At 38.1% G+C, this 135,593-nt stretch overlaps 1 protein-coding gene across 1 annotated transcript; it reads right to left on the reverse strand.

Moving 5' to 3' along the window:
• Positions 1–46,959: 46,959 nt before the first annotated feature.
• Positions 46,960–99,215, reverse strand: brinp3a.2 (bone morphogenetic protein/retinoic acid inducible neural-specific 3a, tandem duplicate 2; the record flags this gene model as incomplete). Its single annotated transcript, XM_079244945.1, has 8 exons — positions 46,960–47,730; positions 50,179–50,521; positions 60,943–61,165; positions 65,570–65,806; positions 66,040–66,145; positions 76,060–76,250; positions 81,377–81,567; positions 98,995–99,215. The coding sequence occupies 8 exons, from the start codon at positions 99,213–99,215 to the stop codon at positions 46,960–46,962; spliced, it is 2,283 nt and encodes a 760-aa protein (XP_079101071.1).
• Positions 99,216–135,593: the final 36,378 nt, after the last annotated feature.

Here is a 135,593-nt window from a genome sequence, read left to right on the forward strand (position 1 = left end):
TGTCCACTGGGTTTACAGTTATTTCTTTTTCTTTTTACATAAACTTTTTATTTTTTATTTTTTTTAAGTGTTTCAATTAGTATCTTTTTTATTACCTTCAGTTAGTTATCACCACTGGGCTAGTTATGTTCATATTTTCTCATTTTTATTTTAATAAATTATTTTATTCTTTTGTATTTTTATTTTTATTATTAACTTCAGTTAATTACCATTAGTTATGTCTAGATTTTGAAGTTTTTATTTAATTTATTTATTATTTTGTATTTTTATTTTTATATTTAACTTCAGTTAATTACCACCACTGTGCAGTTGTTATAAAGGGCTAACACCACTCATCACTGCATATCTGCCAGAAAAAACAACAATCTTGTGTAGGATTAGGTCTGTATTAATATGTTTTCTGGCAGAGAACAGTTCACATTCACTAGCAATACAACCAATAAAAATGCACCCAGAAGCTCATTTTCATCATCAGACCTAAAAAGAAACATGTGTAGACATAACACAGAGACAAGGATGGCCAGTCCTGCAGTGTTGAGAGTTTCCCTGCTACAACACACCTGACACACATCAAACTTACCTTGCAGACATCAAACTTTGCACAATTCTTCAGTCATTCAAAGAAGGGGGAGGCTTACTCTGCAGACCAGCTGCTACAGTGCATTGCTGAAATCAAGGCATGGCTGTTATTAAATATTTTGCATCTAAATGAAAAAAAGACAGAGCTCATGTTTTCCGACCTCGCGATGTCTCCAAAGCCCACATTGATTTGGGTCCTTTAAGTCCATGTCTGACACAGACAGCAACAAACCTGGGTGTGAGAATCACATCAGTGGTGAGGTCCAGCTTTTTTTCACCTGAGATAATTAGCACAAGTTAAACTTCTTCTTTCTTTGCACCACTTTGAGATTTTCATCCATGTTTTTATGGCAACTTGTTTAGATTACTGCAACGCACTTCATGTCAGTCTCAGTCAGTCTTTTCTTACTCAACCTAAACTTGTTTAAAACGCTGCTGCTCAACTCTTAACCGGTACTAAAAAAAACGAGAGCACAGCACTCACTTTTATCTTCACTTCATGTGCTCCTGGTTCATTTTAGAATTGATTTTAAAATCCTTCTTTATATTTTTCAGTACCTTCATGACCTTGCAACCCCCTGTCTGTGTGTCCTGCTCCATCCGTATGGTCCATCCTGTTCTCTCAGGTTTGCAGATCAACTGTTGTTAACAGTCATAAAAAACAGAGAAGAAGTCGAGAGGTGATGGCACCTTTTCAGTTGTTGCTCCTAAGCTGTGGAATGAAGCTACATTAACACATCAGACAAACCATCTTATTTCCAACTTTTAAATAATCATTCTCAACACATTTTTTCTCTTTGGCCTTCAAATCAGTTTGGGAGGCTGGTTATTTTTCATCCTTTTCTGTTTTTATTGTTTTAAATTTTCTTTAAATCATTTTTTTTCTGTATATTTAAATGTTCCTGACTGTTTAAAGGCTTTTAGTTGTTTTTATTTTTTTGTTTACTACTTCCTGCTTTACTTTGGCATATTTCTCTCAAGATTTTCTTGCTGTCCATTAGCCACACCTGACTTGTGTTTACTAATTGTTTCATCTGCATTCAGCTAGTCATTGTTTGGTATATTTACAGATTTTTGCAGGTTTAGCAGAATTCTTGTCTTCCTTTTTTATGATTTTGTTCTGGTAAATGTTTGACCAGCTTTCTATCCTGAACAGTGAACAACAGTTTTAAATATCAGAAAAAATGATGATCACAATTTAAAGTTTTGTCCTGATTAATTCCTTCATGATATTGATATGTTCCACAAACATCCCAAAGTCACCATGATACATTTAGGGTTATTACAATTGTTAATGGAGGAAATACTTCCCAGATTTTGTGATTTATATTTAGCTGTTCATCCTTGAAATCGGATCAAGGATTAAGACAAACACTGAATCCATTACTTTTCATGACACATTAACTTCCCATTATTGCAAGTGGTGTTTGCATCATGAGTGCAGTAATATTAAACAAAATCACTGGGAAAGCAAAATAAAACAATGTTTTCCTCTCAGTCTGATCCCGCCCTTTCTTTCAGACTATGGATTGATTGATGATGATCAGAAATAGGAACACTTATAGAAAAAAGAAATAAGAATTTTGGCTTTCAGAATTTTGCTATTATAGATCCGTTACAAAAGTCATTTTATTCACTGTGAGAAGCAATTACCTTGAAAGACATCAGATCCATGTTGTCATATGAGGACCAACGGTCGTGATGACCTTTCCCTCGGAGCAGCAGGTAGGGTTAGGCCTCATGTTAAGCATTTGACATCTTTTCAACAGTCAGCAGCCTCATCAGCGACATGTCTCCTCCCGAAATGCTTCTTTAGGTCCAGTTGCTGTCAAACTGGAACCATCACAGTTGACATGAGCCATGTGAAGACCAGGGGATTTTCCATCCCTCTCTTGCAGAATGCAGAAGTTGTTCCAGTTGTTCTTCCAGGCACCAGCCTTCATCCGATGTTTTCACATAATGCAGAGATCACTGGATGTGTTTTGTTAGTCTAGCTGCAGAAAAAAAAGGCCTGTATTTTATTTGATCTTAAAACAATGAAAAATACTGTGCTGCGCAGCACCTTATGTGCTGTTTAAACTTTTCACAGTTTTGTGCTGTGGGAGGCTTCTTTTTCTTTACCATTTCACCTGGAAGGCTGTTTGTTGTTTCCAGCAGAGATATTGTTGGACACAATCCTCTCAGAATGCAGTAAAAGTAAGAATGACGTTCATATCTGATGCAGAGAGTATAACTAGTCCTGGTGCTGACAAAGGGAAATAATTGCCCAACACAACAATAATGGGAGTTCTTTTATGCTTCTCAACAAAAAATGGAGTTAAAACGTTGTTTGCAAGTTCACGATCTATCTCTGCTCTGTAGAAGTTGGTGCTCAGTGATGGTGTCTACTCTGCAGACATTTTTAGAAAAAGGTAAAGACATTTTTTTCACATCTTGCTGATGGTTTACAAATCCCAGAATGGTTCAGGACCAGAAAACATCTGTGATATGTTCAGAGAATATCAACTAAACAGAACTCTTCAATCCAAAGACTTGGATCAACTAGTCCGGACCAGAGTCCGGACTAGAGTCTGAACCAGAGACCGGACCAGAGACCAGAGTCCGGACCAGAGTCCAGAATAAACATGGAGAAGCAGCATTTAGCTGTTAAGCTGCAACCAGATGGAACAAACTGCCACCGCAGATTAAACTCTCACTAAATGTAGAAACTTTTAAATCCAGATAAAAAAATATTTCTTTTCTTGTGCGCCTATGCATGACATCTGCACAGCAACTTTTAATTAATTCTGCTTTTAATTATTTTAATATCATTTATGATTAAATTGTGATTTTGCTATTTGTGTTTTCTTTTATGCTTTTTTGTTTGTTTTTATACCATCTGCAATGCTTTTAATGTTTCATGTAAAGCACTTTGAATTGACTTGTATAGGAAAGGTGCTGTGCAAATAAACTTGCTTTGCCTCACCTTGATAGAAAAAGGGTATAATAACTGGCAATTAATTATGATTATATTTCAAACCAATGTTTTGAGTTAATGATTGTAAAGTAAAGATAAAGATACATTTAAGATACTTAAACTGTTCAAATTGGATTACCTATTTATAAAAGAAAAAAAAAAAACCTTGTTAGCATTGATTCATTTATTTATTCATTTTGTCAACCACTTTGTCAAATTAAAGGTCTCTGGAAAGATGGAGACTATCCCAGCAATCATTGGGCAGGAGGCAGACTACACCCTGGACAGGTTGTAAGTCCTTCACAGAACCATCTTTGTAAGCAGTTGTAATGCATTTGTAGATGTAAGACCCATTCCATTCAATATCCAATAGCTGCGCCGATGATTTTAATTTCCTAATGGTTCTACAGTGAACTGTCTCATTTTAATGTTAATTACAGCTGAACCTACTCTTGTTGACTCCACCATCCATCCATCCATCCATCCATCCATCCATCCATCCATATCCCACTTGTTGGGTTTTGGGGGCAGCTACTTAACTCTCTATTGTCCTGGTCTACCATTTAATAGAGGTAAATTTGCAGTGACTTTTATTAATTTCTTTAAACAATTGTGGAAATGAACCATCTCTACCAGCTGGTTTGGGTTTGTCTAACCCATAATCATCTTTTTATTTTAACATCTCAACCTTTTGCTAAATGAAACATTGGTTCTTTCTTATCCAAAACAAATGGAAAAACAGAGAAACATTTTTATCTGGCCTTTTTGTTAGTGTGAAAGTTCATACCTGAAGCAGGGAAGAATAGACTTCCCATTTCCAGGGGGATCCCAAGGTTTTCCAAAGTCAGTGAGGAGACAATATCCTTGCAGTGTGTTCTGGGTCTTCCCCAGTGCCCCCCTGGAGGGATGTGCCTGGAACACCTCGACAGGAAGGCATCCTTACCAGAACCCTGAGTCAGATTTACCCTTTTTTTGTGTCTTGTCCAGCATTTAAGCAAGCAGAATGATGGTCTGGATGCTGTGTTCTGCTGAGCAAATTTACTTTGGCAAGGGAAGCATTACTGGTATGATGATCCCCTTGTTTTCCTAGATTTTTATTTTATTTATTTATTTATTTTGGGTAAATTTTTGAATTTCTACTGCTGGACCAGACCAGAGAGGATAGGAGCAACAGAAAGATAAAGGAAAGGAGAAAGAAAACATCTTGTAGAGATAGAGAAAAAGACAGAGATAGAAAGAGAAAGAAGGAAAAAACAGACATCTGCATAAACGTACTCTTATACACCCATACGCATTTGCCTATATCGACGCATGTACCTACATATTCACACACATAGACACAAACAGGCCAGTCTTAGATTCTTATTCCCCCTGCAGAGGACTAGACTATAATATCAAGAGCACCATTTACCCTTAAGATCAAGCTGAAGACCTTGCGTTTTATGAAATCTTATATTTAGGAGACAATCATCTCCTGAGTTGGAGTCTGCATGTGTGGGCCCCAACTCTCCAGCATATGCTCTAATAGTTAGGACTAGTCTAGCCAACCATTAGTTATGCAGCTATGGGAACATCACCTGATGCACTGAGCAGTTTATTGCTCCTTTTCCTCCGTGTCAATTCATGACAGTATTGTCATTATTAGCATATTTCTCCTTTTCCCACAGGTCTTCCTTAATAAAAGCTGCAGTGCGTGTGGACCTGTCTTGCGTGTCCTTTCCACCCCAACCAGCCAAGGCAGATAGCTGCGTTCGGAGCCAGGTTCTGCTGGTGGTTTTGTCTTCCTGTTCAGAGGGTGTTTTCCTTCTCACTGTCGCCTCATGCATGTTCAGGATGGGAGATTGTATTAAAATCAAGATTTGATGCAACTATTTGCTGGGCTATTTATGAACTGGCTTGAACTGATGTGCCTGCAAAGTGTTCTGAGACAACATTGTTGTAAAGAAGCGCTATACAAATAAAGCTGAATTTAATTTAATTGAATGTGGCTTGTCTGAAAGTGGAACAGCAGCGTTTCTACTCTAAGGTCCTCTCGGGTGACCGAGGTTCTCATATTATGGTCTGTAGGGAGAGCCCGGCCTCCTTGCAGAGACAGATCATTTTGGCCACTTGTATTCTTGATCTTATTCTTGCTGTCACTACCACCATGCAGCTCATGACCACACCAGTGAAAATCGGAACGTAGATCAGCAGGTAAATCTTTTTGCCTCAGCTCCTTTTTAACCACGGCAGACCGATGTGCACTTGTCATGTTCCATCTAGAGTCTCCCACTCCGTTCTTCCCTCACAGACAACTCCTCCAATTTCCAAAAACTCTGTAAAAATTTAATATTTACAAATATATTCTTTACAAAACCAAGATGTCAGCTCAGTGACTTTTTTCACAGTACATGCAAATGTATTCTTCTTCATTCCATACATATTTTGTCTTTTAAAGTCTTTTTTTTTTTTTTTTTTTAATTCCAACCCCAAATTTCAGCATCCTACAACCCGGCTAACAAATTCAGATAAGGTCTTAACCTTATTTTCATATCTTGTTTTTAAAATAAAATTATTTTAATTAGTATAATTTGATGATATTTGCCAAATTTTTCTGCATTTTTTTTCATTCAAAATATTTGAACTCACAAATTTTCTGACTGGTTTTAGAAATAAATTGTGGGAAAAAAAGGAGAAATAATTAAATTCTGAAGCCAAAGGCTAAGTTGAATTTAAATTTTATTAAAACCTTTGTGCAGTGTAGTGTGGAAAATGTTTAATTAATTTCATGGCAAAATCAATTATTCATTGCTGTTTTGTGAAAAGCAACAAATAATTTAATATCTGCTTTGTTTGACCATGTTTTGTGAAAAGTCAAGTTGATGTTTAAAAAGCTAAATTTGGTCATTTTATGGACAATAAATCAAGTAACAGTTAGAGCAAAAGCCCGAAAAAGCTTTTATGTCAACCTCGTTCACATATAAAAGCCTTAGAAAATTCTGTTCATGCCTGCTTCCTGCCTGACCTTCACTGGCACCAAAGGCCACATTTTTCTCCATATCAAACACATTAAAAACACATTTTTTTTACATATTTGCCATAGGAACATCCCATTTCAAAGGTGGAGTTTGAATGTAGACAATAATCCATTAATTTCCCTTGATGCAGCAGCTGTGCACACTTGTCTGCACAATGAGAAACGAAAAAGGTGATGTGGTCTCCCCTGAATATCTGGCAAACATCAGTCATAAAAAACTCATTTTGCCCAAGGCTCTTTTCACCTGCTTGAAAACTACAACAATAAATTTACAAAAACTTCACCAATTCCCCAAGTAACCTAACCACCACAAGGGTATATTATCTTTGCCCGAGGACTGTAAAAATGTATCACTGACACTTTATTTGATTTGATGTTTTTAATTTATATTTTGTTCTGACTGTAAAAATGAGAAGAAGAAAAATCACAAGCTCAGCTGCTGGCCCTGTGGCTCTTTTTTAAGGCAAAACATTTCCAAATGTGTTGGCTGCTTACTTATTAATTTTCTCTTTTCTTTGTGTAACATTACTCATGAATATTAATGTTGCCTCATGGTGGGAACAGTTTGCAGTACCCAGTGGGCTGAAAGAGGCCATGAAACAAAACTGAGAGAAATCATACTCACTAATGTGAAATGGGAATTGGAAGCTTTCATTGCAGTGGATCAGTCCCTAAAATAACAACACGCTCATGTGCAAAGTTTCATTACTTATGTTTACGAATAAATACATTTCCAGCAACAAAATATGATAATTCCTGTCAAACAATTAAATGTGTTTTTCCGAAGAAGTGTCCAAGAAAAGCCTCCCGCCATTTCTACCAAGTAAGTCATCTGGCAGTTGTGAACTGACCGTTTGTGGGTTTTCACCCCAAGACTAGAGCTGCTTTTAGAGGCAGCCAAACTTTGGGTCAGCGGGGATTAATTAGCTTTTTTGAAACCCACCCAGCAGATGTCAGGGTAATCTTGGGGATGCCGACTGCAGAGGTCAATGCAATATCTCAGAGTAGAAGGAGTGTGAACCAATGTCACTTGCAACCAGTGCTCTGCCATTAGAGCCAAATGTGCTGGGACCACTTCAGCCTTTGTTCAGTCATTATTTGAAATAAATGGAGTCACACTTTTCAAGCTTTTAAGAGTAAAGAAAAACCTTTTTAATTAAAAACATGCTTAGCTGCTCAAGCAGAATCATATTTGATTTTAAGAGTTTCTAGTCTTTTTAAATTTATCATTTCTTTCCATGTTTAGTTGAGATCAGAATTTACTCTTCCCTTTTTATCTGTGTGAACAGAGTCTCTTTATTCCTCCCAATCTACACTATGCTGGGGTGTTGTGCCAGCATGGGGGGAAGCACCAGCCAAATTCATTATTATTTTGTGAAAGGTGAGAAAACACTCGTGGTGGTGAAATCTGCTGAAATAGGAGTTGACCAGGGCTGGTCCCAACTGTGATAAACTTCCTGCGTTGGAGCGAAATATATGCTAGGGGCAAACAGCGATGTCCAATGTTTTGGTGACACCTCCAGGGTGCATCTGTTCCTTTATGCGCTTGACAATCAGAGATGGAGGACTGCAACCACCAACATCCAAAAATAGAAGAAATTCATTTTACTGTATCAACTAAAACGGCACACAGAATGAGTCAGTCACACTGACTACAGACTAATAAGGTTAGACCAGATATCAGTCATTTTTAGCACTGAGAATGTAATCTTAAGGCACTTATATGTAATTTTAGAACAACGTAACGCCCCAAAAAACATGGGTGAGTATTCAGTCAGGTTTACTAATTCATTTGAAGAGCCAACTGTAATTCTGCTGGGCTGTTTTTTTTTTTTTTTTTTTTTTTCAGAAATGCCAACATCAGCTTGATGTTTGCATTTAACAGGTATACGTTTCTAATTTTTCTGTCAAATGTCAGCGTGCTAAGGGATGAATGACCTAAATGGAGGGTGAAGAGGCAGAGGGTGAGCTGACATAAGTAATTATATGTAATGAAAAATAGGATGCTGCCACTGCATGATGAACATAGATATGCCAAAAAATGATGTGCCTGCATACTGGTCTCCTGTGCTGCATGCCATGTGATGTGCCTTAAGCATCCATTCCATTAACTACAGCCTCCTAGCACCATTGCCTAACCCATATTTTAGCCAACTTGTGACCTACCTAATGTTATATTCCCAACACTGCTGACTGACTATGAGTCATGATTTCTGAAAACTTAGGCAGTTAAGCAATGTGACAAAGCTGCACATTTCCTTTGTTGCATTTGGGGTCATACCTTGTTGCTATTACTGCTTCTGTTCTTGCAATGATCACTCCATATTGCCCACTTTTGTTTTGATCCCGCCTGAAAATATAAATCACGGAGTTGTGACAACTTTTGTAATAAACCTGACGTATGCATGGTGAATAGTTTTGATTATTTTAAGAAATTGAACAGAAGCAATTGCTTGTAGAAGAGCTTCACAGCCCAACATGATCAGGAAAGTCAGCAACAAGCTGCTTGTTTGCATCACAGGAATAACATGACATATTTTGACAATTAAAATCTAACTTTTGCCACATACTCTCCACACAGATCTTTGTATGTGGCTTAAAACTGAAGGAGTCATCAATCAACACTCTGAAGCTTTTACTACATCTACCACTTCTGTTTAATTTCCTTTTAAAGTGGTGACCAATGATAATTGTGGATTCCAGGGTTTGGGAAACATCACAAGCTTTGTTTTGTCTGCATTCAGATCAAGTTTCAAGAAGAGAAATGAATGCAGGCGAGAAAAAAAGCGTTCTGCAGGGATTTAATAGTCTTTAACAGAGTTGATCCACAACTATAAATAACTGTGTCACCAGAATAAAATGTAAATTAGCATCCAGCACATTTAGATCTTCATCATTAAAATAAGCAGTAAATAAGAGGGCTCATACAGAACCTCGTGGGATCCCTTCATGGATTGTAAAAAGTCAGAACACAGACCATCATATTTATCATGCAAAAAAATTTATAAACAAAATCAGAGCATCCTTCTAAATGCTCAATTCAATTCAATGCAATTCAAATTTATGTATACAGCGTCAAATCACAGCAATGCCATCTCAAGATGCTTTACAGACAGGAAAAAAAAAAAACATAATGAAAGCAAATTATAATAGCATATATTAGGAAACCAACAGAATCTCCCATCCTGAGCAATCACGCTGGCGACAGTGGGAAGGAAAAAACTCCCTTTTAACAGGAAGGAAACCTCCGGAAGAACCCGGCTCAAGGACAGATAGCCATCTGCCTCTGCTGTGTGGGGGGAAGAGGACAGAATGACAACTCAAATGAAGAAGTTGAATTTTCTCATTTTTGACAATTATATTTTAATATTTTAATGACAAATCAATGAAAAGACATGCACAGTCATGCTTTTTGTCAAGTGCTGCAAAGATGTAACTTTCTGCCCTCATCGTAGCTGTAATGGTACTATGTTTTTTCTTATGAAAGCTGATTCATATTTTAATAAGATTAATTTAGAATATAAAAACATTTTAAGTTGCTCACTCACAGGAATGCGAATGTTGGCCAGCTCCATACAGAGGTACTTACTTTTTTTTATCTGTGAGGTTCAAAAGAATTTGCAAGAGGTTTTTCTATGCAATCAGCTGTCAATTTAAAAAGTAAGCATCTATTATATTAGGTCCATATTTTTATGATCTGAGGCTCTGAAGGCTTTATGAGCGCTCTGAAAGAAAAACGGCAAAAATAAATCAAAAAGCTCACCACTATACATCTGAGCAGAGTTCTCCAAATACAGCTCCCATAGAGTCAAACAGAGGGCAAAAAGGTGTATTAAAACAAGAAACTACTTCCAGGAGGACTAACTAAGTGAGGAGCAGGTGTAGCAATTGGCAAATTAAAGCCAAATGCATAGCTTGCAGGAAGGAGAGAAAAACATACACAGTGGAACATTCATTCATTCATTTTCCGAACCGCTTAGTCCATTCCGGGTCGCGGGGAAGCTGGAGCCTATCCCAGCTGGCTTTGGGCGACAGGCAGGGTACACCCTGGACAGCTCGCCAGTCCATCGCAGCACAGTGGAACAGAAAACAAATAAACAGGACTTAAAACAAGAAAAAAAGAACAAAAAAAGAAAAAAAAAAAACATGAACCAGACCATATCAGAAACAACAATAAACATGACTTCAAACTTATATTGTGTAAATAAACATGGCTGTTATTTTTTTTCCTTTATAATATCCATCGTTATCAGTATTCACTTGGACAAAAATAGTTGGACCAAAAAAAAAAAAAAGAAAGAAACTGCAATTATTTTCTACATGCATGTAAATGGCAGAGTTTTGATGACGGTTTCTCTTTGCACATGTCCTTTGTGTCACTGCCATCTAGTCCTTATTTTGTTGAGACTTGTTTGCATCATAAGAACTGCATTCTGGTTGACATTAAACTTGTTTCTCATATAAAATCTAAACTCTGTGCATCTGATCAGTAAATATATTGTTTTAATCCAAAAGAAAAACGTTTCTTTAGAATGAATGACGAAATGAAGATATCACAATACCCGATGCAACACTTCGCACTGCGAGACACACCATGTTACAATGTCAGTCAGCCAGAATTGTGCAAATATAATAAAAGCTACATTGTCAATAATGAAAAAAAATTCCTGTTTCTCTGCCAGATACTTTTTACCAAAAGTAACAGGGAATTTTTTTTTTTCTTTAATCCTTATCCATAATTTAGATATAAATAGCAGATATTTTTATAGGATATATTCACGTAATTCCATTTGACAAAAGAATGAACAAGTAATCACAAAAGGTAATTGTTTTGAGTGTCAGAAAAATGACAGCCATAATGATGATCAGGATAAGCTATCATGAACATATCTCACTGTGTCAAACTATATTAGTCAGGGCAAAGAAATGCAGTTTTTCAGCTCAACCTGCTTATTAAAAGGCAATGACTGAATATGTATCACTTCAAATCTCGGAAAAAAGAAGAAGCAAAGCCCACCATCAAGCCCCACCACCCTCAGTCAGTGGATGTGTTTACAAGCTCTGCTTTGTCTTATTTACCAACAAATGTGTTTCCTCTGAGAGTGAAATGTGTTTAAAGCTTGAGGTTTTAAAGGTATGATTAGATAATTAAGGCCGAAGGGAAGCATCACATTAACACGGTGTAACCTTATTTGCTCTGATGTTGTAAGTCAGATGGTTCTTGGTAAACTGTGAGAGGAATAAATGAAATTATATTCATGCAACTTATGTTACCATGACAGTGAGGAAGTTCTCAATAGATGATAACCATTATGTGTACATTGACTGCATGCAGGTGCCTTTATTGTTTTTTAGGATTCTTATGTAATTACACTTCACATATATCATGGCCATTGTCTGAGATGACTTCACATTTGTTTTAATTTTATTGTACGGATCAGGGGAAAAAAAAGTATGAACAACATGGATACAGACTAAGAATGAATGCTAAACAAGGTCAGTGCATGGGCAGAGGAATGTTTTTGTCACATTTTAGTTTGCAGGAAAATTCATCCAACAGATGTGAAAACATTTTTCACATAAGCACAAATGTTTGCACCCTGGGATAATTGGGAGGTAAAAGCAAAACAAACAAATAAATAAACAAAAAAGGAGGCAATTTACTTTTTTTTGGCATTAACCATGTCTGTGCAAAAAGTGTTTCAGTATCCAACATCTTTTGCTTGGACAAAAAAAATTATGGATTGGGCAATAGTGCCATCTCTGTAGATGCAGCGTGTGTTGCGAGAATCCTCACAACAATGCAAGAACCCAACCATTTCCCGGTCCGAGTCTTCATTATTGGCATGTGAAATTTTGGCTTGAACATATGCTATTGTTGCTAAGAACTGGAGAAGGGTCTGAAAAATCTGGCTCAGTGTGCAGTCAGTGAAAACAATGTTGGCAGGCACTCATTAACAGAACAAAATCGGCTTTATTATTCAACAATTTGCTCATGCATAATTAAACACTTGTCATAAGCAGTGAGGAAACATGTACAAGGCTTTTTATTTTCACAAAAGATCAGAACAAATTGCAAACATATCTCAAAGATAATCTCAAGAATCAAGCAAATGATTTGTTAGTACAGAAGATAAACATTTTTTTTTTTTTTTCCCCCCCCCCATTCAATCGAATGTTGTTAATTAAAAATAACTCCTTGTTTATGGAACTAAGGATTTACATGTGGCAATGCAGGTGACAGAACAAATTACAGAAGCTTGGCAGACTGGAAAGAAATCATGCAGCTTTTTTCTGGGTGAGGAGATAATGACAAAAAAGTAGCAAACAAAACTTAGAATTTGTTCAGACTTGTGGGTGAGAGCAGCTCAGTTCCTCATGTTCCCGGTTGACCTCACTGTTGAGAATTGGTGACCTACTCTGCAGCGGAAAAGCGTTAATGACTCGGAAAATGTAGCAAGACAGGATGCTTCCATGGGAACATCAGCACAGCCACCACGACATCTTATGTGTGCAGTTTTAATAAGCAGGTGCAGTGCTTGGATGTAGGTCTCATCAAACCCAGCAATTAATATGTTTAGAGGAACTTTGATGGTGAACATTTCTTTCTGTAACAGCCAACTAGAAAAGCACCGAGTTCAAAAGTGGTACATATAAAGTGAGATAATGAGAACAGCGTTAATGTCTTTTGCAGATGCTCCTCTTTATGATTCATACCTAGTAGCAGAAAGCTATCTGGGGTATCTGGAAATCACCACCTATATTTCTTCAATGCTGGTGCTGAGCACAGCAAAGTTTTCGAAAGAACCATCCACTGCTGAACTCCTGTAAGTAGAAGCAGGTGAACTCCTGCAATAATTGATGATTTAAACATTTCACTGAAGTTGCAGAATTGTCTCATTATCTTAAAAGATAAGAAACGTCATGCCGTTTTGGCTTATGATGAAAAAATATGTAGCTTGTGAAAAAGATGAGGACCTTGTTGATGAACACAAGGCAAAAGCAGAATTTCAGCTCCATTTACAGCCGTTCTCTGTTGGTTTACTGTAATATTTTTCAGATTCAACTGGCAGATCAAACAAACCTTTCACTTCATTCTAGCTGTCTTCTGAAAGCTTGTTTTTGTACACTTTTAGTGAGTTTCTGTCATGCTTTCTGCTGTGGGAATATCTGGCTAAATAGTTCTACATATTACTGCTACTGATAGCTGAGACTAGTGCAAAATTCATTCCAAGGTCTTTGCTTTTTTGCCAGATTGGGCAAAAATTAGCTTGACTCATTCTTTGTTCCTGAGAAAGTTGTTAAACTATGCCAGAAATAGTTTGTGTTCTCAAAATATATGGATGCCACATTGCATGCAATGTATGAAAGCCACGATGTGTTCATGCAAAAGTGGTCACTACATTGACAATTGGGAATTGTTTTTTAGTAGTTGGCTTAAACCCTTAATTATACTCTATTTGTTAATTAATAAGTAAAACTGGATCAAACATTTATCGGTTAAGTCTATTGTTTGTGCATAAAAACACACTCAGGGGCTCTTTTATATAAAGAATCCTGACAGTTTGGCATGCCATCAACACAATGGCGTCCAATGATCCAAAATTTAACATGACAACTTTACATTTTTGCTAGAAATTCACAAGGACAACCTGTCACTTTAGCTACAAAAATCTCTTCCTTTATAGAGAAAATAAGCTGCGAGCATAAATTGCCTATTAAAGAATGTCTAACTCATTTACACGTGGATAGATTAATTTGTCATGCAGAAACTGTCAGAGTTTTTGCATATTAATTGTTCATCTGAAAAATAAGGTTTTACTTAAGATTGAAAATGCTACCACTAACACTGCATACACATAATTAAATTTGAATATTATGCTGCCTATCTGGTAATCAGACATTTAGTTTATTCATTAAATCCTTGCAGTTAAATCCAAATTATGACAGATATAGACAGATGTAGCTTGTCCTAACGTATGAACTTCCTGCTGGTTAGTGAAGCAGTTTGCAGTGAAGCAGTGAAATGTTTCAGAAGCACCTGAGCAGAGCAGACAAATTCAGAGCAAGCTCTAAGACTAAAAAGTAAAACTACTCTCATGCTCTTTCTGTAATTCCCAGAATGTGCTGACACGTGGTCTCGAGCAGTCCACCAGTTTACAATATAAAGGTTCCCTGAAGGGATCATCTTTGAAAGTGAAGTGTTTCCACATGCTGTTGCCATAGCAATCTGGGTTAAAGGTCTAAAAGTAATCCAAAACCCAATAGAAAGTCTTAAATTGTGCATTTAAATATCATATCATGACATTTTTTGACTATCAGTTTTTGTTTTTCAGCCTGACCTTAACCAAGAAGTAGACTAAAGTAGGTCAAAAAGTACAAGTGAAACTAAACTATGAAATGTGGGAAAAGGGAGCAAAAAAGAAAGTACTTTTGGCATATATGTCATGTCACTGAAGGCTGCAGAGGATATGTCCCCACGTGAAGCTGCAGAGAAGGTCCCAGTATGTCAGACACTAATAGTAAAATGGAATCTTGTGCATTGAAAACCAGTGAATGTGCTGCCGTGTGCTTGTATGGTTTTAGACTTTCTGTATTGTGAAATTATTATAATGAATTTGACTTACAATAATAGGCCTGCAGCTGATATAACAGACTCATCTCCAAGAGAAACATTAAACGATCTTTTACAGGCAACTGACAATCACACTGTTATATTGGTCACAGGTAGTTTTTAAAAATAAAAGAAAAAAGTCAGGTATGTCCAAGCTTGATCTTGGATTGTACCTTCTTATAGGTCGCAAGCCAATCATTGCTTGAAATATCAATTTTTATTTCTGCCCTCCATATATCTACTTTAGCTGTTGGCAACTTAACAGACCAGTTAAAAGGTCATTGTTTAAATATATTATGTTTATTTTTGCAATTTAGATGAATTCTCACGTGAGATCATTTGTTAAAGAAAAAAATTTGTCGACTAACATTAGCATGCAGTCTTATACGTCAAACTGAAGCACAGAATTGAGAATCAGTTGACAACAATCTAACTAAATGATTTCATAGTAAATTTTTAAAGTACTCTACTCAGTCATCTCTTCAAAATCTTGACATTTGGTTGGACTTTGTCAAGGTAGTTTGTGCCTGTGCAAGTACAACTACTATGTTGTGTAGAACTGTTAACTTATTGTTAGCATGAAGCTATGTAGCAGTGGAAATCTAGTTATATGGCGACACAAGATTAGTTTTAAGACTGTTGGGAAACCAAGCCATATGTAGTTTCTATATGTAGTTTGCACATCGAGTCTTACGAAGAGTCTTATGAAGATGCACATAATTATACTGTGCTGATTAAGGTATAGCTACATCTGGCTTATATAGGAGGCTAGCCAGACTGCTAAGATATGGCAGGCAAATGCAGACAAGTATAACCTGCAATAGGTGTTATTTTGTGTTTTAAAAATTGGGAATGAAGAAAAACGTAAATATTTTCAACTTTTTTGTAAACAGGAAAGATAAAGATCAGGTAAAGATAAAGTGGCGTGTACTGCGGTCTGAAAAACATTGGAGATAGACACATAATAGTGCTTGTCTTACTCTGCACTGACTCCTAATACTCCATAGAGCTGTGACTTTTATACATGATAGTACTCTGCTACATTTTACTTTACTAAATGGCCAACAAAGCCTGCTTAGATACACCCACTGTTGTTTTCATCATACAATCATTTAGGTGTTATTGTTGAACAACTTTGCACCCGAGATAGACCAGTAAGTGTCTACGCTGGTTGCAGCCTGTTCTCACCAGTTCCTTAGAAAATACCATAGTTAAGCGCTTATTTCAACAACTCACAATGTTCTGATTAGGAAAGGCAATTAAGTTTGCATTACATTACCAATAACTCTAAGAACTGAGAAGAAATAAGAGCTAGGAATAGATATTTTTTTGCAATCGCAGGGAAGTTTTAGTTTTAGTTTAGTTCAGTTTCATAGTAAAGTCTGATGTTTTTCATGAAGCATTCTGGTTTGAAGCTTTTTTGTTGTTGTTGTTTTGCTTGTTTGACTAGTAGTGTGACACTTTTAACCCTTTTTACACCTGGTTACACAAATTTGCAACAAACCGCTGCTGTGCTTTGTTAATTTTTAATGATTTTTATCCAGATAATTTATTATATATATATTTTTTTTTATTTACTCATTCTTTTGTATTTATTTACATGAAAAAATGTTACACCTCTACCATGTTTTAATTGTTATTGATGTATTTAATATCGAACTGTATTTTATTTCATTCTAGTATTTTTTATTTTTATTATCATTGTGTTACCCTGTATTTGTTTAGTTTTATTTTTATATTATTTCATATAAATTCAGACATTATGAGGATAACAGTGAAACTCTTGCTGGTGGACATGATTTGCTTAGAATTTGAGAATGTGGTGTCGTTTACTGCTTTCTTTTCTATGTGTCATTTTAGTATTTGATGTAGCATTCATCCAACCAAGAGCAGGGAGGCTAGATGTAACGAAATCAGTTTAATTCTCAGGGAGGATAACTTGCAATGTGGAGGCCGATGCAATTTACATTTGTTAGACGCCGCTTTCAGCCTGCACAACATTAATCAAAACATCAGACTGCTTTGAAAAGTAAATTAAAGTCTGAGTATGGAGAACATCTTTTGACTTTGAAAATACGGCATTTGTGAATTTAAAAGACTTTGTCAAGATTAAATAATTTTTAAAAAATCTTAATATTTCTGCATTTGTGTAATTCTTATGCAGCTACTGGAGACTCTGAAAAACCATTCCTTGACCTATCCTGTCATGCTTTCCTTTTGACGTCAATCGTTTTGCAGTTTTAATTTATACTGTAAGAATAATTATTTTACAATGCTGCTAACAAACACACCAAAGAAGACTTTTTATATTTTCCTCATAATTACTTTTCATGTCTTTGCATGTGAAAATGCTGCCATGTGTGTTCATTACCTTACTGGCTGTTGTTGAGTCATTGAAGAGCATCAGGGAATTTTTAATTCAAAGTCGTATTACTTTAATCCACCTGGAGGGGTTCAGATTGCATGTCACTACCTGGTCATTACTGTCAGAAAATGAAGGAAGAATTCAACTCAAACATCAATAGGCCTTTTCTCAATATTGCAATTTGGTTTCATGTTTTATTTCTTTTTCTCTGCATCATCTGTTAAATCCAGCAAATGAATAATTGTGCCTGTTTTTTCTTTCTTTTTTCCCTTGAGGAAGTTTTCACTTCTGTCGGCTTTTCATTGTTTTTCCTAATTCTTTGTAAGCTAGATATGTTTTTGTCCTGTGTCAATGTTACATCACGAAAAGGCTCTTTTGCTTTCCCATTGTCTTCCATGTTTTCCCCAAGAATTCATTTGTTTCAGTGTGAGATGCAACACTGTGGTGAGGGTGTTCACATGCATTCAGAATGAAGGAGTTCTTGAATATTTGATCATTTTCACATTACCGTTGTGCAATCAAACAATCAGCTTCAGACTTGCTTTTATTCACAGAAATTGTGCAAAATGCATCTCAGTTACAAACACACACATGCACACACACACACACACACACACACACACACACACACACACACACACACACACACACACACACACAGAGAAGGATACTATTAAGTTGAACGAATCTTCTGGAATATGCTCTGAATGTTTAAAGTCACCCAGAAGGAAGTGCATGCTGTTGGTTAAGAGACACAGATAAACAAAAAAGACCTATGTCAGCATGCACCATATTGTTAAGTGATTGCTGTAAACATTACATTATATCTGTCATGATAAAAAAAAAAAAAAAGAAACAGTGTATTGCGTATTTGCTCAAGGAGTGTAATGTGAACTTTCAGCAGTTTATCTTCAGTCCCTACTGAGCTCAAGAGTGTAGTGTACATTACCCATCGTCTCCAATCCCTCTTGGCAGAACCCACAGAGATATTCATTTGCACTTACCTACGTGGGTGGAGATGTGAATGGAGAGTACATAGCCATGCAATCTGTCATGCTTGGTCATAACACGCTGGGGAGCAATTAACTGTAATCAGGCTTCAACCGGGTCAGTAATTCCAAAAGCAATTACAATTCTCTACATTTTCATATTAAATGCAAACTTGGCACTTGTCTACAGCTTTGTTCTTCTTCCATTGAGTCATGTTTGGTTTCCATGATAAACATATAAACTGCTCAAAAAATAAAGGGAACACCTTAACAACACAATGTAACTCCAAGTTAACCACACTTCTGTGAAATTGAACTGTCCACTTTGGAAGCAACACTGATTGACAATCAGTTTCACATGCTGTTGTGCAAATGGAATAGACAACAGGTGGAAATTATATGCAGTTGGCAAGATACACCCAACAAAGGAATGGTGACCCAGACCACTCCTGAGTTCCGATGCTTTCTGGCTGATGTTTTGGTCACTTTTGAATGCTGGCGGTGCTTTCACTCTAGTGGTAGCATGAGGCGGAGTCTACAACCCACACAAGTGGCTCAGGTAGTGCAGCTCATCCAGGATGCCACATCAATGCCAGCTGTGGCAAGAAGGTTTGCTGTGTCTGTCAACGTAGTGTCCAGAGCATGGAGGCGCTACCAGGAGACAGGCCAGTACATCAGGAGACGTGAAGGAGGCCGTGGGAGGGCAACAACCCAGCAGCAGGACCGCTACCTCCTTCTTTGTGCAAGGAGGAACAGTAGGAGCACTGCCAGAGCCCTGCAAAATGAGCTCCAGCAGGCCACAAATGTGCATGTGTCTGCTCAAACAGTTAGAAAAAGACTCCATGAGGGTGGTATGAGGGCCCGACGTCCACAGGTGGGGGTTGTTCTAACAGCCCAACATTGTGCAGGACGTTTGGCATTTGCCAGAGAACACCAAGATTGGCAAATTCACCACTGGCGCCCTGTGCTCTTCACAGATGGAAGCAGGTTCACACTGAGTACATGTGACATACCTGACAGAGTCTGGAGACGCCGTGGAGAACGTCCTGCTGCCTGCAACATCCTCCAGCATGACTGGTTTGGCAGTGGGTCAGTAGTGGTGTGGGATGACAGTTCTTTGGAGGGCCGCACAGCCCTCCATGTGTTCGCCAGAGGTAGCCTGACTGCCTTTAGGTACCGAGATGAGATCCTCAGACCCCTTGTGAGACCATATGCTGGTGCAGTTGGCTCTAGGTTCCTCCTAATGCAAGACAATGCTAGACCTCATGTGGCTGTGTGTCAGCAGGTCCTGCAACACGAGGGCATTGATGTTATGGACTGGCCCGCCCGTTCCCCAGACCTGAATCCAGCTGAGCACATCTGGGACATCATGTCTCGCTCCATCCACCAACGCCAAGTTGCACCACAGACTGTCCAGGAGTTGGCGGATGCTTTAGTCCAGGTCTGGGAGGAGATCCCTCAGGAGAACATCCGCCGCCTCATCAGGAGCATGCCCAGGCGTTGTAGGGAGGTCATACAGGCACGCGGAGGACACACACACTACTGAGCCTCATTTTGACTTGTTTAAAGGACATTACATCAAAGTTGGATCAGCCTGTAGTGTGTTTTTCCACTTTCATTTTGAGTGCTCCTCTGTGGATGTGTAGATCAGTAGATCTGCCCCTGGGGTGCATCCTTGTCATTTTACCTTGTTCGGTGTTCAGCTGGTGACCTTTGCGGGGTGTAAACTGCCAGATGTCCGTTGGGATTATAGAATTCCCCCGTCTTGAGAGTGAATGAAGAACAAAAAAATCTTTTAAAAAAATAAATAAATAAATAAATAAAACTAGTATTATATATTAAAATAATAATAAAACAAAAGAAGACAAGAAATGTTGCCATCAAATCATAAAACAACAATCTACACTCATGCACAACATACAGTACGCCACTGAACTTGCATCTTAGACGCTGAAAAATAAAAATCTTTAAGATGGGATCCATAAAAAAGAAAAAGAAAATGTTATTATACTTTTAAAAGTTGATCAAATTCTCTGTCATTTGCATGGAAAATCCAACTCACATCAAGTTAATCTGATTTAAAAAAAAGGAGTTATTCAGACAATAACCTAAAACCTGACAATAAATTAATCTGTTATAAAGATGTGTGTTTTTACAGCACATACTTATCCAGGCAGACTCTGTGAAGACGGCACTTTGCTGTCTATTTCTCTTGGAAAAAAAATATTTCTGAAGACTTTGGAATGATTATTCAATCAAGCTTTGGGAAAACATTGTAATGGTGGACATACCTCCAACAGCAAAAGAAAGCACAAGTGGTGTCAGCTGGCAGCAGTGTTTGGTTATAACATTTATACATTCATCTTGATTAATAGGATTAGTAATCACTTGCTGTAGAGCCAAAGCATAATGCAAATGACCGGAACCAATAACCCATTATGAAAATAACCTGAGTCCTCTGCCAGAACCAACGGTAAAGTTTATTTTCATCACCTCAGTTCAGCTTTGTGTGAAGCCATGAACCTCTGCAGAGGACTTTTCTTTCCTGTTTTTCTCCTCTTTGCTTATGTCATTTCTTTGTTTACATCTCTTCCATCGTGCTGGGTTCATTGCCACTGAGCATTTATTCAATAAGGGCTTAGAAGGATTTCAATAGAGTCTTGTTTTTCTGTCATTTTCTGTTCTCTCTTTGATTTTGGTATGAAGGCTGCAGATAAAGATTAGAAAGAGCGATGCAGCCTGCAAAGGATTTGCTTGGAATGTGTCAAATATGTGTGTGTGTGTGTGTGTGCCTGTAAAGTCACCTTTTGCCTGAGTTGTCCACAAGTCTGTCTGATACTTGACAAATTCATTGTAAAATATTCATAATCACTCCAAATGAAGACATTTAGCAATGAAATCTCCCTGACATAAGGCTAGCAGTGTATTCAGCAGATTATTAACCATGGCTGTTTGAAATAAAAAAAAAAAAAATGAAACTCTACATTTGCTCACTGTTTCTGTCATAACATTCTTTTTGCTTAAACCCAGACTGCATTGCATGGAGACTGAAATAGTCTGAAAAGACTGTTATAAATAGGATCAAATAGAAGGATTGCTGTTTCAGTTGTTCATATCTCATAACTTAACCTGCATCTTATTATAATTCGTAATTTGAATACGTATAATATACCAAAACTTAGACAAAGAAAAGAAAAAAACCTGTCAGTGTTACTTCACAAGGCCTGATTTCGGGAGATTTAATGTTTTGAAAGCAGCTAATGTTTCTGTAATTTGTGGGTTTGTCATGTCTGTATCTGCAGAATCCCCAATGGGAAAATATTTGTTTCAGATTGATAGGTAAGACAGAAATTACACGATACCCTGCTGCTAAGGCTTATCTGATGAATCTGTGGACTGGCACATTAGCCAGACATCCTTATCAATATTCACTGTGCGTCTTGAAACAGGACTAGCAGATGGCTCTGTTGTTCTTTTAACACAAACCCACAAGAAATAGTTACAACTTTTGCATATAAAAGCCATCATAGGCGCAAATAATGAGGTGTCACGCTGCATAATGTCCACATTTCTGATGGATTTGGGCTCATAATGAATTCTTAATTAATGCATGTAAGTTCTGAGAGGTGCCAGTGCCCGCTTAAAATGATCAGGCTCACTAACTGCCACATTGGCTTTTCCAAAACAGTATGTAAACTTAATGACGATAGTGACAATGATAACAGCTCGATGGAGTTTTTCTTCTGTGCATATACAGCTCCGCTATACATCCGTCTGCAGTCTTGAAATATTCTCAAATGTAGGCTGGAAACATCATTCGTCATGGATGTCAGAAGCACTTGACATTACAGCCCTCCAGCTTACATCTAAAAAAAAAAAAAAAAAAAAAAGGAGGCTGAATCTTGAAACCATCTGAGACAGACCTTATCCATCAGGAATCTTTTCCCAGTGCACTTTAAAAGTTAAGCACCTTTGCAACTTTGACTGAGGCCGGAGATCAAACCTTTGCCATCCAGCCTGCAGGCGGCACGATGCTGCAAAGGAAGAGGAGTAGATCATTCACTGAGCAGAGCAAGATGATGAGGTTCGACCCATTTACCAATTTAACCAAAGCCAGTGAAGCATTAAGGTAGAAGATGGCAGAAAGCACACAGGTACCTGAATGCATCTGTATGAAACTGTTTAGCTTTGGGTTATTATGGAGCTTTTTATTCCAATCATAACTGTTATAAAAATGTTCTATGTTTACTGATATATACGACAAAAAATATGTACAAAGCTTATTGTAATTTGCTGCCAAAGAAAGTTTGTTTGTTACATCTGAATCGTCATTGCACATTAAAAAAAAAAACAAAAAAAAAACAGTAAAGTTTAAATTTTTTTCTACAAGACAATTTGCACAAAGAGTGATCATTTATGGAACAATATTGTGAATGTAAAACTGTATTCGCTTTTAAAAAGCTTCTCAGGAGTAATATGACTGAAGGATTTAGAGGAAAGTTTGTTTTCATGTATTTATGTCCTGTCATAGTGAATGGATGCTTATTTATTGTATTTCTACTGAGTTACTAGTGTTGGTATTGATATTGTATTAAATAACTTCATCACTGAGGTGGGATGATAGATAATCATATGCTTCCACCCACCCCTTTTGAATGTTTTGTCCAATGTTTTATTTCTATTGTTCTATTTTTATTTTAGTTTGTCATTTTGTTCAAATAAACTTTCTTAACCTATGTATGTTTGTGCATTGGATTTTGGGATAGGTGTTCTTTTTTTTTTCTTTTAGTTGAAATTAAATGTTAAAGTTATAGTTGGTAATCTTGGACTTTTTTTTTTTTTTAAACTCTGGGTGAAGTGGTTCCTCATCCTGATAGTAGTCTATCCATTTTGTAATCATGAACAGTAAGAAATATAGTTAGACCCCTCAGTTTACTGTAAATCTGTGAAAACTGATCAATCCAAACGTTTGAACCAAAATGGAGCTTTTCATTTCTTATATTTTGTAAGCTTCTTCTCCTCCCCTCCTCCCCCATCCCGCAGCGCATACCTGATAGCCACACCCTGCATAGCAATAACATGTTAGCATGAAAATAAAAAAGCAGTAAAGAAGAAACTCATGGTTGACAAAATGCAGTAAGAATTTCCCAGACCTAGCTCGGTTTATGTCCCTCCTCCTGCTGAACAGTCGAGAAAGAGAAAATCATTGGTGGAAAAAGCTGTGAATAAAAAAGCCTTTGATCACACAAGAAGCAAAACCAGAAGGGGAGGAGCCAAGACAGGGCGCCACTTTCATGTCTTGCTAGCTCCCCAACATGACCTACCCCAGCTTTAAGTTGCTCTGTGCATGATCCAACTCTCTGAGTTGGTTTTATATGAACAGGAAATGGTGTGAATTGCCACAAGTTTGGCATTTTTACAATTGTGGGAAAGAAACTGCTGCTTCATCTAAATCATGTCTGAGCAATGATTTATTTCCGTCAAATAGTCACACCATCTTGCTCTGTCAAATACATTCACTCTGATCATGAAGCAATTTTGGCTCATACACTAGAAGGGCTTTTTTGATTTAGTTTTTTGACATTTATGCCAATATGTCTGACATGCAATATATGCAAATTGAACTTCTCTAATAAGCATCTTCTTTGGTTCAATTGGTTTGGAACTTTTTTTTCTCTCATTTGACAGTCCGTGCGCCTAATTTTGGTCTTGAAACTAGCCTTATTATTTTCCTGATAAGGGCATGCCTATTGAGATGTCACTATTCCGTTCACGTGGCGCAATCATCCGATCCATGCAATTTGGATTCAAAATATCACTTGCACACCTCAGGGGAGATGGTAACCTCTGTGTAGCATGGATGCACAGATGCACACGTACACATACTCAAGCAGCTCCTCATTGTCATCTCCAATAGGACTCACATGACAGATGTTTTTACAATGATTTCAAGGCCAAGTGGGAACACAGAGTTTTCACACCCACCTCTGCATTTTTTCCTTCTTTGCCTGGAAAAGGAGCAAAATGCAGTATGGATATTTGTTGTTGACATCAGAAAGTAAAATTGGACTCAGATGGTCAGCACATAGAATAACAGAGATTGTGTCTTTTCTGCACTGCTCCGGTATTCCCTCTGTACTTTTTTTTTTTTTTTTTTTTTACCAAAAGGAGCTGAAAAATTAACAACACTACAGCTGATGTTAGGAGCTATTACAGAGCAGCTGCACTGTGAAATTGATTTTAATTGAAATTGATTATTCAGTCTGGACCACATGGGTCATTAATTTCTAATCTCTCCCCTCAATCAATAATATATCCCTCCTGCTGAAGCATTTTTTACAGCTTTTAACTCTTGTTTATGAACAGAAATTATGACAGTGATAGCATACGTTAATTAAAGCCAAAGCGTCCGTGCCGCATCTTTATCTTAGTGAATTTCATGCATTTATTGGAGGCAAAAATAAAAGTAATTAAAAGAAAAGAAGTGATAGGCACATTCTTTGTCAAAACTCTGCTTCAAAATGTTTGGACTGACATTTTGCTTTGTAATTCTGATTAAAATTGCAGGAAATGTAGAAGATTGTTTTCTTTCTGCTGACAAGCTTCTTTTTTTCCTTTTATTGGTTGTAAAAACATATGGCTGATGGTATGAAAACCATGTAAAACAAACTAAAATCCCTCAATCTAAATATCATAATAGAAAGAAGATGCACATATTAATAATTGAAAAGACTTGCACTCACAGACATGTCTAAAGTATTGATGCAATCCAAAAACGTAAAAAGAGGAAAATGTGAGCACATAGATGAAATCAAAGCTGTGGTTCTGTTTGCCTTTACTTATTTCACTGTTAAAATGAGCTATTTAAATAAGAAAAACACTTCTGGTTGTACGGTTGTGATGTGTGATACACGTGATTTTCTTTTGAGTCTAATACTAAGTAAAATTAAAGCTGGTTTTGATGATACAGATCCATTACAGATACCTTGTACAAAAATGTCATGAGTTAAAAAAAAAATGCTTCTACAAGCTCTAGTATATACACAGTTTTGTATGGAGTATGTGTGACTTGCACCAAAATTACCTCATTAGATAGATTACATGATTAGGTCAATAAATAAATGTCATTGTAATTCCCACAATAATTGCATCCATTTATTAAAACCAACATTTTAAGATAATTTGTTTACTATCAGTTAAAACAAATAAGAATAGTTCCCAGCAGGTGTTTCCATTTGGTGCACGTAAGGGTTACATTTGGGCTGCAGACAAGGGTCTCACAATGGTTTGTCAGCTGTTTCCACCATAATCCCAGCTATGTTTGCACATATAAGTTTTAAGTTAAGTTCTGACTGTCTTTCATTTAGCCATCCTACACGGGCTTTTAGAATTACCCTGTTTATGCCCATGTGGGCTTCATATGGAGCCCATCTCTCTGAAACCACATGTGACCTGCAGAATTTGCCCAGTTTAAGGCTCATGTCCACCCAGTACCCACTTGGCCTGTAAACCTCACTGACCCCACATGTACACACTGGCTGAAATGTGGAGCCAATGCGTTGCCCAGTTGAAACCCACTCAGTTCCAACATGAAATGCTGATGATTATATCTGTCTGAAGAGTACAGAAGCTTTTGTAACAGCAGGGGATAACTCCTGTCAACAGAGCAACAAGAATTAAGAGCTTTCATTCCCAAATAAAAAGCTGAAGACATGTTTACATTTGTTCAGGGTATGCTTCATATTACAGCCATGAAAGAAGATTTCACTCACTTGCACACTGATATTTTTGTCCAGTGTAGCTGTCTTTACACTCTCAATGACTGCACAGTTAATGTTAAAAGCTAGTAAAAGCTGTGGGAGGTTTGATATGCTGGTCCACTCACTTAGACCCTTCCAGGTAAATGGTAAGTCACAACTTTGTCTGCTCGCTCCTTGGAAAAAGATGCAGTCTGTACAGAGGTGAGTGGATGTATGGCTGTTGGTTAGCTGTGAATTAGCCTGAACACACTGTCTTATGCAGGTGGATGGTGCTTGGCACTCTCTCAGCAGGGCAGAGTTCTGGGGGCTGACCTCTGGCACTTATGTATTTAGCCTGAGCAGACCCCAACTAAACCACATCTGGTGTCTTTTTTGTTGTTTTCGCCAACTTCGTGTTTCTTCTGTTCCTACAGTACAGAGCATTTAGCCATATAGGCCCACTGTGTAGTAATCAGAAGTTGTTTCTGTGCAAAATCTAATACACCTTATACAATGCTGGCACAGTGAATTACATAGATGGCCTAACTAGGACATGATGCCTTGACAATTTGGGAAATGATGATATCTAACATATTAACTTTAATTGTGTAGTTCTGTTTCAAAACCATACAGATTTTGTCAAGAGGAACAAGAGATGGCAACATAAATACAATAGAACCAGGAAAATATACAGCTATTAGGGCTTTATTTAGGGCCCAGTGGTCCTTACTGGACATAGAGGAGCCACAGGAGTAACTCAAAGAGAGTCATCCAAAAATCAAATCAAACCCAACAACAATAAAGCATAAACCAAAGCTTACACCAACTAAGCAATGATTACAAAAAAGGTTCACTAATCACTAATCACTAACACCCAAATAGTCAAGACTCAGCCACTGGCAGTGAACAAGTGGCAAGCTATGACACAGAGACCCTACCAAACACCAAACATCTACCAAACCTTTATTCTGGTGCTCTGCAGAGGTCCAGCCAATCACAAGTAGGTGGGAGTATGGGTGACCAATCAACAACCAGCACATCACTCTGAGGGAAGCGGTAATGATGAGAGGAGTGTTGACGAGATGACATGCCATGGGCTGTAGCAAGTGTCATATTCACAGAAAGAAAAAGAAACAAACAAAACAAAATCTTGGAACGTTTGAGACAGCTGAATAAATTGACTTAATTCTGCATAATATACTTCCTTTTGTTTTTGTTTTAGCTTTGGGAAATGCTTAAAATAAAGATACATTGTTTTAAAACTGCTGATAAACCACAGAAAAAGAGGAAATAAAAATAAAAAATAAACTATACCATAAGCTCTTCTAACAATACTATTCAGGTCATAAACACATTATGTTAAGTATCATGCATGGGATATACAAACAAGCAGCACAAAGTCTGAATTAAAGTAGCTTGGAGAGACCTGGGAGACACAAATGACAGAAGAGAGTGACTGCTAAGACAGCTTAGATAAGACCCATGTTACTCTGGTGTGTGTAGTTTCCTTATGTCCATTACATATCTTGTATTGCCCCCATGAGCCAGCATGCTAAACCATGCTAACAGCAGCCCAAGAAGGTAAGACAGTTACAAATGGGGCATCAATATGAGATATATTAGACCTAACAAAGATGTTTTTTTGGTTGTTTTTTAAAGTTCGAACTTAAATCACATGGAAATCCTGCAAGAATGCAGCCAAATGAAGTCAGGTAAATAGCTGTCACTAACCTACAAATATGCTTATTCAAACTGGGAAAACTAATGATTCCTTCATCAAACACTATGTGTACTGAAATGAAACCAAGCTTCTTCTGACACTGCGGTGCAGGCACAATATATCCTGATTGGGCATTGATTATGTTTTCAGGTTTAACAGTAATCATCCTGGATGTTTGGTCCACATCTTCTGATTGATGCTTATATCACCATGAGTTTCCATGGAACAGTATCCTCTACAACATCTCAAGTGCTACTGAGACTTCTAATTGTCATTAGGTATCAAACACTCCAACCTGGTCAGGATTTGATGTGGTGTTGTGTGTGTGTGTGTGTGTGTGTGTGTGTGTGTGTGTGCGTGTGCGCACACTGGTGTGTGCTTGTCACTGTATGTAAGAGTAAATACACATATTTGTGTGCAATAAAATTTTAGTTGACAAATGTAACAGTTGTAGTTTTTCCTAATCCTCTATATTTCCAACTGTCTTATCAGAGGTGATCACAGAGGATTATTATTATTATATTTATTGATCCATTTTTTAAATTAATAAATTATCCATTCTCAATGCTTTTGTTGCTCTTTATGAATTCATCTTTGTCTCTCTATGCATGCGTCTCCTTGCAATTTTTATGGGCAAAATGGTTTACTTGAACTTAAATTATTTACAAAAGGTATTATCATATTTGTATAAAGTGCAGCTTCAGAAAAATGCTGCACTTCAGTGAAACTGTGACGGGGTTCAGTGCTGTACAAAAACGTGGCATAGTGGTGGCTGCGTTTGGGTGGTTTAATGCACAATCCAACCCTCCAATGTGCAGTGCAGCAATATATACAGTAAACAAATATTTACAAGATGTACATATTTACACTGTATTCAATCAACAGACTTTCCAATGCCAGCGTCGCAATCCTACTCTCAACTCCTAACTCTTCACACTCTAGAGCTCTGAATGAGCTCATTAAATACTAAACGGCCACTCCTTCTAGACCGGAAGTGGTTCAGTTAAACAAATAAACATGGTTTTCTGGGTTTCTCTTGTCTTTACACAAAAGATACATAAACAGTAAAATCACATAATTAATAAACATTTGAAAACCAAACCACCATAGTAATCAGCTCAATATACAGAAAATAATAAAGATAATAGACAGTGTGTCACTGTCGCTATACTACAGGCGCTGTCCTAAGCGCTGTTCGGGTGCCTCTGTTTGAAAAATTTATCACAGTAGATGACACAAGGTAAGTAACAGATACATTCACAGTAACAGCCTATATATTAGGTGTGCACCCCAAATGACACGCTGTATGCAGGTGGTAAAGTCCGGATCTACCTGGTGTTTAAGCGTCGCTTCTGTCAGGTATGTGACGTCGTTCGCCGGGATATATGACAAGGCCTGCTTGTCACAGAAACCATCATTAATGAAAATGTTCTCGGGTACATTTGTAGGAGACGTGCAAAAAATGTGGCATTATATGACTAGACATTATATCATAGAGGCGGAAATAAACCATATTTGTTTTGTTTTTGTATATATTTATATTTACTTATGTATACTTCCATACTATTTAATCCAGGGGAGCTGGGTTGGCATCTCAGTAATTGCTAATTGATATCCCAGCAAGTCGTAGGCAAGATGCAGAGTCCACCCTGGACAAGTCGCCGGTCCATCTGAAAGCTGACATGGAGATACAAACAACTATCCATGCTCACATTCACCCTGGGGAGAATTCAGAGTGCTGAACATGTACTGCCACAAAGATTCAATGCAAAGATTAATGTTTATTATTGGTACTTTGCCAGTTTTTTTTTATTTTTTTCTCAATGAGCACTTCCAGTTTTTCATTTGTCTTGTGTTAGTAACTGAGTTTGTGTTTGGATGCTGCCTGCCGGTGACAGTAAGCAGGAAATATATCGGAGACAAACACAAGTCATATATGTGCTGCAGGCAGCAGTCATAGACTACATAATGCTTTGCATACTCAAAACTGAATACTTTGCAGTATAGAGTGTAGTATAAATGTTTAAAACTCAGTGTTATGGCAAAATCTGCCGTTATCTCATTCATAAACTCAGAAGTGGCCTTGAGTCCCAGTGTCTGTGGATTTCACTGGATAAACAGTTTGTATTTCACAGTAGCCAAAGCATGAAACTGAAGTCTAGTATCTTTCTCTAAACTAGATCCAGTTTCTCTGCTTACAGTTAACCCAACAGGGAAATACTGAAATTCAAGGAAATACAAGTCAGAGGTCTGGTAAGTGTTACCTTCGCTGCTTCCCAGTAGCCTCATGTGAGCTTTTTAGTTAGTTTATAGGCAAACACTGTGGTGTCTGCTGACAGCATGTAATTGGCCTTTAACAGAGTCTACAGAGAATTCACTCCTAACTGCACATCTCAGAGATGTCATGGGCTCTGACAGAATGGAAATAATGGAAGTATCTATGAATGAAAACAGAGTTGTCCCATTTGTGTTGCATCATTGTGTACTCTGAGGGATGCCGTAAAACTTTGTGAAAATCAAACTCAGATTTGCTAATCATGCTTTTGTTTGCCATATCATACTGATTAATTATTATATAATATAATACCATTTTCAAATATGCATTAAATGCTGCTGATATTTTCTCAAAACAGAAAAATATTCTTAGTTTTGAACTATTTTTATTGGTAAATGAGTGAAGAAAATGGAAATCTGGTTAAATCCATGACATTATTTGCAACTCTTAGTCAAAATTAAACTGAAAGCTTCAGAAAGTCCATTTTTTCACCTCATTATTGGATTCTTTTAGGAAATGAATAATAAAAATGCTAAAAATCTTACACTACTAGAGAAGACCCTGGGGAAGACCCAGGAGGGATTATATCCCTCTGCTGTCCTGGGAACACCTCGAAACCCCCCATGAAAAGCTGGCAAATGGGGCTGTGAAAAGGGAAGTCTAAGCTTTGATGCTTAGACTTCTGTCTCCACGATCCAACACTGGATAAGCGACTGAAAATGGATGGATGGATAAATATTATGAATATTTATCACAGTGCTGCACTGTTTTATCAGGTAACAGTTAAATAAATTTTTCAAAGTCAAAAACCTTTTCAGGATAAATACTGATAACTGTGTTCAAATGCATACTGACACTGGAAAAAATAGTTTCCATGAAACTTTAATTTTCTTTCTTTGCACAGATTATTTTCTTTGTAACCAAGGGGTTATATATGTTAGTATTCCATCCATTTACATTAATCTTGCAAAATGATACCTATTTAGTCTGAATTAAATAACCTTGTTTGGTATAAACTGCCATGGAAGGCAAGTCTCATGTATGATGAGTGTTAGATGCATAATGCTTTATTAAAGCATTGTCGCACCAGACGCCTTAGGTCTTAGTTACAGACAGAATGTACAGGGCTACTTTCCCACTCCACTCCAACCCCCCCCCCCCCCCCCACCCCCCCCCCCCCCCCCCCACCCCCACCCCCATCTGTACAGACAGACCCACACATTGACTGTGGTGCAGTTTATATCTGAAAACCTAACTCAAATCCCAATAATTCAAAAATGACCTTGTCTTGCATTGGTGCCTGAATCCTCTGATGAATACATGTCACTGCAAAGGAGAGTCTAATAAGTGATGCAATGGGAGGCCTGGCCGAAGTATCCCTAAAGCAATTCTTTGGTAATTGATGTTGCAGCACAAAATGGCTCTCAGTGGGACGGTCTGATTAGGTTGGTTTTTTGTTGTTGTTATCCAAGCGCTCGTTTCTCACAAACAGTCACTCACCAGGTGGAATGATGGTTTCACATCCAATTATCCCATTAAGCCTGATCCGATTGTTGTGCGTCCTGTCTGTGTGTCTTTCATGTCATCTGTAAATGTGTGTCTGCAGACCAGAAGGATTCTGCAGGCTAATTTTAAAGCCTGATAATTGACCATTGCTTGCATTGATGAACAAACACAAACAAGCTGCTGTTTATTCTCAGAATGTTGAAGCCAAACTAATTTCTTGGGGATGTGATGGTGAAAAAACATTACTTATTTTTCTCTCTCTCTCTCCCTCCAACACTCCGTCTGTGCCATTTTTTTGCAGTTTGTTTTCTTTATTCCATTCAGTGCCATGTGGACTCAAGGGACTCCATGCAAATGTTTCAGTGCTCCACTTACTCCTCGAGCCAATAAGGTTCATCAAATCTAATCAGACGTTGGCTTTGTTCTTTAGCCTTCTCAATAAAAGAGTCAGTGAAAATATAACAAAACAGAAGAACATAATTTCTCCAGACACTTCTTGCATTCTGCATGGACTTGATAAACATTACATAGATTGGCTTCCAGTACGCTATTGCACATTTTGATATAGCTCGTAATCCATAATGAATTTGGTATGGTGTTAGATTACTCCACATACAAAGCTCTGTGACCATTGCATCTAAGTGTGATAACACTCTAAAATGAGCTCACACTGGGCTTTTGGTGCTTTGTGAGGAGCATTTTCATTCAAGCGTGGAACATTTGTGTTTTGTTGGGGCGTCTGAGCAGTGTTATTGTGATGTGTGTGACGTTTGAAAGAATATTTCCATAATGAAAGTAGAGGCAGTGTCCAATTCCTTCTCTCATCCACTGTGCTGATGATTTCATGCTGTTTCCTCCACTCTGTGTGACACGACTTGCAAGGGCACCTTATTCTGCCGCTTTCTAAACCACACATATGACTTCCTGTAGTGAAATGAAATTGATAAGTATGATGGAAGGGGGAAAAAAAAGAAGACTTATAGATGTGCAGTGAATTTTAAACTTTGAAAATTAGTGTGTGATGGATCCAACCACCAATTTAAGAGGAGTAGAAGGTCTTTTTCAAGCAATTTAGAGTTTATCGTTCTGCTGTGAAATGATTATTTACAGGTGGTAAAGATTGAATGAATTTCTAATCATCCCAGGGAGGGATGTCCTAGTAGGTTATCCCAAAAGTGGGGGCAGTCGACTCGACAGACGCTGGAGGAGAAGGAGTTTTGTTCTGGTTTTATTCTGTACTTTTTGTTTCCATGTTCATGGTAAATATTTTTAGAGGGTATGTTTTTGCCCAAACGTACATGTCTGCCTGTCCTCCTGTCTGTTTGTTGGCAACTTTATCCAATAAATACTTTTGGGCTGATTTTTATTTTAATCTGAAAATGGGTGTTGTTCTAACTCATATTCCATGGAACTTGAGAGTGGTCTGGCTGCTGAGCTCCACTGTGGGGTTAGTTCCAGTGCAGGCTCCACTTTTAGGCCTTCTCCACAACAGGGCAAGATTGAACTACCTTTCCTGTACCCATCCTCTCCCACCCAATGCCACCTTGGAGTAAATTAGAGGAAGAAGAAGGTTTGACAACTGACAATAAAACACAAAAAGAAGAAGAAAATGACTAAGATAAACATATGATATGGAATACAATGAAAACTAAACTGTAGTAAGCAAAACCTCACTCTGTTACTTCGTGTAGTGCTTTCACCCATATAATAAAGTGGACCTTATCATGTTAGGATGATAATTTGTATCCCAGTTATGAAACTAGCCTCTCATCTGAGCCACGGCTGCCCAAAGATGGTCTTTTTCTTCAGATGCATCCTTCTCAGTTTCAGGTACATGTTTAAAGATGAGTTACAGAACCTCCAGAGGTGACATTTGCAGCTCCATTTTTAAACTTTTGGGAAAGAGTGTATGATGTGTAGCTGCAGAGTGTGATCTTACTGAGAATCTTTCCATGTTTAGTCTCTTCCCTTGTGAGTATCCACTCAATGTGGATGAAGTTTGCCCACAAGATCAGAAAAAAGATTCTGTTAAAAGTCCAACTAACACATGCATTAAACATTTTACAGATGTGGTCAAAAGAAAATAAATTGTGAATGTTTTTGTTCGTATAACTGGGGTGAAATATGTTTCCAAATATCAAAAAGAAAAAATCAGTTTTTGATATTCCTTACCCCATCTCATCCTCCACTTACTCTGCTGGGTCAAATTGACCCCAACATCATTAAGTAATATCAACATGCCGGTGCGGTGTAACTTTAAAAAAGGTCAATTTAACCTTCAGCATACAGTTTAACAGCAGGGTTAAATTAGCTTAAGCAACCACTGCAGGTGAGTTCAAATCAAGCAGAATCCAGAACAAGAGGTCTGACTCAAAGCATTTAAATATGGCCATTCAAACATTGGCTAGTTTTCACTCAGCTCTTCTTAAATGGGTTTCTACCTCACCCATTCATACAAACACTTATACAAGGCTTTTTTTTTTTTTTTTTTTTTTTTTTTTTTTTTATGCTAACACCTTATGGGGCGTCTTGTCTCTACAATCACACATTATTACCATAACAGAGGCAGTCAACGGTGATACATCATGACCTGTGGAATCAAACCACTGATCTTCCTAAGTGAAAGACAACTTTCAGTCAGAGCAAGTGCAGTAAGCAGCACCTTTAAATGTGTCACATATATAGTATTGTTAAGCATATGTTAAGCCCCAAACATCCATATTGTTTAACAACTAATCTTAAATTAAACACTGACAAATATAATAAATACTAATTGTTCTGTCCATCCCAAATATCTGAAGTGTTGCTTCCCTACACATCTTTCTTTCTCTTTTATTCCTAGCACATCCACAGTCAGTGTACGCCTCCCTCCTAATGAATGTCATTCATCTAGCACGGTAAGTAATGTCATTTTACAATGCATCATAGCGGCTAATAAACTCAGGATTGATTTGTGCTTATACAAAAACACATCAGGCGGAAAGCATCACATCAGTAATAAATTGATGCTGATCTGGTCGTGGACGGAGTAGCCAAATGCCAGGAGAGTTTTATTTATTTATAATTTTTTTTCTTGTCAGAGGCTCCTCAGCAGAGCAATCGATCTCGGTGTAGAGCCTTTTGTTCTCTGAAGTAATAAAGCAGCGTATTGATTTATCGGCGGGCGACAGTTACCTTTTGCCTTCTCCTCCTGTTCTTTGTTTCATTCCCCTGTTGAGGTCTCCAGGGAGGAAAAGTTTGGTCTGTACAAAAGCTGATACCCCACACTATACTAAAGTAAAATCACATCCATTTTGACATTGAGGTTTTAACTCCTTGCAGAAATTCAATGCATGAGGTATTGATCTTAACATATACGTACTTCTGGTGCAGGTGTTTGTCATCACAGGGGTGTTTCATTGTGTACAAATTTGCAGGTTGATATTTCAAGTCTCTCGAGGGATAAAATAGGTCTTATGCTAATCCCCACTCAGTGATAAATGATGTACTTGAGTTGTGATTAATCTATGCTTGTGAAAGTGTGAGCAGGAATTAATACAAGAACTCAGAGTGGCAGATGTGAAAGAAGAAGCAAAGTGACTGAGCTCACTTGCACCACAGCCTACTCTAACTCTTCAGCACTCAGTTTTATATGTAAACTGCTTCTATGCGTTTTCTCTCTTTATAACATCAACTTTAAAGGTGCAGTGTGTTCAAAATCAAAGATTAATGACACACACACAAACACACACACACATATATATATATATATATATATATATATATATATATATATATATATATATATATATATATATATATATATATATATATATGTGTGTGTGTGTGTGTGCGTGTGTGTCATTAATCTTTGATTAATGATATATATATATATATATATATATATATATATATATATATATATATATATATAATCACTAAAAACTGTGTTTATGGGTAACTCATTACTTCAGTAAAATAATTATACATTTTTCTTTTTTAATCATAAATTAATATCTACTTGCTTTAAGTCCCCATGGGGGCCATTTATAAATCACCATTTTTACTATGGTGGCTTCTGAATGGACAAACAGCTCTATCTGTGAAGTGAAGTGATATTGAAAAATTACAGTATTGCGTCATTTGATTGGTGCTCCAGCACCATTTGGGATAAGTAAAGCATATCTCAATTTTTACCCCTAGGTGTCACTAGTTTTTGTGCACTGTCCCTTTAAAATGTCCATACAATTATATATACACTTTGTTTGCATTCATTTAATTGTCATTCATTTGATTTAAATGAAACTATGTACATGCATTAACAATGTGAATGTATGTTATAAAGTTTAGGAATTTAAAACCTTATATAGAAAATGAAAATAAATCACGTCTCACAGACGTTGTGTACGTATAGTCCAAATAAGATAACACCCGCCTTGTAAGCTCTTATGAAAATGAGTCTTCAAAAACAAATAGTTGCAGGCCTGGAGTGAAGCTTGAGAATGTTGCCGTCTTAAACTGGTTGACCCTTTCACTTGCAAGCAAGCAAAAAAGAAAAGAAAAGAAAATGGCACGTACAAAACAGTTTTGGTTACTCGCAACCTTGTTTCAGTCGGTTAAGCCTGCAGGAGTTGGATCAGTATGGTGAGGGATGGAAAGGGAAATGCAGAATGGGTGGTGCACACAGTTTCTGGGAGCTGCGGTCCTCCACGTGGTGTGCTGTAAGCCGGAAGTCAGATTTTCTATGCTCCACACAAAGTCCAAGGAAAATCTCCCAGGCCTCTGCCTTTGGGAACATGCAAATACTCTTAGTCAATTTACTTGACCATATTCATATAGTTAAATCAAGAGTTCACCACAGGGTGGCTTACATAAATTACAAAAATGCTTCACACATACAATAAGGCATTTCACTGTGTTAATATGCTAACAGCTAATCAGCTAAAACGCTTTTAGCTTATACATAATCTAATCACTTTGTCCTGTGCTAAGACAGTTCAAGGCAAAACAATAAGACGTAGTTACTTTCTGTCAGCGTTACAAAGTTCTACACCAACGGTAAACTCGGCATCCACCATCATCTGGGTTAAACACTTGTTTATTCCGTGAGCCTCTCTTTACTCTTGTCAAAAACATCTGCTTAACGTGCTGTCATCCTACAGTGTACGCAGTCGTGCTATCTAGTCCCGCCCCCCTCACCTTCTGCATTGGTCTGACAGCTCAGCAATAACCAATGAGAACACAAAGATGACAAAACATCCTGTACGACTTAACCAAGTTAGATTGTGTTCAAACCTAGTACTATTTTCTCATACATAAACAAATTATTGACTGATTTTAAAAGTGGAACGATATACAAACTGCAGATAAACAAATGAACTGCTAGTAAACTTTGCAAATTAACAATGAGAAACAATTTTAGACAAGTTAACTTCTTTTTTTTATAGAAACTATTTACTGTTCTGATAGTTTAAACTTACATCCCATAATACAAGGGCACTGTATTGGGGCTACACAAGGTAAAAAAGGTAAGGTTAAAAGGTAAACAAAAATCTGAGATTAAAATTTATGACATGACAAAACTGAGAATTGTGTTGGAGAGTATTATTATTATTATTATTTTTTTTTTTTAATTAATTAATTTTTTTTTTTATTTATTTATTTATTTTTTTATGTGATGCCGTGTTTAGATTTTTCTGGACAGAAACCAGGTCTTGATGATGTCACTGATTAAGATAAAACTGACCTTGCCAGCGTTGACGCCGGCAAAAGAAAAACCTGAATATTTGCGTACACATTGCATATTCCAACCTACGCAAATAATTTAATCTCTAATCGTCAGTGGGTGGAAGCAAATTGGAGTAAAGACAGTAGAATGGTGAATAACTGATAAAAAAGATTATAAAGGACAAGATTCAAACAAGCAGTTTTTCATTTAAAGTTCAGGAGCTGAACACAATTCATCACCATTCGCTGTTCAAGTTAAAAGTGCTTTAGTAGAGGACTAATGAAGATATCTGCTATGATGTTGCATGGAAATATAACTGTGAAGGTGTGACCAGACCAATGTAGCCGTGTATCTGACTAGTGGGTTGATTTTTTTTTTTTTTTTTTACGTTGACATGTTTACAATTATCACAAGACAAACACTGGATACACAACTAGCATAATTTTCCACCAAAACAATAAAATACCAGACTTTTACCTCACCCATTTATTTTAAGTTGGAAAAATGATGAAACTTTACCAAAGTAAACCAGAGTTTGACTTGATAAATGCCAATAATTACTGCAGAATTACTTAAACTAGAAATGGAAACTGGTAAAATATGGTTTTAACAAGCTGCTTTCGGTCAGAAGTCAATAAAGAAGTATATTTGTTCTCAGTGGTTTGGAAACCGGTCTAAATCAATAAACTCTGCAGGAATAGTGATCCACCAGCCCCCTGACTGCAGATGCCACTGACCTCTCAACACATTATAAATTAATAAACTAAATAAAAAATAAATATCTGTCTACCTGACTTTTACAGAAACAGTCAGCTGCATTAAATCTGAAATTAAGGAATTGATCTGTTTTACAGTTCTTAATAAATTATTTCCTGTTTATTCAATTCTTTAGCATTTGCATAAAACATTTCTTTGGCTGAAATATCTTCCCTGCTGTAAAAAATGTCCACTTCCACAGAGAAAGAACCATCTGAATAATCTCGAATAAATATTAAAGTAATATTTTGATTAAGCAGAATAACATGGACCAGATATGTATTTCTATGCATGGTGTCTATGTAAGAACTGTAACCAAAGGTCTGACTTTCTCTAATGAAATATTTTTCGACCCAACTTAGTCATAAGTGAGGTAGATTTAAAGAGAGCTATTTACAGGCTTGCAGTATAAATTATTGGTAACTGTTGCTGCAGGAAGGGTTTTTGAAAATCAGTCTGGTAATTGCTCAATGAACAGAATGCTGTTAAATATCATAATTATGGGTATTTTACCTTGGGATCTCTTTAGTTTCCTGGAGGACAAACGCACCTAGGGGTGAATTATTTGTCAGTCCTGCATCTCAATTTTTCTTTGTAACAACATCTCTCATATTCCAAAGTATTCAGTAGATGTGAATTTCTTTTCTTTTCACTTTGGTACAGACATAAAAAGTTACAAAACCTTTTCATTCTATGCACAATTTAACTGGATTTATTTGCAGCTAAATCCAGTTTTTGGACATTCTGTGACCTTAAAGTTGAAGCAAAATTGCAATATACAAACAAACACGCTGAGAGGTATCTCTTAATCCCTCTTTGGGGCTCTTTTTAAACTGCAGGGGAAGTCATTCCTTCTGAATAAATGATGGTGATGTGTTCAAGAAAAGACACACTGACATTTGGTAATGCATTTCATCACTCACGTCTCATCAAACAGTACTCATCCATGTACAGCCTTTGTCCAGCATGAATTTTGACAAGAGTTGGAGTTGATGGGAAAAGCCAACATGGTAGAAAAACAGACAAATTGAGGTGATGGCTGTTAACCTTCACAGGTGCTTGGGCTTCCTTTGGTCTACTGTGCCACTCAGACTCATAAAAGCCAGCAGATTAGAGGTGGCATCTTGTACCTGACATTAATAATGCCCACAGAATATTTGACAGACAGCGCAGAGGAGGAACATCTTATCGGAGACTGCAGGACTGCAAGTTGACATAAATAAATTATATTCATCTGCATTCAATTATATAATTGATTTCCTAAACCATCTTCCATGTTTCATCTTAAACTTATGACAAGTGAAGCTAAATGAGAAGGTCTGAGCCTACATATGATCAAAGAGTCTACCCAGCTAAATTTGAAGTGGATAATTTCATGGTAAAGTTGTAGCCTTACTGGTGACAAGTTAAAGAGCACACATTGAAGGGAAGGTTGAAGTGAATGTGGAATATATGTTTTTTTTTTTTTCCTTTTTTTATTTTGGAAAAAAAAAAAAAAAAAACCAATCTTGCAGTCTTGTGTGACTACAGTTCCCATTGAAACACCAGCCTTGATTCTAAAACTAATAGCTGTCCAGATCAGAGTGTCCATGGATCTGAATTTATGTCAGCTATTTGATGAAGTATAGCATTTTTTTGACAATTTCTAATTCAAATTTATACAAGCTGCAACCTGACCACTGGTTATCCCCAAAACAGCTTTTTTCTTAAAAATGTATAATTAAAAATAAGCAGATTTCCTTACTTTAGATAGCAAAGGCTTGTAGGTTTGTTTAGCTCTTATCTAGTACTGCAACAGAGTTCTACATAGTTTTCATGCTGTTTTCCTTTTCTCACATTATGGCTGACAAAGTTGAATAGTCAATTTTCAGAGGGACTAGTGTCATCCTAGGCCATGGTGATTATTTTAAGAAGAGGTGAGAGGACAGCATGTTCCTCTTGTTTTAGTTATGTTTTAAGTGCCGCTTTTCAGGATGTCTCTACTTGTATTTTGCATGTTTTGTCTGTTGTGCTCTTGCAACTGTTTTCCAATGTAATTTTTTATACTGAAAATGGCAAATAAATCGAACTGTTGCAGTGATGGGCTGCACAGTGGCACAGTGGTTACACACAGCAAGAAGGTCACTGGTTCAATCCTTGGCTGGGGAGGGGTTTGGTCAGTGGCCTTTCTGTGTGGAGTTTGCATGTTCTCCCCGTGTATACGTGCGTGGGTTCTCTCCGGGTACTCCAGCTTCCTCCCACCATCCAAAGACATGCATGTTAGGTTAATTGGTTACTCTAAATTGCCCCTAGGAATGAGTGTGAGCATGAGTGGTTGTTCGTCTCTCTGTGTGGCCCTGTGATGGACTGACGAGCTGTCCAGGGTGTACCCTGCCTGTCACCCAAAGCCAGCTGGGATAGGCTCCAGCTTCCCCGCGACCCTGAATTGGATTAAGCGGTTTAGAAAATAAATGAATGAATGTTGCAGTGATACGTAAGTCTGGAGTACAAGTTCAACTACCCTGCAACTTTAGATTCCTTCCCTCTAAAGCACACCTGAATCAAATCATCTGCATGTCATTCAGCTCTGCAGAGGCCTGGTAATGAGTCAGTCATTTGATTCAGGTGTGTTGGAGAAGGGTCGCATCCAGAGTTGCCTGATAGTAGATGTCAAGGGACTTGGGAACTCTGTTCTGTTGTAACGTACACATGTATGATTTTCCAATTCTATCTGCTTTCCTAATTTTTTAAAGAAAAAAAAAAAAATTTGGAAACATTTTTTAAAGCTCTTTGACAAAGCTGTGACAAATATAGAACAAAGTTAAATATAAAAAGAATCAGCCCAAACCTTATCCAGTGTTGCCTAAAATGGAACATAAAAATAGAATTCAGATGATTTTTTTTGTAGAAACCGGCTGATAAGTCTGAGTACCCATTTGTAAAAGTGATTATACATGGAAACAATCTGTACGGATGGATGCAAGAAGAGTAGCCATGTTTGCTACCAGTAAAACTCTGACTGATCTAAGCCTTCATATTTAAAGAACAGATTGTTACCTCCTTGTCCACCACTACAGATGACAGTAATATTTTTAAGATTCCGAATCAAGCTGTCTTGTACAGCTGTGCTCATATTTATTCATACCATTTCTTTAAAGAAGGAAAAAAATAGCTGCCTGTAAAATAAACTGAAATTGACAGAAGTAAAAATAAACATTTTATGAAAATCATTACATTATTTTGTAATTCTGGTTCAATAAAAATAATTTTTTTCATTTTAAAAGCAAACAAATAAGGTAATTTATGACATATTACATCACTCATAAACTAATATTTAGTTGAACAATCTTTTCATGTTTCCACTCCAGTCAGGTGTTTTCTGTTCCTCTCAGTCAGACTTCTGCACCTGTTGACAGGTATTTTGTCCCACTGTTCAACAGAAAAGAGCTCTAATTTGTCCAGGACCAATTTGTTTGTTTGTTTGTTTGTTTTCTTCAACTCAAAAACAGTGTCTTATATTACAAAATTATTTTTTTGCAAATTTTTAGTTGTTCTTTTTTTAAGTCTCCAGTTATTTGAGTGACTGTTGTAAATTCAGCCTTTTCTGTAATGAAAGGGGATGAATACATGAGCACAACTGTAAGATAAATTTAGCTCAGGTTTTAGAGTTCATGTTTACTACATCACTGTCTTTGTCATTAGATCCAAAGAAATTTCATCTATTTTGGGTTCCTGAAAGACTGCAGCAAAGCTTAAATACATTCATTTTAAGAGTTTGAGTACAGAACAAGGTGACTGATTAAAAGTGAAGCTCTTATTTGTTGGCACTTCCTCAAGCGCTTTGACATGCTGACACATCCACACATGGCCATTCCCCGCAGCCACACTGCTAAATGGTTTGCTAGGCATTTGAGTGGAACAGCAAATACAGTGCGCTGCCTGAGTTAATTTGTATTTGGTCTAAAAGTGTCCATGCAGTGGAAGCAGCTTGTTTGTAGTACAGTAGCAACAGCCACTGTCCTCTGTCCCTGTCTGTTGAACCGCAGTTCATTGCTGAGCTGGATTTTTTTGACAGAATTTACAGCCCAATAGAAACTACCACACAATATTGTGTGAAAGCTTTGAGCCATCCTTAAAGGGGTGCTATTATGGTATTTGGAGTTTTCTGAGCTTTCTACAGTGTTAAATCCTCATCAGACATGTGAACGGCACTGTTTTTTTTTATATCACCTAAATGCATGTTTGAGTTTGAGTTCCAGCACTCTCTCCGTTTGGTTTCCCGGCCGACAAAAAACGTGTCATTTCAGAGAGTTTTTTCTACTTGGAAATCCTTGTGACGTCCCGGGGGATAAGGTTTGGTGATTGGTTACCTTCTACTGGTTAACAAGGGCATGTACAAATACATCAGGCGGGTGGAAAACGTGGGATAAAGTTATTTCCAACGATGGCTGGTGAGTTTACCAAAGAGAGACATCCTGCTGCATTCCTTGCTGTGGGTTGCTGTTTTCCACTTCGTTTTCAGGCTCTGATTCAGGTTCCAACATGTAGGGCTGTATGCTATGTGTTGACATTGTATTTAGTTTTTTTTATTGAGTTCATATGAGCCTAATCCTTCTGTTTATGAGATGTTACAATGGCGGCGAAAGCAGTCGCGGTGCGCGCTCCCGATGTAGTGCAGTGGCTGGAGGCGGGGCTTAATGCAGAAGAGTCTCAATCCACTCGTTTTGCCCGCAGGCTGATCTGACAGCCTACGGAGAGGGTCGGTCTGAAGTAAATAAAGCCATTTGTGACAATAACTCGATCAATCCCAGCCCTTCTGGTCTCAGAAATAAAAATAAATTAGCCTGAAATGCGCATAATAGTTCCACTTTAAGTTTTTAGGTTATCACATCAAGACATAGATCAAGTAATTGATAAAAAGATCCACGCAGTAAGGGACATTTATGGAAAAAAGTAAAGTTTTAACATTTTTATATGCTACAGTGTAAATATTTAATATCTGGTTTGACCAGCTTTCTGAACCTCATGACTCTCTGAACCTTCATAGACAAACTTTCCAGAATGTCTCCAAGCAGTCTTAAGGAATAGTAATTCAGACTTCGTAAAGCCTTTCCAAAGCTTGGAGGTCAGTTACTTTTTCTTCTGTTGTCTGACAAGGCGAAACAACAATGCTAGAGTAAAATTTAGGTTTTGGAGGATTCCTGACTCCATCAGTCTTGTTTCCACTGATCATCAGTCCAGTTGTTTTCCTGTCATTTGGCATTCCTCCGCCCTCTCCATGTCTCCTGTTAAATAAACAGCTTCTTAACAGCCACTGTCAATACAGACCATTTTGTTTTAGTACACAGGTGCATCAATTTAGAGCAACAAGCAGCTGTTTTCTTTACTCTTTTAATTTCTTCTCTGTTCTTGTATCCCCTTGTTATTTCAGGAAATCACTTCCACTTACTATCCGTCTGTTTGTGTAGATTTTATAAGTTGATATTTGTTTTCTTCACCACGTCTTCCATTTATTTTTAAGACCAATTTCACAAGAAAAATGCCAACTTTTCAGCAAATAACTGTTTTCAAACATGTTATCAGAGCCAAAAATATTATTACAGGCCTGCCAACTTTATCTTCATCATTCTTCAGATTTTAAACTTAATTTGAAACAAGTGGATCTGTAAAAGACTATAATGAAAGACTTGTTAAAATGTATATATATATATATGTATATATATATATGTATATATATATATATATATATATATATATATATTTTTTTTTTTATTATTATTTTTTTTTAAATTTCATTTCAGTTCTCTTTTATAAGGAAAACTGATACAATTTTATCTCTTGAGTTAAATGTCTCTTTGCACTTGAATGACATATAAGTCAGTGTTAAATGGCTTAACAGACAAAGAAAAAACATTCCACTTAAAGGTAAAAAAGCTACAGATGTGAAAAGAAAAACTGTGAAATGTCTTTTACAAACACTGGAGAAGCATCACTCAAGATCAGTTTATAACAAGGATACATGACTGGTTAAAATAGAATACAAAGAAGACTTTTGCACCGTACAGTGCGTTTGCATCTGTCAGATGTGTTAGTGAGACATTTACATAAAACAAAGTGAGCTAAACTTGTTATAGATTACTATAGTGTTCTTTTACCACGGGAAAAACTATGAAAAAGGAAAATATAAAAACACATGCAAAAATCAGAGACAATGGTAAAACCTCTAGAGTTTACCATTAAGTAAGCACTTTTCTAAAATCAAATGAAAATGGCAAAGTTGTCCCATGTTAAAAAGCCGGGTAACAACCACCACTGCAAAAATGAGACATGTTTCTGTGCTGCCACAATTCTCAATTAAAAACAAAAACTGGAAAAACTTGTTAAAAAACAATTAGATAAGTTCCTAAATAACAAAATACTCTGAATGGACTCGGATCAAACAGTTCAGCCTAACTAGCACCGACCGAGTCCATTAAGAAAATCCCGAAAGGGATTGATCAGCAGTAAATTACAACTGGAATATTTTATGGACTTAAAGAAGTCATCAGAAACTATTAATCACAACATATTGATTTATGAACTGGGACTTTATGGGATCAGTGGTTTGTTGCTGCACTGGATGACAAGTTATTTGAATCCAAGACAGCAGACAGTATATCGATCTCTCATGTAGTGTCATGAGAATGACAGCTGCAAAATATAAAAGAGGGACTGAAATTTTTCTCACTCAATGCCTCTAACAATTCCTTTTTCAACCTGTTGCTGCAGAGTTAAATAAACCTCCTTTTTTCTGCATCCTTTCTTTGACACACCTAATTGACAGGTCAGAATTCCCTCATCTGCATGTCATTCAGCTCTGCAGAGGCCTGGTAAAGCCAGGCGCGTTGGAGAAGGGCTGCATTAAAAAGATGGAGGATAGAGGATCACGAGTACATTTACATTATTGTGCTTAATTCTTGAAATGTTTTTGTTGTTCTTTGTGTTTGCTTTTTGTTCTTATTTCAGCTTATTTTATAAATCGGTGCTCCTAATGGTTTTCTGCTTTGTTTCATTAAAAGCGCGGCAAGATGTCTGCTGGTGTAGCAGGCGGTTGTCACTTTTTGATCTTGTCATAGCATTGTTACAGTTTCTTTGTACAGTCCAAAAACATGCCTTCCAGAGTATTTGGTGTCTTTAAATCCCCCCGGGAGTTTATGGAAGTGCCTGTTTGTCTCTGTGTTGGTCCTGTATCAGACTGATAACCCATCCATGGTGTACCCGACCTTTCACCATCTATCTACTAGGATAGAGTCCCCCCCCCCCCCCCCCCCCCCCCCAATGACAATGTAGCAGCAAAAGCTGTATGAATAATAGATGGATGGATTGGGATGTTGCTTCTTTCAGTCTTGTGTATCTTTCTTTTATGTTCTCTTCACTACTCCTCATCCCTTCTTCCCATTGTCCTCACAGCAAGATGGAATTATTGAGCAATAACCAAATTAAAAAATAAAAAGGGATAATAAAGTGCCCAGAAGAGATTTATATCCACTAAACATCATTCTCTTTACGCTTCCCTTGGCAAAGCAAATTTGTCCAGTACAACATGCCCACCAGACTTCCTGCCTGCTATCATTGTGGAGTAGACTCTTGGTTGCACTTTTTTTCCCCCTCTTATGCCAATATTCAGATTTTGGATCATTTAAGAATATTTACAACTGCATTATTACGGCAATGCCATTGAAAATTAATTTATTGGAACTGAGGAGGATATGGTGTAGAACCTGGACCTAGTTTTCTTTTACACAAAACTCAAATCACACGTTGTTACAAACTTCTGCCATTTTCGGACCTGTTACAGTTTACCTCGTTCACCTCTGGGTTCTCCAAACCAGAGTGTCAGAAAAAGTAAAAATACCCTAAAAAGAAGAACTTAGATAGGCTCTTTTTAGGAAACCCAACTAAGCTGGCTTATCAATTAAAAAAAAAAAAAACTACACAAAGCATTTGTTTGGATATTGTGATTGGAATGAACAAAAGCTTGCATAATAAGATCATTTTTCAGCTGAGTTTTTAGCTGTTTTTGCTAGAAATACAATTTCATGGCTGAGTTTCTGTTAAACGAAGTGAGCCTCTTGAGACACGGAATTAATTGCAACAGACTAAATCAAATAATATACCTTTGTGACTTTTCTATCCGCTTAGACCCAGTTCCTTAGCCCCAAAAGGTATTAAAAAACATCTCATCACCTGAAACTGTTATAACATGATGTTTTAATATCAATTTATCTACAAAATCTTAACTGACACCACTGTAATCTTGTGTTCATGGAAAGTGCACTGTCACTAAAGCAAAGAAACATATAAAAATTACAAACAAACAGACTGAACCATTTATACCATGAAATGTCCATTCTTTTGGCATCGGTACTGACAGTATAAATGAACAGAGTCATATTCAAACTGGATGGTTCAGTTTTGTGTCGTGGTTTCCAAACTTCTATTGAAAAATGCTTTTGAGTTATCTTTTCTCTTTGAGTGTGTGTGTGTTTGTGTATGTGCACTTCTTCACTGTTCCAAGCCTGTTTTTATATATACCACTGAAAATACAGTAGCTTCCACAAAACAAAAACAAAAACAACCACATGAAAACATTCTGGAGCCGTTGGTAATCCGCCGAGACCAAGCGTGTGTTAGCATCTGCAAGACAAAGGGCACTGTTTTCATGTCCAGGAGTACTCCTCGAAACAAGTCACAATATAGTTTTCCATTCGAGCAGCTGTTAACTGCACAATTTAGTGGTCTCGTAATCCAGTGAATTGGGCAGACGGGAGCTGAAGGCCTGTATGGAGGCATGAATTCGAACCACCTCGCTGGCAGTCATTTTCAGTCTGTGCCGGAGGAGACAGGCGAACAGATCCAACCTTTGTTGACCCGGAGGGGACAGTCGGTTCACCCTGTCTCGTATTTCCAGGAGCTGGAGCATCGCTGTATCCTGGGAACCCTGGGTGTATGGGTAGTCCAGCTGCAGAATCAAGTCACGGATCGCCTCTGGGTCAAAGTGCATGCTGTAGCCAAAGACTTGGATGCTGTTGATCTTCATGTATCCCAGGCTCTGAGCAGGATCTGTCACTTCTATGGGCTCATAGTAAACACTGTCATTTGCTCCATCCTGAGTCTTTATCCTGCTACGAAGGTAGATATGGATTGTCTCAAAGAATGTCTTCCACTTGTTGCCTAATGTCAAGGTCCAGTTATAACACTCGAAGGGCAGGTCCAGCTTGGTGGCTTGCCAGTCTGGAAAGCCATTCTCATTAACAGGAATGTACCAGCTCTCTGAGTGGCTCCCTCCGAAGGGGTTGATGTAAAGAGTAAGAGCAGGCTCCAGGGTGCTGTTTTTAGTAAGGCAGATCTGAAGGGATATTCCCAGCAGCATGTGGACCATATTTGACTTATATTTGTTGCTTTTCAGTGTCAGTAACATCCTCTTCCTCCATGATGGATCAAACCAGCTGTTAAGTCGCATGTCATTGCTAATAAAAATCGCATGGACCTATTGGACACAGAAAGAGAACAAGAACAGAGAATCAGCTTAGAAAACACTGTACAAATATCAATACAATGTTTTTCTGACATTTAATATGAACAAAAATAGTCATGGATTCTGTCAGCTTTAGTTTTGATGTAGGTTTCTGAAATAATTATAACGTTTGTATAAATAAAAGGTCTCATGTTAAACTTGTATAAAATATTTTTCCACATAAATTACCAAGACAAATACTAATATGTCAAATCTGCCAATCATACCTTGTATGATATTTAACCAAAATGCTATATTACATAAATTTCTATTTTTTGTTGTTTTTTTTTAAAATTATTGCTATATGAATAACAGTTTAAAAAGTTGGTTAAACAAATTTCCTCATCATTCCCTTTACAAAAACAGCAGTTCCATTAGTTATTCTAAATTTCAAATAAAATTAATGATTAATGTCATAAAATCAAATGCATCTGGTAAAGAAGAATGAACATTTTATGATTTCATTCCTAAAAACAATATCTGGTCAGAAGTATGAATCTGAAAGCTGGAAGAAGCAGGATTCCTTCAAACCACAGGGAGAATAATGTCTGTGTTATGATGTGGTACTGTTATGATGTGGTGGTTTGCTTTTTCCTTGGTTCTGGGTTCCTGTTTTATTTTGGTAGTATTTCCTGTTTGGTTCCCTTGTTTGTTTGTTTAGCTTTATTGATTTCCCGGTCATTGAGTTCACCTGCGTTCACTTAGTTAATTTGCTTCACCTGTTTCTTGTTTGGTTTTTCTGTGTATTTATACCCCTCGGTTTCAGTTGTGTTTGTTGGTTCATTGCCATTCTGTTAATTGTCATTTTGTGGCTCTGCCCTGCGAATAAACCTGAGTTCTGTAGACTGGCGCCCCGACTCCTGCATTTGGGTCCACCTCCCTCCAGCCACTGTAACAGTCTGATTCATCCCATTGCGTGTGTTTATCTGCTATAAGGAATAACATCTCAGAATTTTAAGTCTGTGAGGGGAAAAATAACATTTTGTATGACTTTTTGATGACAATTTTTCCATGGAAACTGAAATGAGGCAGTACAGCATGAGTGTATTTTTAACAAGCACGCACATCTTTCTGCATATGGATATGCGTGTCATCCCGAATACATGCAAAGATAAGAAAGATTTGAATGAGGGGAAGTCAGAAGTAGCTGAACACCAGTTCATGTCAGTCCAGCTTGTCCCACTTGCATGTATGTGTATTCAGAGTCCATGAGCAGCAAACCTTTTTTAAAATGTCACTCATTCTTTGATTAATATGAAAGAACTGCATTTATGTGTAATTAAAACAATTGTGTCAAATAATTAATGTGATGACATTTTTAGCCCCAGTTATTATTAGCATAGAAACTTTAGAAACAACTGTAAGTTTCTGACTTTAAAAAAGTCCTTCTGACCCATTTTTAAGGCACATTGACATTAATTATGCACATTCCTTGAGCTGCCATTGTCAAACAATGTTCAACGCTGAGAAACAGCACTTTCTTTTTCTTTTCTTTTTTTTTTCTTTTGGTGGGATGCTATGTCACTCTACAGCTGGAAAGTGAAATCAAGTTTTGTATTAGAGCTTTAAAGCAGTAAAGGTATGCTATACTTCACTGTGCACAAATTTAGATCTGTTATGGATGAGGAAAAGCACACTTGCTTGGATGATAATCCTAAAGAGTGTTCCAGAGAGCCCGTCTTGCACCTCCAGTGACAGAAAAATAATCTGCATGGTGATGTCCAAGAAGGAAATCTGTACAGACCTTCTCTGACTTGTGCAGATAACAAAATTTAGACCAAGCAGAACCCTGAAGACATTGCAGATGCAGTAAGAATTAATTATTAAGCACTTTTTTTCTCTTCATACACCCATGGGCAAAAACAAGAGAAACATTAAAAGCAAAAAGGACAGATAGTTGGGAAAAGGTGAAACATACAAATCCTGCTGTGCAGCATGGCATTTCATGGATTTTGTCTGTTTGAAATACCTTTTCCCTTTTTTGGTACGTTTTCTGGCAATTATGTGCAAGGCAAATGCCCAAAGTCCATCCCAAAGATCTCTATTTCCTGTCTCACAAAACATTTTGACACTTACATGAAAAACCATGTCTGTACTCTGTTTTTTTTAAATGAAAAAACAGAACCTATCATATTGCTGCAATTTTCCTACATGCAGTTTTAAAGAATTTATTATTACTCCATGATTATATGGAAATATGTGTATCCATATTATGGGGTAGCAATTTATTAAAACACTGTCCTAAAATACTGAAGGAAAAACAGTAGAGCACAAAACTGGGTAGGTAAAGTGTGTTTGCCAAAGCAACCTTACAATGCTGAGTGGTTCCCATGAGAGCATGTTTTTTTTCTCAGCTGCTGGTGTAAGACAGGCTAACTCAGAGAATCTGAAATCATTACACAAAGGCTAACAGAAAAATACCTCCAGCCTGCGGTCTGCTCTCTGCAGAAGGTAGCCCAGCTCCAAATCCTGGAGGTCCGTTTCAAACCCAAGGTAGTTCTCCGTAGAGTCTGCGACCATGGGCCTGCAGGCACCTTGCATCAGGGCAAAGCCCGGGTTGCAGCTCCCACATCGGGTATGGTTGTCTGTTGCGCACGTTGCACAGGCTGAGCCCTCCCCAACAGAGCAGGGCGGAGGCAGCTGACAGGAGCTGTGTTCGTATCGGCAGCTGCAGCTGTGGAGCTCCTCGGAGAATTCGCCAAGCTGGTTGTTCTCCGAGCAGTACAGGAGAGACTGGAAATGGCTCAGCCAGTAGGACTGAGGCCTGCACCAGGGAGTGAAGAGAGGCAGAATGAGACGGAAAGAATGAATAAGAGGCAGAAGTTATTGAACACCTCCTCAGGGTGAGCTCATTTAATAGGGAGAAACTTTACGAGACACCTGTCTGTGTCTGCAGGCAGCTTGCTCGTTAAATATGAGACAGAAAGAGATCATTTCACTAATCAAGGTTTAGGTCATTTGCATGCTCAAAGGTTTAGAAAAGTTAACTCTGTGCATCACTGCGACCCTGCAAAAGCAGGTACAGACAGCGTGGATACACCTCATAGCAGGCGTCTCCAACTCCGATCCTCAAGAGCTAGCATCCTGCAGGTTTTAGTGTCGCTGGTATAAACCACATGATTCAAATAAAAGGTTCTCCAACAACTTGTCATCATCTCTGCACCTGCCTATCAATTAGCCATTGATTTGGGTCAGGTGTGTTGCGGCAGAGAAACGCTAAAACCTGCAGAATGGTTGCTCTCGAGGACCAAAGTTGGAGACCCCTGCCTTGTAGGCAGTACAATTTCAAACCTGATTATGGCTTAATAATAAATCTGTTGTATTGTAGCATCTTTAAATCTGAGTTTCCTTTATGTAAATGTCACAAAAAAAGAGTTTTGAGAAACAACTAGATTTCTTGTGAAGCAAGTGAATTTGCAGTCTGTCTTCCTGAGATCCCTCTGGAAGTTTCATGGATTTGCTGCCCTGTAACGTTTGACTAGTTTAGGTTAAACACACAGAAAACATGAGCACAAACAGTGAAAGAAAAGAAAGCAAAATATACGCAAGGGACACAGAAAGCTGCCTTTGATCAGTTTGTGACATGAATATTAGAAATGCACTGCAGCTGCTGGGTAACTTCGTCTCAGACATGCATATAATTCCCCCATGTGAACGGGAGTTTGATTCCCCTCAGTGTTGCAATTTCACTACTATGATCCTTTTATGCCTTTTATCCTTTCTGCTCACTGAAGAAAGGAAATGCTCAGTATATACCGCTGGCTTTCTTTTAGGCAAAAAAAAGAGCTTCTTTGATGAGGGCGTATTGAGGTAAACTTTATGCTAATCTGAAAATGTTTGTCGGATTACATTTGGGGGCATCTTTCCTTTGTATCCCAACGTTATTGTGTTCTTGGCAGTAGGAAGCGAGCCGCAGTTAAGATAATCAGTGATTTGAATATAAAAACCCTCTAATGGAAAAAGCGGTCATGGGAAATGAACGGAAAGAACTCTTCCTGTCCATCAACCGCTACCTGTGGATAAGGCATTTCACCTCCGACAGCTTCGGCAGAGCAAAGCTGTTGCCAAGACAAGACTGCAGTTTTACTGTTAGTTCCCTGGTGTGATCATGTACAGCCCACCCCCCCACCATGCTCCATCTGATCCACTGCTGTGAATCACAATGCCGTGTGATCAATATAGAAAAAAAGTCAAGCAGCAGAATACTTAAATAAGCTAATAAGTCGGACCAGTATAGACATGTCTTCCCTGTAAAACAACTCGGCAGTCTTTAAAGGGCACTTTAGTTTTCAACTATGAATGTTCATTTACATAACTTTAGGTTTTTGCTTGGATTCTTGTTTTCATTTTGAAATATCACCTTGTTCAGCAGCCTTTCTATTAGCCACAATCGAAAACAATGCACTTTGCTTAAGATGCCTGTCCCCCTTGATCGTTCCGTTTCTCTGATGTCATTCTAACTTGGAGAAAAATGATTTGTCTACAGATCCGTGTGGAAGCTTTGCAAAGATTTTCTCAATCAGATTCAGATCTGGGTGGATGTGAATAATTCTGTGGAAGTTCTTCAACTGCTGCCTCCTGCTTTCCTCTGCTTTCCAGATGAGCTACATTTAATCTCCAAAGAGGGTATTTGTTTTCTGTCTCCAGTGTGTCCTTATCTCTCTCCCCCCTTGTTTGTTCATGTGTGTCTTTTCCAGTCTCTGTAGTCTTTACTTGTTTTATTCTGGTAAACACTCACATGTTGGCTAGTTTTGTTTTCTGTCTTTGATTATTTTCGTGCCTTTCTTGATCATCCGCCTCCTTTATTGGTTGTATCTTGTTTCTCAGCTGTAACTGTATTTATAGAGTCTCTCCCCCCTGAAGTTATCGGCTTGTCTTTGTTCTCTGGCTGCGTTTGTGCACAAGTGCTTTACATCTTTTTTTTTTTCTTCCTGCTTTTCGTACCTCTGCCATTTTAGATTATGGATTTGTTTCCACTCCTGAATTCAGTCTAGCTCTGTGAGTTTTTGCCTGCCAAGACTTTCATCAAACCTGCAGTAACGGGAGCTTCTTTTTTTAGCCGAGCCAGGCTCTTATGTCCTTGTCATTGAAAAGAACCTGACTCACAGTGCTGGGAATTGAATCAGTCATTTTCTGTCCATTCTGCTTTAATCTGTGGCACTTTTCAAGGAATGAAACAAGATGATTTTAAGACATGTCTGCTTGGATTTGATCCTTTCAGTTACAACAGCATTAGTAGGATTTGGGAGTGATGTAGTGTGATGTAGTAAGTTTATCTGATTGGGGATCAAGGAAGGGAACAGGATAGAAGTAAAACATATGTGTATGTGAGCAGCTGAATATTAATGAAAAATGCCTCCCGTGTCTTTGCTTTGATGCTTTTTTTTTTTTTACTCGACCTTGATGGGAAATGTCTCGAGATGAAGAAAAAAGACGAAGGATGCAAAAATAAATCAGGACAAGATGACTGAGAATTCTTTTAAATGGCTGAGCAAAAGGACGAAGCCTTGGACATCCAGACTAAACATTAGGAAGAAGAGTTTTGACATTACGCTACAGACACGTAGAGGCAACTCCAGAAACTTTTAAATCCAGGTTAAAGTTATTTCTCATGCATCTGCAGACACTCTAAACTTTATCTCTTAACTTATTAAGACTGTTGATTTTTCTCAAAACCTTTTCTATTTGCTGCTGCATTTCATCAAAACAGCGGTTCATTCCTCACACTATATCTGTTTATACTGCATTTTATCCGTCTCACTCTCCGTTAGATTTTCTCTTTGGTATCCATTTACAGTCTGGTCTATGTCTCATACTATTTATACTGAGAGGAATTCACCTGCTTTTAGTCGTTTTTGGTTCTGTTTGTTTTGGCTTCAAATTGGCATCAAGACTTACAGTAAAGAAATTTACATTTAAGCTAAATATACTTTCTGTTTACGTCACACATATATGATGATAACATAATATAAGCCTGACATTGGAGAGCCTGACTAGGTGGATTTTTCCAAAAACAGTTTTTCTTTTTTTAATTGCTATTATTTGTCTTACTTCAGGTAAAACAAATAATAGCGTGCATCAGCGTAATTATTTGTTTTAGTTCAAGTTCTGTTTTTTTTTTTTTTGCACCTTGTCATGATGCGTTTAATGTTCAACATGAAGCACTTTGCAGTTCCTTACCAAAAAAAAAAAAAAAAAATTGTAAGATATAGTTTAAATTTCTATTGTAAATGAACTTGTAACTAAATATAGACAACTGCAATGAAAATCCAGTCACACACTTACACATGCACTTTTTTATAGTTCCTGCTGAGGAACTGTGTAGCTTAAACTGAGGGAGATAAAAAAAAAAAGAAAAAAAAAGAAAGAAAAAGAAATTAATCACCTCGCAGGTTGGTACAACAATAACACCTGAAATTAGTAAAATTTATCATCACTGCATAGTTTACCAGTGGATGGTAAATGAATCAGACCACATGGTCTTCAGCAGTCGTGCACATTTGCTTCTGTCACACAAACCAACTTAAATATAAGCTTAATTGTGTTTCACATGGATGAAACACAACCACTTCTAGAAAACACCTTTTTTTTTCCACCAGTCTGCCGACTGATGCCCATTAATTTCATTTTTTACCTTTTAATTTGTGCTTAATTCAAACTTGCCAACAAGTCCCACCCACCACCTCCCCATTTCAGCAACATCTCATCCTTCTAAAACTGCAATTTTAAATTCATATAACTGTATTTTTCTGAATCTATTTAAGAATAAAGCTCATTATTGTGCATTTTCACATAAATATACAAAATTATAGCCAATGCCTAATTTCCACCCTTGGTCCTTTGGCAATTAAATGGATTTAAAGCAGTAAAATGTATCTGTGATACATAGACAGCATACAGTACCGTAGAATGTTGACAGAAATATAAAATAAGCCATGTACTACAACATATATCTGTTAGTCAGAATGCAAACAACAGCATGCATCAAACAGATGCAAATTAAAATGGCGTCTTGTAAAGAAGGTGTCTATATATTTTTAATAACAATTCAACTATAATTCCAAGGATACACAAAATGGAAAGTAACTATTTGTGTTACATGTGGTGGGTCTTATGTTTGTTACATCTCCACGAGAAGCCAGAACTTTGGTCGAGGCAGCAAGAACAAGAAAAAATTGTTTTTCATCTGGTCAAGTCAAATGTGGCAGCAGCTTTGTCTGCAACAGTGCGGGATCATTGGGGGAGGCATATCTGTGCTTTTATGTGCAATGCAATTATTTCATATTTAACAAGAAAGTTAATTCGCAGCAGTGGAGGTTGTGCATGCAGCTGGGTCTGTATGTTTAAATGCTGTAAAAACTTCCAGACCATCTCACCACCTTGATCAGGTGCATCAGCAAACAGGCAGAAGCTGCAACTGTCTGCTTCATGCTTTTCCATGTTAACCACACACACCTCAAATTTCCAACCAATTACACAATGCTTCTCTGAGAAAGAAGACATTTCTGCCAGCCTGATGTATTGAGACTGTCTTCAGCCACATTAGTGGGACCAAAATTACTTCACTTTCTTTTCGAGACCTCGAGAACAAGACAAGTTCTGGCTTTTCTGGTGGTCTGTAGCAAGCTTTACTCGTTTGCTGACCAAAGAAATCTGTGTTTCTTGTGGACTTATGGACTTTGAAAGCAGCAGAAAGTAAACTCTTGCAATTTACCCAGTTCATACACTTTCTAATTAAATGCTACAAAGTCTGAACAATCTAAACTACTTTTGCCTATTACAGATGATTTACAACTCACCACGAATCATTTTTATGTCAAACATGTTCTCAGACAGGCATATAATGCTCCTCTCTAGACCTCTTAATGTTGTATTTCCTGCCACTCCATACATGCTTTAAAAGTATGTATGTCAAACCAGTCAGTCAGTCGATACTAAAGCAGTGAAGGCAAAGGAAATCAATAGAAAATAATAAATAAATTCAAGATAGCCTTAAGTCATGACGGGCAAAACATATTTCAGTCATTGCATGATTAAAAGTTGCGCAGATAAAATTAATAAAAGAAAAATTTCTTCTTAAAAAATATTTTTTTTATAAGCAACTAACGAGTTTAGAGTCAAATTTTAATACCATTCCACAAAGAAGACTCCGATAAAGCATCCAAACATGCAATAGATGTTTATTTGGGAAAAGCTCTTTGCATAACAAAGAGAAAAATAGATAAATTAAAGCATCATTTAGAGGACAATGTGCATCATTAAGCTAATGGCCAATGTTGGAGCAAAAAGTCAGCCATGTTTTCCTTATCATCTGCACAATAAAAGCTTTAACTGCCTATTTCCCTCACACTATCAGCACAGCAACCCCAGGATTCAAAATCAATCCCATATCTTTCAGCCATCTCAGGTACTGAGATCATGATGTTAAGGGAGAGTTGTTTTTTTTTTTTTTTTTTTTGGTTTGTTTCTCTTCCTGGCAAACTGACAAACATCCCACTCCAAATCTCTTAGAGCTGAAAATGGATGAGATTGTAGGAAAAGAGAAGAGGAAGGGGAAGCCTCAAAGTTGATTTTGGCTGTAATAACATAGATAAACACGGCTTGGAAAAGGGTGATGAAACTTCCTGGCAAGTATGTGGAAACATCAGCGGGGAAGATCAGTGATTAATGTGTGTTTTGGCCATTTGGTGTGGAGGAAAGGAACGGTTACGCAGAGGAAAGAGTGAGACAGAGACAAGCGATCAGAGATGGAAACAGGGTGGAATTTTAAAGCAAGAGATAGATTAATCTGAGATATGATCTATGTGCCGCTGCTGTTTCAGTGGTGGCTGAGTCAAACAGAGTGTTTTGTAAGTGACAGTGATGGCTGGATGCATCACCCTCTGCAAACACCTCTTCACTCCACTTACAATGGCATGTCTACAGTTTTACTGACAAGTGACTGTTTTCCAGTGTGAGAATAATGACTGCCTTCACTCAGGAGCAAAATCTGAAGGTGTATAATGTTGTTACAAGACAGGAAAATTGCCATGGAGGAAGTTAAAAGGGGTTAGTCATACAAAGCATTCAACTTGAAGACAGGTTTCTCTTTGTGCTTCCAGAAACTTTAACCTTGGAAAAAAGATCTAAAAAGCCACCACAACCATTATGATTATTTTTATTTATTTACGTATCTTAACACACATTAACAATAACAATGGAGTTAGCCTAGAAGTTAATTTGGTCTGATTATCACGAAGCAGTTCACACCAATACCAATAGCAATAAAGATAAAAGGTAAAGTGCAAAGCAATCATAGTAATGGGTAAAGTGTGTGTTTCAGGTGCATGGAGTGTAATATTACAATTACAGGATAAATTACAAATTTTAAAAAAGGACTTGGCATTCATTCACACATTGAAAAGCAAACACAGAGTGCAGCACATGTCCTGCAAGTGACAGGAGTAGAAAACTGAACACAAAAGGCAGGTGCATGATGCAACACAGTTACATGCTCACAGACTATGAGAGGATCTGGTATTTTGTCTCATCTTTGTTATAAGGACTGTACGACAAAAACACAATAATTCACAGAACAATATTGACCCCAAAAACCTTTTTCTTTGGTTTTATTTCAGTAGATTTTAGAGAATACCTGAACCAAATGATAGATGCAGACAAATAATATTTCAAACTCGTGCTCTATCATTGTCTTACAAAATTCATTAAATCACATTTCAATTCCAAACTGTAGAAAAAGGAATAGAAAATATCCTTGATCAAACCTGAACAGATTTAAAGGTAAATGGTCAATTTAAGTACTTTAACAGCTCTGCCTGTTCTTTAATCAGGACTCTACATCATGTAGCAGTATTTGTAACTTTTGACATTATTTGTCCAAACTCTTCGGGAAAAGACATAAATATATCAAGGCAATTCAGACGGCATACGCCAGTGGCAACTTTGCACATTTCATTTTCATTCTGACCATCGAAGTTTGAGTGCAGCTAGAGATGCTGCTGCCGTATAAGGACTGAGGCTAGTGAATGCTTTTGGATGGGGAGAAGCCTCCAAACAACATCTGTAAGCACGTAAATTATAGATGCTTTCAGGTCAGTCTGCAAAAGTCTTCAACAGCACCAGAAACACTTGGATATATATATATATATATATATATATATATATATATATATATATATTTTTTTTTTTTTTTAATAAAGTTGATGGGTTTGAAAACTTGGTAAATGTAGCACCAAAGCAGCTAAGTTGACAACATTAGCCGCTCTGACACGTGCATCAGCGTAATTAGTGTGCCAGGAAATTGTGCACTGACAAACGTTCCACGTTGTTTTCAAAGTACACTATGATTAATTCTTTTTTTCCAATATGTATTGTTTCAGGTAATTAATAAATCATAATTAATGCATTAAAAGACCCACATCTGAGAAATATTCTACTGTTAAGACTAAATTTAAAGACAAAATAAAATGCACCATTTGTTTAAAACCTTAAAGCTCAAAAAACAGAAAAAGAGAAAAGTATGACCTGGTTTAGTGTGGTACTTTTTCCCCAAAGGTCAGACTAAAGGTTCAGTTTCAGAATGAATGAATGAATGAATATCATATATTCAATCCATTAATATCAGACATCAGTCATACAGGTAATGATGTTTATGTAATGTTTGTTTTGGATTTTGTTTAATTGGACTGTATTAATCACATAGATTCATCTCAGTTGTGTTCTTGGACCCTTACAGTAAATATTTATCTGCCTACCTTGAATGTTCAGGTGCCTTAAGGCTCAAGTTCAAGTTCTCCCAACCGTAGTAAAGATTTATGACGGCAGTCTCTCATCTAGCCATTTTTTTTTTCCTGGAGTTGAGGATTTTCTGGATCTGTTCTGGGTTATATGGGCAGCCTCTTTTCTGGTTTTTCAGTTACAACTTTTTTTTTTTTTTTTTTTAAGTCATAAATAGTTTTTCTATATTACGGCATGCTCCTGGCCTAATTTAACATATGTTTGTAAAAATGCTTTTAATGCCTGAGTTTAACCCAATCATGGTCATGGGATTAGGTAGGGACGGTAGGTACAAGTCTGTAACAATGTCCAGCAAGCCCGGACTCTCTGTACTGCAATGCCGTATTGCTGCTATACGTCCCACATTATAAATCATTTTAGCTGATGTAAGTAGTTCTGCTCTTTCGTTTCTTGCGAACATGATTGGTTGTCACTGCTGTCACTCCATCTGTTGAAAGCCCTCATGGCGACAGAGCCGTGCCAGTGGTGGTCGTGTCTTCAATTTAAATTTCAGGAGTAAAAAAAGAAAAGGGGACAGCAGGAGTTTCAGCTTCTATTCAGTCACTAATCTGGTGATAAAAAAGTCACTTTCCAAAACTCTTGATTCCTTGCCATCCATCAATGTTTTATTTTGTCAAGTGATGGAGCTGCCAGCTAGTTCAGAGAGCACAGAGGCGACTCTGAGACAGACAGCGAGGTAGAGTCACAACGGGTGACTTTTAGTACTCAGAGGTGTAACTAAATTAAATCTAATCAAGCTGTCATGCTGAATTTTTTTTTACCTGACCACATTTTATTGTACAAATTTAAAAGTGTATTTTAGTTTGAAAGAATGAAAGTCTAACTTAGGATTGTCAGAACTATGACTCACACACCTCTTAATACCAAAATAAAGACCAAAATCTACTTAAAGATGAAAGTTTTCTCCATCTATTCCGTCCTCTTCTTCATCTCCTTTCACTTCTCCGCTACCAAACTGTATACCAACATTTAAAGTAACGTTATCTACAAAGTTTTTAGTTTGGCTCCATCTGCAATGACAAAATCTTGTTATTCAGGCCATCAGATGTGCAGTTTTATTTCTAACCTTGCCTGAAAACTCATCCCATCACGTAATCCCCACATGGTACAAGCATGTGCAGAAACAGCATCCACCACAAAACAATGGGAATGGTTGTGTACATTGTTATTTTAACCTGCTGATCCGATCATGAACTCTCGATTCTTTCAGATTGAGTCTGATCAGACCTGCTGCGGTGTTCAAATAATGCATTTTCATTCCGACTGAACGTTCAATCAGGTTAAATTTGTTTCATCTAAACGTCGCTATCGATATGAACAACATCACTCACCATCATTACTCCTGTTTGTTTGTTTGGTTTTAAATCCTGATCATCAACTCAGAAAATAAATCCCTGTTCCTCAGTTTTAATATCTTATATCCAGTAGGTAAAAATAAACTAAACAAATAGAAATTTTGTTTTCTTTTAGCTATTTTTCAAATGTTTTTTTCTATTGTCCTTACTGGGACCTCCTCATGGTTTGACTCTTGACTGCAAGACCGAAAAGGTGCAGCAACTGTAAGTACACATGCAAAGATCCCATAATAAGGTATCTGTGTTACATTAATCTGAACTGAGGATGATTAAAGCATTCACTTGCTTTTCACATAAAGCCAATGCACAACTTTGCAAATCAACATAGTTATTGAGAGGTGAATCGATTTAGCATAACTTGTCATTCAAGTGTTGATCAGAACTGAATTTTCATGCATACTCCAAACAAAAGTCCAGTGTAGGAGCGATTGGGTTTGTGGTAGCTACTGGATGGTAACGCATGATGACAAACAAGTAAAAATCAGCTCCTTAAAAAAATCTAAAGGGAAAGTTAGTTCGAGAAAAAAAGAGCTTTTCTGAATGTACATCTTGCTGTAACAGCACATCAATAACCCCAACATGTTGTTTTGAATCAGAACAGCAGAAGTGAACAAAATAAAATCCATAGAGAAATCTTTTACACAAACTTTACATACACTGCAGGAAAAATGCAGAGGAATGCGAGGGAAATATCACCACGGGGATGGCATTTTGTTTACTTCCACCGACATGGATTACAGCTGCAAGCTGTGACTACATGTACAGTACGTTTGGGGGGAAAAAAAATGTCAGAATATTGCAGCATCGCCAAGTCTTGCTATGGAATTGAAATGGAAAATTGCATAACAATAAAACGGGGAGTGTTATGAGGGAAAAAATAAATAAAAAAAGGAGTATAGCTACAGAGAATCACAATTATTTATGGTTCACTCATATATATAAGGCTGGTAAAATTTTACAACATAAAAGTTTGACATGAAATAATTGATAGTACATGAACATATAATGGAGATGATGTGAAATATATTCTCACCTCTCTCTTGGTATGCGGACTTGCGGCTGTCTGTGACATCTTTTACTGAGGCTGAACAGCTTGAAGATGACTCTCTGGGCTCGTTTGGAGAGGGCCCGCATGCTGTTCTCCAGCTGCTCATATCGCCACTGAAACAGGCTGTCCAAGGACCACAAGTGTTGTATAGCTGACACGTTCAGGAAATAGTTCTGGGGAAGCCTTGCATAGAAGGACTTGAATTCATCTGTATCAACACAGAAGCAGTGATTATGATCAGTATCAACACCAGTGCAGCGTTTATGTCCAAGGCAATAATTAAATTCTACCTCCAGGCTGTGTTTATCTTGCGTATGTAGGACAAGGTCAGCAATGTTGGGTCAGAATTAGTAACAGCAGAGGAAGAGAAGACAAACAATAAAGACCTGATTGAAGCCAATATTCTTTGATGAATGTCTTTTTTTCTACAGTAGGGAACCCGTTTAAACCCACTCGTAAAACACCATAAGGAAATATAGATTAAACACTCCTCAAATATTTCTATTTAGCAGATAGCTTTGTATTTCTAACTAAAATCTAAGTGCTATATTTAGAAATATCAAATAATTTTGTGCATTTATTTGATTATCTTTCTATTTCAGTCAAATGCCAGAAGTGCTCCAAACAAAGGACCAGCTATGTCTATATATGTGTCCATATAACAAGCCAGAAAACACATTCGAATTAAATAAACTTGCTTAACATTTTCAGAGTTTGCAGAAATTAAATAAAACTGTATGCAGCATGTAGAAATGTATGGACATTAACAATGAAGGGAAACATCTGGCCAAGCGCTTTAACATGTAAAGAATAAATATCCAATATTCCATCTTCATGTTATTTACAGTCAGAACAAGAATACAGTCATTTACAAGAAGGTGAATAGTCCCACAAACCGTTCATTCAGGGATGAACGAGACTTGCAGTAAACAAGATGAAGGGAATTAAAAAAAAGACTTTTAACCAACGTGCTGCCTCAAACTTTATCTGCTAGAACTGTGGATACTCCATCCATATTTATGTGAGAGTGTGAGAGTATTTTTGTTTGCATCAAAATACATTGTGTGTATGCTCTGCACCTCCTGGAAATCAGGTTTAAATACCAGAAGTAGGACACTAGGACAAGACTAAAGATACCCCAAATGTGAGTGTATATCTACACTGATAAACTTGCTAGTATAGTGCATCTTTGATTTTTCTGTCCTCCATCTACTAAATGCAGAGCAGAAAATGTGTGTATGTAAAATATGTAACATTCAGATGTTTAGTCACGTCCTGTAGTTTTTTTTTTTTGTTTTTTTTTTTTGGATGGGTCTTGCTCAAATGGCCTAATCACACTGCAAGTAAACTGCAGAGATCACATTTTAATAATTTCATCAACATAAAGAGTTGGTGGATACATAAGAACATGGGATGCATCATTTATGTCTTATTATCAAAAGCTGCTTTTTCTCAGGTGACAGCCTGTTTGATTTAGTGAACAAATATATGTATAATTTAAACTTGAAATGAAGCTTGTTGATTTACATTGAACTGGGTTTCAGCATCCTGCAGGTGCTGGTTCAGTAGGGTACACCTCATCTTGCATTTATAAAGACGAACTTTGGGAGCCAAAGGTCAAGTTTAATGAAAGTCCTCTTTGTGGGTCTAGTAATTTAAAAACAAACAATGAATTAAGCCAAAAAAGAAGTGGATTCCGTTCAACACTTTAAATTCTTTTTTTTTTCATTTATTTATTTATCTTTTTTTTTTTTTTTTTTTTGCTATTTTTGGTTTTCCTGATTTTTAAACACACAAATGTCTGGAGAAGCTCGGCCCTATTGAGAACAGTAAACATAATTTTCTACAAATCGAATCAAAGTTTATTTGTGTGGAACTTTTCATACAAAAGCATATCAAAGTGCTTCACATAAAAATAAAAATAGTTTAACACTTAAACACACACACACACATACACGTTACCCACATGCACACACACGACCCAACCCTTCCCCTGACCATTAATGCCAAAATAAAAACTAATAACTTTAGGATTCTGTCATCTGCATCTGGCTTGACACTGCTGCAGGACAACATCAGTTATCAGATTACAACTGCTTAATTATGTAAAATTATTATATGAATAGACAGAACCCATTTAAGGCCAATTAATTACTAGGATACAACACACAGATCCGCAGTGATCAGGTGCTTCTCCTCTGCATATCATTCTCTTCAGAATTCACTTTCTGGAAGAAAAACATATCGCCGCTGAACTACACAACAAAAACGCTTTACTTTTCTTATTTTCCTCCAGGCGTGTTTTTGTGTTATTTCGTTATATATACAACTATTTACCTATTATTTTTCCAACTCAGCTCATCCTTGGCACCACCATGCAGCAACAACATCATCTTTGCTTTATTTGAGCTACAGACCATTATGGAAGTGGCTTCATCATGAATTCCAGCTCAAAATGGATGTATCTTAGCAACCTGGTAGCGAGAAGAATCTGTTTTTATTCTGAAAACATAAAGACTAGTCATGCTAGCATGAATCTCTTTCTGTGGATTTACTACAGTCTCATAATAAACTCTCTTTGCTGAACTGTAAACATCCTGGATGGGATACGGATGCCTGAAACACTTCCAAAGATCACCTGAAGAGTAAACTATTGAGCAGAATCTACCCCGCAGAGTTACACACTACCGTTCCTTAAAACATAAGCAGCAGCGGGGGCATCAGGGTTGTTTAAAGGGTTAATCTGAGAGGAATAGAAGAAACACAAGGAGCTCCATGTTTGTTGACGTCAACAAACATGGAACAAACATTGTCATCTCTTTGTTTTGTGTTTGTTGGGTTGATGGTCGATGGTTTCAAATAAAAAAAAATAAAAAAAATAAAGATAAACCCATGAGGTGAGTTTTTTGTTTAAAAAATGGCAACACACAGCCTGGTTTAGTCCTGCCCTCACAGAAAAACCAAATGTACGTCCACATCTGATCACATGTGCCAACACAGGATTTTGGAACATTTTCTCTGTTGTCCACATGTGAAGAACGTGTCAGTCATGTGTTTGACACATGTAAATCCCATGTGAAGAACATGAATACTACATAAAAATGACATGCATACACTGAGAGAACATTAGGGCTGCAACTAAAGATTATTTTAAAAGTCGACTCGTCTGTAAATAATTTTTTCAATTAGTCACAATTATTTCTGTCACGCCCACCGTCTTTGCTCCCAGTTGACGCAGCTCTTTTTACAGGCTCCAGTATGTTTTACCCCACTCTCTTCTTTTGCATCATATAAATGTCACCTTGATTCCCAGTCAGTCATAACATAATGTCCTTTAGTAAGTTAGAAGAATGACTCCTGAACCACACAGCTTACTACTAATTTATTTGTAGTATTTTAACATTTTAATTTTTGTAGAATTGCATTGAAATGATTATTTACATGTTGAAAAAGCCTGTTTGGTAAGGTAAACCAGGAACAGAATCCTTTCCTGAATTCCTGAATCCAAACGGTGATCCGGTAACAAGGCTGTACAGTTTCACTGCACTGCTCTATTATCACATAAAAAATCACATAAGGCTACGGGTTGTTTCCTGTTTTAATAGTTTAACCCTTTCATAAACAGTGAACAAGCTGTCTTGAAAAAGGAGGATTATGTGTTTTCACAGTAGTTAGTTCAGTAGAATTTTTAAAAAAATGAATACATTATGAAAAATCATAATTTATCTATAATTTAACTTTACACACTTTTAGATATATGTCTATTTAAAAATATTCATTTTTTTATGGAAATAAAGATAATTTATTCAAAGGTTAAAATATGATACTAAATACAAGTAGAAGCGTCTCCTGACCTCAGTCTGGGTCAAAGGTAGGACTTCTTTGCATCTTATTTTGCTGATAAAGCAGTGAAGTGTGATATGTTCGGCTGAAGGACACGTTTATGACACCGGTGGCTGTCTGTAGTCTGGACACGCTCCTGGCCTCGCTTCACAGGCTGCTATTAAAACATAAACTTTTGAAGGTAATTGCACTTAGGGATAATTCAGACAAACCTGAAGAGTATGAAAATAGAAGAAGAAGAAGAAGAAGAAAAAACGACATCCATTTGGATTTCACCTGAGTCATAATCACGCAGGCAGGGTGACCGAGCACAGCAATAATAACCAAACATTGTGCTAAGAGCTTCCATTCAGCCTCTGTTACCCCAGTGATGTGAAAAGCTGGACTAGCAATAAATGGGTTTTATAGCTGATTAATCTGCTCCAGACATACTGTAAACTACCTGAGCTGAAAGCTGTTGGCTTTTTTTTTTTTTTTTTTTTTAAATCTAGTCATGTCACGTTGTTAATTCCCTATATGCAGAAAGTGTGCCAAGGTCTAGGATTCTCACTCAGCTATTATAGTTCACCTATAAATCATGGAGTAGGGGGAGATGTACATATAGGATTCTCACTCAGGTTTAATGGTGCAGATAAAAGACCTGAATTCATCCCCACTTCCTCTCATATAAATGATTTATATGCAAAAGTGAGATTTTCCTGCATATGGGATGAGGCATGCAATATGAGAGGGAGCAAGAAGTCATTATTTTTTACAAGGGCATCCTCACCTGATTCCTCAAATTCTTTATAGAGCATCGCCCATGTCTCTGTGATCCTCTCCAGGCTCTCTTCCATTGCTTGGATGTCCATATAGGGGCAGTTACATTCTGGGAACTTGGGATCACAGCTGCACCAGCAGTCATTGTCCTTACAGACGAACTCTCCCTCTCCATTGCAGGCTATATAACTGAGAGCTGCTTGAACAAAGTTTTCTCTCAGGTAGTCTGGGAGGATCACTTGCAAGCCTGTAAAATCAAGCTGGGTTTAGTATTGCCATCAAAAGTGAACTTGGGGAGTAAAGTAGTAATACAGTGGTGGTTTTGCAGATGATGTGCCTGATAAAATCTGAAAATCACTTTGTTTTTATCCTGAACTTCTGCTTCTGTTTACGTCATGCACTCAGAGTTTACACTGGAATGTTTGATCTGTAAACCCATATCAAAGCGTTCACAAAGGAAGTTGTAAAAATCATACAGACCTTGCAACTGCACTTTATTTTCGGGGCTTTGAACCAGCACAGAGCTTACAGAGTCAAGGTTGTCATAGTTACTGCACCCAAGAGGACCAGTTCGGGTTTCCGTCACCTGGGCAACAACACATAGAAAGCTCATTTATAAAATTCCCACTGTAACTGTTTTAGGGTGAGTGGCCAAGTTTTGTTTCATATTTAAAGGCTTTATTAGCACAAGTATATGTTTCCTATTTGTTGTAAGAGGCTTACTTTGTTCTAATAATGCTATTTCTACATGTCAAATTTTAACATTAACTTCATAATTAGATTAAAAAGCAGATATAAACAGACCAGCTTGCAATCAGAATGTCATTAAACCATTTCAAAAAGTGATTAGAAACATTCATATAAGACAAGACATTCATTTGCACAAAGTTTCATTGGAAGGTAATAATTTGGTATCACCAGGCCTGTGGACATTGTTGTATTTAGTGTTAAAATGTACATATTTGTGAATGTAAAAATAATTGCAAGAGTGCTTGTCTGCTCTAGTGTTGTTCAAAAATGTTCTTTTTTGGAGTCGCTGATTGAAGATGTTTCGATTGATTCCTCCCCACACATCTGCTCCAACAGAGCATCCCTCTTTGCTTCATTTACAAGAAGAGATCTTATTTCAACTCTTTCCATTGTCTCGCTGTGACAGCCTGAAAAGGACCTAAGCAGATCTCATTTTTCTCTCTTTGTGGTCGCGGGACACTGGATTATGCTCAGTGATTTGTCCTGGTCAGGCTTGTCAGAGGACAGTTGGTATAAAGTGACAGATGGATGAGGGGAGACAATGAGGGTCAGCCTATCAGTAACACCATCATAAAGGGTTGAAGGCCTCAGAAACTCATAAGACTGCTGCTGTGAGGAACTGAAAAGCTCAGCAGGGTTAACTTTAATTAGAAGCAGAAGAAGTGAACTCATTACACCTGTTTTAGCCTCCTTGCACTGGTACTCAAATGTGCTTTAGAACTATTTCTAATTTCTTGCTACTGGCTTTTAATGCTGCTCATTCCGCCTCACCTTCCTTTATGTGTCTATATCAGCTAGGTTGGGACACACTGTTGTACAGATGTTGCATGGACTGACATCATATTGGCATGTTTTAATGTTTAAGGAGAAGTTTAGTCTTCGGTATGGAATCAAAGTCATTTGATTGTTTGCAACAATAAATATTAATTTGGACGCATCATCTTAAAGCATGAACATAATGTTTGAACAGATGAAGGAAAATATAAATAACAAACATGAAATCTTTTCAAGATTAGGAGTTACATCAAATTATGAATTGCTTGTTTCCCCTATGAGGGACGTTAAAGTTTAAATGGATGCGAGGACATGAGATACGAAGCTGGATTTCAAACCTCATGAATGTCGAATCCATAAAAGGATTTATTTGATGTGCCATATGATATGCCATATGGCAAACGTTGACTGATGAGCCGATCATTCCATTTACCCAGCTGCTATTCACTGTGGATGCATTCTGGTATATTAAAATACTTAATAGGACATTATTGGCCACCTGATTCTTGGCACACAACAGTATGAGGGATTAACGAGAAAGGCAAAAATTCTGTTGGAGATCTGAAGATCTTTATGAAGTCAATTCATAGTTTACCAACAAATTATTTCATTTATAATGTTCATTCAGTTAGTCTGCACATACATGGATATTATTCCCACTCCTGTCTGGAGTGGAAATAATATCTGGAGGCTGGAGACCACCCTCCAATTAATAGTTCTTTCATTAAGAAATGCAGTTTGCACCAGCTGCTAGATGTGGAGATAAAAAGACCAGCAGTTTTGCTTTTCACTGGGGGAGCAGAACAACTCTGCTTTATGTGGTGGTCTCAGTTGTGAAATCACGTACAGAAGAAACACTACTGAAGGAAAGCAAAGTAAGAAAAGCTATTGAGTCTGTAAATCCACAGCAGAAAGAGCACAAAAACATCAGAGAAGAATTCCAACAATGCAGGAGCAGCAGTCTATAAAATCAACTATTCTTCTCTGCTGACAGAACAAAAAACTGTAACAGGTGAAGCCAAGTATCAACTCTTTAAATAAAACAATAAAACCAGCTTGTACATTTTAATTTGTGCATTTAATCTACTGGAGGATTTACATGAAACTAACAACTAAATTTGATAAATAAAGAGCAAGTGGAGCGAAGTTTGCTGCTTTGCCTGTTTTCAACTATGAATAAGGACGATACATCATTCCTTTCTACGATTGTCTGAAGACCAGCTTCCACACACCATCTCTGCATCCAGCTTCAGCTGTTTCTCTGTGAAATTAACTTCAGATTCAAAACGTGCTTTTAATTTCTAATCCACAACAGGATAATGAAAAAAATGCATAAATAAACAAAAATGAAATCAGTAAACCCAAAACCCAATTTTGTTTACTCAGTATGGGACAAATGGATTTTGAGCCTCCGTGGACAGACTGTTGGCAACATGTCATTTCATGCTCTTGATAAAGTAAGATTTGTTAGTTGTTGTTAAATTTATTAAGTGCTTTTAATGTTACACAATATTCAGTAGCGGCTGTGAAAAAAGAAATAACCTTCTTATTTAAAATAATTATTCATAGTATAAGGCATTTGTAAACTGAGGGAAAATTACTATTTTATGCATAAAACATGCTTATAAATACATTGACAGGCTAAACCAGGTAAGCTACGTTCATCAAGTGCGGCTTGACTTCTTTCATGTGGGTTGCCAGTGATTTCCACTCAGCTTGAATCCATTTGTTTTCAGATCCTAGTTAAGTTTCATTAAATTTGGAGGCTCAGGAAAGAAGAGGTGTCTGCAGCTCCGATCCAAACGTTTGACTTTATGTTCTTCTAAAGGCATGAAAAGTTTCTCTGTAAACTAATTTCATGTGCAAGACACTGCAAAGTGCTTCAAAGAAAACATTATGAATATTGCAGTAAAAGTAATAAACATCAACAATAAATTGAAGTGAAATCATGATTTAAATTAAAGTAATTAAAAGCAACAAAAGTTAAAAGTTACAGTGATGATGTCATGCAAAACATGTCTGGTGAGATTTCAATCTTCCACTTGTTAGCATAACAGCTAAATGCTGCTTCTCAGAGCCTAAACCATTCTGGGACTCTGTCAGCTACCAGTGGGGTTTTAAACTCTATTCTATTACTGGCTGGAAACCAGAGTAATGATTTTAAAACTGGTGTGATGTGTTCAGATCTCTCCGTTCTAGTTAAAACTCCAGCAGCAGTGTTATGGATGAGCTGCAGATGTTTAATGCTGTTTTGGGAAGTCCTGCTAAAAGACTGTTACAGTGATGCAGTCTACTGGAGATGAATGGTGGAAGAGTTTCTTCTGGTCTTCCTGGGAGACTAAACTTTTCATTCTGTTGATGTTTCTGAGTTGGTAAAAAGCTTCTTAGTGAAGCTTTGATGACGTGGCTGAAGAGGTCACTGCAGAGTCAAACCCTTCTGGGCAGGTCGAGCTTTTGCAGTGGTGGCAGTGAAGTTTCCTCTACATCAGGGGTCCTCGAGCGCTGCTATCCTGCAGGTGTTTCCCTGCTGCAACAAACCTGACCCAAATCAATGCCCAATGACCAGGCAGGTGCAGAAGATGACAACATGTTAAAGAACATTTTATTTGGATCAAATGTGTTGTACCAGAAAACACTAACACCTGCAGGATGGTAGCTCATGAAGACTAGAGTTGGTGACCCCTGCAACAAATATTAGGCAGGTCTCATACTTACCAGTTTTTACATCTCTTAAAAAAATATATACATTTTTAACTCAACTCAACTTTATTTATATAGCTCTTTCACACAGTGCCAGCTGCAACGAAGTGCTGAACAGTAAAGACATGCAGTGAGATTATAACAATAGAAGTTCAGGGAATAAAAGATAAAACAATAAAAGCAATGGCTTTTTCTAGTAAATAACTTTATGTTCTGTGTGCAATTATGGATTCTGTGTGTGAGCATTTATATATGTACATTTGCTACATATTCATAGTATTATTGTTGATTTTATCTTTGGCTATTTATTATTTATTCATTTCACTTATTCTATTTTGTAAACTTCACTTCTTATCATTTGCTTCAATTTTATTTTGCTACAATGCAGTTTGGTGTAAATGTGCTTCATAAACAAACTAACCGGAGTGGATTCTAAAGTGTTTTGCCATTGTATTGTACTCAAATGAACTTGGAGTAGTCAAATTTTATGTCTATAACATCACTGATCTGTTTTATTTAGAACTTGGGATGTTGTTTCAGCTCCTGTTTGGTTGCAGTTCTTACACTTCCATTGGAACAACCTGTAGTTTAGTCCTCGACAGTTAAGGAGACTGTCTGCATACCATTTTTTTTTTGTTTTTTTGCAAGTTTAAACAGGACTGGAGATGGCAGTGAAGATAAATAGATGAATAATGCTGCCTTTATTCTTATTAGACTGTTATGACTGTATCTGCTTATGTTTGTGTGTGTGAATATGTTTATTCACCCTGCAGGTGAATAAACATATTTGTCTCCTCCTTATTTGGTGTCCTTGGTCTGAGTGTGCTCACAGCCAACCTGCAGTCCACTCCGTCACAGTCCAGACAGCAATCAATAGGCTAAGATTGGTTACACAAAAATGTGTTTGCCATCACATGAGCTCAATAACTCCAGTCACTGTCTATAAGAAGATAATATAAAATTAAAGGCCTCTGTTGTTTCCTCATTTATATCCGACACCTTGTTTACCACGCTGTTTAGACAGACTGCGTAAGGCGGGGGATATCACTATTGATTGAATCAAAGACTTTCTCATATTATTACAAAAAAAGCTCCCCTTTGCTTTCCAACAACTAGACTCATTACTCATTGTTCAAGCCAGCAGGTCCAAACACAGACTGTGCTTAAAGAAAGTCCAGATTTCCACTGCAAGCCAGAACTTTTCCCCAGAAATGGGTTCCAATTTCCCCTTTGCATCGAGACAGCGTGGAGGAATTGCCTCACTAGATTTCTCTCTCATTCATCCCCCAACTTGTTCAATTTCAAATTCACACAGAGAGGTGCAATTGGTTCTGCTACTGTGCGGGTCAACACCTTGTAGAAAGGATGCACAAGCGTGGAGGAATCTGTCACTCCTTTGGCTCACTTTCCACCAGTCATGGAGGTGAATCTCTGCTCTTCCTTCTACCCACCTGCCAGTCATGGCAGATGACTGCCTTTGGAGCATGAAAGCACACTCTCACATCCTCCCTTCCTCTCTTGTAGCAACAGAAAAAAACCTCTAATTCTCAAGAAATGTAACAGACGAAAGCATCTGCTCCTCTTCAGCATGCCCAACTTGACTTCAATGCTCAATCCTCCCTGAAAAAATGGAGTGAGAGGGACAAGGCTTTGGTATAAGGGCAAGAAAGTCAGACTCATGTTCTGCTTCAGTAGTACAGGCCACACACCCAGCTCCGACTGTGTCTCGCATGAAAAAAAAAAGAAAAAGCAAGAGAAGAGGGCTGTCCTCCCCACAGTCACCCTATTAACCCCATGCTACCTGAAGGTGACAACCGGAGGCAGAAACCTGTCACCAGCCGTGTTTCGCATGACTCATTTATCTTCCCCTCACCATATGTGCTCATCATGGTGCTTCCTGCAGACCCAAAGCGCCCACAGCAGCTGAAGATCATATCGGAAACAAGCTGATAAGAAGAAAAACCTGCTACTTTATTTTCATTGCTATCATAATTATAATAACTATAAATCATTGCTAGTATTGCACTGTTCTTATGAGGCCATTTTTTTTTATAAAAAAAAGAAAAAAAATGGAATATGGAATATTCATTAAGTGTTAAATGTTAAAGTTATGAAATCAATATTGAAAAAAAATTATTTTTTTTTCTTTTATTTTAGAATTACTTCACTACTCTATGAAAATGTATGCAACACTTTCAATTGTATGCGGTTCCCAGAGATTTGTTTACTTTAATTCCTTTATGCCTTTGCAGAACACGTCAGACTTACTGGTTTATCTTTTATTTTTCCTTACGACAAAGTAAAGCTTCCTCTGAAGTTCTCTTTTGTAAATGCTTGTAGTGTAACAGTGCATGAAGCACTGACTGGCCTTTTATTTTATAAAAGAGTCTCCTATCCTCTCATTTTTTAGCTTTGTTTTGAAACTAAGATTCAGAAGGAATATATGTCTACATGTGGAGGTAGCAGCAAGATGAAAGTCATGCACTTTGACACTGAGCAATCATAAAGGTACCAATAAAAAAAAAAAAAAAAAGTACCAATAACAGAAGACAAGGTCATTCAGCTTATTAGTGATTAATTAGATTTGTTACTGTAGCGATCTTGGCCTCCCAGGATTAAAAACATTCAACTGGATTAAACAATAGTTGTTATTTCTTTCTCTGCAGTAAGACTGATCCACACAGGACGAGTAGAGAGTGACCATTTGACCCAAGAGGAGGGGTGACACCCCGAGATTTACACCTTTACTCCCTACAGAATGCAGCTGTGTCAACACGAAGGATTAAAGCACATCTAACAATTTATGGTCGCAGGTCGGGGGAAATGCCGAGAGTCGCATCTGACCAAACCCTGGTTCTTGTCAGAAATGACACTTCTAAGCCAAAAGACGAGACTCCAGGGCACCAGAACAACCCCCCCCCCCCCCTGACGGAGAAGGAGACAGAAGGAATCCAAACTTCTTTCCCCAATTGAAGGAACTGATCTAACTTAGTCTAAAAGACTGTGGTTAATTGTTTTGGTTGAATCTCTTATTTTCAATTATTTTATCTTGATATGTAATGTAATTCTTTGAACTGATCACACACACACACATTAATCATGAACACTGCAGTAAATAATTGTTGAGTATGTTTTCCAAGCTTCAGACTTCTCTTAAGCTACTAATATGAATTAATAAAATGTGAGTTTTCTTTTTTAGGATCACCCAATGAGGACGAGTCATGACAATTAATTAATCCACCTTTAATAAAAATTACATGTAGCCAATCTTTTCATGTGTGAAAGTAATACTATAAAATGCTTTCCTTCGCCAGCAAACGAGGAATCTGCATAACTCTGAAAGAATGTGATTTGATGTGTATTGCGGCAGACAAAGCAAGGAGTTGAAAGTATCCTGTTCACATTAATGAGATGCAGAGGGAAGGAACTAGAGCTGACCTGATTGGATAAGGTTGGTCAGCCTCTGACAGAAGCAACTCATGATTGGCTGGAAGTTCGAAAGGCGGGTCTGTTTAAATTAGACTGGCAGACCAACTTCCTGAGCTTTTTCTCCTCCTGAGTTTTTCTTTACTTTTTCGTCTCCTCTTAAAGTTTCTGCTTTTCTTTTGTCCTCTGTTTAGTTCTTTAGCCTTTCGTCTTTTTTTTTTTTTCTTTTTGTTATTTCATTATAAGTTTTTACCTCTCCGTTCTTCCGAACGGGAGAAAGTACAACAAGTGTTTATTTGTAACCAGTATTTTTCCCGAGATCAGTAACTAACTAGAACCGTAGCTCCAACTTTTTCCATTACGTCTTTACACGTAAAATCTGGAACTATCTATTTTTGGGACAATCTGGATCATCATCACACCGCTCTGGAACTCCGCTGAACGGATCCAGAAGGCCAGAGTAGCTGCGTAGACCTACATCTTCTGACGCTCCAGGGATCCAATTCCCCCGGAAACGCGCCGAATAGGGAACCAACCACCCGCTTCGACCCACACTCCGGATTCAGCGTTCAAAGTAGGATCTGATAGCGCTCTGACATTTGTGATGTCCCAAACCAGTACATCAGATTCTAATTAAATAATTAAATTCGAATTCTTATCCAAATTTAGAATTATTGAACACGTTCTTGTCAAAGATTTAAGTAAGATAATCATCCCGATTTATTTGCTTAATTCCAACCAGTTTCTTCCTGCTCCATCTCATTTAATTAATCTCAGCGTTCTTTATTAATGTTATAAATGAAATTCCATGTTGACAAATTCATCATACCATCTCACCAATAACATCTCTCCATCATTGCTCATTTTCACTGCTGTATGTTTACCATCATTGTAAATAAATATGTATAATCAATTCATCCGTTATTGTCATAGTTTCTGAATGCACGATTTCTGGTTCATTCGTTCTTAGGATTTACTCCTTGGAAGTGAGACTGTTTATTGAATTGAGTTTATTTCAGGTGTCTCATCCGCCTGAATTTTAAGTTAATTAAAGGTGATGAGTGGTGCTCCGAGGTAATTAATAAATTCATAATTTGTAGAGGCTATTCCGCTACATATATCATCCTGGAGTCTCATCTGGACTTCCTACAACTAAGCATTAAACATCTGCAGCTCATCCAGATGCTGCTGCCGGAGCTTTAACTGGGACTAAGAGGTCTGAACACATCACACCTGTTTTAAAATCTTCACACTGGTTTCCAGTCAGTCACACAAACCCTACCAGCTGTTAGCAAATCTCAGAAGGAATTAGGCCAAGAATGAATCTGTGATATTTTCAGAGAATATAAACCAGCGGTGCCCCAAAGTCGGTCCTCAAGTGCCACTGTCCTGCTGGTTTTTGATGTATCTCTGTTCCAACACATCTGGCTTCCAACAAATGGATCCAACAGCCAATCAAATTCTGCAAAATGATTGATCAGTTTGAGTCAGGTGTGTTGGAATAGGGATACATCATCGCTCTGGGCACCCCTGGTAAAGACCAGACAGAGCTCTTGGATCCAAAGATCCAGGTCAACTTGTCCAGTCCAGATAAAACATGGAGAGGCAGAATTTAGCTGTTCCCAGGGATCCAGTGAACGTGGAAACGCTGCAGTGCGGCTGCGCCATGCTTTCACACGTGTTTAAAGGACTGGTTCTACCAGGTGAGCTATGATGCGTTTCTGAAGCATCTGGAAATATGTTTCAGTTCTATTTTTGCCACTTGCCGCTTTGAAACCTTGTCATTCTGGAGCAGAGCGGATTGTTCAGGCAGGAAATCAGTTGATGAAAACCAAAGCGGATCCAGTGAATTTCCCAGGAAAAGACACCATGTCCAATTTGGATGCATTTTACTCTGAAACATCAACAAATTTTTTCATTACCAGCGGCACCAAGCCGTTGGGTCCGAGACGGTTTCACTTAATAAATAACAGCGTAGAAAATATGCATTTATCTTGTCAGAGGAGAGCTTTACCGTTTTGTAACTTGTTGTTTTGACATCACTACTATAAAGAAATAAAGAGCAGCACGTGAGACATGGTCAAACTGTGCCTACTTTCTCTGCTGGTTTATTGTTCACTTTAAAGCAGTTTTATAAAGCATTTTAAGTAGGCCTACACCAAGCATGATGCACGATAACGCAATCTTTGTGAACCTCGACACAGACGTTCTGCTCTGAAACTCTGCTGGTAAAAAAGGTGTTGGGCGGAAACCTCGGCACACCTGCTCTGCAGTGTTTCCACAACGCTTCTGAGTTCAGTGGATTCCCGGAGTTAAAATACAAGCATGTGGAACAAACTGCCAGTGGAAAACATTTCTATTCTTATGTACCTTTGCATAAAATCTGCACAATAATTCATAACTCATATTACTTCAATGTAATTTATGAATTTACTGTGATTTCTGCTATTTGTTGCTGCCTTTTCCTACCTTCTATTTCTTTGCACCATTTGTAAGGCTTTTAATGTTTTGCTCAAAGCACCATATAGAAAAACGTGCCTCTTTTTACGTAGAGCCCACACATTGCATTATTACTGTAGATGTCTTTCCTCATATAAAAGTACATATGAACTCAATTAAAACTCCCACCAGCTATTTAAGTGAATGATTTTAGAAATGAGACAGAAAATCATTGTGGATATAAGAGGTAAGGAAGGCTTTAAGCCATATGCAATCTTTACTTTATCATGTCTTTTATTAATTATGGACTGAAGATCCGTGTGTAAAAATGCTTACTGTGCATATTTAACCATCTGAAGGGAGACAGAAATAAAAGACAGAAGATAAAAGAAACAGATTCTGAGGCATCACCTTGATGGCGGTGGAGGCAATCTGGATGTGATGCAGCTTGCGCAGAGTGCTCTCTCTGTCGATGAAGTAGGAGGCAGCCAGCTGGTGCAGAGCTTCCAAAGTCACAGTGGAGGAATTGCCCGAGTAATCGCTCACCTCTGCCTTCTTACTCAGCTTTCTCTTGTCCACAAATATTGTTAAGGCCTCTTCTCCTACAAACACACACACACACACACACAAAAAAAAACATTTCCTTATATAAATGGGATCTTGTATTTTTGACAGGTTGTGTACATCATCTGTTCCTATTTAGGTCTTCAACGTATAATCCCACTCAGTCTCAGAGAGTGAGCCGTACTTCCTTGACGTAAAATCAAACATTTAAGAGTTTGAATGATTTTATGTGTGCACGTCCTTATCTTTCCCCAGTGTTAAGCACTTATAGCAGAGTTGTTTATACACTGCATTTCCAAGAAATCAATTGTCAGTCAGAGTGTGTGCAAACCTGTGTCGGTTCTTGAACTTTCGGAGAAAAACGCAGCCTCCATTTGACACACCTTTCACAGCAGAACAAAGCTCATTAGAACTTTTCATGCCTAATCTTTGCCAATTAATCTGTAGCCTAACTCAGCCGTGATTTTAAAACTCCTCCCGGAGACACACTTAAATAAAATTCCAGGTGATTATGAGAAGCCAGCACAGGAGCCTCTGAAGCATAAAGGCACTTAACCACAATTAGGATAAGCTATGCCACCCCATATCTGCAGCCGAGTGATCGTAGCAATCAGCTCCTCATAAGTCTAGGGGCCATGGTAGCACACTGTATGCTTTGAGAGTTCCTAAGACACTGCACATCATCTTTCTTATTATAATGCAGTGTTAATGCTTCAGAGCCATTTTTCTGCTTGCTGCCTTAGACGTACCGGCGCTGGTGAAGGGCGCACTCTTAATATCCCAATCTATTTATTAATTTCATTAAGTCCATATGTTTCTGAACATAGAGGCAATCCATCCAGAACCACAGAGGCATTTTGCTGGCAAAGATCCAAGGCAAACTCCTCATTCTCCTCTCTTCATAGCACTAAGCGCTGGCAGAGAGCCAGAGTGCAGGGCTGCATCAGCTATGGATGCTGGGAGGGTTACATTATATGCAGCCACTCACCACAGCAACATTTTCAAAGCTTGGAGTTGGGTCTGAAGTAATTGACAAGTGTTGCTCTGTAAAAGCAAAACTGCTCTCCAAAACATGCCTGGACCTTTCTGGCATCTTAAATTAGGCTGTTTTTTTTCTTTTAATTTTATTTTTTTATTTTTTTTTTTATAAGAGAACTGAGGGAACCATTAGTGCTTGACTATTCATCAGTCTGGAGATAAAACAAACTTGGGGCGTGGGTGACTAAGAATGGGAATGGCAGGTTGACTTTGTACAGGCTTTTACGTGTAGTCATGCACTGCGGAAAACCAATTTCTTTGCTTTTTCTGGCATTATATTATGTTGTGATGTGTTATTCAGTTACTGTGAGAGAACAGCAGTGACACGCTCTCTCCATCTGTTTGCACATGGGACACATGGAAGAACAAATTCTAACAGAATCTATTATCACCGAGTCAACTCTTTACTGAGATCCTGATCATCTGCATGCCTCTGGTCCACGGCTTCATCCATCTATCCATCCATTTTTATCACCGCTTGGTCCAATTCAGGGTTGTGGAAGCTGGAGCCGATCACAGCAATTATTGGGCAATAAGGAGGGGACACCCCGGACAGGTTGCCAGTCCATCACATGGCCACAGGGAGAGACAAACAACTACTCACACTCACTCAGAGACAATTTAGAGTAAACATTTAACCTAACATGCACATCTGTAGATGGTGGGACGAAGCCAGAGCACCCAGAGAGATCCCCCGCATACAGAGAGAGAACATGCAAACTCTACACAGAAAGACCACGTTCAAATCTCCCCCTAGCAGAGGCTTCAGCTAGCGACTTTCTAGCCATGAGGTCATCGTGCAAAGTACAATGCCACCCTGCACAATCAGCTTCATTCACAAATAATGTTTAAAATGAAGGCTTTCCTTCAACCTTTGTCACCATTGAGCATCTTATTGTCTTTGTGTAACAGCCCTGGTGCTTGTCAGACAAGACAGACAAAAATGGCCGCAACAATGATCACAAAGACAATCAACTACAAACAAGCTGAGATATGAAGATGGAGCTGCTGAAGCAGATCCTCAAACTGTCATCCTGGACATCCTAAAGTACATCCTGAAGCAGGTGTGGAACATCTCCTGGACTGAACCATTAAACTCCCCAAGTTCTTCTCTATTTTCTTTTAAAAAAGGATGTAACCAATGCAATTTTTTTTTTTGGCAAAAGCAAAAAAGTGATGCACTTCATGTGGAATTCATCTTTGTTTTTGCAATATTATGGGTTTCTTTCATAAGCTTCATTATTTATCAACTGTTTTTTGTTTTTTGTTTTTTTTTTGTTTTTTTTTTTTGTTTTGTTTTGTTTTGTTGCATGGGGTGTGCATAAATCAAAAAGTTAATAATTCAACTTCAAATTATTTGTAATTTTATTTTGTTCGTTCAAATCGGCCTCAGTGTGACTTTTAAAGAAAGTCTTCTGATAGGTTAATTCTAATCTCTCTGTGCCAGCAGACCCTATTTAGCATAACTGAACCCAAAATGATAATTTACAGGTCATTAGAACACCGAGCTATCTGAAAACAAACAAAAAGCAGTGGGGTTTCTCTTGTTTTTAAAGTGATGCACTTATCTATAAATAATCACACAATGAGATTAAAATGACATAATAGCAGCTTAAAGTACAAATGGCCAATTAATTACTTCCAAACATGTACGACGAGTCTGCAGCCTGCCTCCTCATGGTTTACTGGCTAAAGGCAGAAGAGGTACAACATGGAATAAATGTTTACTTTTTTTTTTTTACATATGGTGCCTTTCTACAGGTGGTAAAGCCCATTTCCACCTGCTGTGTCCAGACACATGCAGCGTCCTTTTAGGATGCAGAGCAGTGATGGAGCAAGAGCAAGCATCTGATGCAAAGAAACCTCCCGCTGAGTCCAAAGATTGGTCAGAGGATTTATCAACCAGACAGCCAGGGCATAAAAAGACATACGTTTAGTCTTTTTTTTCCAATCATAAAAGACTGAATTCAGCAGGTGGCTCTGCGACATGCAGGTGACTCGGACAATTATGAAGTAATAGCTGTTTAGTGGATGTATGGTGCAAACGGTGTGTGCAGAAGAGAAGACCAGCAATAGAATCCTGTCTTGATTGTTGTTTTCAAAGCAAATGAAACAAACAAATGATATTAAACAGATAGGATGCTATTAGGATATGAGCTGCATTATCTCAATAGTTTTCTTAATATAATACGATATTTTGGAAATATATTTTATATGTAATATATTTTACAATCTGATAACTGATATTACTGTGATTTTCTTGTGTTTTAATTTGGGTTGGGACTTTTTTTGGATTCACCACGATTAATTATTGACAGAAAAATTGACAAGTTTAAAAAATGACCAGATTTATTTGCAGAATGTTCATCTGTGCACAATTTTCTGGTTACTTTAATGGTATACACTATATTCTGCAATTTTAAGACCTCTCTAGCGACTCTGTTTAAAGAAACTATAGACAAGTATTGCAATTTTTTCTTATGATTTTAAAGATTTTTTGGTGAGTAACATTTGTTGTGACTGCTGCGTAAGCTCCTCCCTCATCCAGAAGAACACAGACGAAGCTTGGTCCAGCTTCAAGCTGCAGTCAGAGCAGCATGTGATCAGCTCTGCGCTAACCAGACTGAAGCCACAGCACAGTCTGCTTTACTGTCACATAGTAATATCTGTTAATGAAGAACATGGATGAGAATGTTTAAAAAGTTACATGTACTTTAACATTTTGTAAACTGGATCTGTTAGTTAAAGTAGTGTTTTTCAACCACTGTGCCACACACTAGTGTGCCACGAAAGACTATCAGGTGTGCCCTGAGAAATGACCCAGTTTCACCCAATTGGTCTAAAAAGCAGCTCTGTGTTCATCCAAACATGTCCCAGTGATAGATTAAAAAAAAAAAAATAATCCATCTTCTTGTGTTTATCTGATTTCTATGCAAGAGGCTTTGACAAGATGGACTTTATGTTAATAATATGGATTGTTTTTTTAATATAAACATTTTAGTTTGTAGCGTGCCTTTTGATTTTTAAAGTGAAAAAAGGTATGCCTTGGCTCAAAAAACCTTGAAAGTATTTATAATAATGTTTTAATTTTGGGTCTATTCAGTTTTGGCCAGAAATATTTTCTATTGTTTTCTGCTGTTTTAAATAAAATAAATGTACTTTTCTAGACGCTACTAGAACCTTGATTTACAATATTTATATTATAATATTAGGTGTCTAATTTTTAATTAAATCATCCACCAAAATCCTTAAAATTTTGGGGGGGCAGCTATTTTCTGTAGTTAAAAAGTATTTGACTGAGATTAAATAATTACAAAGCTTGAATCGGTTGGATTTGTTTTAAATAAAGTCCAACACTTCAAATTAATTCAATGCGATAAAAAATGTCGGTTTTGTTCAAGTGTGTCAGTATTCAGATGTTCATAAGAGTGTTGATAACATCTGTTATTAGCTAAGAACAAATCCAAGAAACAAAATCTACAAAAGAACAGAACGGTTGGTGAATGAGGCTCATTGTCTCCTTCTTGCTACCAACCAGGTGATGCTGCAGTTTACACATGTAGGCTTTCACTCCGTCCACAAATGTTTCATTTAATCTTATATATTAAACCTCATTATCCCAGAGCAGCTGTGGTTGATAAAAATCTTCTGGCAAAAACTTTTATTTCAATCAGGAATATTGGTGGATGATCACCAAACCTGTGAAGGCTGCTTATGTGTAAAAATCAAGACTCTATTGTTTGAAATATCAATGTCTGCATCTGTCACTCTTTAATTGGCTCAGAAAGGCTGAAAAAACAAAACAAGAAAGAATAAAAGGTCTGTCAGACAGAATGGTAGACATTTTGAATTTAAAGAAGAGCCTTTTTGCTTTTTATAAAATGCCTCTCATTCATTCATGTACAGTTCCATGTTGCGCTTAATGGGCAGCACAGGATGCAGGATACATCGGATCTGCACCTGGTATTGGTTAGATTGGTTTCACATGGCAATGAAGTGATTGCCTTAAAGGACATTTCCATGTTTGGACAGAAGATAAATGTTGACTGAGCCACCAACCAAATTCTGGATCTCTTCATGAATGAGTTTATATTTTCCATTATGATCGACATGTTTTCTCCTTTACCTCCCAGTGTGGCCGACAGCAGGAAGTGTGTTCCGTACTTCCTGATGAGGTTATCAGTGATGGTCTGGGTGGTTGGTCTGCGGCCTAGGAGTCGAATGTTTCTGATGAACTCAGGGGTCAGAGGTAACTGAGACTCCAGAAAATCCCTCCGTTCTACTGCCAAGTTGTTCACCTTCCATCTTCCAAACTCCCTGCAGGGAATAAAGGAGAAAAACAATCAATGTGTGATTGTGATATGTACTAAAAGTAGTACAGTTTGAAAAATAATTGTAAAAACAATTTCCATCTTCAAATTTCAGATGGTTATGTGTTTGAAATGGTGACAGGACAAACTAATAAAATATTCCATTGCTGTCTTTTATGTTAAACAATAAAAGTATCTGAACGTGGTAGATCACCGCTGCATTATCCATTACAGAACCAGCCATGAATGTGGCCCATTTAAGACAAGACCAGATGAGAGCTCTCGTTATGTGATAACCTTCAGAATAAACTGGTTGTTGTTGCAGAATAACAACGGGCTTTTCTTTGTTGTCTTCAAATGAGCTGCTTGGTTTGCACAATGAGAGGAAGACAACTGTAAGGAGATCACCTGTCAGCGCTGTCAGGGAAGCTGCTGCCTGGAGAACTATTAAGTGGGCCGAGGGAGGTCACGTATGATGTTGAATGCTTTGGATTGGCAAGACAAGCAATAATGAGGGGGGGGAGAGGGGGGGGGTTCATGTACAACCTGGACCCACAGTACAGTTTGCAATTACTGTAGAACTTTTGTTGAACAAGTTTTGTTTTCAGTTGCTATAATGATGTTTTGTTTGTTTTTTTTCTTTCTTATGCCCATGACTGGCTTATCATCATCATTATTATTATTATTTTGCTTCTGCTTTCACATGTGCATTAATATTGCAAGGAAAGCAAAAAAAATAAATAAATAAATAAATAACTTAAAGCTACTAAGCATAAGTGTAAGAAAAGAAAAGACTAAATAAATTGGCTAAATAAATCAGGCTTCCCCTGACTATGTGCTGAAGTGTCCTTGGGCAAGACACTGAACCCCAAGTTGCCGTCCGATGTATCTATTGGAGTACAAGTGCTTTGGATAAAAGTATCTGCTATATGCCTGTAGAATAGAATATATATCCATCAAGGTTTAAGATGAAAATTTTAATATTTAGATGTTGACTAAAGCTCTGAACTTGGGCTATTTAAATGTGCAAATATTGTAAAATAAATCAAATAAATAAATAAAGTATTAATTAGTCAAAAAGTGGTCAGCAGATGGAATTCAATTAAAATAATCCCTGTGTCAGCTGTAATACTGAGCTTTAGAATGGAGGTCACAGCCACTGGCATCCTCTAGATGCCTAATTAACATAAAACTCATCTCGTGGAAAATGTGACAAGAAAAGAAATACAGTGAAGATAGCAAGAAGATGATCACACCTTATGTCCACATTATGTCCCTTGGCAATGTTAAAAAACTATGGACCTTTCTGACACAACCTGAATGATGCAAGACAGACCCAAAGCTCAAATCAGGGAAGTAAATAAGGACGTTTTTTGGATCATTAAGAAAAAATACCTAAAATGTGAGCTATTGTTGTCACATGGGATAGAAAGATGCTTTGCCTGCACACAAGACAGATGTTTTCCCTAATAACCCATCACTGCAAAGATATGCATCAAAATGAAGGAGGCACATGGTAGTACTGGAAAAACACTCCATTTCCTGAAGTGAAAATGTATTCAGTAACGAGAGAGAAAACAAAGTGAGAGCAAAAATGGTGAAAGTAGCCTGAACAAAAGACCCTTACAGGCTTTGTTGCCTTTTCATGTTATTCTATTTTCCCTCTGACAACTACTCTGACCTCAGCCGTGAGCGCTGCCTGTGATGCTTTTAATGTAAATTAATTCCCGATGGATGATTCATTAAACAGTAGTATCTTTAGACATATTCATATATGATCTCAAGTGACAGTTGACAAACCAGAACAAGGAGTAGTACTGAAGGATTTCACCGAGCTTTGTTTTCTTTAGAAGTCAGAACTCTTTTCCTTCCTATCTCCTCCTTACAGTTTTTAAGCTGCTGTGACTTCTCTACACTTATGTCAAAACAGAACACTACTTTACAGGACGGGAAATCCAGAATCTGTATGTTAGAAGCAGGTTGATAAGCTGAATGGAAGCAAAACTCAAGCAATCAAAGAGTGCTGAAGTTCAATAAATAGGACCAAGCAGCATGTATTCCTCTTGATATTTTTGTGAAAATTTGCCAAAGGCAAAGCTACTTCAACTGATATTGTATGTGGCAATGCTTTGGCTCTATAAAAGTTATTATTAAACTGAAAGGTTCAACGTTTTTAGTGAAAAAAAGAATCCATGTGAAATATTCTTTCACAGATAATTCAGCATAACCCTTAATGTGCACTCAGCTAAACAAAGAGAGTTCAGCATGAATTTAAATACATATAGTGCTTTGTTTTCGGACATTTGGCAGAACAGAGGAAATATATATATATATATATATATATATATATATATATATATATATATATATATATATATATATATATATATATATATATATATATATATATAATTTGTTAGAAGAAAGAGATGCTTTTTTTGTTGTGAGTAGCTTGGAGAGGAAAAGAAAGTTTCCACCTTCTGTCTGACTGATTCAGATGGAAGGTGGAAGACCAATATTTCCTTCTGATGTGTCAACATAGTAATGGATATATGGAGGCTGCAATTGGAACACATAGTACCAAATACCTGCTTTGGTCTGCCTCAAAGTGCTGCCACCATGAGCAATGTTTATGAAAGAAAATAACTCATTTATTCCTTTAAGTTTTGATCCAAGAAACAAACCTATAAAGCTTCAGAGAAGCCCCACGAGGACCAAAGAACCAAAGCAGAGATAAAACACACTCCACAGCTTCTGCAGACTGAGGCCTCAGCTCTGACTCTGAAAGTTACGACATCCTTGCCTAACTATACAAACCAGTTCAACAACGCTTTGAAAATTACTACAAAGTTGTTTTATACATTCAAAAAGAAAAAATAGATTTGCCTATCACGTTAATTTTCTGTAAAAGCCTGTCTACCTAGACAGACATACAGACAGATAGATCTATCTAACTTGGTAAAAGCAGTATGGGAAGCACTTCACTATTAATGGAGGGTTTGAACCAAAATCTCACACACTGGGTCTTTACACTAAGCAGAAGTAGAGAAATGGGAGCTGAAGATCAATATGAATAAACAAATACGACAAGTACGTAGTTTCCTCATGCAGATGAAGCCACTCATGGGAGACGGAGGTGGAACCATCATGGAGGGATTAAAACAAACCCATGTAAAACTGACAGACTGAAGAAGAGTCTGACATCTGGACATCTGTGGTTATAGGAGGACTGTTTGAAAGACAGCACTTAGGTACTGATCACGGCTACATGAGAACTGCATTGAGCAGGAGAGCAATAACAGCCGAGATGAACCAGCTCACACAGGACCCCAGGTGCAGCTGTGCAAAAAAGACTCATTTGATCTTTATTTAACTGGGAAGGTCGATTTAGAAGCAGTTGTCAATAACGAAGATGCAACAGAATAACATGCAATGGTACATACACATAGCAGCTGAGATCGAATGAAATAGATGTATAGAATGTGCAGTGACAAATTATTCAAAATAAATTCTGAGAAGCAATCAATATCAAGGGCAATGATGATGCACTTTTTTTGTTATACCTTCTAAGTGTGTGTAAGAGAAAAAACATAATGGATGAACTGAGCTTTCCATTTCCCCTTAACTGGTTCCAGTCATTAGAAGATGCAAACTAAAATAAAAAGTAAAATGGCAGCAGGTTTTTGGGATTAATAAGTTAATATAATTACTGGGGTGTGGTTAATGTTTGATAAAGAAACTGATACCGATCAGTCAAACAGGAAAGAAACGATGGCCGCTTGATGAGAAAACACAGATGGCAGTGATGGGAGCTGAGAGGAGGATGAGAGACAAAGCGGATGGCATCATGGTCGATGACATCCAGTTTATTGAGTCTAAGAAACAGTCTGCAGATAATGTCAAATTAATGAAAAAAATGTGAAAGACTGTCATTTTACCAGTCAGGTGCTTCGCTGAGTAGATGAAAGATGATTTATTACACTACAAGAAACATCCTGTATGCAAGTCTGGAAAGCCATTGTCATTTGTTGCACACCACCCCATGCATGCACAGGATGGAGAACTGAATCAAAGTCACTGTTTAGTCCTATCTGTTGATTTTTCTTTGCTAGGTAATTAATTTTAAATGAATTTGAAAGAATGCACACAGTTTTTGGAAACTGAGCTAACGTAGATTTGTGTGATATTATCTGTAAAGTTCTTTGACATGACTTGTTCTGACTTGGGGGCTATGCATATGAAGCTGAAAGGGTGCAAGATGCAGGCAGGTAAGCATATTGTACACGGGGTGCTATAACCTGGTGGCTGGAATGTGTGTACAGAAGCATCTGGACCAAAATAGAGTTGGAAGTTCCCAAGCTCAGGAATGGGAGATGCCACCAAATGTGGTGGAGAATAAGAGTCAAGATACTGATGGACTTCTAGATCCAGACTGGTAATGGCTAACCAAACAGGTGCTATAAAAGAATGCTGTAGTGAAAGATGTGGCGATCATGAACAACAGCAACATGAAGAAACACAAAAAGCTTCACAAATACCAAGTAGGAAGGAAGAAAAGAGGTGTGAGTGAAGACAAAACTGGTGCCAGTAGTAAACACAACATTTGGGGCTCTGACCTCCAAACAAATCCTTGGAATACCATGAGATTTCCATCCAGCATCAAGCAGAATCCTCAAGTTCCCATTCCCTCTGGCAATAGACCCAAGATAGAAACACATGTAATTGCCCACAATTAGGCCACAATCACCACCTAGAGCATTGCAAAACCTTCCAGCTTGGCATCTTTGGGCTGGGAAACCACTCATTATCTAAATAATGAGTGGTTATATATAATAATAAATAAGTTTAGATTTAGCACGGCTTTCCACCACAACGTCAGTCAGTTGTTTAGCTAACTTCAGTGACACATTCAGCCAGTCACTAGCTTAAAAACAACACAATAAAATGAAGACAAAAATAGTCCCACACTTCCTGAAAGGCAAACATTTAGCACCATTATATCTAAATTTATTATGTGGAGTTTTGGATACAAAGGTAATGAAGGTGTTCAGTGTGAGCTAAAGTAGTCCAGCACTGGACTCCTAGGCCTTTAACACTGAGTAGAAGGACTGTTGCTTCACATCAGTCAGCTGGATTTGATTCTTAGTTTGTCTGCTTGGACAGTCCTTTCATTTGAAGACATGTGAATGCATAAACAAATTGTAATGCAGTTAAAAATCTGATTTATATGAATTGAGTGTTAGTTCACTTTACGCCTAATACAGGAAGTGGACTGCAATGCAAAGGCCATTTTAGAAAGAAAGGCAGCACATCGTGGTTGAACAGAACTAAAAGGTGTCAAACAACAAGTGAGGGAAATGACTTGAGGTCAGACATGTTTTCAGTATGAATGATTATTATAAATGATGGACGACATGAAGAAAATCTGCACCTTCTAGCAGAACAAAAAGTAAAAAAAATAAAATAAAATGCAACACATATTCTTTTAGAAATATTGTAAAAATCTACCAGGATTTGATACGGCTTTGTGCTTTAGTCGTATGTTAAGGAAAGCTGTTCTGCATCTTTCAATACATAAGTAAATTTTCCTCCACATCTTCTCATTCACTACGATGGACTGGCAAGCTGTCCAGGGTGTACCCTGACTTTTGCCCAAAAACTGCCGGGACAGGCTCCAGCTTCCCCGCGACCCTTCATTGAATTAAGCTGTTTCAGAAAATGAATGCATGAATCTTCTCATTCAGTACTTCTTAATGCAGCGCCACCTCTGGCGAGGAGGGAGAATGTCATTCTAAAGCTTTGTGAATGCAACATTCAGCAATTACAAACAAAGCTTTTACATTAAATAAATACATTGATGAGCTGCAGATGCAGAAAATCTTTTTCACGTCTGTACAGAATGTTTCATTTACTCATAATTTTGGATGCATTTATTTTATGTGCTTTAATTTCTCATTTTCTGTGATAAAAAAAAAAAGGATTTTTGTGTTAATAAGCCTGACCGTGACCTTTTAAATTTATTCTTGTGTCAGTCTAGTATTGTAGAGTTTTACATAAAAATGATAAATAAATCTTTGTATTGATCTTGTTGCATCTTTTCCACGCATTTAAAAGCTGTTGATTTGGAAATTTATTTGAATTTACTCATTGAATACAAACAATTCAAGCTTGACATCAATTAATCTTATACATCCCTAACATCTGAATGGGCTAGGACCACTTTATTTTTCATGGCCATTGCATTTTAAAGATCTATTTACACAATCATAGATAAATATTGCTTAAATATTACAGACTGTTGGGGCTTCAGGTTGCGGAGGGATTGTGTCAGTCTTTGCTACCTGTGAGAGCAAAAGAGCAGAAGAAAAAAAGTCTTCTTCAAAGAAATTTTACAGAGTACCGGCTTGAAAATTTGATCTACTGAATGGCTCTATTCAGATGCTGCGTGAACATCAAACGCTGTCTCCAATGATGGATTATTTTTAGCCAGATTTTACTGTGCGGCCTGAAATAAACATTTTGTAAATTTATGTGAACTGCACTGTCCAATCAGTCAAATGTTGCACTTCTCTCTTGTCAGAGTAAAAGCCTGACTGCTGTAATCAGAATGGGTTGAGTAACCTTGGCTGCAGATGATGGATGGAGGGAGAGTGGCCTTTTGAAAGGGTATATATCACATTAAACCAGGAGTAATGAGGAAAGCTGGAACACACAGATGTTTAAATGATACAAAGTGTAAATCAAACGGAAGCGCACAAAAGGCTGAAAGAGCACGTGGCAAAGATTTACTCACACTTCCTTTTCATCTTCTGTTATAAAATCATAAAGCAAGACACTGATTTGCACAACATTACACAGGGACTGTAAGCTGTGTGGGAAGTAAACATAATGATGTTAAATAGGTATGTGGTACCCGCTGACCTTTTTGCTTACACTGTAGTATTCAGACAACGCCTCTGACTAATATCTTGCTCAGATTACCTTGTGTAGTCATTAATCTTCACCTCATTTCATGCTATACAAATAAATGACCTCTTCAAATGGGACACCATGTCTCTTGAGTTCCACTTTGCAATGTGTAAGTACTTGCAGCACGTTGTATTGTAAAAAGAATATACAGTGAAAGAGGCAGGGTTAGAGCCTGAGAGGACAGGTACAGAAGGCGTATTCGCAAATCCCCTCCGTCGTTCGTTTCTTCAGTTATCGCTGACTGTGATAAGCTAGCCCTGTCTTATCTTAAACCCCAATAGGCCAAATGGTTCATTCTGCAGGAGGAAGATGAAATGAAATGGGTTTCACCACTGAGTTGATTTTAGGGGCCGCAATCCCCCTGCAACCAGCTAAGTCATTATTATTATCAATTTCTGTTGCTCCTTTTCCAAGTGCTACATCAGTTTCACCAGTTTAATTCTCCAGACACAATCATAGCTTAGTTGTTGGAGCTTTTTTTTCTTCCCAAACTAAAAGACAGAAGCTTTTGAAAACTAGTTTGCAGCAACTTTTGCTGCAACAAATGAACCTCACGTATTTACTGAAGTATCGTCAGCCAACTCAAATAGAAGCGAGAGTTTACTTTGACATTTGCACTGCTTTATCATAGAAAAGGGATTTGTGTAGTTTCAAACACTTTGCATTAGTTTGACTTTTAGTAAATCACAAATTCAGCTACTTCTTAAATTACTGGATACATTACCTTTTGCTTGTAAACTGCAAAATGTAGGCTACTTCAGGGGTGTCCAAGTCCTCAAGAGCTACTACTCAAAGACTTTGCATCCTTTTAACAGACCTGAATCAAATACCTGAACTCTTTCATCTGCAGGCCATCCAGCTCTACAGAGGCCAGGTAATGAGCCATTTATTTGTTTCAGGTGTGTTTTTAAAGGGTATGCATCTAAAAGTTGCAGGATAGTAGTGTTCGAGGACAGGAATTGGTCACCACTGGTCTACTTGCAGTCACCTGTCACATGTCAAGTGGACATTAAAACAACATCAGGTCCAAATAGCTTATGTGTGCTCTCTCTCTATGAAAGCCAGCTTCAACCCACAGTCCAAAAAGCAGTCCAAAACTGCTTACTAGGATCATTTGTGTCTACAGATTTTACCTATTAGACCGTGTGTAGTTTTTCTCCCTATGTTGGCCCGCATCAGGAAGTAAAACTGATGACTACATGTGAATGTGCAATTAACCCGCTGTATCTATTCTGCAGAAATATTTATCAAATAATACATTGTCATATTTACATAATAAAAATATTCCATAAAAATAGACTGGTATAATTCTCTCGCCCTATTTATCGCTGAGGTAAAGTTGCTAATTACATTTATGTGTATATACACTACCAGTCAAAACTTTGGACACACTTTTCCATTAGATTTAATAGGAAAGTGTGTCCAAACTTTTGACTGGTACTGTTTATGAAATTTTATATTATACTGTTTATTCTTCAGTGAGTGGCAGTGTGTTGGGTGTCTTTAGTCAAAGTGGATAAAATATACACCATCCTCACTTATGAATATATTAGAAAACAGCCTTTACATAGATGTCTACTGAAGTGGACACAATAAAGTGTTAAATCTCCTTTAAATGACATGGGCATTGATCTTGATCTCATAGTTTTGTAATATTTCTTAAAAATCAATTTTTTTTGCCATTCGGTCAGCAAATGATCGAGTAGTTTGGTAAAGGTTTCAGTGATGGAGTTAATTCCCTACAGCTAAATGATATGTTTAATAACACTGTGTGCAATGAAAAATAATCACATATATTATCTGCCTGCAATATGTTTAGAGCAAGGCCAAACCCATGTCACCCCCCCCCCTGCCTTCACCCTGGTGATAAGGCATCTTTCCCTTGGCAATGTTTGCTATGAACAGGTGGCTGAGGCGGAAGGCCCACATTGTGTTTGTATTTGAAGCAATGGGGTGCTCGCCACTGGACACACAAAGCACACAAATTTAAACACACTCTCGCATCCTCAAAAACACAAAGCCTCTCTGGTTTTCTGCATAAGACTTGTTAAAACCTCTTTCAAATTCAATCAGTAAGAAACGTTGGAAATTGAGTCTCAGCATAATGTGATGTGAATTCATAAGTCCATCACTGCTGAGGTAGCTCAAACGCCACAACTCCACGCACTGATTCTGGTAATTCATCTTCTCCTGTCATTGAGCATTTATTAGGATTTAGCAGAGATCTGAACTACACATGAGGAAGACCAGAGCAGAAAATAATATTGTCACTTTCAATCACCTCTGCCCTCAAGTCTGTACCAAACGATCTGCCTTTCCACCAAAACCACAGTGTCAAAAATGATCAGTTGTGACTAACATGACCTCAAGTGACTTGTATCGTTGTTTTATAAGTTACTAATACTTTTGTTAAAATAATAATAAAAAAATAAGACAAATGCAAAAAATATAACATATTTGGCACACAAACTCATGACAGAAAGATTTTAGAAAATCTTTTTAAAGATTTTGTTGTTTGTTGTTTTAATTTTGGTAACAAATCAAAGCTAAAATTCAAATTCTGTGCATTTAGTCATTACTTTAGTCATTCTGAAAAAAAAAAGAAATAAAGATATTTTTAGCCACAACTATGTTAATTTTCAAACTCTAATGTGTGATGTTGTTGTCTGAAGATGTGTTAACCTAAAACCATGACAACATGCACAACAGTGTCCATAAGAGTAATGGTAAGAAGAGACATCCATATACATCAATATATTTGTTATTTGTTATTGTTAGTAACGTTCAAATATATTCTTGTGAAAAGATTAACTTTAAACCTAACTTGAAAACAATGCACCATTAAGCTGTAAAGAGATTGAAAATAAAAGTCATAAAAGTCTTTTTTAAAAAAAAAAAAAATATATATTTACATAAATTCTGTAACTTAATCTGACTCATGGTCAGCTGTACAGACAAGTAGACGCCTTCTTGCCATTATGTTGTTAGTGCAATTAAGAATCTGAAGAGGATGAAGTTGGAGACAGAAGTGTCTCTTCTCTCCGTTTACGCTGGCATTACCTCTGCTCACATGATCTTTACTGTAAATGATTTTATCTAAATAACTCAGTTAACTCTGCCTGCCTGCAGTTTTAAACTGAATAAATATAAGGTCTGATTTATCTGGCAGACTCTTATTTGTCTCTTCACTTCTAAAACAAATACACTACCTGTCAAAAGTTTGGACATACTTTCCCATTAGATTTAATGGTTCAGTGTGTCCAAACTTTTGATTGGTACTGTACAGAACATAACAAATACTTGAAAAAATAAAAGAAAAAAAGGTCTGAGGGTAAAAGAGTGCTGTTTATTACAGCTCTCAGCACATTTCCCACCAGGGGTCACTTGGAATCCTGCAACCCTCATAGGGGATTTCAGGAGAGGAGGTGAGAGGGGCCATGGCAGTGAGAATGTAGCAGTGGGACGTAAAGAAGCAACACAGAGGGAGTCTGTTCTAAAAGTCTCACCTCACCTCTGTTCAGACTGTCTGCAGTGTCCCCTGTGGTTCAGGAAATCTGTTGTTCGCAGTACTTGAAGTGTCTTGTAACCAACAGAAAGCTGCTTTCTTGATGAAGTGAATCTCCGGGGGGTGCATGCATCGCATGTGCTTTTATTGATAAATTAAATGTAATTAATTATTGGAATCCTGCTGTTGCCGTTTTGCCGTTGTTTTAGCAACTTTTCTGCAGATGAAACACAATGACATTCATTCTGAAGGGCAAATCTAAAAGGACTCAACTCGTGCATTTAACATGATTCACTAAATGAACGCTTTTCTTATGATCTCAAGCACAGTGAGAAAATGGTGAGAAAACAGGAGGCTAAAAGGAGAAGTATGGACTGTCCAGAAGTAGCACTGCACAGCAACACCAGAATATTCAGAGCATCTAAAGAAATCAGGAGGTAAAGCTGACTTATACAAACATGTGCTCTCAGGAAAAGAAAACAGTCAAAACATTTGTGTTGGGTGGATTATTCATGTCTTTGTAAAATAAACCTTGTCAGTCAATCTTTTACTCCTGGAAAGTGTTTTCATTCCGGTTTTAAACTGCACCATATTTAGTAAGTAAAACACAGAATGAGCAGCAGAATTGAGTTTTTTCACCGACTACTTCCAGAATTTGGGAATGGATAGGATCAAACACCCTGCCTACAGAATTTGTTTCAACACATTATGATCATTTTGGGTGGGCTGTTTGTGCCAGACACCAACACAAACAACCAGATTGGCAACAAACGCTGTATAAAGAATGGGATGCCATCCCACAGCAGTGTGTGACCAAGCTGGCGACAGCATGACAAGAAGGAACCAAGCTAGCTACGACTCTTCCACACGGTGCTGAGGACCCTTTATATTATATTGATACATTCTTAAGTTGCCAATGTGTCCAGTTTCATCAGACTTTAACAATCTATTATGCAAAACTAAAGCAGGGAAAGTTTTTTCATGGGCACAACCTTCAGACTCAATGCTGCTGGACATCCCACCTGCGTTTTTATTATACATGCAGGATCACTGAAAAAATCATTAAAAATCATTCCTAGAGATGTCCGATATTAATGGCATACTAATACTATCAGTTGATATCAGCATTAAAATTTCATAACGTAAATTAAACCATTTAGTCTGATCATGGGTTGCGGGGAAGCTGGAGCCTATCCCAGCAGTCTTCGGTGGAGAGGCGGGGTACACCCTGGACAGGTCGTCCATCACAAGCATATCAAACATATCACATCAAACTCTTCGGCTAGGTCTCCTCCAACTTAAAATGATAAAAAACAAGATATGTCATGTATAGTTTTTCAGAAATTTTAGGTTGTTTGGCACAACTCGCTCCAAAAATATCAGTTTATATTGGCATCTTAAGATAAGAGTTGGACAAAATTGGTATATGAGATATTAGTAAAAAAAAAAAAAAAAAAAAAAAAAAATCAAACAAGATCATACATTCCTAATAATCTAAAATGTTATTGTCCAAAAGCACTGTTTCATCAAGCAATATATGTCCAAACAAAAATGTTTTAGATTTTTGTATTTAACTTCAGCTACATTCAGGTTTCGTAAAACTTATAAAATCTGAGGTTACGTCAGGCAGTTTTCTTTTTCTGAAATATAAGAGCATTTTTATACGAACTTCACTTCAGTGTGTTTCTTGACACAGTTGTGGAAGGCAGCCATCAACGCTGATGGAAAAGCAGACATCTGCACACACTTTAGTAATAACTAGATAAGGCAAATGTGATGTTTAAAGATGTGCCTTTAAGAAGTTAAAGGCTTTAATAAAAAATAAATAAAATAAAATAAATAAAAAAAAAGAGCATGTTGTTAGCTATTTCCACGATAAGACTATGAATCTAACTGTCTAGTCAACATTTAAGGAGGATATTTCAGGTTTTTTGCCTCAAACTAGAAGAGATCAAAGAAAATGTTAAAATTGACATTAAGTATTTACAAACTAAAGTCCAAGTAAATGACTGATCATGAAGCCAATAAAGTTGCAAATATAAATAAATATTGAGGATGTAAATTGCCAGATAGATCATGGATACAGTATTTTATTGATTTGAACGGGAAGTGATTTGATGTTTCCTAATATCTAAAATTCAGTCACAAACCAAATTTGATTTGATTAAAATTAGGATCCATCAGCTTATATGTAACAGTATTGCAGGTAAAACAAAATATTTCCCATCATATATAAATCACAAAAAGCAAATGGCAATATCATTTAACATTTTGTCCTGTTCCGACGTTTTAAATAATAAATACGTGAGCAAATAATAAAAGTTCTTAATACAAATACAGACTAGTAATAAAATATATATATATATATATATATATATATATATATATATATATATATATATATATATATATATATATATATATATATATATATATATATATAACGATGTGTCAAAAGAACTAAAAATACTGCCATTTTCAAAGTAAAAGCACATTTGAAAAATTATTTTATCAAATTTTTAACAATGACTGCATGTTATTGGCTCTTTTACCATATCATCATTATGGCGATAAAGATCAATGTATCAACTGGGCATGTATTTGTCAATAAATACACATGATTCTATGTAATTTTTTTTTGTTTGTTTGTTTGTAACACAAACAAGTGCTAAGTGGGTCTCTCAAACACTGATACTAAAGATATGTAGAATTTGAAGATATCAAGTTAAGAGGAATTTTACATCAATCAAATATTTACTTTTTAATAACAATGATAACTTTTTAAAAGTTATATTTGGCCATGTAATAACTCAGGACATAATACCCTTCGATATACAGTACCAGTCAAAGGTTTAAACACACTTTTCCATTAAATCTAAAAGGAAAGTGTGTCCAAACTTTTGACTGCTAGTGTATATATTTAGATGCATTGATTCATGAACTGGTGGATAAAAAAAAACCTGTTGAATTATGCGACCTGTAAGGATTTAATCCTCACATTTATGCAAAGGTGTTTTGCCTCTGAATTGTTGTATGAACTTGAACTGGTATCGATATGCAGGAAGTATGAGAAGCGGGTTCTCACTCACATTGGTGACTTCTCCTCTTATCATCTTTCTAACAACACCAACATTGTTTATTTTCTGATTATTTAATCGCTATCATCTAACAACATTAGCTAACAATGATGAACTGCATTTGGGAAATGTGCACACAGCTCAGACACGTGTTTAGTTGATCGTATTTTGGGAAAGCGTTACTCGCCCATGACAGTATATCACTGGGGTCCATTTTATTTATTAAGACAGTCCTTCTGAATTTGTTACAAGCTGGCTCTAGGTGTAAGCTCTCAAAATCATCATCACACTTCACCTACTTTAGCAGTGAAAGAAAGCTCATATTTGCAAACACAGAAACAATCCCATAGCTGTAACCCTTCTGTCTGCATTGGTTTGTGAGATCGAATGGGACCGAATCCAAGTGAATTCAATTTGGGGAGATTTACAGGCTATTTACTTTTTAGGTTAGTTTTTCCTTTTAATATCAACACTATTAATCAATGCCGCATTGTGGTAATCTAGAGGGCCTCAAATACAACCTTGCAGCTGACAGAAGCCTCTCAGGGGATTCTGTGATAATGCAGAGTAATAAGTACTAAGAGCTCACTAATCACTTGGCCACATGATAAGACTATTAATCTTGCCGCCCATGCAGCTCAGCTCCAATGGACCACCGCCTTTTGCCAGAGAAGGAAATATTAAAAAGCTCTAACACGGCAACTGATCACAGAAGCTATAAAGCATCCTCACAACGATCCATAGATGTCAAGAACCCTGTCCATCCATTTCCACAAGCCCGGACAACATCCTCCTTAACGACGACGGATATGATTCATGACACAATCTCCACTAATACGGCTACGTTTCGATACCTCAGACTGTGTTGCTGTCATTACAAATCTTTTCTTTTACAGTGCTAATCAACATATCTCATTTGACCACCTGATAAGGTGACTCCCTGAGGCTCCGGAGGCCGGCGCAGTGTGATATAGAGCCAGCTGATAGCTACATGCGTGTATGTTATACATCATGATTCTGTGTGAGCATGCCAGATTGTGTGAACCCTGGCTGCGAGGAGCTTTTTCTGCATGACAACACAGAGCAAATAATGCAGTCAGGGCTTTCATTGAGCACTGTGCACTGCGTTGTAGCAGATATGTGGCTGTATTTTCTCTCTTGTGTTGCTTGATGTTAGAGACAGATGCCACTTAAAGAACGCTTGCAGCTATGTAGTTGAAGCTGCCCGAAAGCACAGTGCTACAGCATTTAGACTCACAACGTGTTACTGAAAGAGAAAAATGGAGAATAGCCTTGTAAAACTGAAGTCCTTGTCCTTGTCCACAGATGCACAAACATCCGGCATATTTGCAACTAATTCCACCAGGAGAGATGAAAGTTTACCTCCTTCGCTTTTAATCTTTATCACTTAATTGAACTCCACCATTTTTTGATGCAGTAAACATTTAATTGGATGCATTTTCCTTATAATTATGTTGCTTTTATGCAGACCAGGTAAAAGATTTTTTTTCTGGCATTGGGGTAGATTAAAAATGAAGAAGACATGCATTTATTTTCCTTTATCCCAGATATAAAAAATATGATTGCTGAATATATATATAAAATGATAATTAGTACATGGTGCCAACAGGAAGTGTGCAGTATTAATGGAAGTATGCAGGAGCTCTCGCTTTCCATGTTACTATTTTAAATAATAATATCTTGAGAATTAACTTCATGTAGAAAAATTGCAACTGAGCCAACATCATAGTCAATTAGGATTTAAGGTTAAACTGGAGATTCAGAGATCAGTGGATGCAAACTGTCCATCACCATGTGGTTTCTGACACATCCATCACACAGAGACTGATGCATAACATGGTGTAAAATCCACTTCTCTAGTAAACCAAAAGAAAAAAAGGGGAAAAAAAAAGATTCAATAGGCAAATAAGTTAAAAGCCTCAAGCTGGATATTACTGTTGAGATGATTATATTTCAGTCAGCAAAAAGTAACTGAACCAAAACAAATGCAGTGAGTATTTTTTTTTACTTTTATTTTAGAATTATTTTATTTTATGATATTATTAGTCTGTTTCATAAAATCCAAATTATCAGCAAGCATCATGAAAAGAAACATCTATGGGGATTCAACTTGTAAAAACTTACACAACTGTGTTTAGTACCACCGTTTAGAGCATTTCCACATGTACACTGCAAAGGAAACTAAAGGGATTGAGACTAAACAGATGTGTAGCCTTAAGAAAACCACATATCTGTGAGGTTAACGAGAAAACAAAAGTGCCAATCTGCCAGCAAGCATAAAGACAGAACTCTGGAGCAATAAAAGGTCATGTGGTCTAGTGAATGTATCCATGTTTACCCCGTCCCAAACTGATGGGACGTCAGGGAAAAAGAGAGGTGGATGAAGTGATACGCCATCATGCCTAGTGTCTATGGTGCAAGCCTGTTGGGGCAGTCTGGGATCTCAGGTTGTTGCATTTGGTCAGGTTTAGGTTCAGTAACGTTATGCCTGTTATGAGGTCAGATGACAGCCTGAGTATACCGAATGAACAAGTTGTTCCATCTTCCCCAATGGCACCAATGTATTCCAAGACAGCAAACTCCGGCATTTTCACGTTCAGTTTGTGAAAGAGGGGTTCAGGGAGCATGAGACATCATTTTCTCACATGGCTTGGCCTCCACAGAGTCCAGACTTGCACCCCATTCAGAATCGTTGAGATGTGCTTAAAAAGGCTTTGCACATTGATGAAACATCATCAATACAAGAACTAGAATGAACTAGAGCACACTACATGGGAATAAATGTTGCAGATCCTTCTCAAGGGAAAGCCAAAACAAACGTGCCACAATGCAAGTCAGTCTAAGCAAAATAGAGTCTGAATGTAGGTTTGTGGATATTAATTATGATTTATGTCAATCTGAAAACAATAATGGACTGAAAAACAGACATACAGTAAGTCTAACTCCTATTTAACACAAGAATGGCCATGGCAGCCAGTTTAACATCTCTGTGTGTCATAACTTTTAAAAAAAAACAAAAAAACAAAAAAAAAAAACCTGGCTGGTCCTAAAACTATGAAAATTTCATTTAAATTTTTAAATTTCAATTTGTTTTTATATTTAGTAAGTAAAGAACAGAGTAGATATAATCACCTCCACTCACTGGGATATTGCAGTTTCTAGTTTCCCACAAAACACAAAGATAAAAGACCATGTGTGACAGCTATCACTCCATCTATGTATTGCTTAATAATTCAATCTACTGCTTGTTCTTCCAGTATTCATGAAATAGCAGCCAAATTTAATGTTAAAGTGGCACAATGTGACTTTCTGACCTTGACAATATTAGTTTCTTTTTATGTTGATACATCTTAACATTTATGATGTGCATCCATGGAGCTGCTGTTTCAGCAGCATCCTGAGACTCCTTCCGGCTTTTTTCTTCTGGAACGCTGTGTCCCTTTACAGCTGCTTCCCGCTTTACACACTGTGTCACACGCTAGCAAAGCCGCAACATATCAAGGCACTGGCTTTTCTGAATGCACACTGTGGTTGATTTAGAAACATCATTGCAGGAAGAGAGGACAAGAAAGAGAACAGGACAGAGTGGGAGGTTAGGCAGGAGTTAGTGTTGGACTGACTTGTACTGGCAGCAGACAGGTCTCACCACAGGTAGGATGCAAGATGGATGCTGGATTAGCCAATTATTAGGTGGGAAAATCAGCCAAAGTTCAGTTGTGCTTCATAGTTTTTTTCAGAGGGAAACTCTGAAGAGGGTTTGATGGGAGTGTAAGGAGATTTATTATGTGGGTAATGGAGAGTGGTGATTTTTCAAGTGTAAACACAGTGTAAAGTGCCTCTTCATCCCACAGTCACAACCCACCTGTAAATCTTGTATCTTGTGGAGAAGCCTTGCCGGTTTTTCTCCACAAAGTCAATGTACTCTGGGGAGTGGTGGAAGGGTCCCTTATCCGAAAGGAGCCAGTCCAGAGGTCCCCCGGGTCTGTCATTAGGAAGGACGGCGGCCGGTGCTGTTGCTGCTGCACCAGAGCGTAAACACACCCAGCAGTGAAGGCTGAGGCTGATGATGCCCCATAGAGCCATCAGAGATGGAGGGAGGAAGGGATGGAGGGCGGTGGTTGTGGTGGAGGGTGGGGAGTTCAGCGGACAAAAACACTCGTCATTAGGTGGCTCCTCTGCTGGGATGACCCAGGGACCTGCATCACCTTAACGCCCCCTGAACATCTGAAAGAATAAAAATGTGCAGTTAAGGACAAAGTAAACAGTAAACAGAGACAGAAAAAAAAAAAAAACAACAACTTGTGATTTAAGCATTTATGTGACTTCAAGGTAAAGCTGCTTTATAATTATGTTGTATTGAAACCAAACAATGTGAAACGTCTTGATATTTCATTGCAGGGGAATGCAGAATATTGATACATTTTAGCTGTAGGGAACATTCCTTCTGCACATCAGCACAAGCATCCCGTCACATATTGGCAGTTTGGCAGCAGCCCTTAGATTCATGGTTATTTTTATTTATTCTCACAAAAGGCAGAGAGCTGATAGCGGCAGCCAAATTTCAGACCTCGGAGCTATAGACTGATGGTTAGCCTTACTGCTGCTCAGCACTGCTTGACTGCACATGCTCATTTCAGAGAAAATACTCCTATTGACATTATTTGAGGAAAATGACAACAGTAAGAAAACAGACTTGGAGGAAACACTGCATGCTGGGAGGCTTGCCTACACATCCAAGATCCTGAATATTATCTCATAAAAACTAAGGACAAGTTAATGCTCACTGAAATGGTTCTTATTTGTTCTTTAACTATGATCAAAGTTAGAGCATGTAAGAATTTCTGAAATAGTTGTGAAAGTTGACAGAAATTACTGCGAAAGCGAAGTATGATGAATGGACGGTGGCTGTCAGGGGCCACAATTCTTTAATAAATTATTTTATCTACTTCAGATCCAGTGGCATCAGGTGCAGCAACGACTTCTTTACAGGCAACTACTTCAAAGTCACATGTCATCTGTCTTCTGTGTGCGGTTCAAAGTGTTACTTATCACAAACAGTGTTGTAGCGTCTATAAAACACAGCTAGTTCAGCAGTTTTACAGCTCAGAGCATGGATCGGGCCCCCAGGGGCCAGTGTCCTTCAGGTATTGAATGTTTTTCTACTTGCAACACACCAAATTCAAATAAAATGGATTTTATTTGAAAACAGGGACAGATCCAGTACCTGCATGATAGTGGTCCTTGAGGATCGGAGGTGATCCGTAGCTCTGAGGGTTCTAACTTTACACTGAGAGCAGTTTGTCCATTCAGAGACACCGTAGTAAAAATGCTGGCAAAAATATGACAGCTGCCATATTTGTGGACCAGATTTCCATTAAACCTGGAAATGCACAAAAGCTAAATATTGCAATAAGAAAAAAGAAAAAAAAAAAAAAAAACGCTGATGGACACACCTACATGTAAAAAAAGTCTCAAATATCACTAAAACGTTATTACGCTCTCATGAGATGTCAATATAGACCATATCGCAAAAGTGGAATGGAAACACTTTTTCTGCATTTACTTGTCCCGGGACGTGACGTGAGGGGTCCTGACCAGTTCATTTCCAGTAAAGATGATGCGGTGCGGAACAAACAACGGCGAAATTGCAAGTTTTGGCAAAGAAAATGAGGAACAAAAGCTTCAAAAATCCATTGTAAATTCTCCGCAGTAAAAAAAGCAAAACAAAAATAAAAACAAAATGAGACTTCGTGGCTACCTTGCATAAGCTGCAATTTTCATAAAATCTCACGAGAGTAATGAGATTTTACGAGACTTGAAGCTAATGCACTAAACAATGTTCAACGGAAACACCCACAAATCACAATTAATGTTGGCCAAAACTTACAAATATCACTTTTTTATTGCAAAAATATGTAATAGAAACACAGCTATAGATAGTGGCCGATTCTGAAAGAAATTTTTGAGATATGCCGGTGAAGTGATTACGTACCATTAGAAATTAGTTTTACTGGCATATGAAAGGTTTCTGCTCATCGAACTTTGATTGTTGTGTCACCCTGTATGTTTAAGCTCCCGAAAAGTCATAAATATCCGGTAAATGTAGTTTCAGTAATATAAGTTTTTAACCGTATTGATGAAAGAGAAGTACAGGTGACTTAAAGACTGATGCTTTTTTTTTTTTTTTTTTTTTTAATGCTCTGCTCTGTGCTGGCATTTGTTTCCTATGGGGCTGGACTGAGAGAAAAGGCCATTTAATGGATGGAAAAAGGAAAAAGTTGAAGGACTTTTAATAAAAGGCAATGTAATATCCTTCAAACCCACTTTTCTTTTGGAAAGAAGAACCTTAGCTTTAGTTACATTTTTCATTGTTCAAGTCATTTATTTCCATGTGGAAAATGGCATTTTTATAAAATGCCAAAGTCTGCAGGCAAGATTTACAATTTTTCACCTGTTAGATAAAACTTTGTAAATTACACAGAATTGTTTCTAAACGAGTAGAAACAGTTTAGAACTGGAGGATGTATCCCTGTTGTGCTATGGAGAACCGCTGTGTTGTAAATTTCCACCCACAATCAGACCTTTTCCCCAATTTTGTAGCTAAAATTTGAAAAAACAACAAAAAAAAAAAAGTTCTTGCTGCTGTGACTTAGCAGACTACACTTTTCAGAGCTCACAATTGTCATTATTTGTATTCCGAGTGCTGCCAATCAAGTCCAGCGCCACTCTTTACATGTGTGCGTGTGCATTGGTATGTGTTTGGGTGTCAAATAGTTTGAGCCCCATTACAGTATTCTGATGACAATACGTCAAGTTAACTCAGCCATGTGACCGCTTCTGGGCGAAGGGGTTTGAAATATTGCTATGCTCAGCCGACAGCATGGGAAGAGTGCACAACAGCTGGTGCAAAAAAAAGAAGGTTAGAAATGTTGCTTCAAAGCATGCTACATGTTCATCTGCCACCAGACAGGCATGAGGGTTAATTATTGAAAGTTAAGCATGCGGGAGAAGTTTAATTTAGTACTTTTAATGAGATGAGATGAGCTAGCAATTTGGAAATTGATTTTGGTCTGACATTGCTCTGTAGACTCTGCTTGTCAGACCAAGGATGTGTGTGTGTGTGTGTGTGTGTGTGTGTGCTTGGGTGCGTTAGTGTGCATCATCTGTAGGCATGCGCATTCATTTTCTCTCATGTTGTATCATTAATTAAAAGGTGGCTGATTGTAATGACTCCACATCCTTTTTAAATGTTTGTATTAATTTAATTAAAAACTATTTGTGACAGTTTGTGGCCAATTTTTATATTGCAAGAGTCTCAGTTTTTACTTCCATGAGAGGATGGAAGCTCTGCTTCTTTTTTTAACAAGTGAATCATTTTGTTCAATTCACAGTTATGTTTCAAATCTTTTGTGGAATCAAATTTTCAGGGGACAAAAAATCTCAAATTTCACAGCCGGCAAGTTGAAGTCTCAAAATGTAATACTGTGAAAAACAAAGACTTTATTTTAGAGCAATATTTACAAAAATAGCAAAGGTGACACCCTGCTGTCAAGTTTCAGTATTTGCCTTTTTTAATTAATGTCTTTTCATTTGATTTTGTATGAGGAGATAAAAACAAAAAGAAGCAGTTTGGTTTGAATGAACTAGTAAAACATGAAGGAAAGGGAGTCTAAAAAGTGAGCTGATGAGACAGAACCTCCTGAGTGGAGAGGGACCTTTGCCAGATTGCGGTTGTACTCTGCAACCTGATGGATTAAGAAATAACTCGCACTCATTTCAGCCCATTGCTTTACAATTTGCTTGCTACACTTTTTCTCCCTCCGGTCCTGATTGCTTTTGTTAAATCGTGTTGGAAATAATCTTGCAGTGAACAGCAGCGAATATTGAAAAGGCCTCACCTGTTCAGTCAGTCTGACTCATCTAAAAAAGTATCCACATTCACCTCTGCAGCTCTAAAATTTGGGATCTAAAGTTCCTCCAGCGGATGAAAAATCGGAGCGTAACGTACAGCGTGGGCATAACGGGGGAGCCGTTGTTCACATCATTCCTTTCAATTAAATATCATCAGGATTTATGCTACTCAACAGTAAAATGGAGCAAATTCTCCCCAATTCCCTTTTAACATCTTTTGTCGATGATGCAGTTAAACAGCGAGCGAGTCCTCCAGCGGTCTCTGTTCTCATTCCAGTGGCGCTGAATGGTTTATTTGCACTGAGGCAGGGAGACCTCTGTCTTCCCAGCATATCTGTTATCTTCTGCCATCGTCTCTGCTTGAGCTCGAGCATTTCACTCCGACGTCTTTGTTTCAGCGGCAAAAGGCCACATGGTGAGCAAAAACGCACTTAGTGTTTGTGTGTGTGTATGTGTGTGTGTGTGTGTGTGTGTCAGAATCTTAAAACAGTACTGCTGTGTCACACCAGATCGCATTGCTGTGATAATTCTTATAGTAAGGAGAATTTGGCCATAAAACAAATGTGCAATCTTCACCAGCCACTTTGCCTGAATATAACAGGTGGAAGGAGCGTCTTACTTCAGGTTGTGCATGTTGTGTTTATTGAGTGACCTTGCACAAAGGGGAGTGTGAGGTATGTTAATATCAAACCAAAGCGCAGAGGTCATATTAAAAGACTCTTTAATCCTATCATCCGACAGGCAGCTATCCAAAAGCTGATGCAGGAGAACGCTGGCCTCTTTGTTCTCTGCAGCGCCTTTTTTCCTCCTTTGCCTTTTTTTGTTAACCCTCTTTCCTCAAACAACCCACTCTTTACCTCCTCTGCATCCTCAAATACCTTGAAAACCCAGTTTTGAGTCACATCCTCCGCGTTTTATGTACGTGCTGTGACAGTCCTCTCTGTAAACAAACATTGCTGTCAGACTTATCAGCACAAGTCCTTATAATCACATTATCACCCAAATAAAGGCATCCACTAAGCCTCTGTTATCAGCTCACAGTATAATATCAGATGTGTCATTTTACTTTACAAGGGCATTACGCCACATTTTCAACTTTCTACAAGCATTTTCTTTTTCATTAAATGTTGTTAAAATGCTCCTCCTCAAGGGTAGAAACCCCATAATCTAGAGGAAGCATATGAAAGGCTGAAGGATGCAACACGAAGGAATTTTCATTTGAAGCAAAGAGCAAACCAGGGCTCCCGTACATCCTCTCAAATATGATTCTGCCCAATGTGTGCCAGCGGCAGCCCAAGGCTGTTTGGAAGTGCAGTATAAAATGAAAGCTTGTGAGGTCCTCTGGAGTTGTGATGACAGTGCAGATGATGGGAAATAGATTTCCTACACATGAATGTAATGAAAATTTGCATCTCCCACATCAACAGATGCAAAGAATATTATCAGTAAAATGCAAAGCAGGACTTTGTATAGGATATTCTCTAACATTTATTGTAGCTTTACCTTCAAGCTGTGAAAACACAGCGGATTTTTTTTTTTCTACTTTACTTCAATTGAACATAAATTCAGCTTTAGTCATAAAAACAGTATACAAAAGTCTATAAGCAGTTTTTTTTTTTTTTTCCAGCACAGAAAACATCTATTATTGGAGCCTATACGTTTAAAGGCAGCTTTGATGGACTGCAGACCCCCAGTCACAATCCCTTCAGCCTTGCCATATGACAAACATGTGCTGTTTTATTATGTGTAAAAAGAAAGCCTCAGCACTGGAAATGTAATGTTCCTCTGAGAAGTGAAGAAGCACTGCGATTGCAATTTATCTTTGAAATGACGGCGATGACAAGGTCCTGTTTATTTCTGCAGGGAAGAAATATCTACGTGGAAGTCTTTCTTGTTCCACCGGCTCGGTAAACAGAGGGGGTGTTAAACAAATGGCCATTCAACTGAAGTAGTACAGCCACCAGTGGATCAAATTCTACTATTGCTTTACGCCTACTGCTTGTCATCATAGAAGGCTATAGTCAGTGAGCCCTGGATAATATGAAATATTCTAACTTTTAAAATATCTAACAGGATGCCTGGAATGACTTTCATCATATTGAAGCACAACCAAAATGCAAAACCTAACAGAGTTCCTGTCTGTGTTATTTTAGTCCAGTCTAGGAAAACATCTGTAACAGTCGAGCTGACATCGACGGAACAAGCAAAACTTTTACGATCATCTGAGTCACATTTTCCATTCTGAGGGCTACAGTTCCACTAATTCATTCATTTTTTGTACCACTTAGTCTAGGGTTGCAGGGAAGCTGGAGCCTGTCCCAGCGAGAGGCAGGAAACGCCCTGCACAAGTCGCCAGGTCAAGACGGGGCTTTTCGTGACTCCCCAACCATAAAAATCTAAGTTTCTGACTTGTTTGATGGAACAGGCATCGTTTATGTACATTTTGCTGCATAGCAGTGTCTCCAGGTGGAGAAACTTTGCATCTGGAACTTTGTTGACAGATATTTGCTTTACGCACCACTTCACTTGCTAGCAACCAGATATCACACACAACAGGACAGAACATTATCACAGTAGAGAGGAAAATGAAGAAAATACAGAAAAGGAGCAAGAAACACGACAAGAGTCAACAGAGGACTGTTTTTACTGTCTAGTCTGGAGAAAGCTCACACTGCAGGTACATGTTGTGAGAGGTGGATGCTGAATTAGCCGTCGTTAAGAGGGCATGTTGCTAAGATACTCTTAATCTGAATGAAAATAAAAACATGTAGAATTACAAATACATAAAGCCACATCAAACTGAAAATCCGCAGCTCATGGTCACCGCTTGTGTAAGCAGTTTGCAAAACTTAACTAAAATGAGAAATTCCATATAAAGTATCCACACAACTCCATCCTCTCACATTTATGTAATCACAAGTGCAGTAATTGTAATTCATCCACACAGTTCAACCACATATTTCACCGTGAATTTTTGTGCTGGGTTGTTTCAGGTTTTTTTTTTTTTTTTTTGGAATTTCTGATAGAATACTACAAAGGAACAATTTCCCTGGGGGATGAATAATGTCTCTCTGAATGTGAATAAGGAAATACAGAAGCCCTTGTGCCCTCTCTGTGCCACAGATGAACTGAGGTGGTGAAGTGGAAAGCTGCTCTGTGATCTGACAAAGAAAAACAGCTGAAAGAAATCCTGGACACCATCCTGGGCTGAATAGGAGGCTGATGGGTGCTGTGATCTCCGAACACAGCTGTAGTCACCATTAATTCTAGATATTGCATATCTTCCAGCAGCAGCACAGACAATGCCAAACTGCCTTCTGCATATAGAACAACTACGTGCTTCTGCAGCCACAGTAGAAAGGTGCTAAATTGGCAACTTTCCACTTTGCAGTTTGGTTGGAGTACCTGCTGGAAAACATTCTCCGCATTATGAAACAGTAAAATTAATATCAAAAGGAAAACGCTGTGGAAGTTAAGCAATTATTATTTATTTTGAAATTATTTTTGACTTTTAAAGACACAACAGGGGTTGTGACTTCTCAAGCGTTTAAATTCCCAATCAAGCGCTTAAGTTCAGGTGTTTTACAACTTACAGTCAAGAACATTTTAGGAGTCACAGTCAAAGGAACCACTTTTGACCAGAGATGGGATTTGTGAAGCTTGCTGACACACGTCTCTTTGTTGCTTCTAGCCTGCAATCATAAAGTAGTCTGAGAGCAAAGCAGTGAAGAGAAAATGCTGCCAGTCGTTTGCAACAACTAGGTGAGCAGGTCAGAGTGAATCACCGAAAGCCATTTGTATCATTCTGAAACTTTAATGAAGAAAGACTGTGCATCACAGCTGGAGCTGCTTGAAAGATAAGCTGCATGACTTTGGGACAGTTAAACCTGGAGAAAAGTCTTGTGGCGCGTGCTCTTCTGATAGCGTGCACAGCAACCGCTTTACAACAACGAGCAGTGCCAGAACTTGGCTTATGGTGATGTTAAACAAAGAGGTGATGCAGCACAAAATGCTTGGTTCCCAACAGTTTTTTTAAAAACCTGTAGCTGGGAAAATGCAAATTGCTATTAATTAGTTTAATTTTTGCTTAATTTTTGTTTACTTTTTAGCTTTGGAAGTATGATTTCTGCAAAACTCCTGACTTGGAGTTCAAAGGTTTTGATGGTTTTAAAAGCACATTTTTGGAGGAAAGTTAAAGGTTCCATAAAATGAGCCAACGGCATATTTTACAAATACTGCACTGCTAACACCTTTAATATCACGGAAACTGTGGATATAAAATAAAATACTGAGGTTAATGGTTCTGGTTCTTTCCAGATATTGAATCTAAAGTCTGTCATTGGGCCAATGTGCTTATTTTGTGTATATTTCTATATGATGAGATGTGCAATGCTTTATTTAATGACATTTAGTACTGATTTAGTAACTTCAACTTCAACTCTAAAGTGATGACAATCTTGCTCAATCACTCAAATTCCTCTAATTTTATTTATTTTATCTTTCATACTTTCGGAAATTACTCTATCAAATACTGTTGAAGCTTTGTGTAAACTGTTGAAAAAAATCCCAAAGATCCTGTGGAGTTCTTTCAACTAAGAATGAGTGTCTGAGGATTTATTGTCAAGAAAACTACACTGCCATTATCTTCAGTTTTATTCATTCTTTTGTGGGCTCTGCTAAGCCAGAAGAAACAAAAAGGAAAACACATGCAGCTATTAAAAGACAACTTCAAATTGATTAAAAAAAAAAAAAAAAAAAAAAAAAACTATCTGAATTTGTCATATTTCCAAAACTTTCTTGCTTGAGGCAAAATGCTTTCAATGAATCAATAAAGTGATGGAATGTAAAACCTGAGGCATTTTTCACTTCACCTACCGGTGGTTACATGAAGTGGCAGGCACAGTACGGGGCTGACATGTCCTCCAGCTACACATTTCAAACATGTGTGTGAAAATCACTCTTCGTTTTGACTCTGAGTGATCAGTCAGGAAGCATCAGAAAAGGGAAACAAATGTTCTGGGCTAGCTATTCAGAAGCAAATGCAATTCAGTTGTTGCTCATCAGCAGCCTATGAAAAAAAAAAAAAAAATCTATTTCAATAAAAGAAATAGCTTCTTTTGACGGCATCATTGTATTATTTTAACTTGCAGTACTTATTGAAAACATCTGATTGATTTCGACAACTTGAGCTAACCTGGGAAAATGTCCAGTTTTTGCCACCTATGAGTAAATATCCCAAACATATTCTCATAATCAGTCTACTCAGCTTGTAATGAATAAACTGGCTGCAAACGGCTCTGTTGGATCTCCACTCCCGCCCTGTCTTTTGGAGGATACAGTAAGCTTGATGAGATGTGGGAACTCCCAAGCCTAATCTTTCAGCTGAATTTCAGCAGCCGTTTTCATTGGAGACCAGGACAAAACTGAGCATTCAGCCCCTAAACATCTGCTCCCTGACTGGAGGATGCCAGTGCTGGAGTGGTCACCTAGCTGAGCTTTGTGTGTGTGTGTGTGTGTGTGTGTGTGTGTGTGTGTGTGTGTGTGTGTGTGTGTGTGTGTGTGTGTGTAGGTAAACGTGTGTGTGTGTGGATTCTGTGACTGGAACTTTCACAGCAACAAATCCTTTGTGTTGGCACAGCAAATGTGCAAATTAAAATGAAACTCTTTTGGTGATATCAGACCCTTTAGATGGAATTGAAGGAGAACAATGATGGAAAATGAGATGGGAAGGAGGCGGAGGGCTTAACGGGAGGGGACTCGATTAAAACATTTCATTTGAATTTCTTCAACAGGCTCCACTTTGTAAATTGTCTCCAAGCCAACCCTTAAAGCATCCACAAAGTAGGAGAAACAGGAACTGATAAACTTTACATCTTCCCCTCCGTGCTGACTAATGAGGTTTTTGGCCCTAATTAACCCAGTTATCTTCCCTCCTACAACTGTCAACAATACCTCTCACAACAGCGCCGGAGGTTAAACACAGCCTTTGTGAAATTATAATCTGACTGCCAGTTGCACTCATCCGGCTGTTTTACAAACAAAAACAAAGGATGAGCTCCTGTGGTGTCCTGGGAAGACAACATCAAAGGCAGAAAGTGTTGCTGAAACAATGCTCACACTCAAGGCGATGAACACACACATTTACAGATCTACAAACATTCATTTGCAACCGTTAGGCGTAGAGATACTCAAAGCATCGGCACATGCACGGTCATGTAACGCTACTGAGGAAGGTCGAATGGAAATCTGAAAGCACTGCAGGTGTGTAAAGATACTTATTTTTTAAATAATGTATTTATTGCAAACAAAGACAGAGACAGAAAACAAAATGCGACATCAAAATGAAAACTATAATGCATCAATAAATAAACAAGAGGGGAGAGAACAAACCAACAAACACAAATAAAACACAATATGATCATTAACATACAAAAAGGCAGACATGGGAGATGGGTGCCGGGGGGGGGGGCAGCGATCACAGCAGGGAGTTTAAATATTATGAACTACTTTATTTTAGTTAAATATTTATTAGATTATAATGCATATAATATATATTAAAGTTGATCAGCTCTGTATCAAAGAGTTGTTTCTAGATATTTTTTTTCTAAATTTGCAAGATCAGCCCAGTAGGTCTGTCCACTGGTTTATTGATCATTTTGTTCTGTCTAGTTGGGTCATGTGTTTTTGTTGTTGTTGTTAATTATTTATTTATTTTGTGGTAATGTTTAAAGAGACTCTATTGTGTTATTTTTTGTTTTCTGAGCTTTCTCCAGTGTTGTAGTGTTGACTACTCATCAGACATGTGTGCGCCACTATTTTTTTTTTATCACCTAAATGCATGTTTGATTTTTCCAGCACTCCCTACGTTCAGTTTCCATGGCGACTGAAACAATTTTTAGTTTTAGGGAGTTTTTTTCTATTTAGAAATTTTAGTGACGTCCCGGTGGAGGGACTCAGACTCTTCTCTACGTTGTGCACATTCATGAGAAGAAAGCCACGCCCACCTTCACTGCTCAGTATCACTACTCCTAGCAGTATAACCAATCAGACGCAGCCTGCAGGGGGGGGGACAGAGGCTGATCTGAGAGGATCAATACAAAATGAATAAAGGTGTTTATTGTCAGTGATGATAGGTCTCCGTGGTATGGAATCAGGGGTTTGTGGGATGGGGACCCCTGACAAGACGAGTAACTGTCACACTGTGGTGCAAAGCCAGCACCCATTAAAAATAACCAACAGGGACGAAGTGAACAAGTTAGCAGCAGTAACATTTTCTGCATTTTGCTCATTTTTCAAGCTGTTATTATCATGTCTTTTCTATCTCTCTGCAATGATTTGCTGGAGAGGCACACTGGGTTGGATATAAGGCCTAGAGTGGGCAGTACACTTTAGTTTTTCTGGTGTCGTTTAAGTTGGGAGTCTCCCACAGTCCAGTTTATTGTTTTCTTTTTGGTATAAGATCTTCTTGGTTGGGGGAGCAGCCCAGATCCTATGGCCCATTGCGTGGCTGGTTTTGGGACTGCTCCCCTCTTTTGTTTATTTCAGTCGGGGCTCCATTCTCCTTTGTTTCCTTTGTTTGATCTAACTTGCTTTTAAACAATACTGTCTGGCAATGGATGGTTCCTTCTTTTGAACCATTTTGTTCAGGGACCGTAACAAGTACCGACATGTATTCTGCAAAGAGCTGCATTTCTCAAGTGTGAGTGTTACAGAACAGAATTGCATTTTTTCCCTAACAACTTGAATTTTAAGCCGCTTAATATAGGCAGGTTCTTTTTAAATTATTTCAATTAATGTGTGATTAACATAAACACCATCTGGAGAGTGTCAGAAAATTATTCAGAAACATGGACGTAGTTCTGAAACAGAAATAAACCCTGAATGGGTCATAACATGCACAAGTTAGCTTTAAATCTCTGCAAGACGGTTCCTTGGACAAGACAAAGATGACTGTTTTAAACTACTGTTGATGTAAACTCAGTTACCACCGTAGTACATCGTGTCTAAAACACCACCTGCTGTGCAGCACACAGCTGATTCAGAGACCTCCTGCTCTAAACCCAATGACTGTGATGAAGCAGAAATGTCCAGATAAATGTACATGCTACCACCTTTCCACAGCTGATCTGGATAAACTGCAGGCAATTTCCTCCTGTTTATATTTTGGTTTCTAAATTAATATGAGGCCGTAAGAAATGGTGTCATGAACTTCAGTGTGTAAAGTCATTAAGCTTCGGCTAAGTACATTTAACGAGTAACTGAAGTCTAAAACTAATGTTCAGGTACATTTAAATATCAGCAGTTAATACGCATTTAATCACAAGTTAACTCAGGAACCTCATGAGTGGTTGCGATATATATATATATATATATATATATATATATATATATATATATATATATATATATATATATATATATATATATATATATATATAGGACAGTATCTTATAAATCATAAAAAGCTTATGGTTAGAAACTTTTCGCATGTTGGAATAAACCTGAACATTTTTAAAACCACTGTAAAATTCAAGAAGGCATGATCCTTTCAAACCTAGAGGTATTCAAAGAGCACAGAAATCTGCAAATAATGTCTTTGTTTTGTTAATGAAAGTGGATATAAGTGTGGAGTTAGAAGCTCTAATGGCAAAATGATCCCAAATCTTCTGATAGCCTTTAAAAGATTCTTCATTCAGATCTCAGCAAATATGTAATTACTTGTATGTTTTCAATTTTCTAAGATTTCCTAAAAAGATCCATGAATCCGTTTTGAGTTATGTTGCTAGAAGACAAACAGACAAAGCGACGCGGGAGAGTACATGACCTCCACGGTGTCAGCGGTACCAAGTTTAAGATATGGCTGCTATGAATCAGCTGTGTGGTAACACATCTAACAAAAGGATATGTTTAGATTATCTTCATGAATAACCCTATTCAGACTATCTTTTCAAGAAAATGGAAGCTTAAAATTGTGTGATTGGGACGGAGGTGATTGGATGTGCTGATTAAAGCCTCCTTTCACATTGATCAGGTTTTCATCTGTATTCCCTGACACGTGGGACTTCTTGTCTTTGCTGGAAGCCACTTAAGCCACGAAAAGTGGTCTATTCAGTGAAGGAGAACCTTTTGCCTCCAACTTAACAATCTGGAGTGGCGTGATGGTGGACATGTGGTAGCATGTAGTCAGCGCAGCGGTCACAACACAGAACACAGAAGCTGGATTTACCACGCACCCAGCAGGGATGAAGCTCCATTACCGCAGCACAAAGCAAACACTTGCTACTGCTACAGTGTCGATCAGAAAAGCAAACTACTGAGAGGGAAGCCTAATTGGTAAAATTATTGACATTGAAGGAAACAAACTGCTTTAAATATGCTGTCATATCTAGTAATTAATCAACATTAAGGGTCAATATTATGTATGAAAGATGTACCCTAAGGATGTAGAAGGTGTGGTGGTGTGTTAGGATGTCACGGTTACTTGATTTTACAGTTTGTCGTGATATCAAAAACCACAATTACCCAATCAGTAAGACAACTGAGGGTGTCATTTTCCATAGCAGATCATACTGAAACATTCAAGCAGATCAGGACACCTTATGCATGGAATGCAACAAAGTTCCACTTCACATGTTTCCACCTGCATTTCTTTGTTGTTGTTGTGTTTGAGCTGCAGAAGAAGTGTGCTGGCGTGTGACACGATGGTGTATAAAGAGTTATTTCCTTCACTCAAATTTCTTTGCTCATAGAAATGGTGTTATTTTGGATCATTGCTGCTGCTATAGCGTTGAAATGAAAGCAGAGAAATGCATGGAATGTTTCACCACCTGCATGATCAACACCTGGCTTTAAATGCTAATGTGAAGATAAATGCATGGCGACTGGGTTAAATTACGTTAATGTTCAACTAACATAACATTGAAATGAAATGTTGTCATTTGCACTTGTTTTATAACTGTGCATGAGTCAGACTGGCTTACAGCGAGACACGGTGTCATGATTTGGGTTTTTCTGTGCTTTGTTTTTGGGCTTCCTGTTTTATTTTGTAGTTTTTCCTGTCTTGGTTCTTGGTTAGCTTCTTAGATTTCCTGTTCATTGATTTGGTTCACCTGGGTTCATTTAGTTCATTTGTTTCACCTGTTTCTCATTCGGTTTTTCCTGTGTATTTATACCACTCATGTTCACTCATTGTTTGCTGGATCATTTTGTACCTCAGTTAGTTTGTCTGTTCTTAGTTTCCTGGGTTAAAAATAAATCAGTCTTGAACCTGCATCCCTGTTCCCTCGTCTCCGCGTTTGGGTCCACACCACATCTCCATTGCTTTCGTGACAGAATGATCCAGCCAGACGCGGACCCAGCGGAGAAAATTACCCCATATGAGCTCTTCTGCAGACGGGCTGCTATGAACTCTCCAAGCCGGGGTAAGCCAGCACCCAATCCATACTGGGGGTCCAGATTGGCTATTTGGTCTCCTCCATCGCTAGGGCTTAAATGGACTGCTGGGATGGCCAGGAGGAGGCGGGACTGCAAACAACATTGCTCCCCTTTGCCTCCTGCTCCGAGGCCCACGTCTCCAGTGTCCCCGCCCTGGTCCACGTCTCCGGCGCTGCAGGCTCCCACGCCAGCGCCCAGAACCCGTCCGGCGCTGCAGGCTCGCACGCCAGCGCCCAGAACCCGTCCACATCCCTTGCTCCATGTTCCCGAGGGGGTCCCAGGACGGGACGCGCCTCCCTTGCTCCATGTTCCCGAGGGGGTCCCAGGACGGGACGCGCCTCCCTTGCTCCATGTTCCCGAGGGGGTCCCAGGACGGGACGCGCCTCCCTTGCTCCATGTTCCCGAGGGGGTCCCAGGACGGGACGCGCCTCCCTTGCTCCATGTTCCCGAGGGGGTCCCAGGTCGGGACGCTCCTTCTCCCCTGTCCCCAGTGTCCGGCGAGGAGGTCGCTCCTTCTCCCCTGTCCCCAGTGTCCGGCGAGGAGGTCGCTCCTTCTCCCCTGTCCCCAGTGTCCGGCGAGGAGGTCGCTCCTTCTCCCCTGTCCCCAGTGTCCGGCGAGGAGGTCGCTCCTTCTCCCCTGTCCCCAGTGTCCGGCGAGGAGGTCGCTCCTTCTCCCCTGTCCCCAGTGTCCGGCGAGGAGGTCGCTCCTTCTCCTCCGCCTCCAGTGTCCAACGTGAGGGATCCTAAGCCGAGGCTGCCCCCGTCGTCTGGGCCTCCCGGCCGTCCTCCGGAGCCGAGGCTGCCCCCGTCGTCTGGGCCTCCCGGCCGTCCTCCGGAGCCGAGGCTGCCCCCGTCGTCTGGGCCTCCCGGCCGTCCTCCGGAGCCGAGGCTGCCCCCGTCGTCTGGGCCTCCCGGCCGTCCTCCGGAGCCGAGGCTGCCCCCAGACTGTTTCCTGAGCTGGGCCGTTTGGATTCTTCCCCCGGCCCTGTGCCCCTGCACTTTGTTTTTTCCCTTGGTCCCTCCTCCGGGCCCCCTCCTCCCATCCGTGTCTGGACTCTGAACTTTTTGGGCCGTCCGGTGGCCGGCCCTTGAGGGGGGGTACTGTCATGATTTGGGTTTTTCTGTGCTTTGTTTTTGGGCTTCCTGTTTTATTTTGTAGTTTTTCCTGTCTTGGTTCTTGGTTAGCTTCTTAGATTTCCTGTTCATTGATTTGGTTCACCTGGGTTCATTTAGTTCATTTGTTTCACCTGTTTCTCGTTCGGTTTTTCCTGTGTATTTATACCACTCATGTTCACTCATTGTTTGCTGGATCATTTTGTACCTCAGTTAGTTTGTCTGTTCTTAGTTTCCTGGGTTAAAAATAAATCAGTCTTGAACCTGCATCCCTGTTCCCTCGTCTCCGCGTTTGGGTCCACACCACATCTCCATTGCTTTCGTGACACACGGTGAGTTAAACACCATTATCTCAACGCTACGCTGAACAGATGGAGCCAAACAATAATGTCTGAACATTCTTTATGAAAGGTTTTGCTGTTAAAGTATGATTATTGATTCAACACCAAGATGTTGCCTTTCTTATTTGTCATCAGTGTGTGATGACCTGTAAAAATTCTTTGTCATTTCAGATGTGTTCACAGCTAAAGGAAGTCAAAAACTAACTAGATCTGCCTTTTTACTCCTAAATTCTCCACCCAAAGGTAAAAGAAATATTCAACAATATTTCTATAATGCAGTTTAGAGAAAGAAGGTGCTGAAGTCCAGGTAGAAGTTTATTTATTATTTATTATGTTATATATTATATTTTATTATGCACTGTTTACAGAGCAGAAATGGTTTTATTGGAATGGAACTTCTTGGCTTCTTTACTTTGTTTTAATATCATATTGTCAAGTTAGTATAAAAATTGAAAATACAGCTTAAATACTTGTGTGTTAAAATGATTTTATACACTTTATTGTGAAATTAATGTATAATAACAAATGATGATCTTTTCTTGTCAATAACTGCATCAACAAATGATCCTTATGACATTCCTGAAAATGTGGTTGCTGCCAATAGATAGTAACCTTACTATAAATTAATATTAATGTGAAACATGAAATGTACCACAAATCCACAGTGACACTCAGCAGTGTCATTTTGTTTGAGCATCACATGCATGAGCTTCTTCAAACTGCAGGGAAACAGTCAGATTTTTCTTTTTCTGCTCATTTAGAAGTAGCTTTATGAATTGTTTAAAAGTCTGAAAACTTGACAAAAGAAAAACCACCAGAAGAACAAATCAGCTCCAACAATCAATAGTCTCACAAAAGCATTGCAGAAGGTTACCTGAAAAAAATATATAACCAAAAAACCAACAAAGAATCCATCCTGTCTGCTCTCCAAATGGCTCCAAAACAATTAAAATAAATGCCCTATTTTTAAATATTGACTGACAATTTAATTTTCTAAACTCAGGTGGTGAGGGTGTTAAAGTCAGCAATCTCAGATAAGCTATTAAACTGTTTATATGGATTCCCCCATCTTTTTTTTTTTTTTACTTTTGGCCAATTAAAATTCAAGGCATCAATCTGCAAGTGTGCCGTGCATCTTTAGGAAACTGCACATTTCAGTTGAAGATAAAGGCAAACAGAAGCAGAAGGTCATCTTAATGATTACTCCTTACACTGTAAACTTCTCACGTTTTTATATGGCTGCGCATCACCGAGTGGCTGAGTGAAGCTTCTATAAATCATCGTAGAATCCAAATAGATCTCGTCTGCTGGTGGCCTTGTGTGCAGGGACAAAGGTTGCTCTTCAGTTAAAGGGGCAGATTCATGTTTTTCACGGTTTTATCTTCACATATTGTTTGTGTTTGCTAATCCTGCAGCACACTGGCTACCCGAAAGACTGTGCATGTGGTTACAATCATATTAACTTTCAGTATGTCAGCTTAATTATCTGATGACTGCCTGTTAAAAGGAGAGAAGGTCTGCACTTGTTTTGTAAAACCTGACTGCGAACTTGCTGTCAGAGCACTCTGGTGTGTGTTCATTGTGTTCCTCTGCAGAATATCCCCATACTCAACATTCAATTACCAGTTGCCTTAGAGAGAGATTTTGGCTTAATGCCCCAGTCGGTGAGATTCTATTTTAATGCCAAATTCCATCTCAAATACCTCAATGAGACATTTTTTTTCCTTGTTTTTTTTTATAATTTCGCTCCTTTTTCTCTCTTATCTCTTCATCTCCCCGTCTTTCACCATGCCTTCTCTTTTCTTTAATTCCCGCTGAAGTAAAACTCGTTGGTTTGCTCATTATCATAAAATAATGGGCTGTGGAGATATTGAGCACAGCCCTGCCAAATTTGACCCTGAAATAGAACCTGAACTGCCATTTCTAGTGCTTTTCATCTCAATTTCACCCTGTTTTCCTTTCCCACTTACCTTATTTCAGACTTGTTGTTTACCTCCACTTTCCTACCTCCCGTTCCAATCAAACATCAATCAAGATCAAATATAGTGCGGTGTTATTTCATTCAGAAAGGGCTCTTATTCATCAGCAGCTGTAATGCATTGACCAATCTACCCCAAAATAAGCAAAAGGGAACCATTTTGCATTGCATTATTTGAATTTGCTTGCTTGCAGTGACTGAAAGAGGGGGGGTGGCATTGCTTCTTTTTTGTTTGCCACCCCTCCCTTCTCTCTTCAGTCATCACACATACGGATGATGCCACATCCGGCCCTAACAGCCATGCAAACACCACACTGCAAGAAAAAAGGAGCCCTCTCAGGCATTTAATTCCTGCTGTTGGCTTTAGTCTAAAGCCAATAGATCAGTCACAGTTGTACTGTAACAGTGTTTGTAAGCTAATTCAGCTCCTTTCATGTGTACAGTAGCCGCCGTTGAGCAATAACAGCTGGCAAAAAAAAAAAAAAAAAAAAAGCAGAAAATTAAATGCAAAAAAAATATGCATAGTCTTGACTGACATATTTACATTTGGAGGATGCAACATTTAAAAACAAGTGTTTTGGTGCTAAATTGCTCTCTGACCGTCATTCAGGTGACTGATAAATAGGAAGAAAAAACTTTCTTTTCATAGAAGAAGACAGCTTTCCTTTCAGGCCTCCACAGTTGGGTCCACCACTCTCCTGGGACAGATGTAGTCCCTGCTGAACAGTGGCCCTGTTGTGGCCCTGTAAACACTCCAAGTCTTGGGGACCCCTGAGAAACACTTGCAGGAATACCAAAGCACTGTTTTTTGTTTATGTTTCTGCAACAAGATCACTCTCCCCACAACTAAAGAAAGTTTGTGAGTCCAACACTCTAATTTGCTATAATGTTAAAATACTCCAAATAACACCTTTGCCAGCCTGCTGTTATGTCAGCACGCTTGCATTTAAAATCTTATTTGCTTGCTTTGAGGGCTTTTGGCACAGCCTCCACTGATCATCCCATGAGGTTGCCTTGACTCATGTTCTGCCTTTGTGAGTGATGCTTGAGGGTGAAATGTATAATTATGAAATCAGTGGGACTTTCTTCCTGTTTTCCCAGGCAAAATGCAAGCTGGTTTCTGTTCTTTGCTAGTGCCTGACAAAACCCTGCTCTGTCCACACATCAGTGTTAGAGATCTGTTCCTCCACAGGCGAGGATGCCAATACACCCTAAGGAATATAGATTAGAGATGTTTGTTGGAAAGGCAGATACAGGATGGCAGAGTGGGTGAGATGAGGAGGAAGAGGAGGAGGAGGAGGCAGGGATAGGTAGAAAGAAGGGAGATGAGTGTGTGGTTAAAAACTGACAAAGCATTAAAAAAGCAAAGCATGTACATGCTCTCCTGAAAGCCTGAGCAGATGCATTAGAGTGTGTGTGTGTGTGTGTGCAGGTGACTGAGACTGTATTTGCACAAATGCGTCTTTGTTTCTGCATAGATCTGCTCGCATTGTAGTCAGGCGTCACAGAATCCCACAGCTGTCACAGCACAGCAGGTTTTAAAGTGCTGTACACGTCAGATGCACAGCTCGCACGCAGTTAAGTGCCAGGAAATTGAGCAGGAAACATCCACAGGTATGTTATTTAGATGACTAAGTTACTTTATTCTGACACAAATTTAGCAAAAAAAAAAAAAGCAGCAGGATCAGAAAAACTCACCGGGGTGTGGAACAGCAGATAAAAGTTTAACTCAGTATTTTCCATTCTTCTGCTGAATCTCTCTGGCTCTCAGCTGCCGAAGTGTTGAAGAAACTCATTTCACAGTTTGTTGGGGGGGGGGGTTCAATATAAACTCCAACGAGAGATACAGAAAAGAAAATCACTCCCAAAAACACAAGTGCACACCCTCAGATCCGAAATGTGGCGAAAGTGCTTTGCAAAGCTGCTCTGGACAAATCCGATGCTGGGCTCTCCACCAGTGGGAAACTTTGAGAAAGCTGTCGGGGTGCGCTCGGGCTGACAGTCAGCTTATCCCAGAGTGATTTGAGGTGCCTCGAAGCAGAGCCTTTGACCTTTCATGGTGATAATGACTTTACAAAATGAAATCATCCTGCAAGAGATGTAATCAAGAGGAGAGACGAGTAGCAGGAGGAGGTGAGAGGGGAGGAGAGGAGAGACTCAAGCAGCGCAAAGGAGATGACGATTAGATGATTAGAGAAGGACGCCTTGGCGCAATGACTTCAGCCAGAAAAGCAGCGGGGTCCAGCGACGCACAGATGTGATGGAATGCGGCTTCTGGGACGTGGACAGCCGCCGTATGAAGCTTGTTAAATATCCCGTTGCAGATTCCGCCCCAGCACGGTTTTTTTCCTGGCTCGACCCGCCTACTCCGCATCGCGCTGTGGAGGAGCGCAGGATCCTGTACTGTCGGCAGGCGCGCGGCAAACAACAGGCATGGGCGCCTCGGCTCTCCCCTGTGCCCACTCTCTCACTTTGTCACACGTTTAAGACACAAGTAGCTCTCTGTAATAGCTGCCAAAGACGGGTTGACTAAGGTAGGCGACGTGGTTTGAATCATAACAAACGTTTTGGACTGAAGTCTCCCTTTCTGCCGGAGCGATCTGACGCTGCCATCAACTTTATCCTTTATTATAACCTGGCATGTTTAATGTTGCATGGAGTTTTAAATGCACGAGCAGTGAAAGTAAGTCAAGCTTTCCTCGCCCTCTTTCAAAAAGGCTCCTCCAGAGAGAGGGTGTCAGTTTTTTAAGTCCTTATCTATCTGAGCTGTCACATTAGTTTGAAGGAAGGGAAAGTGTTGAGCATAATGTCTAATCTGCCTTGGTTCTGTCCATGTGAAACATGCCTGGGCATGGACCATGAGTCATTAAGTGGCACTGCAAAGACAAAGCTGCTGGAATCAGCACGCAGCGGAGATATGGCCACTGACTGGAGGAATAGATGCTGGCATTTTCATAATGACTATGACAGCTCACATTATAGCTGCAGGGATCAGCGCTGTTACGCACCTGATTTCATCTCACATTGTTGATCAAATGAACGGATTTCAGATCTGGGCTGGTGAAAGGAGCCGGTTCTCTTGTCTTTTATTGGCTCTTACTATCTGACAGGAATAATTAGGCCTTATACTAAATAAAAGGTCATTGTGTTGTGGACGTTTTCCATGATAAGCACATTTTGGGGCTGAGGATATAAAACGATTACCTTTAGCATCAACATTAAATATCTATTGTCATGCATGAATCCAAAATTCACCACTTAGTTTAATGATAATCCCACTGAGATACGAGGCAAGTGGGGGAGTTTATGTTGCTGCATCGAATGCAATTCATCGTGCTGATGTCTGCGGGTCACTTGTGAAGTCATTACTCTCCTGGGGCTAAAGCAAAGGAAATAAATCTGCCCGGAAACGACAAAAAAAAAGAAAAAATAATAATCTGTGAGAGCAATCGCCTCTTGAAATTCTACAGGCACAGCAGCCTCAGTGTGGTGCTAATTAACCCAGTTCCCCATGTGTTTCAGCGTCCATTTAGTATGCCGCGCCGTGCTGGAGCTGTCCGTGGTCCTGAAGCTGATTTATGTCGCGTCCCAGCTGAGATTTCTGTCTGATCCAGCGTGACACACACTCCTTTTTATATTCTCCACTGTCAGTTTCGATCAGAAAGCATTTACAAAAAGCAAAAAAAAAAAAAAAACAAAAACAAAACAAAAAAAACTGTTCCTGAATTTTTCATGTGTATGCATTTACAGTAATGGAACCGTCATCTCCATAGCAGTGCATTTATTATTCATGTTTAATCCAATCATCATGGTTGCAGCTTACAGTGAAAGCGCTTATTGTAGTTTCACTCTTAAACGGAAACATCATCATCTTATCTGTAAATGAAAAGTCATTTTCTGATTGTGATACTCTACAAATTCTTCATAAGGACACAAATAGCTCATAGTTTGATGCAATGCTCCCCCCTGTCTCTCTCTCTGTCTTCATGGCTATGACCCATCAAGTACTGTAATTCTATTAAATCCACTATCACGCATTAATGGCATCCATTAGCATATTAATGAGTGATGTTCATGAAATGGATCTCCATCGTGTCTGCTGGAATTGGAGCAACCCAGTGGATTTACTGCGCCAGTGTCTTTGATGAGCAAGGCTGTGTAACTAATTTACACCTTAAGCACAGTCTCATTAGAGGACCTGGGAGGGTCTGGAGAGCACCACATTCATTCAGGCCGTGTGAGAGTGTGGATCACGTCCAATGAGGTCCTGACAATCGTTATACGAATGTCACAAGTGTTGTTTGGCTTTTTTTTTTTTTTTTTTTTTTCTTCCACTGTTTTATTTTTAATTGCAGGATTCTGCTAAAGAGAAAAAAAAAAAAAAAAAGTTCACTTCAGTGACAGTGATCCAGTTCTGCATCACGGCAACAACCTTTCAGTGAGGTAACCGACTTTGTTTTTGCACTGGTTTGATACAGTTTCAGTCAATACTTTAGTGAATTTAATCCAAAACAGCAGAACTTTTCTCTTTCTTCTCCTGTCTTTGTAGATAGTCATGTAGAAAACTACCTGGCTCCTGTGAACTCTTAATATAATTTCTTCACAGTCACACACAAGCTAACTTCCTCCCATATTCTGACCTTAGCTGTCTCCAATATCCCTCTGGCAGCAATGGAGGACAGCTGATTCAGATATCTCCCTTCCGCTGGGCCCATGAAATGAATTTAGGTCTGTTCAACTAAGAGTGCATTCATTTTGGCTCCATTTTGCAGTCTATCATCTGCCCCGGAATATCATCACACCAGCATTTATCTATTCTATATTTAAAGCAGGTAAGATTGTTTGGTGCGGGAGGATGAAGACCACTCATACATCTTACAGATTACCTCAAGCTACCTCGACTTTTCTTCTCGCTAATGCTGCTCGACAGATTTGCTTTGAGAATACAAACGGGCAGTATTGTACTGTTTAGCTTATCTTTGCAAACAAAAGGTTCCCCCAAAAGATAAACTTTTATACCTAAAGAATATCCCAAAAATTCCCATAAAAGATGTAATTCTCCTGCTTTACCTCCAGGATTTTGAGAAAACATGGTAAAATAATCATTTAGCTTTTATTAGACAAGACAAAACCTGCAAGAATGAAAACAACACTTTTTACTCGATGAGATAAAACGCTTTAACAAGACTGTTCAGGGTTGATTTCTCTTTAATCTACAAAAAATAAATAAATGAATAAATAAATAAAAAAATAAAACTCACATTATATCATAACCAGTTCCCAAATGCACCCCGGCCTTGTTGGTTATTAGACGGTAAATAACACTTTGTATAATGGCCAATTCAAGGCTTAATGATGACCCTGATGAGAAGAGGAATTAATGTGATACTGGAGGCAGCGTTAACAAGAGGAGATAACCTTCCAAATAGCAATGCTCTGACAGTGATCAATGTGTTCATTTAAGATATCTATCATGATATGGCAGCATCAGTGTTTAACAGTGTGGCTTCTAATTCACTTAGACTGGGAGGGGGTGATGATAGATACACTTTGGAGTGATGTGATGGGTAAGCTGCCTTGACTAGGCTTAAGTGAACACAGAGACCAACTGCAGGGTTTTAGAGCTATCGCTGTGTCCCTACAGAGTATTAAAAGCACTGCAGGCGGAGGTCACTGCTTACTTTTAGACAAATAAAAGGAAATGCACGTTGTTCCTGTGAAAGTAAACGTCTCAGCTGAGTGGAATTAAAGAACAAGCAAAGAAAACAACATAATGGTGCCCTCAGGTTAGGTCCTGAACTTATAAATACCCCCATAAGCAATTCATTTGCTTAGGAAGCAGAGGTGTAATAAACATTTGATTTCCCCCTACTTCATGCTGCTGCAGTAATATTACCTTTTAAAGCAAGTTATTTAAAAAAAAAATTAAAGTTCCTTATTGAATGAATAATAGTTATGATCTGCAGCTCAGCGTTTATGTGCATTTTTTATTTATTTATCAATTTATTTTCAGCAATCCAGACATAAACAATCAATTGCCTTTAATGAGAAATGAATAATATCACAGGCTGTGCTTTTAATCTGATTTTTTAGCTTATGATAGACATTCAGTCAACAGATAGCTTCAAGATATAAGATGACATAGGTGTGTGAATGAAATGGCTACAGCTTTTCCATTACCGATCTATCACCCGTGATGTACTGCAGATAAACTACTTGGTAACAACAAGCTCTTGCTGAGAGGCTGACCTCGTCGATGAAAGCGAAAACTCCCCCACGGCCATCACAGCATACGCAGCCCCCTCTTTTCAATACAACAGCCTGTGCTTGTCTGTGTACAAGGGAACTCATATCAACACTATTACTTGTTGGGGGTGGTGTGTGTTCACTGGCAGAGAAGAAAAACACACAATTTGTCTCCACGTGGGATGGTGTGTCCCACTACATCGACACTTGAGGGTAAAGTCAAAAGGCCAATCTCACCCAGTGCAGCTGGGGTGCATCTTCACTAGTCTGCAACTCACTTGCTCAAGGACTACCTGGTTTTATTTCACACGGATACATATAAATAAAACCATGGGTATGAATGAAAACTGGAAAATAAAAACTGTCTACTGCATAAATGACATGAGGTCATCGGAAGATTGCTACGTGTTTAGGTGAAAATTAATCAAATCTGAAGGGAATAAACAGAATTAAACATGAATTTCATTTGTCTTTTTCTTTTTTCATGTAACCTAATATTGCATATTTCTAAATGGAAAAACAGGTAAACCTTTGCTTGAATCAGTTTTCTACTACTTGAAGGTGTTAATGGGTTTTCTGATAACTCTGGGGTATTGATGAATGGATAATAATGATACAAAGAGACTCTTCTGACATAACTGTCACACTTTTATGCAGCAACAGGGCTTGATAAGTGTGGTCAAGACTTGTAAACAAGCTATAAAACATCCATTATATCACTGGTTTTTTTCTTTGTTTTGTTTTTTTTTTTTTTTTTCATAGTTTTTGGTCAAAAGATTCATGAAATAAGGTCTCTGTTGACGCCTTGATAGATTTTTGGTTTACTTTCAGTTTACAGACACATGTTCTGAATTTAGGTGGTTTAATTCTGTGTCACTAAATAGGATCCAGCTGTGATGGCAGCACATCAAATCCCTGAAACACAAAATCAAATTGAACCTACCATATTACCACCACAACACTGTCACAAATAGATCAGGGTCTTTTCATTGGATTGTAAAGTTTCCCCTTCTATGTTTTTGTCCAACTTGACCCCATAATGCCAAACGTATCGGTGTGTTGGGGACAGAACTCCAGATATTGTTTCCTCACTGTAGTTTCAAGCAGGTTTAGGTTTTATTATGTTAAGAGATGGTGTGGGGTAGGGGGTGGGGGTTTCTTTGTGTGTGTGCATGGTTGTATGTGTGTGTAAGAGAAAGAAAGTGTTTTTTTTTTTTGTTTGTTTGTTTGTTTTCCATTTGCAAAACTTACTGTTTTTTGTCCTTTTTAATCAGATACTTTGTTTTACCGATCAATGAAAAGTACATTATGAATAAAATTTGATTGATTGATTGACTGATTGATTGATTCACTGATTAACTGATTGATTGATTGATTGATTGATTGATTAACTGATTGATTGATTGAACACACAGTTTCTGTTGTATTCACCATCCATTTTGAGACACCATATAAAGTTCCAAATTAAAATAACACTGGACTTTATGTCCCCATTTTTTTGGGATCAGACTTAAAACAAGAATAACAAATTTATAAATAAACAAAATATAAATAAATAAATGAATAGTTTTGTGGTTCATTAATTAACAAAAGATCTTTTACTTTCTGGCTTTTGGAGCACCTTTGCCCTGCACAGTGTTTAGTGAACTCCTCCATCAGAACCCATTTAACAACCAGTTGTCCTATTTGTACACAGTTTGTATATACTGCTAGTTTATTTTATTTTGCTTACAATGTAAATAAACTTTTATTTAAAGAGTGCTTTTTCAGTCATGTCAACCACTCAAAGCACTTTACACAACATGTCACAGCAACCCATTTACACACACACACACACACACACACACACACACATACCCCACTGGGTGACAACGCAAGGTTTACTGTCTTAAGGATACTCAGGCATGAAGTGATGTAAAGACTGGAATTGATCCACCGACCTTGCAATTTGAAAACAACATTCATAATATATTTTGCACTTTCTGTCTATTTATCTCTGTCTCTCTTGCTCCCTATCTATACTGTATATATTTCCAGTGTCCTTACAGACAGAATTGTTGCTATTTTCAGCGTGACAAGCATCAACATCTCTCTTCTGACATATCTTTCATCTGCTTTGCTGATGTCATCATAAACTTCTCCAGACTTGTATATCAGATGAAAATAAAACCACGTTCTTTAGATAAATGCATGTTTCATCCACTGATGACTATAAATGGGTTGTTTTTGCAATAGATAAATGACAAGGTATGATATATTAGACTCATTTGTTTTCTGCATTTAAAGCTGATGTTCTTATGAACCAATATTAGTGCAGGAATCTAAAAATACTCCTTTGGGAGCAGTCTTTCAACAACTCTTTAGTGCTGGGTTGTATCAGGCTGCACAATTGAAATATTTAGGTACTTTTTAATAATGAGAAAACTATATCAATCTTTCTAATTAAAGAATAATATGTACAAGTTTTAATGACTTGGATATGACCATATTGTTCTATCTTTGAGCTTGTGCATTTTTTTTTTTTTTCACGTTACCTCACAATTTTAAAATGACTGGATTTCAAAAAAGTTGTGTGAATTTATTGAGGTGTCATGTTTTGTCCCATGGACCATCATAGCTCTTGAATTTTAAGATAGAGAACAAAAGTTCCCCTTTTGCTTATATGTATAAGTTTTTACTGGGTTCTCAATTTTCCTCTTGCAGTTTAACAACATGTTAGCTCCCCCATCAGCCACTCTACATGAATGATGGATGGATGGATGGATGGATGGATGGATGGATGGATGGATGATTTCCAGTGGTCTGACTACTTCACTGCTCACAGGCCTGTGGAATAAAGAAAGATTAGCAAACAGCACTTCAGATGTAAGCCTGGGCTTTAAGTACAACAACAGGAGTTCTATCTGGACTCCATCATCATGGTAACAAGCAAACTGCACTGATAAAGATTATGAACAGGTCAACATGTCCTAAAAATGTGAGGTCAGGTTTGATGATGATTTGTTTGAGCTTTCTGAGCTGAGGCAGTTCTTCTTCTGAAACACAGTTTTACATACATCTGCTCTGTTGGTTCAAACTTTCTCTCAGAATCCTTTGTTTGGTTGCAGCAACACTGTAACGTTTTGCTGCTATCTAGATCTGTCTAGGCCTTTTGGATATCCCAGACTGGTCGCGAGAATTCCATCAAAATGATGAATGTTGCTCATTTGTGTCTTTTGCAGAGCAGTAATTTTGCTCTGTTCCAGCAGCTGACATCTGAAGCATGTGGGGCATGTGTGGACATAAATCTGTGGCATCTTATCATGGCACTTCTTTATAATTTACATGGAAAAGTCTGACAGAGGAGCACTGGGGAATTGAGTGGTGCTCATTTCAGCTCATTCTTCTTATCCCACCTTTAGCTTTGGCTGGTAGAGTAAACAAATGACACGAAGCTGAGTGGAAGTCATACAGATAAATTCTCAACCTGTGCTTTGCAGAGGATTGAGTGCTAGAAGTGTGGACAAGTTAAGGCTTGTGAAGTGACCCGGTCCACATTACCCTTGTCACTATCTGTATTTCCCAGCTTGGCCTGATAGATCCATGGGCCCTCTGCTGACAGAGATAATACAAAGGCAGAGAGAAAGACGTTTTTGTGACAGCATTGGGATGAGCAGAGAGGAGTGGGGAAAGCAGAGATCGGGGGGGAAAGTGCATGAGTCAGCGAAAGGCGTTGTACTATTAAAATTGAATTTACAGCTGTTTTCGGTCAAATCCGTAAGCTGCATGGCTGCAGGAGGAGGTGTCTGGACATTTGGAGGACATTACAAATTGACACACGGGTTCTTGAGGCTACTGAATCATTCATTACACCTACCACTACTTAAGCTGTCTAAGCTGTGATGAGTTTGGCACAGTGTTGTCCACAGTTAATTCATCAAAGATGAACTAGCTGCAGTCTTTTCCGAGCCTGCTGTCGAGTCTCCCTCTATCATTAAAGATGTCAAAATAACCAGCTTTGCTGTAAAAACCATCGCTAACATGTGCATGCTCAGGCATGACATTTATATGTGTGCTGATGAATAATCCAGATCATAATGTATCACTGCTACTTAGGTTTTTATGGTTTTTGTATGGAGTCATAACAACAAGCAGAGTTTGGATGATGGTTGAATTAATCAAGCACTTTTATGTTGCTCCTCTGGCACCTGCAGACAAATAAAGCACCCATTTGATTTTATTTGTTCAATTCTTTTTCTTTTTTTTGTGGCAAAAGCTTGAAGAAGACTGGATCTCTGCAGAGTTCAAGGTGTGAGCTGAGATTAATTCTTCCAGAATGATGTCGCTTTTCGATGGGGAGCATTTGTTATGGTAGGAAAAAGAATTTACAAGCACCTGAAACAGCAAACAGAAAGGGAGGGTAAGTGTGTGAGCTGAAGGTTTCACACAGGACGGAGTGTTCTCAGTGTGTGTGCAGAAAACCTACAAGGCCCAATCACTGGTGTGTGATAATATTCATCACATAATTTTCCTAAATATATTTAGCTTTGCTTTAATCTGTATTTAGTTGAAAACATTACAATACTGAGCAATGAAAGCCAGCATTAGAGAATTCTTCTCTAATTTTTCCCTTCTGACAATGAGATTGGACAAAGTAAATTTTTGCTTCTTGATTCAAGATTTTGTTTGAAGTGAAAGATAAACAGACATAACAAGACGAAAATTGGATTAATGGAATGGCACAAAAGTGGCGTGTCAAAGTTTTGTGCATGCTGCATCTGTAATCGTTTATGGATTATTGATAAAAAAATTGATAAATTTATCAGACCATCTGGTTTTCCTGCATTAAACACAGGTTGAAGGGGAATGGGCGCAATCCCACCTCAGTCAAAGATTGTGAGACAGTCAAAGGGCAAACAGAGAGACAAACAAACCATTTACAGGAACAACAACTTCCAGTCCATGCGGACTAGTTAGCAGTGTTGTGGTGGTAACTAAAAAATAAGTAACTAGTTACAGGTAAATAAGTCCTTTTACTTTACTTTCCTGTTTTTTAAAGAAGCAATAAGCATACGTGTTATTTGTGGGTTGAATAATAACTAGAGGTGTAATTTCATCTGGAGTATGGCTCAACGTCACCGTCTCTCTGTGTCAAACTTCATCTGCTTGTCTGGCCGTGCCCTCATGCACATTCATCTGAATGGCGCCTCTCACCCCTCCCCATAAAAGGCTGCAGCAAGTCAACAATGGCACCAAAATAGCATAATGAAATCTTCATCTGAAGACAATCAAGATCCAGCATTACCTCTACAAACAGCCACGATGTTTGGCAAAGAAGTTGTTGGACAAATAAAGGGACACGACTGGATTAGCACTGGTTTTGTATTATCAAAGTGGAGGGCAGTGGGAGAGCTGAAGGAGCTACAGCTTGACTCAGAGCTAGGTCTTATTCTCTTGTATGTAAATACATAAACATGATGAGCTACTCTGACAAGTTCCACAAAGTGGTGAATTTTTTTTAATTCAGTGTTTTTGTACTTTGCACATAGCCGCTGCAGACAAGGCGAGTAGGGGGTGTCAGGAGGAGGTGGGAGGTGTGGCTCACGGCACACTGTTTTTCTGCAGGGAGAAAATCTTGCATTGGAATAAATTATCTTTTTGCTCCTTCAATTTACAATGTAGATGCATGGACAATGAATGGACATGCAGATGCATGTACATATGAATATAAGATGGCCTGTAAAACCATATAAAAAAAACTATATTCCAGTCTGATCAAAGAAATATGCCTCAGTGTAAAATCCCCACAACAGGATGAAGGAAGCTATGAGGTCATGCTGTGATGACAAACACTGACACTAGTTGCTTATTGACACCTGTCACCTGCACACTCAGTGTATTTCACACAAAGACTTTTTGTACTTTCGAGCAATAAACTGAAGGTAGAGAGAAATTTGCCGCTAGCAGAAACCCCCTGCTTCCATCTCCATCTCCATTTCAAACTCTAGGTCATTCACACATGCAGCTACATCACCCACACAGCGTTCCACCACCAGCTGATGAGGACACAGCACAGCAGATGTTGGAAAACATTTCTGAGGAAGACTGAGGTGACTGTTGAAACACCTCACAAAGGTAAAACCATCTTCTTTCTAAAAATACTCTGTTGGATAAAAAAAAAAAAAAGAAAGTATATCTAAAAGTCAGAGTGGACATAATGAACTAAATCATGCTGTCGCTCAAACCAATCCCAACATGCCTAGACAAGCATACACACAAGCAGCACGCATACACATGGCATTAAGGATCAGAACTTCCCATAAAGCCAAACACTATTCAGGTAACACTGGAAAGCATGTTCTTATGGTCGACTAAAGTAGTTTTGTTACTGACGTTTTAATTGTAATGCATTACTTACTTCGTTATCCAAAAAGGTAATACTGTTATTGTAACTAGTTAGTTTACCCAGTGCTGACATCCACATATGTGAAGAACAGGAGGAACTCCAGCATCATTCCAGTCTCAGAGGCAACAAGCAAACTGACCTGTTCTGATTGATGCTCTGCTGGCCAAGTTCCTGAATCTTCCCACCTTGTTTTCATGCTGCTGACCTGTTTCACTTGGCATTTAACGCACCAGCTTGTCTGGCGCCGCCCGCCCATTGATCCAGTCTCTTCTTGTTCGTTGATCTTTTTTTTTTTCTTTTTGCCTTACGGGATCCCTGCCTTAGCCGTTTCCTCTGGAATTCTGCCTCCTTGTCATCGACCCTTGCCTCCCTTGACCTTGCTACCCTTGTGCTAACCCTACTAACCATCTTCCACTTGTTACCATTACCAGGTGCACCTCAGCTTCAGCTGGACGGCCTTTCCAGTTAAACGAGTTCATCTATACTCACCAGTGTGAAATTAAACTTCAACCGCTTCCGTCCATGTTTGGATTATTTCGAGTATAAGTTTTCCAAGGTCATCGTACAAACTTAAATTTAAAACAAGCTCCTGAAATTCAGCTGATATAAACCAATAACCTTCTCGCTCCTGCTGTTTGCTGCATGTCCCATTTGACTTGGGAGTAAGTCTGAACATGTCTCTTATATGTTGGACTTGAACTCATTAATATATTTTTGACTTGAAAATTATATAAATAAAGGTGAGGGAGCTTTGTGTTAACTAATTAAAGCTTTTTTGGGGAGAATGTAAATCCTCTTAACAACTGGGAAATCTAAAAGCATTTTCCTTTGTTTCCAGGTTGAAATTAGACTGGGAATAGTTAAAATTGAATGCAGCAAACCAATGAAACGATCCATAGGAAGGCCTGACTGGAGTGTAGAGCAAAGTCTGTAGTCTGTCAGAAAACTCAGAAATATAATGTAATTGGCCAGTAGTTTCACAGTAGTTTTATCCTGAAGCACAATTAAACACATCCACAACTCCATGAAACCCCACGGGAAAGGACTCCAATCCCAAATTTGGTCTCAAAGTCCAGTCCACATGCTTATTGACAGGGCTTATATATTTCTGTGTGTGTGTGTGTGTGTGTGTGTAGATACGTGTGTGCAGCAGCAATTTGAACAAATCACATTGCCAGACACCCACATACTACCCATAGGCAGCAGCCCAGAGACATCCCATCCAATGAAATAAAGGGAGACATGGGGAATACGAGCAGAAGGTGATATGAGCACAGAAACTGACCAACTTAGTCTTCTCATTACACACACACACACACACACACATTTTACGGTTTCTGTCCTGATGAAATAAAAAAGAATATATGAAAGTTAGCAGCTGGTTTTGTGAAAGCAGTTTGGCAAGAATGTATTTGTGCTGTAAAAACGTTAATTTTAAGGTAACTGATGCAGTGAGTAACTTCTCATTTCTTAAATAACCGTGTCAGAGGAAATGTGGACGAGATTGTGGAAAATCTGTCAGTTTTACTGAAGATGCTGAAACAACTAAAGTTTCATTAAGAACTGTACAATGTAAATGGAACATGTGGTAACCATCATCTTCAGGAAGGAAATGTGGAGGTATAAGTGGAAGAGAAATCAATCTGCCATGGCATTTAAATGTGTTGGTGAAATGTTCTGGTTATCCAACGCTTGCATGTTGTGGCGTGTGGAGATGTGGATCCAAAAATGCAAAATAGAGAAGCGGGAGGCAGGGGAAATGCTGAGACTTGTTTTTAATAACTGAGGATGAATGAGGAAAAACTGCAATCAAACAATGAACCAGCAAGTAAAAACTGAAACCAAGAAGCAAAAATGCAAAGAAAACACAAGACAGAGGTGTAATGGATAAGCTAAATGAACCCAGGGAACTAATGGACCGGAAACAAGGCAAGACAGAAAACACCAGAAAACTACAACATAAAACAGGAAACCAGAACTGAGACTATGCAAAGAAACTCCGCACCGTGACATCGAGTGAAGGTAATGGGTCATTCTGAAGACATTTACAAGAAGCTTTGGGATACATTTGAATGGAATCAGATGTTTTAGAGTAGGGAAACAATAAAATCTGCAGGATTGTGCGCCCCGAGGACACATGTCTGGTCAATAAGTACACTGACTTCATGTTAAAAAATAGCAGACATGAAGAAAACTGAGGTACAAAAATGTATTTTAGACTTCATTTTCAGCTTTAACCAAACACTTCAGTAATTTAATTGGTCAAACTAATTAGAAAGTAAAATGCATCATGAACATGCATCAGGTGGTGGAAGCCGAATCGTTCATTTTCCAACACCAAAACATGCCACTTACCTTGCCTCTTCTTAAATCAAGACTTTGTGGCTTATTAAAGGAAACACCTGACAGTGATGTTTGCAATGAACTTGAAACTGTCATATAAGTCCAATATTTTCTCTTCCTGTCACTTACATCACAAAATGGCAGTGCATTGATATCATGGACATTTGATGCAATTTGACATTTCTGCTGGAGGACTTGCTAAAAGAAACATATCAGTTTGAGTGTCACAACCTACACTAGGGATGACTGATCCTGATCAAAATCTGTACACAGCAACATAAAAAAGGCACTTTATATGTGTGAATATTACCCAACTCAAATTTTGCTTGATAAATGAAAACAGAAATATTTGGCTCTTCTTCTTATTATTATTTTTATGCGTATAATAGCAAATCTGCCGATCACTATTTTAGTGATCTGAAAATTAGCAACTTAAAAGCTGCAAAAATGCTAAAAAATACAAAAATCTCCTGGTTTCTTGCCATTAGACATCTTTTCACTCCGTCAGGCTGGTTTGAAATTATGTCATGTAATTTGTTTTAAAAGTTAACGATAAAGTTGAAGACGAACAATCACAAAACCATACATCAAATAATTTGAAGCTTACAAATAATTAATTAAATAATGTGAAAGGCTATTTTTTTTACATGCATTTAAAGAAAATACACATAAAAAATGTGTATATCCATTAATGTTAAAACACTAAAAGGTCATTTAAAACCATGTCATTGTCTCATAAACATAATGAAGCTGTTGCGTAATTACAATCTGGCTCATTCTCAAGGCAAATTTTCACCCATGAACGTTTATTTATAGTTTGAATGTCTGTCAGAGTTTTTGCAGAATATTTACTGAGAAACAGAGCTGTCGCCATTCCCTGGCATCGTTGTTTTATCCGCACTACAGACAAGGGATTTAGGGGCCCCTTAGAAACTGTGATTGACAGCCATGTTAAATTACAGAGCGCTAGCAGAAGAGGCCTCTTCCCTTGTGGTTTGACGGGCTGTAATTTTCCCGAATCTGGTGCAAGTATTCCCCTGTTCCAGACCCCTAATGTAAAAGTCTTAAAACGCCGTTGTGCTCTTGGTGCTCAACAAAAACTAAAGGCTGCTAATGCCAAGTTAATTAATAGCATTCTATCTGCTTCGGGTCCCAGTAAAACTAACAAAACCAATTATTTTATATCCTTATGCACAGCTTTATAATAATGGTTTAATGTCAACAGGACTCCTACTTTTAAGGTTAGTTGTTGTTTTACCAGGACTATGTCTCTCCTAAAATCCATTATGTTCAGATAAATATGGCATTCAATGAGCTTCAACATGCATCATATCTAATCAGAAGTTTGTAATTTTCACTTCAAATGCTAATCTGTCTGGAATATCATCTGATTAAATAAAATTAGTTTATTTTAAAAGAAAATTACAGACTTGTCTGAAATCATTATGTTGGTCCTGATGCTGTCCCTGGTGGTCATGCTAATATTAGCGCTTGCAAGAAGTTATTTAAGAGGACACGATCATATGATGATTCACACAAATACAAAATATTCAAACTACCCATACATGCATGTAATACAAAGAATATTATAATTTCTTTTATATCCTAATCTGGCCTTTTGCTGAGTTACGTCCTGGAGCGAGTTATTCAATTCAAAACAAACACAAAAGACCCTGAATTCAAGTACATTAAATATGAATCACTGGAAGTAAAGCTGAAGTAAAAAAAAAAGACCAAGGATTTTATCTCTCATCTTGATTGTAATGTAGGTTGTAAATTCACAGGCCGATAAAATGAATGAACTTGAAGAGCTGATGAGGGCACATGAGAGATATCAGCAATGTGGCTTTATATATTTCACCTAGACATGGATGCCCAAACATGTTCTGGACTCCAACGCTCCTTCGCTCACCTTTTAGAATACACAGGCAGAAGAAATCTGGAGGTAGAAATATACCAGGAAATGAGAAAAATAGCTCTCACAGTGAACATCAGATGATACAATTCTGGACATTTTACTGAAAAGCATCTCTGAATGTGGATCCCAAACTCTTGGTTGTGAGTTTCCACCCAAGATAATATGATGTGATGCATATGACATCATCAGCTCAGTTTTTGTAACGATCCAAACACAATGCTGTCATACAGAGAATTCTCAGAAGATTTTAACTACTTCTGCACATGATCTTCTGCAGCTGATTTTTTTTTTTATTTTCCAGTGGTATGGTTTCCCTTTGGTGATCAATAAGGTCTTTTTTTTCTCTTTTCTTTTCTGTGCTTTTCTTCCTCAACTTACTTTAGTTGATCTCACTAATGCAATTTAAATTCAAATTAGTCTTGCTTGCAGGTATCTCATATACAGCTTCATGTTTAAGTCCTTTACATGTCCCTAATTTACTTATTAGTCTATGTATTTATTAATTTTGACGAACAGTGCACATTATCAACCAGAGCTGATTGTCATCTCAAGTCCCTTTGTGACAAAGTCAGTCATGTTCTAGTACCACAACAATTTGATCTTGGTCTTGTAAACTACAAATAAAGATCAAACTTTTTTCTAATAAAAAAAATATATTTCTAATATTTCAGAAGCATTTTCACCCCGTTTTTTGCATAAAATTGTAGAAATAGCTTGTGCATTCAAGTGTTAACTTTTGATATCAAAACCCAGTTGAGGTCTTGAGAGAACATATCATGCTACAAATTATGCACTAAATATGTTCCAGCTCATTTGCAAACAACACTTTTAAAGTGCAAGGAGAAAAGAAAATCTCTCTCTAGAATAAATTACTTGAAAAGTAATCAGGCTTCTTGTCATGCAAAGGAAGTGGTGAGACGTGCGTAAATCCTGCATATCAGCACGAAAGGAATGACAATGATTTTATGCACATTCCATGTTGTACGATGGGACCACATTGGCTGAAAACAGATGAAACAGGTCCAGTAACAAAGCAGAAAACCCTTAATGAGACAGAAAAGTGTCAAACACATACTTGGTACCAACCTCTGTGCTTCGACTTTGAAGATTTCTTTATTTTCTCCTCTTTCACATGCAGACCACCATCCCATTCATTAAGGGTCTGGGGTCATTGAAAGCTAGATACCGACATGGTTCCATTGAGTGCAGAGCTTTATCTTATCCAGTTTTGAAGAAAGATAATTAAAGGTCAAACGACTGGAGAAGGCAGTGCATCCATTTGCAACATAGCTCCACTTGATAAAACACCATGCCATCCAGTCATTTAATTGACTTTGCTTTACATGTGGTATCAGAAATGGAGACAATTCGATTGTAAGGGGCAAGGTCATAAATCACATAGCCTGCATGTAGACATTATTATTTAAAAGGGATGGTAGATCTTACAGATGTTGTCAACACATCTCCTTTGACCCATGAAGCAGCACACAGGTCACTTACAGCAGAGTACAGAAGCAGAACACACCTTTGCGATTTGTATCTAACTCCAATTTTTCATATCTAGCCAACATCCTGATAAGAAAAGGCAGGTCAAATTGAGAAACATTACTTTCACTATGGTAAGTGTGATCATTTAATGGCTCTGATATATGTAGGCATTTTCTCTAGTACAGGGCTTGCATACTATTGATTCTTTTGTGGCTCCATAAGTCATGCCAATAACTTTACAGTCACATAAGTTGCAGCGAGCCATCACTCAGGTCTGAAGATGAAGGGGAGAACTGATGAGTTA

The sequence above is a fragment of the Telmatherina bonti genome (genome assembly GCF_933228915.1).
Source record: "Telmatherina bonti genome assembly, chromosome: 8".
NCBI classification, from domain to species: Eukaryota; Metazoa; Chordata; class Actinopteri; order Atheriniformes; family Telmatherinidae; genus Telmatherina; species Telmatherina bonti.